The sequence below is a fragment of the Desmodus rotundus genome, chromosome 4 (genome assembly GCF_022682495.2).
Source record: "Desmodus rotundus isolate HL8 chromosome 4, HLdesRot8A.1, whole genome shotgun sequence".
In the NCBI taxonomy this organism is placed as follows: Eukaryota; Metazoa; Chordata; class Mammalia; order Chiroptera; family Phyllostomidae; genus Desmodus; species Desmodus rotundus.
The window spans coordinates 108,052,119-108,196,297 of NC_071390.1; the positions used below are offsets into that span (position 1 = coordinate 108,052,119).

The 144,179-nt window shown below is 42.0% G+C and overlaps 5 protein-coding genes across 8 annotated transcripts; 3 read left to right on the forward strand and 2 right to left on the reverse strand.

The window, feature by feature from the left end:
* The first annotated feature begins 26,988 nt into the window (after positions 1-26,988).
* UCN3 (urocortin 3) lies at positions 26,989-29,922 on the forward strand. Its single transcript, XM_024578606.3, has 2 exons — positions 26,989-27,232; positions 29,041-29,922. The coding sequence occupies exon 2, from the start codon at positions 29,047-29,049 to the stop codon at positions 29,533-29,535; it is 489 nt and encodes a 162-aa protein (XP_024434374.2). The 5' UTR covers positions 26,989-27,232; positions 29,041-29,046; the 3' UTR covers positions 29,536-29,922.
* A 6,124-nt stretch (positions 29,923-36,046) lies between these two features.
* Positions 36,047-44,403, reverse strand: TUBAL3 (tubulin alpha like 3). Of its 2 annotated transcripts, XM_053922775.1 has the most exons (5): positions 44,325-44,372; positions 43,018-43,138; positions 40,675-40,918; positions 38,750-38,902; positions 36,047-37,394 (listed from the first exon to the last, which is right to left on the reverse strand). In XM_053922775.1, exons 3-5 carry the CDS (start codon positions 40,775-40,777, stop codon positions 36,454-36,456), a joined length of 1,197 nt encoding a protein of 398 aa, XP_053778750.1. In that variant the 5' UTR covers positions 40,778-40,918; positions 43,018-43,138; positions 44,325-44,372; the 3' UTR covers positions 36,047-36,453. The 2 variants fall into 2 exon arrangements, with proteins under 2 accessions (XP_053778750.1, XP_053778749.1); XM_053922774.1 differs by lacking the exon at positions 43,018-43,138 and having other exon boundaries at positions 44,325-44,403.
* Positions 44,404-54,136: 9,733 nt separating this feature from the next.
* Positions 54,137-90,999, forward strand: NET1 (neuroepithelial cell transforming 1). 2 transcript variants are annotated; one of them, XM_053922584.1, is made up of 12 exons: positions 54,137-54,385; positions 66,620-66,686; positions 68,294-68,353; positions 85,647-85,754; positions 86,180-86,347; positions 86,754-86,816; positions 87,150-87,246; positions 87,370-87,446; positions 88,162-88,419; positions 88,854-89,024; positions 89,992-90,178; positions 90,518-90,999. In XM_053922584.1, exons 1-12 carry the CDS (start codon positions 54,258-54,260, stop codon positions 90,922-90,924), a joined length of 1,791 nt encoding a protein of 596 aa, XP_053778559.1. In that variant the 5' UTR covers positions 54,137-54,257; the 3' UTR covers positions 90,925-90,999. The 2 variants fall into 2 exon arrangements, with proteins under 2 accessions (XP_053778559.1, XP_053778560.1); XM_053922585.2 differs by lacking the exons at positions 54,137-54,385; positions 66,620-66,686; positions 68,294-68,353 and adding an exon at positions 80,388-80,661.
* Positions 91,000-109,657: 18,658 nt separating this feature from the next.
* Positions 109,658-110,754, reverse strand: LOC112321120 (calmodulin-like). Its single transcript, XM_024578574.4, has one exon. It carries the CDS (start codon positions 110,646-110,648, stop codon positions 110,199-110,201), a length of 450 nt encoding a protein of 149 aa, XP_024434342.1. The 5' UTR covers positions 110,649-110,754; the 3' UTR covers positions 109,658-110,198.
* Positions 110,755-133,528: 22,774 nt separating this feature from the next.
* Positions 133,529-137,194, forward strand: LOC112322988 (calmodulin-like protein 3). Of its 2 annotated transcripts, XR_008426705.2 has the most exons (2): positions 133,529-134,846; positions 136,882-137,194. XR_008426705.2 is itself a non-coding variant. In XM_053922945.2 (1 exon), exon 1 carries the CDS (start codon positions 133,808-133,810, stop codon positions 134,255-134,257), a length of 450 nt encoding a protein of 149 aa, XP_053778920.1. In that variant the 5' UTR covers positions 133,529-133,807; the 3' UTR covers positions 134,258-134,965. The 2 variants fall into 2 exon arrangements, 1 of the variants encoding a protein (XP_053778920.1); XM_053922945.2 differs by lacking the exon at positions 136,882-137,194 and having other exon boundaries at positions 133,529-134,965.
* Positions 137,195-144,179: the final 6,985 nt, after the last annotated feature.

Sequence of the window (144,179 nt, forward strand, 5' to 3'; positions counted from 1 at the left end):
AGGGACTTACTCAAAACTATGTTTTAAATTTTAAAATTTAGCATATGAATTAAGAAGAAGATGGTCATTCACTATTGAGACCAAATGTAGGAAATGTGACAAAATACAGAAGAAAAAAATATGAAATGAAAATCACAGTTGATAAGAGAAGATACTGTTTGGGAGGAAAATTGTTTTCTCTACCTTCTCAGCTCATCTGGTTGGTCTAAGAAGAAAACTGACATGAAACAGACTAACAGGAAAAACTCAAATTTTATTTTGTATATATGAGGGCTCCATAAATATGAAGCCTCAGAAAGTCGGCCATTGACATTTACATGCCATTCTGAACTAAGGAGAGGTGGGTAGAAATCTGGAACTTCAAAAGGAAAGAAGTCCATTCGTGGGGAGATGGGAAAAGAAAATGGTTGGTAAACAAACATTTGCCATGCCCCGCTGAGACAAAGGGAGACAGAGGAGTGTGAGTAAAAAGGCCTTGCTGAGTTCCCCCCAGTCTACCACACACAGCTCATATTCTTCACGGATATCTCTAGTGATAGCTCTATTCTGGAAACAGGCTCTTTATCCAAGTTCTTTCAGACAGTTAAGGGGGAGGTAAAAATTGTTTACCTGAGTCTTGTTCCTTAAAAATAATCAATCTAAAGTAACCCTCATGCCATAGAGACACATTTTGGGGGGATAATTTTGCTCCCTACAGTACTTGAAGGACAGCTCCAGGAGGCCTAATAGTTGACAAATAGGATTTACAAGGAAGAAAAATAAACAGATTATGAAGGAATAACAGGGACCACATTTACCCTCTTGCCTTAAGCCCCTGGGAAACCTGGCAAAATGCATGACACAGATGCTAACAGAGAGCACAGGACTGCCAGTTTCACAGGAAGATATCCTTGATAAGACTAGATTACTATTAAATCTCACCCATCCCCACTCTAGAGGATATATCATCTTAATATTCTGTGTGACAAAATGGAAATTCACCTGCGTACAAAAGCAGAGATGGTCCCAAGGAAAAGCACGCGTGTAACTATTTCAGTTGCAGACTGAACATGTCCCTTTACCCAGAGAGCATTACTTTTACCTGAAAGGACAATTGACAAACAATTGTCAAACTCCTTTTCTCATGCAAGGAAGACAACTAACAATATTTGTTGCCAATGATAAAGTCTGAGCTTTCAGGAGAAAACTACAGTTTTGGAAAACTTGCGTAAGCCCCTAAGAGCTCACTCAAGAAGAAATGGATAATGTGACTTGTCCTATATTGATTAATGAAGTTGAAGTTGAAGCTAAAAATCTTCCCACACAGTAAACTTCAGACCCAGATAACTTCACTGGTGAATTCCACCAAATATTTGAAGATAAATTTATATTATTTCTATACAAACTCTTCCACAGCATAGAAGAGGACACTTCTCTATTCTTTTTATGAGCCTATTATGCTGATACCAAAGCCAGACAAAGATACCACAAGGAAACTGCAGAGCTTCCCATCAATATGGCAGAGTAGGTAAACCTAGTACTCACATCCTCCCATGACAACATCAAAATTACAACTAAACTACAGGACAACCATCACTGAGAACTGCCTGAAAACTAGCTGAACAGAAGTACTATAACTAAGGGTATACAGAAGAAGCCCCATCGAGACTGGTAGGGGGGATGAAGACTCAGGATGGGTCTAGTCCCACACCCACGTGTAACATATAAAAATTAGGAGGGGTATCTTGACTGTGGAGTCCCCTTTGAGTAGTGAGGGGTCCCAGCCCACACCAGGCTCCACAACCCAAGGTTCTAGTGCCAAGAAGAGAAGTCTCTATAACTTATGGCTTGGAAAACCAGCAGAAATTGTGGCTGAGTGAGACAGAGGCTTATGGAGTCCCAGGCAATCCTTTTAAAGGCCCAGCACATGGAATTACTCTAACTCACTCATTTAAAGTTCCAGAGCTGAGGCAGCAGCTCAATAGGTGACAGAGACACATGAATAGGAACTGAAGTGTCTATATTCAGTGTGAGGGCAAGAGGGGCAGCTCTCTCCCAGACAGAGTGCTAACAGAGGCCATTTTTCTTTTGCCGTGACCTCCCCCTTCAGGCACAGGCAGGGACCATATCTGAGTCTCCATCAACTTAATACTCTTTACCTCACCCTGGCAATTCCTTGAGACTCCAGCCCACCAAATTTGTGGGCCCACCCAAGCTGCATCCAGTGGCTTTTTCATATAAACATATTGTATTAGGTCATGCTGCAGACTTCCTAAATTCTCTCAAAGGTTCACAAATCTCAAAAATGCACATCTGGCCTTGGTGTGTCATATATGTATTACTAAGTGCCCCCAGGCCCAGCAGTAGTGGTAGTTGGACTCGGTTTTCAGCTTAGCCTTCCTGGGACACCTCCAAACTGAGCATAAGTAGCAGGTATCTACAGGTCAATATTTAGCTCATGTTGGGTAGCCTGGGCAGGGCACAGGTCACTGCTGACCTTGGCCTGTACTTCCCAGGAGGACCTAGAATCAGCACACCCAGTGGCCAGCTTCATACCATACCAGAGGACTACCCCAACCCACTCTAAAAGTTACACACTCAAGGAACAGACTTGGTGGGCACCAGAACCCTACTGAAGTGAGCTCTGTTCCATGGAGTCAGCCACTACAGTGCAGCTCCTCTGTCATAGTCTCAGCCAGTCCTCACAGACAATCAACCTGGAGGGTCAGTTCCTCCCATTGACTGCCAACAACAATCAAGGCTCAACTACAACAGGAAGATGAACACAGCCCACACAGGGGGCTCATCTGGAGCACCCAGCTCAAGTGATTGGGGAGGCTGTGGCATTGGACCCTACAAGTTAGCTACCATAAGGACACCCTGGAAAGACTGAAAGGTATATCAGACCTACATAATACACAGAAACAAACACAGAAGAGATGCAGAAACATGACCCAAATGAAAAAAACAAAAACAAAAACAGGAGAAATCTCTGGAAAAAAAGAATTAAATGAAATAAAGGCAAGCAAACTACCAAATACAGAGTTCAAAACAATGGTTGTAAGGATGCCTAAGGAACTTAGAACTTCAACAGCATAAAAAGGACATAGACACTATAAAAACAAACCAATCAGAAATAAAAAAATACAATAATTGAAATAAAGAATACACTAGAAGGAATCAATAGCAGATTGGAAGAAACAGAGGACTGAATCAGCAATTTGCAGCAAAAAGAGAAAAATAATTTTGAAAAAATGACGATAGCTTAAGGTACTCCTGGAGCAACATCAACAGTCTCATTATAGTGGTACCAGAGGGAGAAGAAGGAGACCTATTTTAAAAAATAATGACTGAAAGCTTCCCTAACCTGGTGAAAGAAAAAGACACACTAGTCCAGGAAGTGCAAAGAGTCCCAAACAAGATGAATCCAAAGAGGCCCACACCAAGATACATCATAATTAAAATGGAAAAAGTTAAAGACAATCTTAAAAGCCATAAGATAAAAACAGTTAGTTACCTACAAGGGAGCTCCCATAAGAATGTCAATTGATTTTTCACCAGAAACACTTCAGGCTGGAAGGGATTGGCACAAACTATTCAAAGTGATGTAAAGCAAGGACCGACAACCAAGATTACTCTACCCAGCAAAACTATCATTCATAATTGAGCTAGATAGGACAGATAAAGAGCTCCCCAAACAAGAAAAAGCTAAAGGAGTTTGCTACCACCACACCAATATTATAAGAAATGTTCAATGGTATTCTTTAAGAAGAAGAAGAAAAAAAGATAAACAATGTGAATAATAAAATGTCAATAAATGCATATCTATCGATAATTATTTTAAATGCAAATGAAATGGTTCTATCAAAAGACATAGGGGGGATTAATGGAGTCCCCTTTACATATCCTGACATATCCTTACATATGCTCTCTATAAGAGACTCTTTCCAGATTGAAAGACACACACAGAATAAAAGTAAAGGGATGGAAAAAATATTTCATGAAAATAGAAAAATTTTTAAAATCCATAGTAGTAATACTTATACCAGACAAAATAGACTTTAAAACAAAGGCTATAAGAGAACACAAAGAAAGATACAGCAATTCCACTTCTGGGTATTTATCCAAAGAAACCCAAACACTGAATCAAACAGATATATGCATTCACATGTTCATTGCAGCATTATATGCAATAGCCAAGACATGGAAGCAACTTAAGTGTCCATCAATAGATTAATGGATAAAGAATAAGTGGTGCAAATGTGCATTGGAATATGACTCAGCCATAAAAAAGAAAGAAATCTTGCCGTCTGAAGAAACATGAATGGACCTAGAGGGTATTGTGCTGTCAGAGAAAGACAAATGCCATATGACTTTACTTATATGTGGAACCTAAAAAACAAAATAAACAAGCAGAATAGAAATATTGTAGATACAGAGAACATTTCGATGGTTGCCAGGTGGGAGGGGCTTGGAAGTATGGTTGAAAAAGTGGCAGGGATTAAGAAGTACAAATTGGTAGTTACAACATAGTCATGGGGATGTAAAGAATAGCATGGCAAATATAGTCAATAACATTATAATAACTATGTATAGTCTCAGACGGGTACTAGTTTCATCAGGGTGATTACTTCATAAGTTAGATAAATGTGTAATCACTGGGTTTTATACCTGATATTAACATAATATTGTATGTCAACTGTAATTGAAAAATAAATTGTTTTTGGAAAGGAAACTACAGAATAACATCCATCAGGAACATAGATACAAAAATCCTCAACAAAATATTAGCTAATCAAATGCAATGGTATTTAAAAAGATAAATACATCATGACCAAATGATATTAAATCCCAGAAACATGTAAAGACAAAATTTTACAGATGCCATTGATTCTCATTAATTCTGGTCTTCATGTCTTTAAAGTTGCTGCAAACACTGAATTAGCAAATATCGTACCATTCCCAGGGAAATACAAGGTTAGGTTCCTACAAGCCTCTAGTCACAACATTGTCATCAACTGATAAATATATAACTTTGTTTTATTTGTTTGTGCTTAAAACCTCATTTAATGTATATTGCTGATTCATTAATATTGAACTCATGGTCAATAATGCTATTCTATGCATGAATGAAACTCTAACATGTATTTTCTTCTTAAAACACATATCCTTCTTGCACATAGGTACACTTAGGTAGACCGCACTTCAGCATTGTGCTTGGGGAACATTTTAAACAGTGTAATCACTAACAAAAAGCACAAAAAAGCTAAAAGTGTGGCACTTAGTCTGTGTGAAAAGGGCCCGGTGTATAGTATGAGCTAAGACACAAACATGTGCATCAGGTGACTTGAATTTTTTTTTTTTTTTTATTTTTGCCATTCTGCAGGTTGGTGAATGACCACAGACAAAGAAAACTCCACAAGTGTTGATTCTGGAGTTAAAAATAAATTGTAGCAAGTAGGAAAATTTGCAAATGCAGAATCAGTGAATAATGAGAATACATTGCAATGATAGAAGAAAAATGTCCACAAGTTGAAGAAATACCTGAGGGTAGGGCTCATTGAATCCTAGTTGAGATTGATGAGAAAAGACACATATGTGAGCATATCCTAATGAAGTTTTTAAATTATAATAATCAAGAGAGAAATTTGAAAACTTCCTGGAAAAGAACAAGTTACCCATTTGCATGGGGGTGGCAGTGGGAATCTAATTTGCATTGGACTTCTCACCTGCTACCCAATAAGCTGAAACATTGTGGCTGAAATTGTGGTGTGCCCACTGCACCACATTGGGAGCTTCTTAGAAAGGCAGAATCCCAGGCCCCACTCCAGTCCTACTGGATTAGCATCTGCATTTTAACAAGATGCCTAGTGATTATGAACATTGAGGAAGAAGGCAGTAAGAGAGCATCTACTTTTGAGAATTAAGTTGTCACCCAAGTGCCCTTTAAGCAGTCGAGATACCATTTGCCTATCAGGATACATGAGAGATACTTAATGACAGACTTGAACTTAGAGAGTATACTACCTCTAGATCCCATCCAAGAAAAATATGTGAGAAAAAATAGTTAAACAACATATGAAACAAAGAGAAAGACTTCAAGATGGAGGAAGATGGGGAGGAGAGAAAACAAAGGGAACTAAGAGCCTTGCAATATATAACTAAATATTAATGGTAACAATACCATTAATACCATTATTATAATACCATATATTATTATAATGGTATATTAATACCATTATTATAAATAATACCATTATTTATAATCTATAAATGAGAACCTTTGTACCTGGAGAAATATAAGGAAAATTCTAATAACATAAAATATGGAAAATCTCTGTACTTTCTGCCTAGTTTTGCTGTGAACTTAAAATTGCTCTAAAAAAATAAGTGTATTTGTTTTTAAACGTTTTCAGGAGAAATACAAGTGATTTTTTTTTTTAAATTCCATTTCTACCCATTCCAGAGCCATACTCTTGTCAAATCCAATAAATGATCAGATAAGACAACTATGAACTTTACATCTCTTTGTTTGTTTTTATTTGAAGTTTGACTCTAAACAAACAAAAAAAACTGTGGCATATTTTACAAAGTAGTTAACTGACTTTCAAGTCACTTTGGAGTCAAAACTCTCCTCTGAAATGAGGTGAAGCACTGAGACAATGGGCATAGGTAAAAGATGCATTTACTAACAGAGGAGAGTGTAAAATCCTAAAATGGGTGAAAGAAAGGGAATGTGAACTCTGCTTCTCTAGACACTTAGGGGAGTCTGTGAAGTAGGTATGCACAGCGGAGAGTGCTGGCGCCGAAGGCCCAGGGCTTTCACATCCCCAGGAATACAGGCCTGGGACTCTGATGCCTTTGCAGCTGCCTATGCGGTAAATGAAGAGAGGTCTGCCCACTATGAACTAAGCAGCCTGGCTTATATATGGTTTATACATTAAAGTTCTAAGTAAACTTGCATTTGGTAAAATAGTGTCACTGTTTTTATTTTTATTTTTTAAAAAAACAGGGAAGGGAGAAACTGAAAACCACTTAGAGTTCAATCACCTGTTCTTCTGAACTTGCAATATTTCTTTTTTAAGAAAGAAGGGAAGTGTAACTTTCCACAGCAGGCAGCCAATCTCTGGAACTCGTTTCCCTCAGAGGTGTTAAGGGTTGAGAAACACAGCTGCGCACCTAACTTGCTCACATATTTACTGAGTGTCTACTCTGCCAAGGTTACAGTGTCAATAAAATATGCATGATTCCTACTGCATATCTTTCCAAACAGAGTTGAAAGAAAATCATGAATAGAGGCCCACAATTAGCAAAGAAAAGAAGAAATTATCTTCCCACAAAGCATCTAAGTTGGACCAGGGGCCCTAACAGTTAGCTTACTCTTATTGTCCAGAATACCCACTCAGGAAATAATCATCCAGCAGTGTTCGTGATTGGAGTCATCCCTAGACGAGATTGTGAATCTGATCTGGTTCATCTAAGACAGACTCAAGTCCTCTTTCTCCTCCCAAATATGCCTTGTTCCACTACCTCCCGGTTTGGCTAGTCAAGGGCTGCAGATGGTTGAATTACTCTTTCCTTGGCATTTGGATCTAAGTCTGGATTTCTGGGAAGCCCCAAGCTTCAGAGCAGAAAATGTTCAACGGTTTGATTCCAGACACCATGATCATCCAGTAAGAGGGATAATTGTGAGCTACCCTCCTAAAGTTACACCAGCAATGTGCACTCCTTTCTCTCCAGTCTCCCAGGGTGGGGACACAGAACAGAGGTGCAGGTGCTCATGGGATTAAATACTTAAGATGCTGCTGAACTTCATGTGAGATGGGAAGACTCCACCCTTGTTTTAGTTTAAGCTCTATTATAAATCCTTCCTATAAAGCCCTGCCCCCTCTCCCTGCTCACTGAACCAGTACCACTTCCTTCCATTACTGAAAGTGATGGAAATGACCAGCAAAGCCCATGAGCCCATGACTTAAATGAGTTTCTCTGTTCCTCAGTGATCAGATTTGACTCTGATTTTATTTCCAAGTGCAGAGAACACAGATCAGTCATCATGTTGGGCTTAATACAATTAAAATTCTTGTCTCCTATCCTCATTCTGGCATTGGCCTGGACCAGAAACCAGCGAGGTGGAAAATAACTTTAAATATAAGTCTGGCCAGTCATCCCAGAATGGAGAACAAGACATGCCCTCCTTCCTGCCTTCATTAGAAACCACGTCCCCACCTGGAGACTGATGCCTGTCTTCCCCAGAAACATGAGGACACTGAGACAAGTGTATTTTCAGTAAGCAGGCCCTCTCACGGCCCCCTGCATGCAGTCCCCCTCCCCACCCCTGGCCTGCCACCCTGCCTCAGGTCCAGAACATCTCTCCACTCCTCTGGCCAAGGGTTTAGCCACTTGTCTCACTCCCCTTCCTGCTGATTGATGACTTTCCAATTTGACTGCTGAACCTCAGTTTTTCCTGCCTGTCAGTTCCCTTTATTCCAACTGCAGCTGGCCCATGATATTCTGAACTACTACCTACTCTGATGGCCATGAGACCCTTAGCAGTCTTTCCTTTGCATCTCAGGCACTGACTGTATCTCCTTTTGCACAATTCTGTTCACACGTTGGCCCAAGTCCATAGTTCAAATAGGATCTCAAATGAGAACGCATGAGAGGCATGAGAAAGCTATGAAGGTGAGCTAAACTGCTCCAACCAATAGTCCGCTGAGGCCCATACTTGTAACTCAGCTTGGTCAAGACCAGAAGGACCACCAGCCTAAGTAGTTGACTCACAGAATTATGAACTAATGATATGATTATTATTTTAAGGCGACTAGGTTTTAGGTGTTACATAACACTATTTATGCAATTGGTTACTGCTAATATTACCAATATTATCATATTCACCAATATTATGTTCAATAATTGAACTAAACTTCCTTCTGTTTGTTTCTTGCAATGTTTTCTGTTTTTACTGACAATATCAGCATTTCATTGCCTTCAGAGTAATTAAGCCACACCCCAAAGTCTTGTTCCTTTCCCTGCCACCTGCTATAATAAAAAAGGAGATTAATAGAAGATTTTGAAAGATTAGTTCAAAGGACTACTAGAAGAAATTATTTATAAGTGAAAACTACTTACTGATGATCAAGTACGTATTAATTAAGTTCCAAGTTCACCCAGCACTTCTGATAGAAAAAATCAGGTTATAGAAATATATAACCTATAGTCTTAGCCCTCACAGCAGGTGAAAATCTGAGAAGCTTAAATCTGAATAGCTTAAACTTTTAGAACTGAAGAGAATAAAACTAATTCACATGAAATTATTAGAAAACAAAGTGTTGATTTGCATGATAAAGGCCAGACACACAAAGGAGTTCGAAGAGGAGCAAGACGGATTTGTGTTTCAATCAAGAGAAAGGTTGTTCTTTGAGCAGCAACAAGAAGGGGAGCACTGTTTGGGTATCACAGGCGGGTACATCAAGATAAAAGCACAGAAGGAGGAATGAGTTTCAGGACAGTGGACGTGGCGTGAACTGGGATCCCTGGGGAGACTGTCCCACTGAAGTACAAATTGCCCATCGGGAAATAGTGAGGACAGACACTCAGTCATGAGGGTCATGTTTTTAGGTCGCAATTGTATAGCTGGTTCTGCTTCTATGTACACTCTTCTGACAGCTAGGATACAGCAGTGCACAGACAGACAAAAACCCCGTGGGAGCTTACATTCTTTATCTGTTAATTCATTTAAAAAATGTTTATTGATCTCATTACTACATGAGGGACAATATTTCCGGAGAAGAGAATTGCATAAACAAACAACTAAGGTAGGATGATGTCTGCATATTAAAGGCAGGGCAAGGAAGAGAGTATCCAGTCTTCTTTTTTTTCTTTTTTGTGGTAGATGCTCACTAGGACCTCCAATATAACATTGACTAGAAGTGGCAATGATAATCACTCCTATCTTGTTCCTGATTTTAAAGGGAATGCTGCTACTAATATTTCTCAATTTAGGCTGATGACTTTTGTAGACTTTGTACCCTTTATTCAGTTAAAGAAGTTCTAATTTAATAAGTTTTTTAATCAAAATTTGTTAAGTATCATTAAATGCTTTTTCTGTACCTATTGAGATAATCATATCATTTTATCTTTAATCTGTGCATGTGATGATTACACTTATAGATTTTTTAAAGATTCTGAATATATTTTGAGGGTCAAGTCTATGCGATTGGAGACAGAAGAGTGAAAGAAAGTCAAATATGATGATGGAGGTTTGAGCCTAAGCATGTGAGTAAATAAAATTTCTATTTACACAAACAGGGAAGGCCATAGGAAGAACGTTTGGTTTTTTTAAGGGGGGAAGTGAAGGTGGTGAAACGGGGAGGACTTCTGATTAGAAGGTCAGCTTTGCACATGTGAAATGTAAGATGCCTGAAAGACAATACATGGAGATGAAGATGAGGCAGGTGGATGTACACAGCACAGTGAGGAGAAAGGTAGAAGGCAAGGATAGGAACATATGAATTTGCGAGTCATCAGCACTTGTGGAATTGAGCTGAAGGAAATAGTCTCAAAAACATACATATACAGGAGTAAATAAATCTCAAGCTTATTTGCAATGTGCCTTGCCCCTTCTCCTCCCCAGGAGAAAGTACACATGCAGGCAGAATATCTATCATGTGTTATTATCCAGCAGATCCTTTTGCTGTGGTTTCAGTAATATTCCCCACGACACACAAAATTTTTTTTCTGCTGGTAGTAATTTTCTCTGACAGGTTGCCTTCAGGACTCTACTGATTTGCTCATCAGAAAAGTAAATCTGTAACTATGGGGACAGATGTGAACTAGACTTACTATGGTGATCATTTCACAGGGTATAAAAATCTTAATATCTCTCTCTCTCTCTCTCTCTCTCTCTCTCTCTCTTTCATACACACATACCCCAACACATCAATTTTCTGAATATAAATTTAAGTTAAAATATTTTTTAGAAATGCTTCAGCTTCAGAAGTTCTACCTTTTTCCATTTTTAGAGTTTTGGCCAAGATGGAAGTGTAGGTAGAGACCCTTCACTTCCTTGCCCAACCAAAAGGAGGACAACAATCAATCTGAAATCAGTAAACAACCAAAAGCACCAGAAAATCAAACTACATAGAACTCCAACAACCAAGGAATTAAAGAAAAAATCAACCAGAACAACCAGACCAGTAAGGCGGCAGGACCGGCCAGCTGATTCAGAAAAACCACAGCCACACTTGGACACTGGGGACTGGGCTGCCTGCCCAGCTCAGCAGGCTGTGCTTGGAGGGGCTGGCTTAAGGGGACTCAGAGGTGGCTGTGGGCTATGGCTGGGGTTCCTGAGGTATGAGAAGCTCCCAGTCTCATGAGAGAGTCCTAGAGTCCATTGAAAAGTGTGCTAGAGACCAGCAGGTGAGCCACACTGTTCCCTCTCTGGCCCCTCCCCCACAAGCAGCAAAGAGGGTTGCCCTGCCCGGGTGAATACTTAAGGCCCCGCCCCCTTGCAACCTATCAGCAGCACCAAGACAAAGAAATATGGCCCAAATGAAAGAACAGAGTAGAGCCTCAGAAAGAGACCTAAGTGAGGAGGAGATCGCCAACCTATCTGATGGAGAATTTAAAGCCCTGGTAATCAAAATGCTCACAGATCTGATTGAGCTTGGTCAAAAAATGAAAAAACAAATGAAGGATACCCAAAGTGAAACAAAGCAGAATGTTCAGGGAACCAACAGTGACAGAAAGGAAACCAAGGACTCAAAGCAATGATTTGAAACAAAAGAAAAAAAATAAACATCCATCCAGATCAAAATGAAGAAACAAGAATTCAAAACAGTGAAGAGACTCTTACAAACCTCTGGGACAGCCTGAAATAGTCCAATATCTGAATTATAGGGGTGCCAGAAGGAGAAGAAGAACAGCAAGAAATTGAAAACTTATTTGAACAAATAATGAAGGAAAACTTCCCCAATCTGGCAAAGGAAACAGACTTCCAGGAAGCCTAGAGAGTCCCAAGGAAGTTGGACCCAAAGAGGAACACACCAAGGCATATCATCATTAAGTTACCCAAGATTAAAGATAAGGAGAGAATCTTAAAAGCAGCAAGAGAAAAGGAAAGAGTTACCTACAGAGGAGTTCCCATTAGACTATCAGCTGATTTCTCAAAAGAAACCTTACAGGCAAGAAGGGGCTGGAAAGAAGTATTCCAAGTCATGAAAGGCAAGGACCTACATCCAAGATTACTCTATCCAGCAAAGCTTTCATTTAGAATGGAAGGGCAGATAAAGTGCTTCCCAGATAAGGTCATGTTAAAGGAGTTCATCATAACCAAGCCCTTATTATATGAAATGTTAAAGGCACTTATCTAAGAAAAAGAAGATCAAAAATATGAACAGTAAAATGACAACAAACTCACAACTATCAATAAATGAACCTAAACGAGAAGAAAAATAACAGAAACAAAAACTAACCAAACAACCAGAACAGGAACAGAATCAGAGAAATGGACATCACGTGGAGGGATTTCAGTGGGGAGGGGGAAGGGAGGAATATGGGGGAAAGGTACAGGGAAGAAGAAGCATGGTTAGTAGGCATAAGGTAGACAGGGAGAGATAAAAAATGGTATGGGAAACAGAGGACTCAAAGAACTTATATGTACAACCCGTGAACATGGACTAAAGGGTGGGGGGCATGCTGAAGGGTTGGGGGGCAGGGCAGAGGGGGGATAGAGGAAGGAAAACTGGGAAAACTGTAATAGCATAATCAATAAAAAATATTTTAAAAAAGAAGTTCTGCTTTTGAAGTTTTCCAAAGGTACCAATCACTCTACAGAGAAGGAATGTACTCTTCAGGTAAAATGGAAAGTGCTAGTGTTTAAAGAGTGGAGTGGCTTATGACTATGGACCTCTCGACCTCTCTTTGTTACTTATGTTAAATTATCTGGGATCTGATTGAGTGACAAACAATGTCCCCGTATTCTACAGGTTCTTGGGTCTAAATTCATAGCATAAAACTGAAGGCTGGAAGTGGCCTTCAAAGCTTGCACAGTTACCTAGAGTCCACTTGTTGTCCTGCCTCTAAGCAGTACACCTAAGCCATTCTGGGCTAAACCACCCTGACTATAAAAAGCATTCTTTGTCATACCTTTCTCTGTGAATCCAAACTGACCAATATTTTCATCATATAGGTAAGGAACTCAAAGTCATAAAAGTTGTCAGGAATTAATATATTTCTTTAACATCTAGCAGGATTACTTCAATATATTCATAGTTGCCCTGCAGTCCTCTCTTCCTATTATTTTGTTTCCTTTACCCAAACCCAGCAAATTTATTGGACTCTTGATGAGATTACTCTAACTCCTACATCCTCTCTCCACTCATCCCATTCCTGACTGACGTGTGGCCTTTTTTGACTGAATTATTGAAATCCATTAATGGTTTTATTGCTTCTGATTGCCGGCATTTGCCAAATGTGCTGTGGCATTTATCAAGCTCTTGATAGTCTGGACAAGGATCACTTCCAGCACTGATTTAAGTTCCACAAACTAATTATCCTTAACTCGCACCAGCTCAGATGCAACAGCCCTGGGTAACAAGTTACTAATGAGTTTGCAATGGAGTTTATAATAATAACAAAAGAAAAAAAAACAGAATTAGTGGATATTTAGCAAAGTTAAAAAGTATTGAACTTTCAAAAAAGAATGCCATTTCTCTAGAGCTCTGTCAAGATTTGGGGTGATAAACCCCACAGGGAGTCCAGAGCACTGTTCTGGACTGGCCTATGTGGGGGCAGGAAGCTGCTTTACACTTGGGAAGGGGGAGAGGTAGGTCTCATATCCCCCTTCTCTCAACTCTAACTACCTACTATGTCAGTGTCTAGGATGACTTCTGATAAAGTCACAGCCCAAAAGAAGAAAGGCATTTATGTAAGTGTGAAATCATTGGGAAGTTGACTCACTCCTCAGAAAACATCAAGCTAATCTCTTCACTTTATTGCTCAAGCAGCTTCAGAGTGTTTGAGAAAAGAGACTTGCCTTAGAAGTCAGAAGACCTAGGTTCTTACTAACTTTGGGGCAAACCATGTAACCACTTATCTTCGGTTTACTTACACCTTCAATAAAGTACATAAGGGTAATAAAACCTTTCCTGCTCCCAACAACAAAGTTTGGTAGGGTAAATTCTGCCCAACATTGCCTCCATGACTGAAAGATAGGAGCTCATAGATTTCCCTTGGTTGCTGGGAAATCTAATCTAGGGAATTAGATTTCCCTAATTTCAATACTCACATCCCTCCTCATTTTCAGAAGGCTAAAACTTCCTTCCTTGATGGCTAGAGTTCAGCTATGTCAGATTAAAAAGCATGGTTTTCATGGACAACCAGCCAAACCAAACTCAAAATCTTCCCAGGTTTGAATAGAAGAAACGTGGTGGGTAGGAGAAACTCCAGGTGATAGGAGAGAGAGAATGGGTTGAGGTTCTTCATGCTTTCTTTCCATAGCTCTGTCCTCCATCCTAAGGCTTCTCTCACTTTATCCTTGTCACCACCATCAAAGTTGGCCCCCAAGGATCATGTGCTCCTTCTAACCTTCACTCATTCCCTTTGATTAGCACTTAGCTTCCTAAGTACTGGGCTTTGGGATAAAAGTCTTGCAGTAAATGGGGCTTAGCCCCTGACCCTAGCAAACAAGATAGCAGAGGATTTAGCTAGGCAAAGAGATAATTATAGTAAAATGTGACAGATGATATCATAATAGTAATACAAGGTGATGGGGGAGCCTTAAGGCAGGAAAGACTAGCCGTGCAGAAAACTTTCATAGACCAAGCAACTTCTCTACCATGTCTTGAAAGGATAAACTGGAAGGTGCTACGTACTCCCAGAGAACCTGTAAATCTCTCTGGCGTAGCACTGACCACCCTTTGGGTGGTGTCCTCGCCAGACTGTAAACTCCCTGAGGGCAAGAACTGTCATGTTCATCTTCATGTTTGCCCACACCCTGCACAGTTCCCAGCACGTGGGAGGAGCCCAACCAAAGGCTGATGAATGAGTGAATGAGTAGAGAACAAATCAGCAAAACTGCTCATTTCTTTTTGGAAAAGCATGGCTATTGAAGTAAGAAGAGAATGATAGAAACACAACTAAAGCAACACCCAGAGTCTAGGAGGTTTTTGGTTGTTTAAGTTGGAAGCCTTGCTTGAATAAAATACAATTTATGGCTTATGACCATAAATTGAGGGGCAGGAGCTGGTACAGAGGGAAGGAATGAGGGAAGGAGATCTGTGGGGAGATGAAAGGATTGGAGCACAGAAGTGCCCCTTTGAATAGGGGCTGGCTACATTGTACTTAGCAGCAAGAGTAAAAGGGGTAAGAAATGTGTCACAAAGTATTTGAGACTATTGTAGTCTAACAGCACGAAGTGGGGTAGGAATTGAGGAAATTCACTCTTGTTTCTCTCTGTGAAGTAAAAGCACTAACATTTGCTCAGACAGTAATGTTGGCGGAAGGTGCCTGGTACTTACCATGTTTCTGGATTAAATGTGCCCTCTTAAATCTGGGTTCTCAGAAGCAGCCCTTACCCTCTGAAAATCTTGAAAAATCTGCCTCGCTTGAGGAATCAAGTTGACAGAATGTTTTCCATCAAATCCTTCACAAGGTGGCATCTAAAAGGGTTTAAATGTTTGAAAAATGCCAATGTCCCCAATCTCAATGGTTTGAGGAGCTGGTCTTTGCATCTGCAGGTACTAAAATGGGGTTAGTTAAAAGGGAGCTCTTTTGTTCTTCTTATTTCCCTTACCAAGTCATTTCCGATTTCCCTGTCGGTTGTCAGATATACTTGCTGTCCAATCAGTCAGAGCAGGTCTTTGACAATATAACATACAGCGTGGGTGTGTGTGTGTGAGAGAGAGAGAGACAGACAGACAGACAGAGACAGAGACAGAGAGAGAGATTCTCTAATGGTTGTTCATGACCTCAAATGCCAGATCAGTTCCCCAGGTGACAAGAAGGCTTTTCTCAGCTTTCCGCTGATCCTTTGTCTGATTCACTTCCACTCTAAAGATTGGCCATCTTTTTCTGCCTGAGCCATTCTGTATAGGAAGAAATAGATGAGCTACTGAGAGAGCTGATCACTAAGGGTCCCTGAGGATAAGGGGCTCAGCATAAACAGAAAGGGTGGTTATGGAGAAGAGCCAGGGACTGGGGCATTCTGAAGGGAGGGCAAATACTTGCTAGTCAGCTCAACTACGATCTTCCTTCTCTCATGTATGCTGAGCCCTGTGGGCACCCAGGCAGGGCATCTTGTGAAAGCATCTGGAAACGCTGAAGCCCAAGAAGGAATTAGACATTTTAGGTGATTCCCAAGGGGTCAAAACAATTCAGCACACATGAACCCAAGTGAAATATGTTTACTTTGAGGCTGGGAATCCCAACAGCAAGTGGGATTTTTATCTTCCTGAAAAGTCTGTGCACCTGATGAAGAAATATGATGAAAACAGATGTTGGACGTTTTAGAGCCATGGTATGTAATCCGCCCAAAGGACTCAACCCTTATCGTAGGATCTGGAGAGTGACGAAGGTCAGTCCTAGGAAAAACAGTACTGAAGACACTGGCTCCCCAACATGCTGCTTGGCAATCTTTCTTGCACCCATCTCATTCCAGATCCCAGGTGCCTTTCTGATTGCCCCTGTCTCTATCCAGGGAAAGCAGCCTTACAAACGGGTGATAAAGTGGACAGAAATAGTCTCCCATGGGAACTTTGAAGCATCATAATACATATGTGAGGAAGTCCTTTTGGATACAGGGGGGCCCTTTCCTTGCCCTCAAATCCCACAGAGTTTTTACTTCTGTTGATGACCAACCAAAGATATTTATTTTTGTAAAATTCTCTAAGTTTTTGTGAAATTTTTTTTAGGTTTCTTCAGTAAATTTCATTTCTGTATAAGAAAACTAGAGATCCTCCCTCTTTCCCTCCCTCCCCCAACTCCTTCCCTCCCTTCCTTCCTTGCTTCATTTTAAAAATATGTTGTGCCCATTATGAGCCATGCATCTTGCCAGCAAGGCACTAAGCACCCTCTCCACCCCTCCACAGGAGGCCACCACCGATTCACAGCATGTCTATTGAACCCTTAGAATTTCATGGTCCTAGGTATGCTGTGTGCCAGGAGCATGTTCACTCTTACTGAAACGAGTGATAGCAGCTTACTTCATCCCATCCCATGACCATGTATACTTGGATATATAGATTACCAGTTGGATGGGACCATGTATTACCATCCAACTGGTAATCTATATATCCAAGTACTCCCTAGACAGGTGTGATCAATGTCCATGCTTTAATTAGCATACCAAACACTATTTTTAAATCACAGTTAAATGAATGGGAAGTATATCTAGCCTTTTATAAAGCTAATTTACAAAAACAGTTCTTACCTTATTGGAGCTTTTGACACTATCACGTAGTAATACATAATACTAACAATAGCAAACAATTATTAGACATGTCTATTTGTCTATTATTTTACTCAACAACCTTATAAGGTAGTTATGGGATTAAAGAAATAGGTCTTGTGGGAGTCATGGCAATTCAGCAGGCAATGTTATATTCAATAAATATTGAATATAATATCATTATAAAAGACTGAGTGACCCATCTTTTCCAAAGTCACCCAGCCAGCCAGACCAAGGCTAGCAGTTGAACTCAGGTCTGTTTGGCTCCCTAATCTAAGCACATCACCTTTCTACACTAACTCCCTGCTTAGTTTGAGGTGTCAATTGGACCCCAAATCTCACTTATCACTCCCTCCCCCATCCAAACAAGGGGAAAAAACTCCTATCTGGTTGATGTCTCAAAAGGACCTCTATTCAGATCCTTGATTTGGCACCACTTTGATCAAATCCTTCAGTGACATAATCACCAGGAGATACAGCACCTGCCACAGTCCTCCCACTGCAGCCTGTGAGTGAGGGGCTGAGCTTCTGGGGGTGTCACAGGACTCATTGCTGGGGTTGATATAACCAACTGTGCTCTACCTTGAGCATCCATGTGGAGCTACAGGAGCTATTTGGGAACAATGATGTTTGGAAAGTATTGGCATATACAATTTTTAGATGATTAGTAGGACCATTATCATCAATCAAAGAATTTATATGATGGGTTTACTTGGTAAAAATAGGCACAATTTCTTCCTTAAAAATCCTGAAAGAAAATAACCCCCATGATGCTCACCTTTACAAAATAGTGCTGTCCACTCCCAAAGCCACTGCCCTAGTTAAGACTCTCATTACTTTTCATGAAATCCTGGTGGTGCTTTGCTAACAGATCTCACTGCTTTCACATTTCTCTTCTCCAGAATTAATCTAGTCATCTTCCTACAGCACAGCTATGCCCACACCACGGAGCCCATCCCTCTGTTGTTCATACCCCTACACTGTCAACTCCTCAGCCATCATTGAAAAAAGCAGCCCCCAAAGAAAGGTTCTGAGATTCTATCTTTCCAACACACCAGCCAAACCATACTATGCTGTTCCCTGAACACCCTGGGCTTTTGGTCATATTCTTCCCTCTGATGAGAATATTTCCCACATTCCACATTCATAATCTTTGCCTTTCAAAGTTCTGCTTAGATGCAAAAACCCCCTCCACTGTGAAGACTTTGATATCTTCTTATCTGAATCCTCCTTGGAGCCTCCATATCACTTTGTTTGGAATTCTCCTGTGATTCTGCTCTTATTAGCACTGTGACCCTGGGAAAGTCAGTCAACTATAGAGAATAATGCTTACCTTACATGGTTGTTGATAGGATTAAATGAGATTAAAATAACTGAGTAGTCAGCATGGCATAGAGAAAGCACCCAATCTATGGTAGCTTTTCTGGTGGTTATTTTTTGTCACACATACACACGGAGCTGTAGACCCAGAGGATAGTCCAAACTCTGTTCGTCTTTATAGCCCTTGCAGAGCCTCTCAAAAAACAGGTGGTAAGTCTTCAGAAAACATTGGTTGAATTGAAAACATCAATATCCCACATTAACACATCAATTCTTGGTATCCAGAAGCAGAAAGTTTTGAGAAGAGAAATAATTCACCTACCTTACTGATACACCTAGCCTTGTAAATCTGTTCCTCTTTTTCCTTCTTGCACAGTATGTTGGTGATTAAAGATGTATTGTCTTTCCTAACAAAGACACCGGTATACACCCAACTGATACAATAATTGCTCCATTTCTACAGCATCTAAGAAACGTAATGGTATTTCTTGTGGACTAAATTATGTGATTTCTGTTTTCTCCATTTGTCTGTGGAACATGAAGGACAGTGGAGAGGCCCTAATGTATCTGCTTTGCTTCTTAGAGCCTAAAAACAGAACCTGGTACAAAACTGTGTTCCAGAAAATGCTTTCTGAACATTGCTGGCCCAGATTTTCACTCACATGTCTTAATGCAACTCCTGAAAGAGAAGAAACAATAAGCCAGTCTTGGCACCATCAGAGGGCTCAGCCGGCCCTGAAAGTGTCCTTCTCACCTCAATCCTGCCATTTCCTTACTGCCCTCAGGACAGTTCGATCAGGTTTATTTTTGCACAGGCCAATTAGGGCAAAGGTTCTTGGATATCCTAATGGTGTCGGGACTGTATTAAGATTTGTCGCTGAGGTTGGACAGAACATATTTCGAGGCAGTTCTGTGACTTTGGTACTCACAGAGTTCTGCCTTGCTAATCAGTGTATCAGAAGCTGTTGCTAGGAGGGTTATTAAACCATCCATCACAGGTCTTTGCTTGAGGGAAACCCAATTATAATGAATGTATTTGTTAAAAGTGCTCTCTTTCTAAGTAATTGTCAAGAAACAAACAAACAAAACCCAATCACTGTTTATACCGAATCTTATTTTTATCTAGGATCTGGGTGGAAAAAAAATGAAAATCTCCCATGAGCCCATGTTAGGTGAAAGCTTCAATGTCTAAAAATCTTTCTGTGGCCGCAAGACAAGGCAAGGGGCCCCTTATGATGTCCTCACAGCATGCTGGGCATCCCCTCTTACAGCAGTTGGTTTTCTTTCTGTTCTTTCACTGACTTTCTTCAGCCCACACCAGCTCACCTTGCAGGCGATTCAATCAGTGGACCCTAACCCATATTCTTATATGGGTTAAGAGTATAAACTGGTATAATCACTTTAAAGGGCAATGGGCACTATTTTCACATAGTGTATCTTTTAAAATGACAGATTTACACAGATCCTTTGATCTCGCAGTTCTTAGACAGCCAACCAAACACAATCTGAGAATTGGAAAAAATGAATAGGAATTGTCCATTCTCAGCAGAAAACACGTTCATCAGTTATTCTGAGAAGCACTGCTTTGAGAGATGCTGCTCTGAGAGCAAGAATCAGGACTGTCCCACGCCATATGCTTGATTCTCCATCTGAATGGCATGGGACCTACACTGACACACCGTCCCAAGGCCCAAAGATGGGATGTCTTACATGAAACTACTGAGTAGTACTTTTTATCCTCCCACATCCACCTCCCCCCCATCACACAGGAATGTCCTCAAAGCTACAGACCCTATTTGGACCAAAGGGGCATTATTTCCCTCAGCTTCACTGTGGTGAAGTCAAGTCACTGTGGTTTCACAAAGAATCAAAAAGTTAATCATTTCTAATCTTCTTGAGAGGCTCACTTCCTACTCAATAGTCTGATTTCTCAAACGTGTCTACAAAAATTATTCCTACAATAAAGTCATTTATTGTAGGAATAATAACTGCTCTTCTCACCTGGAATTCTAGTTAAAATGCAGATTTGGGCTCATCAGCTCTTGGAGCTGAGATCTGCATTTCTAACAAGCTCCTAGGGGTGCTGATGCTGCTGGTCACTAGACCACACTTTGAGCAGTAGGCTCCTATAGTACTTAATACTAAGTACTATAGTACTAAGCACCTGTGTTCCTCATACTTAGTAGCTATCTGATAAACACTAAGTTTTGGAGAGATGACTGAATTTATTGACTATTTCTACAATAGTAGAATGAAGAAAAGAAACTTTATCAAGATATCTGTCTTTCATCCTACTCACGTTCCTTTTTTTTTTTCTTAGACTAAGGAGGCTGTGGCATTGTTAGAGGGTAGCAGAACTGGCAAGGAGGTGTTTACCTTTTGGCCTGTGAAGCAAAACTAATGAAGTAGCATCGTTAGTTGAAGGCCCTGTCCATTCCACCCAGTGATCTGGCATCACAGAGTGAACCTGCTTTTCTACGTGCAGCAGCTCCTGTCCTTACCCTCATGACAATTACTGGCCAGAATTGCAGACTTATGTGTTGTTTACTCTCCCCTACTTTCCCTGAACACACATACACATGTGCACAAGCACACCCCTTTTAATTTAAATTGCTTCTTCTGCTTCTAATAATGGAAATGAATCACATGATCTTACATTATCAAAAGCTATTAGTGCATTCTAACCTAGCCCTAGCATAGAAAAAAAAAACAACAACACACATTCTCTGCCTTTCTTTGCTTATTAGAAGTAAAATGTAATCTAAATGTAATCTGACTCTCTATACCTGTTTGTTTTGGACAAATATCTAATAATCTCTCATTTTTATTTTATTTCAATAATATTATCTTCACCTTAGGCTCCATGTCTAACTCGGTCAAGGCAAAGTTCTGTTTCCTTCTTGTGGTCAGAAATGCAGCGCATCCAGCTGTGTAAAAACTAAGCCCCTCGAGAATAGTCACATCAGGAGGCCTGAGCTCTGACAATAACTTGTGTGTAACCCTATCTAAATAATTTAACACATCTGTGCCTCAGTTTCCTCTTCTGAAAAATGAGGAAACTGAACTAGATTATGTAGTCTCTTTTAGTCAAACATTCTATTATTCTAGAACAGTTCACAAAAACAAAAGCATTTAAAATTCCCAATGAATATCTATTCAGGTATATGAGATTGATTGCAATGTATATATATATATTACAATATATAGTGTATATATATACACAAAATTTTGTTATTTCTACCTTGTTCTAGATTTTATAGACATAGAAAAAGCATTTGATAAAATCCAGCAATATTTATGATAAAAACTCTCAGCAAAGTGGGAATAGAGGAATCATACTTCAACATAATAAAGGCCATCTATGACAGACCTACAGCCAATACCACACTTAATGGGCAAAAACTAAAAGCATTTCCCTTAAGATCAGGAACAAGACAAAGATATCTGCTTTTACCACTCTTATTAACTGGAAGTCCTAGCCACAGCAATCAGACAGGAAGAAGGAATAAAAGACATCCAAACTGGAAAGAAAGAAGTAAAACTGTCATTATTCACAGTGACATGATAGTGTATTTAGAAAGCTGTAAAGATTCCATCAAAAAACTACTGGATCTAATAAATGAATTTGACAAAATAGCAGGATACAAAATTAATATTCAGAAGTCAGTTGCATTTTTATATACCAATAATGAAATATTAGAAAGAGAAATTAAGAAAACAATCTCATTTACTATTACAACCAAAAAAATTTATCCCTAGGAATAAATTTAACCTAAAAGGTAAGAGACCTGTACTTGGAAAATTATAAGATACTGAAAAAAAGAAATGGAGGAAGATTAAAAAAGTGTAAGTATACACTGTGTGGGTGGATAGAAAAAATTAACATCATTAAAATGTCAAAGCTACCCAAAGTAATCTACAGATTCAGTGTAATTCCTATTAAAATACCAATGGCATGCCTCACAGATCTAAAACAAATATTCCAAAAATTTATTTGGAACCACAGGAGACCTTATAATGGCTCAGCAATCTTGAAAAAGAACAAAAATGGAGGTATCACACAACTTAATATCAAACTATACGACAAGGCCATCATATTGACAGGAGAACAGGCACTAGATCAACGGAGCATAACGGCGAGTACAGAAATAAACCCATGCCTCCGGGGTCAATTAACATCTGACAAAGGAGGCAAGAGCGTAGAATAGGGTAAAGGCAGTCTCTTCAATAAACGGTGTTGAGAAAACTGAACAGATACAAGCAAAAAAATGAAACTAGGCTGCCACCTTACACCATACACAATAGCAAATTCAAAATGGATTAAAGACAAATACAAGTAACAAAACCATAAAAATCCTAGAAGAAAACACAGGCAGTAAAATTTTGGACATTTCAACTCAATGCCACGAATACAAAAAACCCAATTTAAAAAATGGCAAAGGACCTGAATATGGGGAACCGTTCCACACGTGGGAAATGTGGCCCAGCCCCCACTCAGAAAAGCCAGTGGGGAGAGAGGTCCGGCAGGCAGGACCCACGCCCACGGATAGGTTCTCCCATGGGAAATCAGGCCTGCATTGTACCTAGGCTGCTATGAGACTTGCTCTTGCTAAAACTCCCTCACCCTGAATTGAGGCAGCAAATGTTTACTGAGTATCTTTAACTTCCTAAAGTCTGTGCTAAGCCACCCAAGTATGGAGTGTGACCAGTTTCCCCCTTGAGCTATAACATCCTTCTCTTTGAAATAATTGGCAGTATTCTGTCCTTTGTTGTCCGTAAAAGGTAGTCACCTACAGTGAACCTGTGCATAGTAAATGAGGACCATCCTTGATGTAATGTGCCCAGAAAAGAAATAAAAGCCTGTAAGATGACATACAAATGGTCCATAGACATATGAAAACATGCTCAGTGCCACTAATCATAAGAGAGATGCAAATGAAAACCACAATGAGATATCACCTCATGCCTGTCAGAATGGCTATCATCAATAATAAATCACCAACAATTGTTGGCGAGGATGTGGGGAAAAGTGACCCCTCATGCATTCTTGGTGGGAATGCAGACTGGTGCAGCCACCATGGAAAACAATATGGATCCTCAAAAAATTAAAAATGGATCTGCCTTTTGACCCAGGATTCCCACTTCTGGGAATATATCCAAAGAAACCTAAAACACTAATTTGAAAGTATATATGCACCCCTATGTTTACTTCAATGTTATTAACAACACCCAAGATTTGGAAGCAGCCTATGTCCACCAGGACATGAGTGGATAAAACAACTATGGGACATTTGCACATTAGAATACTATTCAGCTGTAAAAAAGAAGAAAACTTTACCCTTTGCAATGGCATGGATTGACCTGGAGAACATTATACTAAGTGAAATAAGCCAGTCAGAGAAAGACAAATACCGTATGATCTCACTTATATGTGGAATCTAATGAACAAAATAAACTGAGGAACTAAATAGAAACAGAGGCACGGACACATGAAACAGGCTGACAGCTGTCAGAGGGGCGGAGGATTGAAGGCCTGGATGAAAGAAAGTGATGGGATTAAGCAAAAAAAAAATATATATATATATATAATATTACATTATATTATATTACATATAAACACAGACAACAGTGTAGTGTTAACCAGAGGGGAAGGGCGTGGGGGAAGGTGGAAGTGGGCAAAGTGGGGGATAAAGGGAAGTGGAAAGAGACTTTGCTTTGGGTGATGGGTGCATGATGCACTGTTCAGATGATGTTTTCTTGAGTTGTACACTTGAAACCTATATGGTTTTGTGAACCAATATTACCCCAATAAATTCAATTAAAACATAAAAATAAAAACAAAAAAGAATTAGTCAATCCAACAGAATACAGAAAAGAAAAAACAGAAATAAATAGGAGAAAACTGAGGCAGATAGAAAGCACATTAATTCAGCAGAGTATAATCCAAATACATTAGTCATCATTATTAGTAAAAATGTGTTAACAGCCTTGTTAAAATGAAGATTGTTACAGTAGATTTTTAAAATTTAAATAAATACCACTCTGAAAAGAATTTTGACACAGAAAAGACCGGAAAATATGTACCAAAAAAAAAAAAAAATGTTAACCAACAGAAACCTGGAACAGCTGTGTTTGACATCAGGCATACTAGACTATAAGACAAAAAATAATGTTATGTGGCATAAAGGGGTTTGCAGTAAAACGATGAAAGGGGACATTTGTATGTACCCAGCACTCCAAATACATAAAGTGGGAAGGGACAGACTTACAAAAAGAAATTTACAGACCCACAAACACAGAGGGAGATTAGCACACCCCCTTCAGCAACTGAGGAGTCAAACTAAAAATCAGTAAGAGAAAATAAAGAGAAAATTGAAAAACAAGCATGACAATGATATTTGGTGTCCATGTAGAACTTTATCAAGTTCTTACAAATACTAACTTGACGTCAACCTTGTTAGAAACGTAGGGAAGGTAAAACCGGAAACAGGAGCAGAGAATGTGACCACACCAATCAAACAGCCAAGCTAGTGACAGAGGCAGACGTGCAAACTCTCCTTCCTGACACCAGGGCAAAAGCTCGTTCTTATAAATCAAGCATTCTGCAGTCCCCTGATCCCTTTTTCCTATACTTATGCTTATATTTCTTATATTGCCCAGTGCAAACATTGAGAAAATAAACTATGTTATTATGTATACCTGCTTCAAGCACTTTGGAGAAATGAGTTTTATAAATATAAGCCATTCCTATTCATCTACAAAGCAATCAGCTTTTTCTGCCCACCCTGACCCTCCACATACTCTCCACAGGGTGTTTACATCCCTAAATGACCTTCCAGTGCTGAATTCACAGAAGAGACTGATGGCTCACATGAGCAGAGGAAGTGCCAGCACACACAAACTTCAGCAAGAGCATGAAGGGAAATCACTGTTTACTGGAAATCACACCCTGGTGGATTTTGTTCACTAATCACCCTCTTTCTGTTCAGATTCTGTATAATGCTCCATTAGATGCAGCCAGAAAAGGTTTCAAATTGCAAAGCAAACAGACCGCTTCTTGAGGTTTTAATTACAAGTTTGACATCCTTACACCACTGCCCAGGCCAGCGAGGATCCCATGGGACACCCTGCATACTCACATTCAGGAGCTCCTAGGAGCGTTGACCATTCCCAAGGCCAACAACCCAGGATGGTCCGGTGGGAACCCACGGGCCTGCCTGTCTGGAAGAGGAGGCAGTAGCCTCAGAGGACAGCTACCTGCCACTGACACCAAGATGTTGTTTAGTCCCAGGAAGCTTTGGCCTCAGGTGGGGAAGTTTTCTAGGAAGTTCAGAGCAGAGAGTGCTGACTGGCAAGAAAAGAAGCCAATGTTTATTGCTTCTCTAAATCCCTGCTTAAACTACATTTAGGATAAAATCCTAACCTCCTAACCTGCATTCAGAGTACATCCCAGGATGAACCAGCATCCCAAAGCCTGCCACCCACCTATCTCCCACTCACCCTCCTGCCCACAAGTCCCTCTCATTGGTTCTTGCCCCCCAAACCTTTCTGTCTGAACCCCTATGCTCTGCTCTCTTGGCACACGTCACCTGTGTTGAGTCTCCAGGACGGGGATGCTCCCTTCTGTGCTGTGACATTTGCCACACTAAAAGTTGGCTTTGTTTTTATGTATCTTTCTAAAGTGCAAATATCCTGTAAGAACAGGGGCTACAACTTCCTGAATTCCTGCGGGCCCTGGAAATAACTGGCACTCAGCAGGTGCCCTCCAAATACTGGATGAATGGATGAATAAATGGATACAATTAAGTGCTTTCCCACCAAAAGCTCTAAGTACACTGTGCCTGTCCCTTTGTGTGCCCTTTGATAACACAATTGTATTGAGTTTTGTGAGACAACACTGCAGGTCAGAGCCCACAGTCTTACAAGACAACAGGTGAACTTCAAGCCACCTTCTCTACATTCAAAGGAGGTCCTGGCTCTAGACTTCTAAAAGGCAGGTTAGGGCGACAAGGATATAGAAAGGCTAAAATTAGTAAGAATTAAGATCAGTAATAAAACTCTTCAATGAAACGGCCTCTCAGTTCAACAGTGTTTTTTCTTTTTATCAATGAAGCAAGTTGCTAGGACAGGAGGGGAAGTGAGAGGTGGGGAGGGCTGGGAGGGAGTGCAGGTAGGAGGGGTCGAGGATACACAGTGCTTGTCATCTTCATGACGAGGACAGCTGCTTCTGGTTGTATTTTAAACAAAATCGGCATCCCAGTGTGGACACCACGTCTGGAATTACAACCCTCCGTGCGATCTGTCACTTTGACATACACACGCGGGGAGTGGAGCAGTCTCCACAGAGAGAAAACAGTACAAGAAAAGGAGCCAGTGATCCCAGAAGAGACAGAAGTTCAAGGGGATGTTCCCTGGACAGACCTCCTGGTCCTAAAGCTGTGTCTGCCTCGCCGAGCATCTCCACTCCAGAGGGAAGTCCACTCTTGGGTAAGATTTTGGCTAGAAACTTCTTTATGAAGGATAAATTTATTTGCCCTAAATTAGGCAGGAGGTACTGGGGACTGGACAGCATTGAGACATGAACGCTGAGAGACAGTGCTGAACAGCATGGTGTTTTAAATAAAGAGAAATGGCTCCAAAGGGACTATGGGGAAGTTTTGAAGGGTGGTAAAATGATCCTGCTTTTGCTGATATAGAGACACCTGCTTTGCAATAAGCAATAGATCAAAGGCAGAGTGGGTTCGTACAAATCTATTTTTCTGAACAGAATGCAGTCATGAACGTGAAAAGTGGCCCTGGGTATAGTTCACAAATGGGGATGGGAGATAGAAACCGCAGGATATTCCCCACTGCCTGCAGGAGCAGTAGGACGCTTGCAATTATTGCTTGTCATGTGCCAGTGCCTTTCAACCTCTGCCATCTCCTTTACTTCTCTCAGTACACCTGTGAGGCAGATAAAGTCTCTTTTTTAGGATGTGGTGAGAGAAGTTTTGAACCGAGGTCCTCTGCTCTCAAAGCCCGGAGTTCTTCCCCCCTTGCTACACAGGGGACATTGGAAGACACCTGCAATGACTAGCTGCTACCTGTGAAGGCGAGGGACCATATAGATGGATGTGTGATGTCTCCACTCGATGCCCAAGTGTTCTGAGAAATCCTGTTTGCAATTTTCTCCTCAAACATAGCAATCCAGCAAACACACACACCCCCCACTTCTGAGAATCGTTTAAATAATACGACAGTAATACGAATTCTGCCAATGACCAGTTATCTATAACCTGTTAACTTCCAGGGGAAAGTTGATTAAAGATCCTCCCTATTTGGAGGAAAAGCCTTTCATGAATAAACCCTCACTGCTCAGTTAGAGAGTGAACCCTTTACAGGTGTGTGTGAGTGTGTGTGCCATACAAACACCTCCACGAGTCTACAAAAGGAAAACAGCTCATTCCTGTGCTCACTACTATAATTTTGGAAATTTCTAAAGCTTCCCTAGGTTTGCAGACAAATTTTCTAAAATGTTTTTACATTCTTCATTCTTTTAATTCAACTTCTTACCAGTGTTTGCAGACAAACACTGGGTAATGGGAAATAACTGTCTTCCTCCCTACCTCACCCCACTGGCAAATGGAGCTGGCAGGGGGAAAGCTATGGAACCAGGGGCACTGCCTTCTGGCCTCACGGCCCTGAAGCCTCTCCCTTCAGGCACCCTCTCCCTCGTAGGGGCTCTGGATTTCAAGCCGGCCCAAGTTTCTAGGACTGGACTCTGTCACAGCTCTCAGAAGTAAGTGTGTATCTGTAAACCACCCAGAGAAGGTACTGCTGTAACAACCCTAAACAATAACTGAGTTTCATGTATACAAGTGAGAAAAATATAAACATAGAGCTTTACCCCTTAAATCTAACTAGATAGGGCTCAATGTTTTCATAGCAGGTAGCAGGGAAATCTAAATATTTGTGGTGTTTCATTAGAGGTGATGGCAAAGGAACCCAAAAAATGGAAGAGGAGAAACTTGCTTACGAATTAGACTTCAGTGGGGAGCAAAGGATGGCTTTTCTGTGTGGAGAGTTTCTTTTCCTTTACCCTGCAAACCCTAAACAAAGGTAAATGGGGAGGTGGGGAATCTGCAACTCAGTCCCCTGAGAATTATCTGCATTTCTAACAAATGTCCAGATGATGCCACTGGTCCAGAGAACTGTCCTAGTGGAGCATTAACAAGGCTGCACTGGATTTTAACACATGTCCTTCTGAGGCTTGAACCCTCTCATACCTCTTCCCCCTTCCCTCATTTCCACCACAGGCAGAGATGCTCCTGCAGGCCCACTTCCTGCTGCTGTTGCTGCTGCTCGTAGGGGCCCCTGGGATGGGTCTATCCCATAAGTTCTCCAAAGCCCAGTCCATCTTCTGCTGCATCAACACAGCCCTGTCTGAGGCCAGGAAGAGCCAGCTGGAGGATACACCCCTGCTGAGCAAGAAAGGCTTCCCCTACCTGTGCAGCCAGGACCCATCCTCAGGAGAGGATGAGGGGAGGGAGGAGGAAGAAAACAAGAAAAAAAGGACCTTCTCTGGCCCTGGGGGTGGAAGCCCCCCATACAAGTACCTGTCCCAAGCACAGCTCAGGGGGAGGATGTACCAGGACAAGGCCAAGGGTGACCGGCATACCAAGCTCACCCTGTCCCTTGATGTCCCCACTAACATCATGAACATCCTCTTCAACATCGCCAAGGCCAAGAACTTGCGAGCCAAGGCAGCTGCCAATGCCCATCTAATGGCACAGATTGGGCGGAAGAAGTAGAATCGAGGCCAGCAGGAGAGCGGCCCATCAAGGACAAGGACAGAGGTCAGGGTGGAGGGTGAGGGTTTGCCCACTCAACCAGTTTGTATTGTGTAGATGGTCCAGTTTTACAGGCTGCCTCCCAACTCAACCCCTCTGACCCTTTCCTGCCTCCAACCCAACTCCTTCCTTTGTACAATACACAAGTGTGTAGTGTTGTCCCACCTCCATGACTCGACACCATTAAGGTCTCTCCCTGTGTTCTGTGTCTCTTTTCTCCTCCCCCACACTTCTCCTTGAGGGTCCCATGGCTGAGAAGAGGACCCCCAGTGGTGCTCCTCTCCTCACCACCCACCAACCCCAGCCAAGACTGGAAGATGAGGAGACACACTGATTACCATCCCACCACTGAATCCCTTCCCTACTCTCCTGCTTCCATTAAAACCAGTGGCTTCTTGAACCCCTCTCTTGTTTCAGTTCTTCTCCCATCAGCCAGCTGCCTCTTAAACTCTTCTCAGAAAGGAAGGCAAATGAGGGAGAACACAAAATGAGGCAATTCCCCATCTCTCCCAGGATGTGAATGGCTCTTGGAGGCTGTAGGGAGAGTAAAGAAGAGCTTGGGAGAGATCAAACAGGCAGGACTCTGTCAGCTGTCATTTAATCTAGAGCCATCTTCATGGCCCTGGTCCCACCCAAGGGGCACAGCCAGGGGTCTGCTGCCAAGATGGCACCTGGGCTAGACAGGAGAGGGAGCTTTCAGTTATCCCTCTTGGGAAGCCCCACATCCTCCATGGCCTGCTAGGGCATTGGGCCACAAAGCATTTAATGGGCGCTCCCTGAACCCACAGTAACTGCCCAGCATGGTGCTGGGCACCTGGGAGATACTGATGTGCGAGGCAAGGCCTCTGTCCTCCATGAGTCAACATCTAAACAAATAGACGAAACCAAAATGAAAAAAAAGCAAATACCTCCGTGGAATATGTAAGTTATGAATTACAAAGCAACAGCAATTAGTATAAAGAATATATGAGGAATTCAGAGATGAGAGAGTCTAATATGAGTAAAAGTTCACTAACAACAGACATCAGCAAGTACCCTGATGGCCTGATGGCCTCCAGCAGCAGAGCCCTGGGGCCAGATTCCCAGAAAGGGACTGTGGTTCCCCTCTCTTCGGCCGGTGGTAAGTCATAAATACATAAAATGAATTTCTGCGTGGTGGAATCAACAACCTACTCACACACCAGTAGCTAACAGTACCGCCAGCAGCAGCAGCAAAGTCAAAATACAAATGAATGACAAATTTGGAAAAATATTTGCCACTCATATAAAAGATAAATGGTCTATTGATAAAATATAAAAAGAGCTACTAAAAATTAAGAAAAGAACAAAAAAGAAAAATAAGCAAGGAACTGAATAGGGTATTGACAAAATTCATCAGACCATTAAAGTTCTTAAAAGAAAATAAAATATACCAAATTTATAAAGGCAATATAAAATATTTAAGAATGTTTATCTAGGATTGCAAAGAGGACCAAAAATTCCTGTATATTCCCTTTAGAAGTGGTTCTTTAAGTTTGCTAGACTTAGCAATAATAAGATTTACACGCTGACCTGAAAAGTTTATGAAATAATTTGTTGTTTTATCTTAACCTCAGTAGGTTACTAATTGCTAAAAACAATAGAAAAACCTGTAAATGGTCTTTTCTGCTCGTGACAATGCACACACACACACACAGGCACAAAAACGCCCTCCAGACCCGCAACATTTCAACAAATGAGCAACTGAGCAGTTATTTAAGCATTTCACCAGTGCCCTCTAGTGTCTGAAGAGAGAAACAATACATGTACATAAAAAAATATTTTTCAAGCACTAAGTAAAAGCCTAATAAAAGTTCAAAGCACTATGTAGGATATGCACATGAAAAAATGTTTCATCACTGAGTATTTACAAAACAGAGTAAGGCATAGTTTTGTAGGTTTATAGTTGTGTGTATAGAAAACAATACAATAATTAATAAATAATAATACAATTAACTGTGTTTCACATACCTACAACTGTAAACCTACTTTGCCCCTTGGTTCCTAGAGTGGGAGTAAATAGATAGTACAGATTGCTCAAAGAGCAAAGCTTTGAGCTTGGTAGCTCAAAGAGGCACAAGGAAGAAGAGTCCCAAGCAGCTACATGACAGGTGGCATCTGAACTGGGTTTGCAGTAAGAATTACAGCCCAGGGTCCCACAGGAAATGAGAGACAGCAATGAGAAGGAACAAGGCATAGGAGAGAGAGAAGAATCTATGCTGAGAAGTGGGGAGAGTCTAGTTTGAATGGAATGCATGACAGCAAAGGAGAGGATGGGATTGGAAATTTAAGCTGTAACTAGTGGTAACAGGCTCTGCATGTCACATGCAGGAGTTTACGCTTTATGCCTAAAACAATGGGGAATCATTAAAACCTTTTGTAAGGAGCAGAATAATCCAAGCTGTGCTAATGATGTTCTGAATAATCCAATCAGAACATTCAGTCACAGAGTAGTGAGTAGGATGGATCAGGAAGACAAAGTGAGAAGCAGAAAAACATTTAGATACAAGCGTGCTAGGGACTGGGAAAGGATTTGATGACCTGAGCTAGAATGGCGTCAACAGGAAGAAAAAGGGAGAGATTCTGAGCCCTGGCTAGTATGGCTCAGTTGGTTGGAGCATTGTCCCATAAACCAAACGGCAGCAGGTCGGATTCCTGGTCAGGGCAGGGCACATGCCCAGGTTGCGGGTTCAATCCCTGGTTTTGGCATGTACAAGAAAGCAACAAATCAATGTTTCTATGTTTCTCTCTCTCTTTCTCTCTCTCTCTCTCCCCCCTTCCCTCCCTCTCTCTCTAAGGGAAATTTTTAAAAATATCCTCAGGTGAGGGTTGAAAAAAATTAAAAAGAAGAGAGAGAGCAGTCAAAAATGTTGGTGTTGCTTAGACTCTGCTTAACTGGGGAGATGATGACATAAAAAAGACAGAACACCAAAGGAAGAGCAGGTTTCTTTGGAGGAAAATGATGTTTTTCTTGGCAGAAATTAAATGTAGTGTAGGCAAAACATCTGGGAGGACAGGGTCAGTATGTTAGGGAGAAATTCCAGTATAAAGCTCAAGAGAGAACGAAAATCACAGTACCCATGTAGAGCTGATGTGGTTATGATTAAGATAAAAACCAGAGAAGAGAATCAAGGGCGCCTTCACTGGGGGAAGATGATGGAGAAGAGGAGTCTGTGGAGATGTCTGACGAGGAGGAGAACCAAGCAGTGCCACAGCAAGCAAAGGAAAAGTTTCAAGAAAAAAATTAACAAATGCTTATAGTCAAGAAATCTGAAGGCTGGGAAAGTCATTGTTTTGATAAATCAGGTATGATCAGTGGTCTTCAAGACCATAGTTTCAGTAGAATGATGGGAGGTCACCAAATAACAAAGGCTAAAGAGTGAGCAGAAGATGAGTTGTAGGCAACATATGTATATTCCTTGGAAAAGTTTGATGGAGTGGAAAGATATGACAGTATGTTATAAGAGTAATAGAATCCAGAAAAGGGTGTTGGGTTTTTTTTTTTAATGAGGAGACCTTGACACTCAAGAAGAGAGAAGAAAAGAAGTCAATGGAGAAAAGGAGAAAGAACATACAAGAGAGGTTGCAGAACAAGGTCTTCTAGAAGAGTCAAGGGGAGGAGGTGCACAAATCCTAAGTGACCTTGGAAAGAAGAGGTCTTTCCTCTGGGATAGTAGAGGATATGTGAAGGTTCAAAATAATTTTAGGGGGAGATCAAAGAAGAACATAAGCTAAATAGGGAATGATTTAAATCAAGTAGGAAATAAGGTAAACTCCTTGTGATTTTCAATCTAATAAATACTAGGTACCAACTCCGTGCCTGACACCACAGAGACACAAATGAATAAGACAGTCCCTGACTCAAGATCACATTTAATTAGCACTGATACTCCTCAGGGCCATTTCAATCATTAGCTCAGGTGATCTCACTCTTTAAGGAAGAAATGGCAAATATTCCCTCTCAACTCCAGATCCACATTACGAAAGAGTAAAGGCAGGTATTTTGTCAGAAGGAAAATGATGCCAGGTGGAAGTATGGTGATGCAAGAAGGAAAGAAGGGTAAGAGTGAGGGAAAATCTAAGCAAACATCTAGTGTTTAAAAAGCACACTAATAATCAACATTTTGTAGGGTTTAAAATATGTATGGCATTAAAGTACAAGGTAAAAAATGCACAAAAGGCAAGATAGTAAATGAAGTTGAAGAGTCCTATGGTCTTTTCATGGCCCAGCAGTGGTAAAAACACTAATGCATGCCAGTAAGTCAAGTTTGAATGTTGTAATTTTTAGGGTATCCACTAAAATATTTTAATGAATATTTAATAAATGAATAGAGAGGTAATGAATAATAAAGAAAAATGTTTGGTAAATCTCATATCTACGTATGGCATGGTACAGGTAGCATCACAAATTAATCAATTCTTAGACTCACAAAGTCTTGGAACTGGAAAGGGTCTTATAAATAACCTTGTCCAAGATAAGGCTATTAAGATATGGGGCAGCTAAGTGTATATGTCAAGATCACATAATTATAATAGTGTCTTGAATGGGATCCGTCTTTCCTAATATCTAGTGAAATATTTCTTTCATGTTACATCTTCCCTTTTATGGTGACAAATTTGATTAAAAGAAACAGCCTAAAGAAAAGTATTTGAGTCTTGATAAATAATCTCTAGGAAACCTAACCCTAAAACACACAGGTATGTGAAGTGTCCATAGTACTTAGGTCATCAAATAGCTTTATTTACAGTTGAATAAGATAGATAAGATTTTTAAATGCAAACATGAAAAACATAGGTTAACTGAAAAAATAGTGTCCCCCCAGTAATTTGGATACCAGTATAGGTTCCTTCAAGTGTTGAAGGTTTTCTTCCACACTTAAATAAAGAGCCAGACAGTCCACTATTAGTCTGCATTGGGTTTGATGAGAGTAACAGGTTCACCAAATCACTCCCTTTATTGGGAGAAAAAACATACGTTTTTTAACTGTCCTCCAAATGTTTGATCGATCACAGCAAATCAGAGGTGAGAGTGAGAGTCATATTCATTACTCTGTTACTATACTGGAAGTCCTGCATGCATCTTAGGATTAACTGTCCTTGTTCCCAAGGAACCCCGGTATGATTATAGTGTAGGTGTCAGCATAGATTGAGCCCTTGGTATAGGGCCTTTGGAAGCCAAGGCCAAAGAAGGTCCAGCCAAATACGCTGAGATCTGAGGACTGAGCAAAAACTCGCTGAGAGTTGTGTGGGCTGGAAAACCGTCTCTTCACAGGTATTGACAAATACCTAAATACCATTTCCACCAAACCTGTGGTCGTTGGTCTCCGTGGTGACAATGGTTGGAGTTGAAAACAGGCAATACAGTACATCGCTCAAATGGAGCTCTTTGGCAGCCACACCTCAGGGCAGGGATTTGGGTGTGTAGAAACAGCTACGAGGAACATGTGAAAGATGGAGCAGCAGTTCTGGGGGCCAGGTGGCACATGGCAGAAGGTGGCAGCATTGCAGTTTGGTAAATCTCATGATAATACACACAACTTTACACCTTCAGCCAAGGTTATAGGGCCTACCGGGACCAAAAGCACTGACCGTGTCCGGGCCAAGAGAGAATACCACTGGAGGACCAAGGCTGAAAGGTAAACACCACCGATGAATGAGTCACCTGAAAACTGTCTTCCATCGCTCAGGAGCAACACCGGCCCAAGCAAGCACCTTTGCAGTATCTATTTCATCTAATTCCAACTATTAGGATAAATAAACATGATGGATTTTAAAAATCTGGCTAGTGATTTTAATGCATTTATAGTTTTTTTCATTTTAAATTATAACTCATTTGAAAATGGGTTACTACCAAGCAGTAATACTGTTTAATACCAAAAATTAATTCCATTAAGTGTTTATTTTTTTAAAGATTTTATTATTCATTTTTAGAGAGAGGAGAAGGTAGAGAGGAAGAGAGGGAGAAACATTGGTGTGTGAGAGAAACATCAATTGGCTGCCTCTCACATGCCTCCAACAGGGGACCTGGCCCACAACCCAGGCATGTGCCCTGACCAGGAATAGAACCGGCAATCTTTTAGTTCACAGGCCAGCATCCAACCCACTGAGCCACACCAACCAGGGCCATTAAGTGTTTTTTTAAAACTTCAAATCCTCAGACCACCCTGCCTTCAATCCCCAGGGTTTCTCATTTAGCAAGTGCATAGTGAAGCTTAAGAATCTATATTTTTTTTCCTAAACTTCTGAAATGGTTCTGATATAGGGTTCTGTGGGCCACGATTTGAGAACACGTCATCAAGGAAGGAAAGCTGAAAGAGATCACTTTCACCTACAGGACCAACAGGACACACAGATTCAAATTTGTGAAAGACCCAAGAATATCTTTGTTTGTTTGTTTGTACAAAAAGCAAACTGAGACCTTAAGGCCCACATTGGGAAGGAAAAAACATCATACTGAAAATGCTCATTATTTAATCAATGTGCAAAGTATAGACATGGAGGAAACAACATTAATAATTAAAATGGTGCTGTGTTCCACCTCAGGTATAGTACAGGGTTTCATAGTGTCATGGTTGAAAAAGCAAAGAATATAGCCAGGTTTCCATTTGAAAAACAAAACAAAAATAATCATATGTAACTCAGAAAGGACTCCAAAGCTTGGAAGATTCACAGGTAGCAGTGCTGGACAAGAACAAATGTGCTCATTGTTAATACTGGCTGATTTAATTTAGTGTGGAACTTATGTTCTTGCTCGATTTGATTTCTTTCTTCTTCTAATCAAGGGAACTCTACCCACTAACTGTAGAATGTCTTAAAAAGTAAACATGGCACTTAACATTCATTTTCACCATCACATAGGCATCAGGAACTTTGCCCCACCTCCTCATAATCCTTCTCTAGAGCAGCCAGATCTTCCCTGGCCTCTAAAAACTGCTCTTCTTCCATGCCTTCTTTGATGTACCAATGTAGAAATGCCCTCTTGGCATACATGAGGTCAAACTTGTGATTCAGGCGGGCCCAGGCCTCTACAACTGCTGTGGTGTTGCTCAGCATGCAGACAGCCTGCTGGACCTTGGCCATTTCCCCCCCTGGCATCGCTGTGGGTGGTTGATTGTTGATGCCCACCTTGAAACCCGTTGGACACCAATCTACAAACTTAACAGAGTTTCTTGACTTCATGGCTGCAATTGCTGCATTCACATCCTTAGGAACCACATCCCCTCTGTAGAGTAGGCAGCAGGCCATGTACTTCCCCAGTTGAGGATCACACTTGACCAGTTGGTTGGAGAACTCAAAGCAAGCGGTGGTGATATCTGACACAGAGAAGTCCTTGTGGTAGGCACTGTCAGCAGAAATGATGGGGGCAAAGGCTGTCATGGGGAAATGTATCCTTGGGTAAGGTACTAGGTTGGTCTGGAATTCATTTAAGTCCACATTCAAGGACCCTTCAAACCGGAGGGAAGCAGTAATGGAAGATACTGCCTGACTTATCAACCTATTAATGACGGTGTAAGAGGGGCGTTCAACGCCAAGTTTATGATGGCATATGTCATAGAGGGCCTCATTGTCCACCATGAAGGTACAGTCTGAGTGCTCTAATGTGAAATGGGTGGTGAGGATGGAGTTATAAGGTTCTACTACAGCAGTGGAGATCCTGGGGGCTGGATAGACAGAGAACTCCAATTTAGTCTTCCTGCCATATTGTACCGAGAGCTGCTCCATTAAGAGCGATGTAAATCCTGATCCAGTGCCTCCGCCAAAGCTTCGGAAAATCAAAAATCCCTGCAGTCCACTGCACTGCTCTGCCTGGGAAAGGAAACAAGATGTCGGAACTCAGCCAAATAAACCAAGACGCAGTGGTTCCCAAAACAAACCAAAACTTTCGTGAAGGACTGATTTACCATTATCAACTGTACAACAAACATATTCATTTTGAAACATACTTGAGTGGTTACTTCTGAGGTGGCAAAGCACTATAGAGATTTACTGTAAGTAAAGCGTAAATATTCAACTGTCTTTTGCTACCCTCCATAATTATATCTGTATGAGATCTAAAGCAAGGTCCCTACAATAACAAAGAAAATGACTAGCAAAACATTGAAGCAACATAGTTTTCCCCCGTAGTAAATGACGGGCCTAAATTTGTATGTCTAGTCAGTCTACTGGCTAGTATAAAGGCATTGCATTACCTAGTGATTATGGCAAACGCCAAAACATGTCCTCAACAAAGGGTTTTCCAGACACATGTCCTTAAAGCATTAACTGACAGTAAATAGAGTAACTAATCTTCAGGTAGGACGTGCCTCCTGTTAACTTTACAAATAGTGGTTACTATTGGAAAATTACAAGTTTTAGGGTGCCTTAGAACTCTCTGATAACAAGATAAACCACGAGTCAGCAGAAGCCAAGGGTAGATGGGGACTAATGATTAAAGAAGAGGAAATCCTGGCGTTTGCAAACGTGGAGGAACCTTGCGGGAATTATGCTAAGTGAGATAAGTCAGACAGAGAAAGACAAATATTGTATCATCTCACTCTTATACGGAATCCAAATAAGCCAAACACGTAGAAATGAAGGGTAGAATAGTGGTTGCTGAGCAGTGGGCCAGGGGGCGGGCAGGGGGAGATTTTGGTTGAAGGGTACAAACTTTCAGAAGATAAAGTCAAGATCCAGGCCTCCAATGTCCAGCATGGTGACCATAGTTAACGATATGTATTGTTTACTTGAAAGTTGCTAGGAGAGTAGATCTTAAATGTCTTCACCGCAAAATTTTTAAACAGGTAATTATGTGAGGGGATAGAACTATTAACTAATCCTATTGTGGTATACCTTAAATTTATACATTGTATGTCAATTACATCTCAATAAAGCAGGGGGAAATAAAATATTTCCTTAATAAATCATTTTTTAAAAAATAGAAAATGGGGCTATACAGAAAGTGTGAGGGCGTGGCTTTTCCTACATAGCACAGTGTGAACAAAGCCCACATCACATCAGCACACCTCCCAGCTCTGAGCATGGCAGGAGGCTCCAAGGAGAGAGGTTAGGTGGTGATTATGTTGGTGGTAGAACTGCTGGTGATGCTTCGGAGGTGTCCTGCAGAATCCCAGGTGCTCAGGCACACTTCCCCCAACCCAGCTGAGGAGAGGAGAGCCACTTGCCAGCTTTCGGATTCTCTCTAGCACAAGGTCGATGATCTCTGAACCCAGAGAGTAGTGGCCTCGGGCGTAGTTATTTGCAGCATCCTCCTTCCCGTTAATGAGCTGTTCTGGGTGGAAGAGTGAGCGATACTTGCCTGTTCGAATCCCATCTGCAGAGGGAAAAGTAGGTCAGCCACTCCACTCCATCAACTGCTAGCCCCCTGCTAATTCTCACACAGCCCTGGACCAGGACCCCTCTCCTCTCCCAGTGTTGTGCTAAAGCAATGGGTTTAAACTGCCAACTTGGCCTTCGTTAGTCTAGGAAAAGGTATAACTATTTCCACACAACTTGAAAGTATGTTTTTCCATCATATACCCTCTATTCACTTCTTAGAGATGCCATAACAAATTACAACAACCTGGGTGGCTTAAAACAAGAGTAATTTATTCAGTAGGCCAGCAGCCTAAAAGCAAGGTGTTGGCAGAGTCAATTTGTTCCAAAGGCTCTGAGGGAGAATCTGCTTCGCGCCTGTCTCCAAGCTCGGATGACTGTGACAGTTCCTAGGGTTCCTTGGCTGGCAGCTGCATCACGCCAGTCTCTGCCTCCATCATGCATGCCCTTTCCCCTGGGTGTTCACTCTTCTTACAAGGATACAGATCATTGGACCTAGGACACCCTAATCCAGTATGATGTCATCTTATCTCTAAATGAAGTCATATTCTGGGGTTCCGAGTGGACATAGATTTTTAGGAGACACTTTTTAACCCACCACACATCCTGTGGCACTTTGGCATTTTAAAACAAGTATTTCTTAATCCACAAAGAGCCAACAGTGTGCTGGAAAAGTATGAGAGTATACCAATGTAAATTATTACTAGTATACTTTAAAGAAGCTTTAACAAAGAAGGTGTGGCATGCTCAAATGCCCACAGGATTCAAATACAGTTAACATAATGCATGTGTCAGGTAAATTGGTGGTAAGATGTTGACAGTATCCAATATGACCAAGTGCAACCCTTGCCTGGTTTCATTGCCTTTTAAAACCCTGGGCAGCATATGAAACACAGTATGTCAGAGGCCCATGTCCCACTCCCCTACCTTAGAGTTACCCAAATAGCATGACTCCTAAAGAATTATGCAGTGGTGTTTGAGGGTTAAGCAGGCTTTCGGAATGTTGCGCTGGTTACAGTGTGCTGCTGCATTGCAGTACTTGTAAAGAGCATGTGTTCACGAATTAATATCCTACATTCATATCCTGCCTTCCTCACTTAGCTATAGAGCAAGTACTTAAGTCTCGAGCCTCAATTATTTCACCTCACAAATAAGGATAATAACAAGACCTACCCCACTGAGTTATTGTGAGGCTTAAATGAGATCATAGGGCATGATGCATGGCCCATTAAACAAGAATCATAAATAATAATGATAAATTTGGCTTCACAACATGCATTTATGCAGATTCATCTTACTATATACATCTTTGGCCTTAGCACCAGACAAGCATAGTTAGTCATAGAAACTCACTGCCTTAAAGGGAATGAAGTTGGGGGTGTACTTCACATGGCTTAACTTCATTCATTTATTTAGTGGTGTATTAACTATTTTACATTTTATTCTTCACTCAATTATGCTGCTTTCTGTTCAAAGAGAATGGCTTTATGAGAAGGCAAACCTAGAATCACAGAAGTTCAACCCTGAATAACTCAATTATCTAAGACAAGTTCTATAACCTTCCCAAGATGTAGTTTCCTCATCTATAAACAGATGCCAACAATGTTTCCTAATGGAGTTGTTGAAAGATCACTTGGGCCTCCCTAGCTGACACTACATAATCCTGTTTATATGGACTGTATAATCTAACAGTCCCACCCACTGGTCGTTGATTTGTTTGTTTTGATTGTGGCCCTGGTAAAGTACACTAGAACCTAAACCTTATCTTACCTATAACAGTTGGCTCTAGGTCAATGAAGAGTGTTCTGGGCACGTGCTTCCCAGCTCTTGTCTCACAAAAGAAGGTTTCAAAAGCGGCATCCTTATGCTCCATTTCAGCAACTCCCAACTGATCCTTTTTACTGTTGAGAAGAAAGCCATCCGGATGGATTCCATGTTCCAGGCAATAGAGTTCCCAGCAAGCATCCCCAATCTGGACACCAGCTTGGCCCACGTGAATGGAAAGGCACTCCCTCTGAAATAAGCCGGAATGAGTTAGAACTGAGCAGGCCTCTTTAGATCTCACAGGCCGCGTCACTCAGCAGCACTTCTTACAACTGACAGAGACCAGCTAGCTTATGCCAATGGGAGAAATTTATTATGAGGCAAATTGGGAGTATCTCGTGCAAATCAAAAACCAGGATACAGGTAAGCTTTAGGAACAACTGAACCAAGGACTTTGATTCCTTTAAGAGGTTTCTTTCAATAACATAAATTAGGTACCTATTGTGGAATTGCTTAAGAATGAATCAAGAAAAATATACACACAAAAATCAAGCTATCTTACCTAGAAAAAAATTAGCTAGTTATCAGAAAGAATAAAACAAATATCACTGTTTTATTACACACAAAATCAAGCTATCTTACCCAGAAAAAATTAGCTAGTTTCAGAAAGAATAAAACAAATATCACTGTATAGACTTGACACATATTAAAACCCATAACAGATAAATTAATGATGTTATCTTTTCATATCTTGAGAATAGCAAGCAACACTTGCTATTCATGTGGGCTCTAACAGTAAGGATGTTCTAAGCTTAAAAGTAGTGAAAAATTTACCAAGGAAACAAGCAATAGATTTAACGACCCAGATATACATAAGATAATTTTTATATACACTGATTTTTTTAAAGCCCTTGAGATATCTACTACATAAATAGGCAAATGGCATCAACAAACAATTACAAAAGAAAGAAATAACCTAAAAATGCCAAGATTTATGTACAATGGCATTCACAATATTATAATTTATAAGAGTGAAAAACAAGGACCAATCTACTTAATCATTCACCTATTGTTGACCATTTAAAGGAAGGTACCTCAATACAATAGCATGGTATGCAAGCCTCAAATATTTACCCAAAAAATGTATGACATGGAAAATGTTTATGACAAAATATTAACTACTAATTACATGTTACAGAAGTTATATAGTGTATGATGTCAAATACATTTAAAAATATAGAAAGCATATTTTTAAAATACATCAAAATGTAATTATAGTTATATCTGATAGTGATTTTTTTTCTTGTTTTAAACCTTACTGTTTTCCTTCACCATCATCAGCCTCTACTCTCCTAATCCATTTTTAAATCACTATTCACATTTTTTAAAAGTCAAACAACCTTTTTATTTATTGAGTAGACACTATCTACTCATCTAAAGAGATAAAAAGAAAGAATCCTAAAAATCCAAAGTGACAGCAACTGCTGATTTTAATATAGTTGAGTTTTGAGTGCAGGTGGTCATGGGACAAGTCTAAGCAGGGCTCTTACAGGGTGATAAGCCTGTTTGTGCATCTAGGGGCCCCTCAAGCTGTTTGCCTGATAAGCTCTTAGGCAACCCTGCCTTGGTACTGTCCCAAGGTCTGATATTCAACTACAAACTTCTGGTCAGAGGAAGGAAGGGAGCCCTAGCCGGTCACACCCCTGCAATCAGACTCGGACTCTATCCTCACTCAGCACGTCAAGCCTTGTACTTTGCCTCCTTGATTTACAAGTCATAACACAGCCCTCTTTGCTTTATGAGAAATTCAAGCTCACTAATTGAATACTTCCCTTTTATTTCTTCTCTGTACAACTGTCAGTTTCTCCTGACAAAGGCTGTGAACTTGACTTAGAAAGCACTTCACTTAGTACCAACCAATATTCCAAACTCTCGGGAACATAAAAATCAAAACACCACATTCCACCATAAAGAGCCTCCTCACAACTCTACCTTTAAAGTCCCGTTGGACTTTAAAATGATCTCAGTACAATAGCTGCTACAATCAGATCAAGATTCATCTAAATCCCTAGATTTAGGTAAAAATTTAAAAGTAGGGAAGGGGAATTCATTGTTTCCACAACATGAAAACTACTTACATGTAGATTTTTCTCACAGCATCCTTCCTTAGCTGTTGACCACCCCAGTCCACATTGGATACACACATGGCATTTGCTCACAATAATCACACATACAAAAAATCACCAACATAAAAAACAATTGCTGCCCTGGCCAGTGTGGCTCATTTTGGTTGGGGCATCGTCCCATAACCAAAAGATTGCGAGTTCGATTCCTGGTCAGGGCACATACCTAGGTGTGCGGGTTTGGTCCCCAGTCAGGGTGTGTGTGGTCCCCAGTCCGGGCACTGTCGGGAGCTACCCAATCGATGCTTCTCTCTTGCATCGACGTTTCTCTCTTTCCCTTCCTCTCTCTAAAAAGCAATAAAAAAGTGTCCTCAGGTAAGGATAAAATTTTTTTTTCATTTTTAAATTGCTGCTCTGTGGCCTGTTACCCAAATGGTTCAGACATAGGAGCAGCACTGTCTTTTTCGAACTCAGCAGGAACATTTGGCCCAACAAGGACCAACCTTGTCCTTACCGGTTTGAGAAGCAGCTGAATCTATAACATAACTGTGTCCCAGGGTACAAAATGCTATTTTCACTTTATTCCTCTCTTAGCTTTTTCCTCCTTCCCAAACTATCTGTTAAAATATTAACCAAACTATAAAATAACAGAAGATTATAAAATGCCCACTGAATGTCAATATTGTAAGTCAGAGCACATTAATATATGGTTATAAGAAATAATACAGAAGATCTCCTGTACCTCTTACCCATTTCCCCCAACGGAAATATCTTGCAAGATTATAGTAAATATCATACCCAGAATGCCGAATTAATACAGTCGACACATTTCCATTACCATGAGGATCCCTCATGTAGGAAGACAATTTTAAGAGCAAAACCATTTAAACACCCTTAAAATGTTAGACAGAGAGTCCAATGGGGTGAGAAGATCAAAGATGAAAAAGCAGTTTGAAAGGTTACTTCCATTTCAAAAGTAAAAATTCTGAGAAACTGAAATTACTGTGATTGAAACATACAGATTGAAGGGAAAGTAGATCTTAAAAGGTGGTCCCCAAAGGACTAAACTCAAGCGAGAACAAAGAAGATGTTCATGCACTTTACCTGCCACACACTTAAAAGATCAGCAACAGTAACCTGGGTCTGGAGTCCCCAGAAACTCTAAAACCACAACTGAAGGCGAAGTAATTGATTTCTACAGAAAAATCAGCACACCAGGTCTAAAACCAATGCAAAAACTAAAGGAAGCAGTGGTTCATGTTTCAGCAGTTCAGTTAAAGGCAATGAATGCCTGCATATTAACTATGCTTTTGCTAAAAGCAGCAAAAACGAGCTGAATAGAGAAGAGCTTATTTAAATCTGCTTCAAACATGGATGTTAAAAGAAACAAATGGTTCTTTAAAAACTTCTTTTCTCATATCAAGAATTTATTAAGAATTGCTTGGTAAGGAAGAGGGCTAAATATGATCAGTAAAATTTGCTACAACACCAAAGCAACACCGTCAACAAGGTACAAGCACAGTAGTCACTTACCATGCTGAGCTGAAGGTGCCCCCTGGTAATGAGTGACAGAGTGTGCCCAGGTGAGCCTTATCACAGTGCAGGAAGTGACTCCACCTGAGGGCTGAGCTGCTGACTTCACGTAAAGCAGCACACCTCTTCAGTTTTTCAGCTGCTGACTCACAAATTAGCTGTGGTGGCCTGAACACCCTGAGATAGAGCTGTGATAAACTGAGATTTGCAAAGAAATCAGAAGAAAATGAGAAAAATCTCTTCTGTAATGTAATTTTTTTTAAGTAACTCTCTCTTTGAAAAACTAAGTCTTAAAAGAAAAAAGTTTCAAGTAGTAATAATTGGAATTTCGAGTCCGGAGAAGTCTTCTGATGCTATAGTTTTATATCAACGTGGCTAGCCTATAGTGCCCAGTGATTCAATCAAACACTAATCTAGGTAATTGCTGTGAAGGCAGTGGTTAACACTGACAATCACTTCACCCTAAGTAAATATTGCCCTTGGTAATGTGGGAGGGCCTCATCTAATCAGTTGAAAGACGTTAAAAGCAAAAGAGCATGTGTTGCAACCAATCAAAGCCAGGCAGATCCTCTCTTGCCTCCAGGAGACGGAAGAAAATGCACGGAGTCGGAGTCGTGGGGATGCTTGACATGCCTTTATTCACGGGTGGGTGAGCCACACTCGCTACAATCTGTGTGTGGTAGCCAGTGTGTTGGAAGATGTGTCTAACCAGTGGGAAGCCCCTACTTGTTTAAGTACTACAGGGGAACAAAGCCAGAGAACTGCCAAAACATTACATAGCATGACATAGTTCTGAGCATGCAAGCCCTCCTCATGTTATGGGAACAGTTTAACGGACCTAGTCTCAAGGCTATGAGAACACTGGTTATCAGGTCCCTCCAAGGCTATGGGAGCACCGCACCCCTTAGTTACCCAGCACCTGGGCAAGGAAGCCAGATGGCCTCCACTTACCCTACAGAGCAGCTTTAGCTTCAGTATGCAAATTGCCAGTCTCACCCATCAATTTCAGACTTTATAGCACCCACAATCACATAAACCAATTACCTGAAATAAATTTCCATACATAAATACACTATTCTATTAACTCATACATATATAAATCTCCACATACACACACACACACACACACACACAAATAAAGAGGTCTTAAAAGAAAAAAGTATGGCCCTGACTGGTCTGGCTCATTTGGTTGGGCATCATCCTGCAAAGTGAAAGATCGCCAGTTCAATTTGCTGTCAGGGCACATGCCAAGGTGGCAGGTTTGGTCCCTGGTCAGGACATGTATAAGAGGCTGCTGATCGATATATCTCTATCACATGGATGTTTCTTTCCCTCTCTTTCTCCCTCCCTTCCCCTCTCTAAAAAAAAAAAAAAAGTATGTGTGTGTATATATTGCAAGTATAAATGTGTGGTGTCTTATTTCACTTAAAATAATGCTCTCCAGTTCCATCCATGCTGTCTCAAAGGGTAGGAGGTCCTTCTTTCTTTCTGCTGCGTAGTATATCATTGTGTAAATGGACCACAGTTTTTGATCCATTCATTTACTGGTGGGCACTTAGGTTGCCTCCAGCACTTGGCTATTATAAAGTGTACTGCTATGAACATTGGGGTGCATAGGTTCTTTTGGACTGGTGTTTCAGGGTTCTTAGGGTATAATCCCAGCAATGGATGATCTCACCTATAAGTGGAACCTGATCAACAAAACAAACAAGCAAGCAAAATATAACCAGAGATATTGAAATTAAGAACAAACTGACAGTAACCAGAGGGAAGGTAGGAGGGGGAAATGGGGTGGGGAGAGGGAAAGGGTTTTCAGGAACAACTATGAAGGATGTGTGGACAAAACCTAGGGTGGGGTGTGGGATCAGGGGAGGGAGGCAGGGATGGCTGGGGTTGGGGGTAATGGTAGAGGGAAAATGGAGACAACGGTACATGAACTACAATAAAAAAATAAATAAAAGCGTGGTGTTAGATTAGGAATTCCTTTCTTTTCAAAGTTCTTTTCTTAAGTACTTTTTAATGCAGAACAGTCAATTCACTGGCTAAGTAATGAGAAAAGGAAAACCTAAGCAAGAAATTCTTTTTTATTGTATTTTTTCTATTACCATTTTTCTCCCTTATACCCACCCTTCCTCCAATCACCACCGTTGTCCATGTCCATGAGTCCTTTTCCCTTTCCGCTGGATCCCTCCACCCCCTACCCTCCATAACTGTCATCTTGCTCTCTATAAGTTTGCCTCTATTATTTGCTTGTTCATTAGATTCCACATATGAGTGAAATCATATGGTAGTTGCCTTTCTCTGACTGGCTTATTTCACTTAAAATAATGTTCACCAGGTCCAACCATGCTGTCACAAAGGATAAAATTTTCTTCCTTTTTATGGCCAAGAGGTTACAATTGTACAAATGTCCCATAGTTGTTTTATTAACTCTTCTACTGCAAGATTCTTGTTTTAAAAAAATCTTCAGCTCTGAGAAATAATTCTGATGGATGTATTGACATTTCTGAGGTTATCTTTGCTAATTCTCTGTTGGCAGCTCTTGCTGCATCAACCCAAATCACTTTCTGTTGTCATTCCCACACCCACAATGACAGCATTTCTCCCTTTTCCCTTCTCGATCTTCCTCTTCTGTTACTAACATAATTTAGTATTTTAAAGCCTCAGTGGGCTCTTCATAAGACAGTCTAAGCATAAAACAAACTACTGTATTTTGCCACGTATAACATATACCCACGTTTTTGTGCACATTATACATGGGATTATGTAATCATTATATCCATGTATAATGTACATCCTCATTTTTCCCTCAAAAATTTGATCAAAAAGTGTGCATTATACATGACAAAATATGGGTAGTCTCAATCTACTTCTAATTAATAGTGCTTTTTCTGGCCACACATTTTTCTTCTCATGTTTTATCCTCCCCCTTATACTTTATAGCTAACACACCAGTTTTGAATTTTTCTGGGTTTTTTTCCACTGGAATATCTGAAAGCAAACCTATATAGTAAATAGAACTGATAAATAGATGCAAGAAAATAGATGCATACATACATACAATAGATTTTTAGGAACAACACATACAGTAGATTTCAGCCTGAAGGTTGATCCCACACACAAACAGGCCAATAGAAATCAAGACTCAATTACAACAGGAGGGCCCACATAACCCACAAAAAGGACATTTTTGGAGCACCCAGCTCAGGTGATCAAGGAGACTGCACAATTGGGTCCAAAAGGACACTTATTACATAAAGTCACCCTACCAAGTCTGGAGATCATAGAAGACCTACCTCATACATAGAATCAAACACAGAGAGGCAGCCAAATTGGGAAGTCAAAAAAGTCCCCAAATGAAAATTCAGGAGAAATCTCCAGAAAAAGAGCTAAATAAAATGGAGGCAAGTAATTTACCAGATATAGAGTTTTTTAAAAAAAAGGTTATAAAGATTCTCAAGAAACTAAGTGAGAATCTCAACAAAGATACATAGCAAGTATAAAAAATGACATAGAAACCATTTTTAAAAAGTCTGAAATGAAGGATACACTAGAAGTAATAAACAGCAGCAAAATAAAAAAAAACAATTAAAAAAATAAGGATAGTTTAGGAGCCTTTAGAAAAATATGAAGCATAACAACATCTGCATTATAGGGGTACCAGAAGTAGAAGACAAGGAGGAAAAAATTGAAAACCTATTGGAAGAAATAACGACTGAAAACTTCTCTAACCTGATGAAGGAAAAATATACCCAAGTCCAGGAAGCACAGAGAGTCCCAAACAAGATAAACACAAAGACACATGATAATTAAAATGGCAAAGGTTAAAGACAAAGAAAGAATCTTAAAAGCAGCAAGAAAAAGACAGTTACCTACGGGGGGGCTCCCATAATACTCTCAGCTGATTTCTCAACAGAAACATTTCAGGCTAGAAGAGACTGGCATGAAGTATTCAAAGTGATATAAAGCAAGGACCTACAACCAAGACCACTCAGCAAGGCTATCCTTTAAAATTGAAGGAAAAATAGAGTTTCCAAGAGAAGAAAAAGCTAACGGAGTTTGTTACCACCAAACATGATTTACAAGAAACATTAAAAGGTCTTGGAAGAGAAGAAGGAGGGGGAGGGGGAGGAGGAACCAGAGGAACATAGCTAAAAGAATAATATGACAATAAGTACGTACCTATCAATGGTCACTTAAAATGTAAATGGCTTAAATACTCCAGTCAAAAGAAATAGGGTAGCTGAATAGATAAGAAAAGAGACCCATATAAATGCTGTCTACAAAAGATGTTCCTCAGAATGAAAAATACACATAGACTAAAAGTAAAGGGACAGAAAAAGATATTTATTGAAAATGAAAATGAAAAAATAGCTGGGGTAGCGATACTTATATCTGAAAAAGTAGACTTTAAAAGAAAGGCTATAGTAAAAGACAAAGAAGGACATAATGATAAAGGGAGCAAATCCAGTAAGAAGATATAACCCTTGTTCATGCACCCAACACAGGAGCACTAAACGTAAAAAGCAAATTTTGATGGACATAAAGGGAAAGATCAACAGTAAAACCTTGGACATATTAGGGAATTTTAACACACTATTGACATCAATGGATAGATATCCCAGAGAGAAAATTAACAAGGAAATCACAGCCTTATAGCACACTAAGACAAATAGATTTAATTGATATCTTCTGAGCATTTTATCCCAAAGCAACAGAAAATACATTCTTTTCAAGTGCACATGGTACATTTTCTAGGATAGGCCACATGTTAAGACACAAAACAAGTTTCAGCAATTTAAGAAGATTGAAATGATATCAAGCATCCTCTCTGACCATAATGTTATGAAATTAGAAATCAATCACAAGAAGAAACTGAAAAGCACCCAGACATGAAGTCTAAATAACATGTTACTAAACAATAAGTGGGTTAATAATGAGATCAAAGAAGAAATCAAAAGATACTTTGAAATAAATAAAATTAAGACACAACAACCCCCAAATTTGTATGCAAAGAGGACATACAGATGGCCAATAGACACGTGAAACGATACTCAATGTCACTAATTATCAGAGAGATGCAAATTAAAACCATAGTGACATATCACCTCACACCTGTCATAAAACTTTCATCAGTAAGTCAAGAAACGAGGGCTGGCGAGGATGAGGAGAAAAGGGAACCCCTTGCACTTTTGGTGGAAATGCAGATTGGTGCAGCCTCTGTTGAAAACAATATAGAGTTACCTCAAATAATTAAAAATGGAACTGCCTTATGACCCAGGGATTCCACTTCTGAGAATATATTTGAAGAAACCTGAAGCACTCATTCAAAAGAATATATGTAACCCTATGTTCATTGCAGCTTTATTGTAATAGCCAATATTTGGAAGCAGCCCAAGTGTCCATCAGCAGATGAGTAGATAAAGCAACTATGGGACATTTTCACAGTGGAACACTACTCAGCCATAAAAAAGGAGGAAATCTTACCTTTTGCAACAGCATGGATGAACTTGGAGATTATTATGCTAAGTGAAATAGGCCAGTCAGAGAAAGACAAATATCCTATGATTTCACTTATAGGATAGAATCTAATGAACAAAATAAAGTAACAAACAAAATAGAAACACTCACAGATAAAGAAAACAGACCAACAGCTCTCAGAGGAGAGAGGAATTGGGGGGCTGCAGGAAAAAGTTGAAGGTATTAACCAAAAAACAAAAGATACTCATATACACAGGCAACAGTGTGTTGATCACCAGAGGGAAAAGGGGATAGAAATGGTAGAAGAGGGTAAAGGGGGTATAAATGGCAACAGAAGAAGACTTGACTTTGGTGGTGAACACACAGTACAATATAGAAATGATGTGTTATAGAATGGTATGCCTGAAACCTATATAATTTTATTAACCATGTTACCCCAATAAATTCAATAAAATTTTTTAAAAAAGGTTTCCTTCATAAAATAAATTTATCATAAGTGGAAGCTTCCCATTGGCAGCTTAAGAAATCATAGCTTCCATATCTTTAAAGCATTCTTCTAATTCTTATTTTTCTGCAAAATATTAATATGAGAGTTTGATGAAAAAACTGAAATGTCTATGATGCAGAGTGATAAATCAGATTTTTCAAAGTGGCAGAAGAAAAAGAACATGGAGCTGGCAAGAGCTGCATCCCCAGCATTTTTCCTCTAAAACCCAAGATACATAAATTTGGTGAATACACTGTGACCTTACTGGTTGCTGAAACCAGCACATGTATCACTTGATAAACAGTTTTACGAAAATAGGGTTTGATTTATTTAGATAATGTAAGAGAATAAATTTTAGAATTGTTGATTTATATATTAATTGATATTAGTTTACTAGTTGATAAATATATTTAATGTCAACAGACATGATGAGTGGTATCGTTGCATATGGCCTAAGGTTTTAGAAAAAATATTTGAGGAAGTCCCCCAAAAGAATGTTTGCAAATCTATGGTTACTAGTCTATGATTGAAGAAATTTGGAAAATGTTTAGGTCTAATTAAGATAATGAGAATATCTTATCAAGAAGGGAAATCTAGACTCTAAAGATATGTGAAAGCTGAAGTTTAATCAATTACCTCAAGCCCTGCCCTGAAGAATTTGTTAATGGAGCGGGGCAGTTTACAAGAAGCTGGGATAACATGGATTCAGGGAACATACTGTTCTAGGCAGAGTGAGACATTGCTCTTGAGGGCAGGGCATTTGGACATCAGAAAGTCTGTATGTTAGAGAATCAAGACAGTTCACCAGACGTTTTCATGTCTTCAATGACCACCCCTCAGCATGGTCCAGTTCCCTTTGCTCTGCTTCTATAGTATCCAGCAATTTTCTGATTAAAATTTGTCTTCTATTTATTCTTTCCCTAGTATCTAGCACAAGGCCTGGCATAATGTAGTAGGAATTCAATAAATATTTGTGAATAATTGAACAAAATAGTAAGTTCCCAAGTGTCTAAAAATTGAAAAGAGGTGCTTTGCATAAAGCAACAGTATTCCAGTTACCAGGAAGAAATCCCTCCCCACTGAGAATCCCCACAGGAACAACAGGGGATTATCTAACATTTGGAAATTGATTACTACAAGTGCCCAGAGAATTGACTATCTCTAATTACACCAACAAAACCAGTTTCAAGAATTGTAGAAATAAGAGGCTCTAACTTCTAAAGTTCTCATCCAAGTATTGGGTTAAAGTGAAGTTGCTGTTTTAAAAGGTCAAATTTTGGCAATTTCACACAGCATGATCTAAATGTGTGTGTCCTATGAAGCTCTCTCTGAGTGGAGACCAACTCCTTAAACTGTGTGCCTGTGTCTTTTTTACCAAAACTGCTATAAAATCCATACTTAAATTTTAGGGAAGAAGGTAGGATAAGATAGGACACAGTGGTACTTAACTATAGGCATCTTACTCCCTAACTTCTTACCTTTTTAAAGCTAAAAAAAAGTGTTTTCCTTGTGTTACAAATGTAATGAAAGTGCCACATGATTTAAAAAGTTATAAATACAAGAAAAAAAATTTAATACCTAGTCTGACCATCTATAGAGATTTTAATACATTGATTTCATCTCTTTATTGTTTAATCTCTTATAATTCATAACTCTGAATATACTAAATATACCTCTATATCCCAGATTTTTATTTAAAAGTTATAATATACTATTCTGTTATGTGCTTCATAGTTCATTTTTATTGCCTGAAATATTCTCTCCAGTGCATTAACCATAATTAACCATTTCCCTGTCATTGTTTATTTAGATTGTCTTTATTTTCTGATACCATTAATATCTTCATTTTGTAGGGGAAACAAAACTTTACTTCTACTCTCTTAGGGTGCCTGGTTTAGCATGAGAGTTAAAATGACAGAAGACAGATTAACAGGAAAAAAACAGATTTTTATATGTACATGGAAGCCCTCATAGGAAAATGAAGACTCAAAGAAGGGGCAAAATCTTAATGCTTATGTACTAGGTCAAAGAAAGAGAGACAATTGGAGAAAATTATCCAAATATATGAAGACACCAAAGAAGAAGATAAGAACTTTTTAGTAAGGTCTGTTCGCACAGAATTCACTCTCCCTTGGCTCTCCCCATCTCTGGTTAGAAGAATGTTTCACTCCTGGTATATGGAAGGCAGCTTTCACACGGGAGTTTTATCTCCTACTTTCAAGAAGAAAAGGGAAGGTCAGAGTGCCCTTCTTGCACCGGGTGTTCTTCAAGTGCCTGTGTTAGCACTGGTGTTTAGCTGTATATTGAGAACAGAGAGCAAAAGGGACTTAGATATTGAGTTTCATAAAATGGGAAGCATAAGCCTGTTTGCTTGTTCAGCCAGGAAGTTGCAGTTTCTCACTCAAGGGGATTAAAGTATTTCTTTGCTAAGAGGATTAACACTCTTCCCTTCCCCTCCTCCAGTACCAGATTGTCAGGTAGGAGCATGGGAAGGTAGACGTATGTTCAACAGAAGTCAAAATGGTGCAGGAGGTGGTGCTGGACCACAGAGGACTGCCAGTCTAGCCTGGGGAAAGAAGAAATTGGTTGAGAGGTGGGCCCATCTAAAATCCACAAAAGTTTAGGAAGTTGATTGGTTCTTTTCAAAAGGCACCAGGTCTGTCCCACACTCAAGCTAATATACTCAGGGGACAAAAAAGCACTCCCTCCCTCTCTTTCTCACCTGGATGAGATGAGAAAGACTCACCCCATGCATTCACAAGTTCTCCCTTCCTAGCCCTGCTGTCCTACCTGCCATGACTCATGGCCATGCAATATCACATTCGGGCTCCAGGAGGGAGCCTGAAGTGGACTAGAGCCGGAAACACATACTAAGCTGGCTGGACCTGGCTGTACTTTAATATGGAGCAGAAACTCTGAACACTGGCTTTTTGTCTTGGCCTTGCTGAGAAGGCGGCTGGACTTTTTCCACAGCAGGACAAAGGGAGATAGGACATTGGAAACCCAGGGTGCAGCTTCTGTCTCCACACAAATAAACCATGCCATAGCACAATCTCCCACGTGTGGGTCTCTGAAGTGTTTTTCTTGTGATCTTGTGGAAGAACCTAATTCCCACCGACAACAGCTGTAGCTCAAAATAATTCTAATGACAAAGCAGCATATTTTGGGTAGCATATTCTGCCACCCTTCAATGTACATGTAGTTTTAGTACCTTGGATAGATTCCCATAAATAGAATCATAGTATCAACGGAGAGGTTAAAGCCTTGGACATATGAAATGCAATATATTTAAAATCAAAGAAGGTGCTCTTTAACAACTGTCTTTTTTATTTGAGAAGGCCCTTTGCTACCTTTGTCATTCTATTGCTGAGGGATAGAGATTGTCTTGGCCCCAACGGCAGACAGGAGGGCTCATAATTAGATTTTAATGGTTTCCTAGAGCAGCTCTAGGAATACATTTCCCTTAACTTTGGTAATTGGGAGTTATTTCACATGCATAATTGTTTCACATGAATAATTTAGCATATGTGACCAAAAAACAAACCTCATCTCAGGTCATTACTTTCAACCTCTCTTGTGTGGTGAAAGTCCTAATAGACAGGGAAATACGTATCGGGTCTTGGAGATTCAAGAATGCAGTCAGAATAAAACCCAAGGCCACCCAACCAATCTGCAGGTGTGTCCCTTCCAACACCTCTTCCCTGCTTGCGTTCCGGCGCGGGGACTGTGGGGAGCAGTACGGGTGAGAGATGGGGGGAGGGGCGGGACTCACGTTTCCTAGCAACCCACGCTGTCGCCTGATAGGCCGGTCACAGCGCGGCCACCATTTTCAAACCCCAGATGGTGGCGGCGACAGCTGCGGCGCTTTTCTGACAAACTTGTCTCGAGACAGAAGTACTTGGGCGCGGTGCCCGTCCCGGCGGGCTTCCCGGGCATCCGGCCACCGCCCCACCCCCATCAGCGCCATGGAGCCGGAGCTGGCGGCCCAGAAACAGCCCCAGCCGCGGAGACGAAGCCGCCAGGCTTCCGAGCTCGGCGCGGGTGGCGCCGCGGGCCCTTTGCCCGACACCCCCAGGCCGGAGCCAGACGGCAGGTGAGCCCGGGGGCCGGCGGCGACTGGGGACCCGGGCGGCGGGTCCGAGGCCTGGAGCGGGTAAGGGAAACGAGAGGCGGGCTGGTGCTCCCCCTCCTCTCGACCTCCCTCCCGGGGGCGTTGGCGCGGGCTGGTCACCGGTCTCCTTCCTCCGGAGGCGGCTGTGGGGCCCGGCCGCGGATTTCCGTTCTTCACTCGAGCCGGGTACCGGCAGGAATGGGGGCGGTTCCGAAATGCAAATAGGAGGCTGAAACTGCCCCGGAGCCTGCGGGGTGGGTGGAGAGGGATCGTTACCCGAGCGCGGTGACTTCTAACAGAACCCAGCACTTAGCATTGCCAGAGCCAGACTTCCTGGATGTGACTCCTGCTTCTGTCCCCGCCCTTGGCCAAGTTAGGTGATGCACTACCCCAGTTTCTTCTTTTATAACGTGGAGATGGTCATTATACCTGCCTTGTAAAATGGCTATGGGAATTATGAGTTAGAGCATATAACTCATATTGTAGAGGCATCTCAAATGCTTAGAACAGTGTCCGGTCCATCACTCAACAGAATTTTTTGCTGCTATTATATATTAAAAAATTGACATCCATTTAAGTGCTGAAAGAGAGCTTTAAAAATTAGTACAACCTCTTTTCTATATTAGGCTTGTTGAAGTTCAATGAAATTTCACAGCTAGATAGTGGGGAAATTTTGTCCTGTATTTCTTCTAATGTAATGTTTTGTTTGCCATGCTTCCTCCACTGAATGTCTCTAAAGAGTTGTAATCTTATTCAGTGAAACAATTACCATCACTCACACAGATATATTTAAGGAGCTCTTCTTTGCAAATGCTATAAATATTGGATATAAATAACATTTTAATCTATTTTTGCCCTGTGGGGCCTTAGGAGAATCCGTTGAACATTATATGTCACCTGTATGGCAGGAATATAAATTCATATTGATCCTTTTAAGGGTTTTATAATACTTTCCTTTTAAGAGAATTTGCAGTAATACTGTCCATTGGTAGAAAGATAATACTGTGACATGTGAGCTACCGGTAGTGAAATTTACTCTTTGAATTTGTTTTTCCAGTAAAATCGATGAATTTGTAGAGTGGATATCCAGGGTTAAAGGTAGTCTGGAGCCAGGCTAGGTGTTGTATAAACTCAGATCTGGGGATTATTGTTAACGTTAAGGGAAATTTAACTTTTTGGGTGGACTTTTTTCAAAACATATTTTAAACGATTTAGTGCCTATCAACATAAATAATTGAGCCAATTCTTGATAACCCAGGACTGTCATTGTTATTACTGTTTATAGTAATAGTTAAAAGGATGCCCACATTAGCTTTAAAACTATTTGCTTCCACATCAAATGACTGTACTTTTTAACAGTTTTATTGGGATGAAATTTGGATATCGTAACACTCACTCATTGTAAATGTGCAATTTAATAATTGATTCTTAGTAACTTTATACCGTTGTGCAGCCATCACCACAGTCCAATGTAGAACATTTCATCTCCCCAAAGATTACCGCAAGTCTCTTTGCAGTCTGTCCGCACTCCCACCCCGAGGCCTAGGCAGCCATTGATATGCTTTCCATCTCTGTAAATTTCTATTTCTGGCCATCACACACAAATGGAATCATGCCATATGTAATCTTTTGCATCAGCATGTTTTTACAGTTCATTCATATTATGGCATGCATCAATATTTCATTCCTTTTTATTGCAAAATAGTATTCTACCACATAAATGAATATTTTACATTTTGTTACTGTTTGTAGGAGATTTGAATTGTTTCCGGTTTGGGCTATTATGAATTTTGCTGCTATGAGCAATACATATAAGTCTTTTTGTGGACGCGTGTTTTCATTTTTGTTGGGTAGATTCCTAGGAGTAGAACTGCTGGGTCATATGGTAAGCTTATGTTTAACTTTTTAAGGAATTGTCAAACTGTTTTTCAAAGGCTGCTATGTTTTTAATGACGTGCGCTTTTAGATATTTTTCTCTTCCCTCACTGTTACTTGCTGCTGTCATTGTCCCTGTACCCTCACTCCTGAATTTGATGCTGGAGGCAAGGCAACCTGATAAGTATGTTAGAACTGCGTGACACAAAAGCTGGTGTCTAGATGTTCAACTGTGTTCTAGACTAGAGATTTTTTTCAAAGATGTATCTGTTACTTGGGACCCTCAAATACAAGTGAGAAGCCACATATGATAGAGCTCCTCTGGAATCTTTACGAAGTGGGAGAAGAGACAGTTCCTTAACAGCAAAGATGCTGAAGAGTCAAGAGTAAAAGATGTCTACTACATCAGATATTTGACACAAATAAATGAATTGTTTCAGTAATAATTGTCCTCTATTTTTTGTCTAATTTGCAGAGAAATTGAGAACCTGAATAGTTCAGCACCCCCCAAAATCAAACCATGTTAACTATAGAGCATAGTTTATATTATTCTTGTACATTAATGATATCCTTGGAATTTACAGATTAACATTTTTAGTTTTACCTATTTTTGAGTTATGTATAATCAAGTTTGAGTTTGTAATTAGGCTGAGGCATTTATTTGAGTTGTACTTGCTAGTGTGTAGGAGCAACTTTCCTAGCCGAGCAGCTACATTTCTTGTTTTCACATAGAAAGTAATTTTCCTTAACAGATCTGGAAGCACCCCAATTAATCTTCAGTTACATTTGATATATTTTGGAGGACCTTATGCTTCAAGTCTTTCTTCTTGCTAGTGTCAGTAACCAGCTCTGCTGTCTTCCTATCATTAGTCCTATTTTCCTTGTTTTTTAAAAACTTTTCTAACTCATTTTGGTTGTTTTTCACTGTCAACCCCTAAAAATCTACCTTATGATAAGCCAGTACCTTTATGTTTTTGTAGTTTGTTTTCCTTTTCAATTGGCAGAGTTATTTCACTTACATTGTCTGCTATACTTTATGAAAATGTTCATTGAGCTACCTTTCTGCCATTTATAATTCCAATTCAGCTCTTAATTGTCTGCCGTGATAGAGAGGGCAGTGACACAAATCCTCATCTCTGAAAATATTTTTTATTGTTTATTTTTTTATTAACTTTATTGGGGTGACATTGGTTCATGGGATCAGATAGGTTTCAAAGGAACATTTCTGTAATACATGATCTGTATATTGCATTGTGTTCCCACCACCCAAAGTCAAATCATCTTCTGTTACCATATATTTGGCCCCCTTCACCCTTTACTATCCTCCCACCCTCTCTCCTCCCATAACCACTATACTGTTGTCTGTGTCTATGAATTTCAGTTTTATATTCCACATAGGAGTGAAATCATATGGTTCTTAGCTTTTTCTGACTGACTTATTTTGCTTAGCATCCATGTTGTCGCAAATAGCAGTATTTCATCTTATGGCTGAATAGTATTCCATAGTATGTGTATGTACCACATCTTCTTTATCCAATCATCTAGCGAAAGACACTTTGGTTGTCCCGCCGTGAATAATGCTGCAGAACATAACGGGTGTATATATCTTTGTGAATAAATGTTGTGAAGTTTTTCAGGTAGATGCCCAGAAGAGGGATTACTGGGTCATATTGTAAATTTATTCTTAATTTTTTGAGGAACCGCCCCTTTTTCTCCACACCCTCTCCAATAGTTGTTATTGCCTGTCTTGTTCGTAATAGCCATTCTAACAGGTATGAGGTGGTATCTCATTGTAATGTTGATTGGCATTTCCCTACTAGCCAGTGAACTTGGACATCTTTTCATATATCTGTTGGCCATTTGTATGTCTTCTTGGGAGAGGTGTCTGTTCAGGTCTCCTGCCCATTTTTAAATTGGATTGTTTGGTGTTGAGTTATATGAGTTCTTTATATATGTTGGATGTTAAGCCTGATTTTCTGCTTGGATGATCTATCTAGAGCTCTAAATGGAGTATTATGGTCCCCAGCTATGATTGTGTTTTTGCCTGTTTCTCACTTCTGTTAGTAGCTGCTTTATATATTTCAGTGCTCCCTGATTGGGTGCATATATATTAAGTGTCATATCTTCTTCATGTAATGTCCCCATGATCATTATAAAATGTCCATCTTTTTTTAAAATATATTTATTGATTATGCTACTACAGTTGTCCCATTTCCCCCCCTTCACTCCCCTCCGCCCTACACACCCCCTCTCTCCCACATTCCCCCACTATAGTTCATGTCCATGGATCATACTTATAAGTTCTTTGGCTTCTACATTTCCTATACTATTTTTACCCTCCACCTGTCTATTTCTACCTACCATTTATGCTACTTATTCTGTGTACCTTTCCCCCCTCTCTCCCCCTCCCACTCCCCTGCTAATAACCCTCCATGTGATCTCCATTTCTGTGGTTCTGTTCCTGTTCTAGTTGTTTGCTTAGTTTGCTTTTGTTTTTGTTTTAGGTGTGGTAGTTAATAACTGTGAGTTTGCTGTCATTTTACTATTCATATTTTTTATCTTCTTTTTCTTAGATAAATCCCTTTAACATTTCATATAATAAGGGCTTGGTGATGATAAACTCCTTTAACTTGACCTTATCTGAGAAGCACTTTATCTGCCCTTTCATTCTAAATGAAAGCTTTGCTGGGTAGAGCAATCTTGGATGTAGGTCCTTGCCTTTCATGCCTTGGAATACTTCTTTCCTGTCCCTTCTTGCCTGTAAGGTCTCTTTTGAGAAATCAGCTGACAGTCTTATGGGAACTCCATTGTGGATAACTCTCTCCTTTTCTCTTGCCGGTGTTAAGATTCTCTCCTTATCTTTAATCTTCGGTAATGTCATTATGATGTGCCTTGGTGTGTTCCTCGTTAGGTCCAACTTCTTTGGAACTCTCTGAGCTTCCTGTACTTCCTGGAAGCCTATTTCCTTTGCCATATTGGGGAAATTCTCCTTCATTATTTGTTCAAATAAGTTTTCAATTTCTCACTCTTCCTCTTCTCCTTCTGGTACCCCTATAATTCAGATGTTGGAATGTTTTAAGATGTCCTGGAGGTTCCTAAGCCTCTCCTCATTTTTTTGAATTCTTGTTTCTTCATTCTTTTCTGGTTGGATGTTTCTTTCTTCCTTCTGCTCCATACTGTTGATTTGAGTCCTGGTTTCCTTTCCATCACTATTGGTTCCCTGTACATTTTCCTTTCCTTTACTTACCATAGCCTTCATTTTTTCATCCAATTTGAGACCAGCTTCAACCAATTCTGTGAGCATCCTGATTACCAGTGTTTTGAACTATGCATCTGATAGGTTGGCTATCTCTTCATCGCTTAGTTGTATTTTTTCTGGAGCTTTGATCTGTTCTTTCATTTGGGCTTTTTTTTTTTTTTTTTTTTTGTCTTGGTGTGCCTGTTATGTAAAGGAGTGGAATCTTAGGTGTTCACCTGGGCAGGGCAACCCATGTCGCTGTGTTTGTGGGGAAGGGGTCCAAGAGGGAACAATGGCTCTTGCTCCACTCTCTGCTGACTTTCAGTCACTTCCCCTGCTACCCACAAGCAAAGTGAGCCTTTCTGGTGCTGATTCCCATGTGGGTGGTTTTGTATACATTCTGGGACCCTGTGGGTCTCTCCAACGAACTCTCCTGTAAGGCTGGAAGCTTCTCCCACTGCCACCTCAACCCCCAAGGGGTTTTCAGTCAGAGGTTTGAGGCTTCATTTCCCTGAGTTGGAGCCCTGGGGTTGTGTGGTTTGTTTCACTCCCCCTTTGTTCCTCCCAGTTTATCTGCGCACAAATGTGGGACCCCTGGTCGCCAACCACCACCTCCAGGGATCTGCCAGCTGCTCCTTGCTGGCCAGCTGCAGCCTTGCCTGCCCCGCGCCACAATCTGCCGCCTCGATGGGTCCACCAGCCACAGTCTTGCCCACCCCAGTCCCCCAGCCACTGCCTTGCCCCGACTCCTCTCCGCCCAGCTGCGTGTCTCCGCCCCTCCTAGCAGTCTGGATGAATGTGTCTTCTTTAATTCCTTGATTGTTGGACTTCCATACAGTTTGATTTTCTGTCAGTTCTGGTTGTTTTTTGTTTTGAAATTGTGGTTGACCTTCTTTTGGTTGTGCAAGGAGGCACAGTGTCTACCTACGACTCCATCTTGGCTGGAAGTCCTAAAATGTCCATCTTTGTCCCTTGTTGCCTTTGTTATCTTGAAATCTCTTTTGCCAGATATAAGTATGGCTACACCTGCTCTTCTGTGGATGCTATTTGCTAGGAGAATCATTTTCCATTTTGAGTCTAACTTTGTCTTTGAAGCTTAGATATGTTTCCTGAAGGCAGCATATGATTGGGTTTTGTTTTTTTATCTAGACTGCTTACTCTGTGCCTCTTTATTGGTGAGTTCAGTCCATTTACATTTAGGGTAATTATTGATGTATGAGGATTTCCTATGGCCATTTTATCTTTGTTTTCTGGTAGCTCTGTGCCTCCATTGGCTCTTTTCCTTTGTGTTTGGCTCTTTTTCTTTGTGTTTCTGTTGTTTTTGTTTTCTCTCTCTTTTTTTTTTAAGCTATGTGTCTCATTTTGGGTTTTTTGTTTGTGGTTACCATTATGTTTATGAAAAATAAACTTTTATATGTGTATATATGTATACATATTAGACCTTTTTCTTCTGAATGCATCTAATCTGTATCTTCCTTTGCAAATTCAGGCCTTTACCCCCTCCCCTTTTATGTTTTTGTTGTCACAAATCATCCCTGTTTATGCTGTTAAGTTTGTTGGTGATCTTACTTGTATTTTGTGACCTTTTGGTTTTTGTTTCAGGTAGAATGACCCGCTTGAGTGTTTCCTGCAATGGAGGCCTTGTGGTGATAAATTCCCTCAGCTTCTATATGTCTGGAAAATCTTTATTTCTCCTTCATATTTAAAGGATAACTTTGCTGTATATATTATTCTTGGCTGGTCATTTCTCTTTCAGTAGTTGGAATATTTGGTTCCCCTCTCTTATGGCTGGTAGAGTTCGGCTGAGAAGTCCAATGATAACCTAATGGGCTTTCCAGTATAGGTTACTTTCTTCTTTTCCCTGGCTGCCGTGGGAATTCTTTCCTTGTCATCAGTTTTTCGGTTTAAATAAAATGTGCCTTGGACAAAGCCTCTTTGGATTGAGGTAAGTAGGTGTTCTTTTTGCTTCTTGGATTCGAGGATCTAGCTCTTTCCATATGATGAGGTTTGGGAAGTTCTCATCAACTATTTGTTGGAATAGGCTCTCCATTCATTTCTCCCTCTTCTTCTTCTGGTATGCCTATCATTCTTATATTGCTCTTTGTGATGAAGTCAGATAGTTGTCATAAAGTTCTTTTATTTTATTTCTGTATGCTTAAGTCTCTGTCTTCCCTCGGCTTCATTCTAAGTTTTCATGTTCAGTGTCACTAATCCTTTCCTCCATCTGGTCTGTTCTATTTCTTAATGTTTGCTAATTCATTCTTGATCTCTTTTATTGATTTTTATATCTCCGGAATTTATTTGTTTCTTTTTTAAAGTTCAGTGTCTTGGGAAAGTACACGTTTTGTTTGCTGATTTGTTTTCTGAGTGCATTAAATTGCCTGTCGTATTTTCTCACATCTCATTGAGTATTTTCAGAACTGCAATCTTGAATTCTCTGTCATTTATATTCCTTATTTCCATGTCTTTAAGTTTGTTTTCTGGAGAGTTTTCATTTTCTTTCTGAGCTTCCTCACTACTTTGGTTATTCGTGGTATTAGATGGATTCGTTCTCTATCTAGGCATCTATGTCTGAGTGGCATTTCGCTAGCAGATTAATACAAATAAATCTTTCTCTTATTTTCCAGTAGGTGGTGCTGAATCACAAGTTTTGTTCTTCAGGGGTTTTTTGTTTGTTTTTGTTTTTTTAGCTCATGAAATCTCAGTGCTGTCCTTCTCAGCCAGATGTTGCTGACAGTGTAACCACAATGCATGGGAGTAGAGTGGGCTGTGTGAACTGGCCAGTTTCTTTGTTGTTTTGCCTTCCTCATAATGGTGACCTCAGACCTCTGCAGGGTCCCCCTGTACCCCCACCCCAGAATTGGTCACAAAGTGAACCCTTTGCCCAAGGGTAAAAAGCAATTCTGTAGTACCAGTTCTCAAGTTTGCAGATAATGTGCTCTACAGTCGGACACCAAGGGTGAAGGGAGGCAAACTCTGGGAGGCTGTAGGGTTCCATGGCTTTGTTACTCTACCTGGAATGCCAACCACCCAATACGAGCAGCTGCCCCTCTGGTGCTGTGTCCCTCCCAGGCCTCTAGGCCCACCTACAGCTTGTGCTACTCAATCCTGCAGGAATGCCCACCAAATCTCTTCGCTCCTCTGGGCTGAAGGGAGCACCAGCTACTACCGGATCCCTTCCCTCTCCGGGCTGAACCCCGCTGTGAGCTCTGCTGCAGGGCTGCATCCAAGACTTGTCTCAGCTTGTCTTCCTTGTTGCCTCTCCCTTTAGCTCCTACTTTCCCACCTTTAGATGTTTCAATGCACGGAACTCTCAAGTGTGCTTGTGTGTTGAGGAGGGAATCTTTTTTTGAGTTATAGCCATTCAAATTGTTGAAACTTCAAGGGGAGAGATCAAGGGGATCTCTCATGCCACCATTCAAAAGGACCAATCTGGAAATATAATTTGGCTTAAGGATGAATTAGCAGGATGATTCTCTTTTTGAACATCAGCTTTACCATTTCAGTTATGCTTTGTTTAGGCTAAAACTATCTTAGTGCAAAAATAATATACATCATTCGAAAGCACACCAAATAATACAAAAGGAAGTATAAGTCCAAGGAATAATCACAACGGGGTTAATAAGAAACACAGTTTTGTATACCAAGCTAGTTCTTTCATGTATTATTTATTTTATGCCTTAAATGTTGTAATTATTTGGATGTATAAAAAAGGAGATTGGACAAAAATTGTTGAAAAGACCACGAACCATCACATATTTTATCCTTGAAACTTCCCTCTAAATAGACTGTATTGTGTATCTTCCAGAAAGGGTAATTATAATCTTAATGCTTTATGAAATCAAAAAAAGTTTCCCACAAGGATTTAAAATAGCTTTTACATTTTGAGTCTGACCCCTGTGAAAAATGACTGTGTCTTTCCAAGATTTTTAAAAGTTGGCATTGTCACATGCTTTTTGGGCACAATTTGTTTTGGGGGTTACTTTTTTTCATGCATATTCAAAATAAATAGGTACTTGTTATTGAAATGGGAAAAAATAGCATTACTGTAAAGCTGATTATAGCTAGTGCTGGAAAGAATCTTGCCATCCAATTGGAAATATTTTTCCAGTTTGTTTCCCTCTTTAAAATTCCTAGGAACTATTTTTCTTTCCAGCTTTCAGGCATCAAATTTATTCTGAGGTCAGTATGCTTAATTCTATGGAATTAAGAAATAATATCTGGTTTTGTGTTCTCCTTAACACTTTCTTATACCCAAAAGTCAGCGTTTATTGAATATTTTAAATGCCCCTATTATTACTACTTGGAATAAATATTTCTATTAGATTAAAAATAATCTAAGAAATCATAATTGCTGCTTCTCAGCTCAGTCCTCACTGAAGATTGTATTTAACCATGTGGTATATGATAGCTGGAGTATTTTTTTAAAAGTGTGATCTATAAGTCATGGTATGAAGGTCCTGTTTTTCTTATAGTCTTGTAGCATTTGTTTATAATAGTATACCTATGTATTGTTTAGTTATATGAATTATATATATTTCAGATGTCCTCTTTTATTTAACTTAAAAACCTTATTCCAGTGTTTTCTCAAAAATCATACTGTTTTCTGATTCATTGTTGTTTGAGTTTTCTGCAGTGGCAAAATCTTTTTTTTTGTTATTTTGCTCCACTAAAGAGGCCCTCAAAAAAAAATTGGACTCCAAGAGTAATAAGAGGTTTACTATGTTTTATTCTGTTAAAGAGAAACAACAGGCCCAAAATGGAGTCATTTGTGCCAAGCTCCACCTCAGGGAACCAAGATTTATTACTTAAGCTTATTGCAGTGTCAACTTCCCAGGAATGTGACCTTTAGCCAATCCATATGGAATATCTGGTCAGCACTAGTGAGATAATCTGCTGATAGGTCTCTTCCATTCCCCTCAGGAGAGTAAGGTTGCCTGAAACAATGTATTCTTCACTAACAATGTTGTCAGTCTGTGCCCCTGCCACCACCCGCCCCCTTTCTGTCTTTAAAAACCTATTTCGCTCAGCCCTTTGGAGTTCCTTACTATTTGCTAGATGGGATGCTGCCTGACTCATTAATAATTCAATAAAGCAAATTAGATATTTAAAACTTACCTGGTTGAATTTTTGTTACTAAGCAAATCTTTCTCAAATAATTATTTGTAAAATAATTTGCTTTAAATACCTTAGGACCTTTCTGCATTTATTTCTAATTTTTATTAGTGGCTTCATATTTCACTATGTCAAGAACCTTGGTAGTAATTGAACAGGCACAGCAAGGAAAAGGAAAAATCTACCCACTTTATCATCATACCCTGTTTCTAATCTACTTCTTTTCTCAAATCTTGCTGCTATTGCAATACTCATCCCCGAACCATCTATTGTAAGCAGTATTGGAACTTCCTCCTAACTGGTCTCCTGACCAGTCTATCTTGCCTTCTTCTAATCCATTGTTCTCCTTACTTAGAATTCAGTACCTAATAGCTGCCATACACTTTTGAAATCAAGCTTATACTCTTTAAGGATTGTATGTAAGGCCTTTTATTATGACCTAGCCCTTATTTCTTTTGATTATGAAACATATGGAACTACTTGGAGTTTCCTGCACTTAATTCATTTCACTCCTCAACATGTGCTATTCCCTTTGCCCAAAGAGCCTTCCTGGCTCTTCTATGCTTTGTTAATTACTGGGTGTTTTTTTTTTCTTTAATGCAGCTTTTGTATTACTTCCTGTGAAGCTGTTTTGACATCCTCTTTCTCCTGTAGCCCTTTTCCCTTGTGTTTCTTATCAAAATATAAACAAAATTCTGCTTTTTATTTAGCTTCAAAAACTATAGGAGCCCTTGGTTTGATTTAAATTTATAAATTATTGTAGGATAAAATAGCCATCTGTGGTGTTTCTGTAATTTATAGTGATCAAAGACCTTGAGGATCAAGGGTGAGGTATGGACTATACAAATGGACAGTGGACTGATAATCCAGAAAGCTAAACAGTAACATTTGGCCCCAGATGACCAGACTTGATCAATACCTGCCGGCTTCCCTAATTTTTGTCCTCCCTTCTGACTTAGAACCATCCAGAGCAAGCCAAATTGCACCCTAATCAATCACAATAATATGCCCTATTCCTAGTTAGCCTGCCAACAGCCTCCAATCGAGACACGTTTGACACTCCCTCTTTTCTGCTATAAAGGTTTCCCTCAGCCTGCTTTTGAGTTTGCCTAAACAGGTGATAGTGGCTGATTCTTTTGCTATAGCAAGCTCTGAATAAATAGCTTTTTTTTCCTCATTTGCTTCATCTTTATTTATTTCCACAAAGGAGAAAAAACAAAGTATATTTACATCTTGAGCAATTAACAATAAGTATAGTTTATAAACTTTTTTTCTGTACTATTCTAGTGATTTTTCTCCATGTTTTATAAACATAGAGGTTTATATTATATAAAGGTGAAGTCAGGTGTTTGTCATAAGAGTTCTCTTCTTTACATTGAATGGATAGATGACACAGAAGTAAAAATATGTCACTTAATAATAAAGAACAAATTCCTAGTGAAATTTTAATCTTGTTGGTTTATTAAATCATAATTTTTAAAAAATTGGTAATGAAAGAGATTTAATGTAAAATGCAAACTAAGTACATTTAGGGGTTTTTTTTATTATGTTAAGAATACCCTGTTATTCTAGTTATTAAAATATTAGTCATGAATATTAAATTTTATCACATAATTTTTTGCATCATTTACTGTTTTTATTTAACTTACTAGTGTGATATATAAAGCGATTTCACATAATTGAACCATGTATTTGTTCCTAAAATAAACGCTGCTTGGCTTGGTGAATTATTTTTTTTAAATACTCTTAATCTATCCACTGATATTATAAAGGCTCTGTCACCTTTGTAAAGATTCTGAAAGTGACTAGAACCTATACCCTGATTTTTTTTTTTTTTTTGCATACTCTCCCTATTATTTCTATGATTGAATGACTATAAGGCTACTTTAGACAGTTTTGAAACTGAAGAAAAAGTATTTTATCTGTCTACTGCTTTATTTTACTTACATTACTCTCAATTTATTTATTGCTTAAATTTCTATTAACAGATATTCCCTTAGGAGAGGTAGCTCCTTCACATTTTTAACACCGGGCCCCCATTGGGACTTCACTTTGGTGAGTAAATGCCTGTTGGTTTTTGTTTTTTTTTTAAGACATTATAATTCATTCCTGGGTTGTCTTTCACTCTGGTGTACAGCTCAGTTGTCTACTTTTCTCAACATCTTTGGCAACCCAATTTACTTCTTTTCTGCTAATAGTCTAAAAGAAATTATTTCAATTAAATATAAAATGTGTTTTGAAAAGTACTAGACCTTTTCATCCTTAACTCTATGCAATCCTTTCTTTTATTCCCACCAGTATTAAAGTTAAGAGAATATATTATAAAGCATATAAAGCATTTTTATGTATATAATTTTAACACCTTATTTCATGGTTGAAAAATAGAAGATATAAGGAATGAATTACTTTCTGTTATTAAAAGAAAATACAGTAGAATGTTTTAAAATCTGTTAAATTTCTTTTTATATATGCCTACACACATGTACAGTTTTATATATATGCATAAATATGCTCATGTATGTGCATTTTTTTCCTCAGTACAATCCTTTCATTTGGCAGTTTTATCTCCTGTTTTCCTCCCTGTATATGTCTGTCTTCCATCCCCAACCTCCACTGTAATCCATGTCAACAGCACTGTTAATGTTTCTCTCTATATTTTGCTCATATAGTTTTTTACAAATACACACACAGCCTCACAGATAAAATATACATATGCAGGATTTTTGCTTAGTTTGCTTTGCAAAGTTAGCATCATATTATTTATACTTTTCTGCATTTTTCTGGATCTTGAGTTTTGTCACTTCATTTTTTAGTTTTTTCTAAGTCTGATTTATATTGTTTTTTCATGTCTTATGTCATTTTCTTGTCTTTTAGCTAAATTTGAAATAGTATGTTATAGGTTTTCTCTAAGCATTTCCTTCTGAGGTACCTTCGTTCCCTGTAGGGTTGTTGTTCTGGCCCTTAGTCTCTTTTTTCTTAGAATTATTTTTTGAAGGAGTTGACTTGGAGAATTTTCTGTTCTTTTTAGTGCGAATGTAGTTTTCCTGGACTTTTAGCAAAGAGGCTTGGTTCAGATGGGTTTTCTAATTTCATGGAGCTCTCTCTTTTGTTGTTTTCATGTTGGCTTGCTTCTGAGACTTTCGGGCTCCACATATTTTCTCCACTTCCACCTGGATTTTATCTTTCCCTTTTTCTGTTGTCCCTGTCCTGCTTAATTTTGATCCTACTCCCACCAGTTTCTCCTCAAGATAATTACTTTGGGCCGTGAGAAAAGCATGTTTCGTTTCTAGTGAAGATTCCCTCTCTCCCATAGAATAAATAATGTGTGTTCCTTTTTAAAGAACATTTGTTGCCTTTATGTATAAAACATTTACTTTTTCTCTAACAAGTATAGACAGCCCTTGACTTAAATAAGAGTATTGTTCTGAAAAACCTTACATAAGTAAGTTTTTTAATAGGGTGGAATCACTTCACAGACAAGAAATGATTTAATCAGGGGGTGCTAATTAGACAGTAATATGGCAGAGGTAGTTTATTAGCATCCATCATAAAAAATATTCTTCTAAAACAGTCAAAGGCTTCACTTCTTAAAGTGATTTTTCTAGTTACATGGAGTAACATGTATTCCTTCTATTAAGAATGAAATCTTTTTTGTCTTATAGAAAAGAAAAAGAAGAGCAAAAGATGATGATGTTGTAAGCCTTAGCAGCCTTGATCTGAAGGTAAGCCTTACTGCTCTGTTAAGAAAAGCATTTAAAAATATGCAGGTAGCATTTGTTTCTGTGTTACGAGAACAGTGAATGGTGTTTTATTTTGGCGGGGGGGGGGGGGGGGTTGCATTTTTTAAGTGTAAAACTGAATGATACTGGCTTTTATAGGTAGCCTCTTTTTTCTGTAGTACTTTGTTAAGTATGGGGAGGAAACCCCCCCTCAGAACAGTGTTAGGCTATAACTGCTCATCACATATTCATATGTATAAGGAGGCCAGGCCTAGAATATATGCCAAGAAAGGTGGTAGGATAGGGACTGTGGTGAAAAGGAGGGTGCCATATCCCTCCTGAAAGACGAAGCCGCTACTGTGCTCACACCCACTGCTGCATGTAGGACTGCGAAATCTGGATGTGTATATGAAATCTCCTGAATTTTAAAAGTCAGATCAAATTTTGTCTAAAACAACATGCAAGCCAAATAACTCATCTACAAGTCAGATGTGGCGCATGAGTTTCCAGTGTGTCACTTGTGAAAAACTAATACGCAATGCACACTTAAAAATAATTATGTCCTTTAGTGTACAATTGTAGTTAAGTCCAAAAACCAGATATCTTTGGGATTACTTATCCCATTTTTATCATTTGGCAAATTTCATAGAATCATCTTGGTTTTAAGGAACCTTTTCTAAAGATTGTTATGAAAAGTTATACATTTTTTGTGAGATTTTAAAAAACAGTTTGGCATTATGTTTGATGATGTCAGCTGCTGCTGTTTTTTTAAAGACAAGGTATTTCTAAAAATTAAATTTTAATAGGTCTGCCTCCTCAACATTATTAGCAAATCCTGCAAGCCAGATTGTGTGTGTGTGTGTGTGTGTGTGTGTAATGTCTTTCTAGAAGAATTATATGTTTTCAGTTTTAGGCTTTTTATAAAACAGTTTGGGTTACATTAAAAAAACACACACTTGAAATGTTTATTAAATATTCAGCTTCTTGGTGTCTATCCCAGATCTCCTGCTTTAGAATCCTGGTGCCTCGGCCAGAGGTATTTTTATTTTTTATTTATATTTTATTGTATTTTTCCATTATCTTTTATCCCCCTTATACTCTCTTCTACCTTCACTCACCCTCTTCCCCCTGCAATCACCACACTGTTGTCCATGTGCATGAGTCCTTTTTCTTTTTTGCTTGATCCATTTACGCTCTAGCCTCCATTCCAAAGCTGTCTGCCTGCTCTCTATCTATGAGTCTCAAATCTTGTATTCAAAGAAAGAAAAAGTATGAAATGGTAACCCTGAGTGTTTTTAAGTATGCTGCAAATCAAATCCTATACAGAAATAAGACAGTTATTTGTAGTTAGCCACAATAAAATCATGGTCAAATCTTCTTAAAGATAGTCCTTCTTGTCTTCATCCTAGTTTCAGCATTTATCAATTTGTGATCAGTTCGGTCTTGTTTCATCTATCCACTCACCTACCCTCCTGTGGACTATTTTGACTCAAATCCTAGACATTGTATCATGGCATTTATATTATCAGATGCAGTGCCCACACTTTCCTTGATTGTTATACATTTTTTTTGTTTTTTTATTTTGTCTGTTTGAATTTCAATTCATACAAGGTTTATACATTGTGATTGATTATATATCTTAAGTATCTTTTAATCTGTAGGTTTCCTCTCTTTGTTTTCTTGTAATTTGTTGTTGTTGAAGAAATCATGTCTTTTTTCCTGTATAGTTTTCTATAACCTTAATATTTGTGATTACATACCCATGGTATCATTTCCTGTGTTCCTCTCTTCGCTGTATTTCTGATAAATTGGTAGTTAGGTCTAGAGATTGTTTTGGGCTGTATACTTCCTTCTGTGGGTGTATAATGTCTTTTTGTGATGTTTTCAAAATTATCATTGCCTAGATCAGTTTATTTATTGAAGGTTGCAAAATTATTATATTGTGCCTTTATCAGTCCTCTGTTTATTATCTGGAATATTTCTGTAAAGAGAAAATTCCCATCATCAATCATTCCCATCAACTCAGAGGTACTGAGAGTTACAATACAGGCAGGACAAATGCTTGACTCCTTTCCTTTATTGGTCTTCAGAAATAATGAGTTTTATTCATTAAAATTCTCTAAAAGTAACTAATGATTTTTTCTTTATAATGTTATTATGAAATCATGAATGTGAACATATTTATTGTATTTTGACCATTTTGGTTATTACTCTTATGCTCAAATTATCTCTTGTTTGGCTACTGTATGCTGCTTCAGGATGGCTCCTGTGTCCTTCCCCCCATCCCCCACCCCAGCTTTATTAAGATATACTTGACATACAACACTGTGTAAATTTAAGGTGTACATTGTGTTGATTTCCTTTTGACTTGTGCCTCATATTTAGAAGTTTATTGGCTTCCTTTTCTTCCAGGATGTCAAGTTATTCCAGGTTCTGGAACAACAGTTACATTACTACAAATTAATAAAATTGATACTATGACTGAAAACATTTTATGTTTTATTTTTCACTGGTTTTTTGTTTCTGACACATAGACTATAATAAGGATGTACAAATTATTCAGTTTTTAAATTATTGAACTAGCTCTTTTCTATGTGTAATTATGCCAATAACTCACATGTTTTGATTTTCAATTTTTAAGAATTATTGCTTTTAAGTAATATTTCTAAATAATTATGTAACAAAGGTGTGTAGAATTTCAAAGTCAGTTCTGTAAGATTCTTGTTTATATCCTTGATTCTTGTACCCTATTCCTTACCTCTATACAAAATCATTTTTTAAAATTTTATGGTTTATCCTTCACTTTTTAAAAACATAAGCAGTTGCATATGTATCTGTATATCCCACTGTCTTGTAGAAACAGCAGCATGTTCTCTTTCATTATCTGTTCGATTTTAGTCTCTCCTTTTTTATTTGTGTTTTTGCTTTGATTTATCTTTTGATATTTAGGAAGATTGATATTTTTATTCTGTTGGTTATCTTTATATAATGCCTTCAGTTTCCTCTTGTTGGTAATTGTAAATTGGCTCATTCCTCTCAGCATTATTTTAATTAACTAGCACATCTTCTCCTTCTTCTCTGATTGAAGTAGTATCATTATTCTAAATTAATACATTCAAAGTAATACGTGCTTACTTTACCTTTCATGTGCACACCATTCTCCATTCTTTAAAATAGTTTTGCTGTGCCTAAAGGGTCAGAGCACTGAGCCATTACACGCTGTGCTGTGTGCCATATAACCATCATTTAGTTTTAGTTCTACAAGTAAACAAATACATATATTTATTTTTTGCGCTCAGCTCCAGTCCTTATGTCACTACCTTCCTAGGTCTTTGGTTTTCTGAAGCTCATTCTCTAGTACAGGGGTCAGGAAACTGGCCCAGGAGGCATATTCTACCTGCTCACTTATTTACATATTATTTGTGGCTGCTTTTAAAAACACTACAAGGACAAAAGTTGAGTAGTTGTGACAGAGACTATATGACCTGCAAAGACTAAAATAGTTACTATTTTGGCTTTTACAGAAAAAGTTTTCTGACCACTGTTTCATAATTGAGTGAATTCAGAGGAAATGTTCGTGGGAACCATGTTTCCTTAGTAACTGAGTGTGTGTTATCAGTTTGTTTGCAAGGTTAACCAGTAACCTTCAGTATGAAGTTTAGTTTGGATGGATATGAGATCCATGCCTCACATTTTCTTTACTTGAATTTATTAAATATTTTACTCCATTGTTTCTGGCATAAAGGGCCACTCTTAAAAAGTTATAATAAATAGGTCATTTCAAGTTATTTTATAACATATTTTCTTAAATTATAGTTTTTGGCATTGTTTCTATTGTTTTGTCTTCCCTCTGTTTTTTATATTCATATTGGGTTTTTATAAGCTCCTCTTCCTTTTTGTCTCATTTTTATCTTAATGCATTAGTCATTGGTTTTTTAATTCTGACATAATTTTTTTAATTCTTTCTTGGTTCTGTCACCTTATTTCAAATTGTCCTTTCTCTATTCACCTAATTTCTGAATTTTATGTTCTTTCATAGCTTCTGTACTGTGCTTATTTTATGCTATGGAGACATTATTCTACTCCACATTTTCTGTTTTCTTATAATAGTTTGAAAGGAGGTTCATGATTCTTTTCTGTTGCTCATTTTTTAAGAGCAGTGAGTACTCCTGCATTTTTAAACCAAGATAGCCTGTTTTCAGCTTCATAACTCTAGAGCTCCCTCATCTGTTGTTTTTACAAAGTGATTTTATTTTTTTTTTTAATTTTATTTATTTACTTTTAGAAAGGGGAGAGGAGGGAGAAAGAGAAGGTGAGAAACATCAATGTGTGGTTGCCTCCCATGCGCCCCCTACTGGGGATCTGGCCCACAACCCAGGCATGTGACCTAGACTGGGAATCAAACCCATAAGCCTTTGGTTCCCAGGCAGGTGCTCAATCCACCTAACACCAGCCAAAGCTCACAAAGTGATTTTTAAAAATTCATCTTCGTGCCCTCCGAGATCTTTCTTTTCTGCTCCCTTTCTTTTTTATCTGAACTTTTTCTTGTCTATGGGCCCTGTTCTGCTCAATTTAGCTTCTACTCTTAGCAGTTTTTGTCAGAACAGTGTTAGTTTCAAGAATTTATATGGCCCGTATTGCTTCAGCACCTGTAAACTCCTTGCATGGATGGCAGTGTGCTTGCCCTCAACCTAAGAATTTGATCCTTACAGTCCTTCCCAAGTTAGGCTATTGTTCTAAGACTAGCATGTCATTGTGGCTGTTCCCCTAGAATCGGGACCATCAGAGAAGCCCATTTTCCTTACCTTTTTTTCTTAATGCATGAAGACTGATACCATGTGAATGTCATAGCTGTTTGGTTTGCCGCTCACTATCTGACAACAAAAGATTGTTGGAAAGAGAATGTTTGATGGAAACATTCTCTTTGTTTTGTTGGAGACTAGGTTTTCTGTTTTGCTATGCTAGTTGCTCTATCTGCTTTTTTTTTTTCTTTAAAAGTGAAGACCTGTCAAAGATTTAATGTATTAATGAATGAACCAACAGAATGGTAAAGCTGGTCAAAGGACTATAGGAAACAGTCTTTACTAGGGCTGCTAGCATACCAGGCACTGCTGTTCAAACAGTAAGTGGTTTCCTGCCTTGGAAAGCATAGCCTACCTTGAGAACCTTAGAGATCGGCATTGAAATCCTCTTCCTGGCCTTGCCAGAGACATTACACAGCATCCTTGTCTACCATAGGTACCTCAAGCTTGATCAGAATGCTGGGTCACGTGGCCTGAGCAGCAGGGCAGATTGCACCATAGCCTGCACCTGCTACAGACTTCTCTTACTTCAGCTTCCCCTCAAAACTGTCAGTGTTTCAGATTACCCTATTAATGGGTCAGAGCAGAATTTCCAAATGCAGTATATGCCCCCTCCAGCAGGAGTTCTACGTAATGCCATGTTCCTTTCTTAGTAGTGGGGGATGCAAAGTGCAATAACTTGTTCTTTACCTTCGAGGGAAATCCCAGGCCATTGGCCTCTGCTTATTGGATCAATTAAAACTTTTCTAATACTGCAGCCCCTGAATTTTCTTGGCATGCATTTGACTTCCTGTGGTGCCCAGAATCCTTGCCATTTTCTGTTCATCAAGCCCTGTTATTATGATGTCATCAGTATATTAGACTGACATGATATTCTGTGGATATCAAGGCTCATGTGGACACTCGATGGCTGAAAACAAAAATTAACAGCCTCAGTGCATGATATACCGACTTCTGTCCTTCCCACATAAAAGCTAACTACTTTTGGTTCTCTTTACTAATGGCAATTGAAAAGAACACAGCTAGATTAGTAGCCATCTATCAAATGCTAGAGGATGTGTTGATCTGTTCCAGTAAAGGTTCTACATCTTGCACAATAGCTGAGATTAAAGTTTTAGTTAAGTTTACAGTAGTCTACTGTTAGCCAACACAATCCCTCTCATGTAGAAGGCACGCAAAGTAATTGAGTAGAGATGCAGTGGAGACTACCACGCTTGCCTGCTGTAACTTTGATGGCTATCTCTATTTTCTCTTGGCGTGAAGTTGTGCTTCTATTTATTACCTTGGTCCAGGTGTAGAAGGTAAAATTTTAGGGACTTCCACTTGGCCTTCTGGTCATAATGACTGAGAACATTATAAAGGTTACCGGCTGCTTTTTCAAGGCTTTTAAAGCAATTAATAAAAACGAGCCAGCTCTGCAATCTTTACAATTACTCTTGCCTCTATGTTGTTCATTTGTCACCACTGCTACATAAGCCATTACTTCACTGCTCCATCTATACCCAATCTACACTTGTAGCCTTTATCATCATTTTACCAATGAGTGACCCAGTTCCATAATTCCATTCTGTGTGTATAATCTCTAGGGTCAGTTTCTTAGCCAGGATTCCCTCCAGAAATCAGAACCTGAACTTATGCAAGTGTCTATAATTAAGCTGGTCAACACTGTAGACAACTGAGGATTGATCTTGCTGGGACCTTCTGTAGAGCTGTGTGAAATATACTGCAGAATTGTTTTCTCAAGGTACTGAAGGGGGAGTTTTTACCCACCAGTTCCTGTACTCTAATAGTCAACAGTTGCCCCATTGGGTGTTAATCTCTCACACTACCAGGCTATACACCACATGCCACACTGGCATCCGAGAAGCCCAGGGTGGAAAGCAAGATGTACATGGTGCAGCTGAGGCAAGTTGCTGTCATGGAGCTGTTTGTTGGGGAAACATCAACAACTCAAGTAAAAAGTGGGCTGAGAAAATAAGAGTCTGGGCTCTGACCTTAGCTGTGTTTCAGGGGGAAATCCCACTCAAAATCTTGTTACATGAACAGAAGTGATCTTACATTGTACTGGGAATGATTTATTATCCTGTGTACTTGAAATAAGAAGTCACCACTAAGAGCACCAATTCCCCATTTTCTTTACTGTTTATATTATCATTGCAAAAAGAACCATGGTTTCACTAATACCAAACTTCTTAGCCTGTCAACTATTCTTTTTATAGTCTTTTTAGTAGTATTTAATTGAGCTGTATTGATCTTTTCCCAAGCTAAATTCTTAGTAAAGCTTGCAGAGACACTCAAATTTTTAATCCAAATGATTTTTAAAGACTCAAATCCACATGTAACTTCATTACTAACTTCTTTGTTGTTGTTTTAACTCATTACTAGTTTGGAGCTCTAGTTTTTCTGAAGTTCTATATTTTATTAATATTTCAGTTAGTGCTTCTTTTTTAGTAAGATTTGAAGTTCTGACCTGGGTGGTGTGTCTCAGTGGGTTGGCGTCCTCCTGCAGACTGGGAGGTCGCTGCTTCCATTCCCACTCAGGGCGCGTGCCTGGGTTGTGGACCAGGTCCCTGGTTGGGGGCATGCAAGAGTCAACAGATTACCGATGATGGATGTTTCTCTAGCACATCAATGTTTCTCTCCCTCTCCTTCTCTCTCTCTTCCCCTTTCTCTGAAATTAAATAAGACCTTTCAAAAAAGATTTGAAATTCTATCTTTAACTAACCTATTTTTAGTGAGATACATATTAGTTACTTGTATCTTGAACTCTTTAGAGTTCTAAAGTGGAATATAGTTTTCTTATATTTAGAAAGTCTTTTTATACATTTGAATGATTTTTAAATATGTGTTTATGTTAGTAATATAAAACATGAAAGGTACACAATGCTGAAAATACAAATTTTACTGTCATTCATATTTCTGTACAGATTAAAAGATTATATTTTCCTCTATGTAAGATCCTTGCAAACAGTTACCAAGTTGAAAAAAGCAGATTGGCAATTGCATTTCACATTATTACTTGTAGAGGTCAGCAGAGAGCTTAGATTTAGTTTTCTCTGCCCAAAATGGCTTTCCTAGCCTAGTTTCTAATTACTTGTTATTGTTCCAGGCAAAAAGTAAATAAAAACGTAATATATAGACTAAAAAAGTAAAGATGATCTTCAGGTCTAATTTATTTCTAAATTTTAGAATTTTAATTTCATATCAAAGGAAGAAAAAGGTCATTGTAGCCTAATAGTCCTTTTTCTATGGAGAAGGGAAACAAGGTAATCTTTCTCCTTGCTTTATTCATTTTTTAGGAAATAAAACATTGAAAGGCCCATAAAAGCAGAATAGAGGCTATAACAGCCTAATCTTTGGAAACCAGTAACTTTACCAAAAACGTGATATTTTTTACAAAGCTGCATTATTTTTAGATAACTCAGTTGTCTTAAGTCTATAAATTCTAGATTTTCTACACACAAAGGAGACACTTAACCAATCTATACTTCAATTATGTCATTTGTAGAAAGTTATAAATAGTTGCTATTAATAATATCATTAAATAAATCATTGATTGAAAGAGGATCTTTTCTGAAACTTAAGTAACTGGAAGTATTTTATCTTTTTACTTAGCTGCCTTGATATAAAAAGGCTAGAAGGCAAGTAATTGATCAACTTTTGGTGTGTTTTCTTCTCTGTGAAATGCCAGTAGTTACTCAGCAAACACTGGCCTGAGACTAGGAGAGCGAGGTTTTAAACCTAGCCCTACCCCTGACTCACAGCGTGACAGTGACCACTGACTGAGCACTGAGCATGCACCCAACATGTACTAAGGGTGTTACATGTAGTGACTTCTCTGGAAGCTATGTTCTAATAGGGGTTGAACAGAACAGATTCCAGCCTATCCAGCCAATGATTAATCATGCAACTTTTTTAACGTTCTGAGTCTAGTTTTGTCATCTGTAAAATGGAGGTAATAATACATATTTTATAAAGCTGGTTAAATAACGTGCATAAAGCACCTAGCACAGAGTAAGAACTCAAAATTTCCCTTTCCTTTTTCACGGATGTCCTTCAGTTTCCTCCTAAGAAAACTGAAGAGGATGAGTAAATAATCTCAGAGGACTTTCCAGCCCTCTGATTTGCAAGGAGTATTGTTAGAGTCAAGATTCTCTCAAGTTCATCACTCAGAATACTGATTGAACATCCCATTTTCGTTGTTGCTTCTTTAGGTTCTGTATACCATTGTCTAAATTATATTTAGTCCATAAACCTGAACATTCCAGATGAAACTGATTTTAGGGTTGGCGAACTGGGATTTTTGTTCTGTGACTATCACCATTAGACCCTATTTGGCCCTGTAGGCTTTTTTAAAGACTTCTACCTTTACCTTGTGAGTCCTCAACTAAAGGAGAGAAATGAGAGATACCCCTTCCCTTCACTGGCCTTACCTGTCTCAGAACTGAATAGAAAAACGTAGTTTGGAGAAAGACATCAGGTAAGAGACCCATGAGAATGCCCTAGAAGCTTTGTTCCTCTCACTGTGCATAGCTGTTTATTCCCTTGTGAACCTAAGTGGTCATAAAGTGTTGGCCTTACTCGCACAATTTTTTAACTGATTAAACTAACTGAATCAGACTACTGGGTTGTAGTCCACTCTCTTTCTACCTCTGAGGGTTTAGGCCAGGGGTATCAAACTCATTCTCACCGGGGGCCACATCAGCCTTGCGGTTGCCTTTAAAGGGCCGAATGTAATTTCAGGACTGTATAAATGGAACTACTCTGTAACTAGGGGCAAGAGCTCAGCGCTGCCAATGGATAGAAATAAGGTGCCAGGCTGGATTCGGCCTGTGGGCCTTGCATTTGCCACCTGTGGTTTAGGCAGATTAGTGTTCTTACCTGTAAAACCAGGGAATTTGATTCCATGATCTCTAAGGTTATCCCACTTTAATACTGTATAGAACTCTTCTACAACCAGTCAAGCACTTTTATGGCCAGCCACATCTTATTGCCCATGCATGACCAGGTAATAAAGGATAGATGAGGAAATATAACCAATCACTATTACTTTATGAAGCATAAAAAAAAAATCTCAAGAGAGAAAGACGAATTGTTAACACCAATACAGAACACACTGGTGTTTATAGAAGGGTAGTGTTGGCTCTTCCTGCAAGAAATAACATTGTCCTGCAATCCTTGGTAAATTGTTTTTTATAGACTATTTGTCATTATAAATATTCTGTGTCACTATTTGCTCTACATGCTCTTCAACCTCTGTAATCTTTTGTCTTTATTCCACTGAATTAGCACACTTGAGGTCCTCATTAAACTTATAATTACTAAATCCATGAATCTTTTCTTATCCTTCTCAGCCTTTTTGCTATAACTAACACTTTTTCTCCACTTGGCATCTTGCTTTGTTTCTTTCCTTCTGACCGTTCCTTTTGCAAAATTCTTTTTTCCTTAGCATTTCTCCAAAGTTAAACCTTGGCCTCTGTTCTTTTCATCCAGATATTCTCTCCCAGGCATTTCATTCACTCCCAAAGCTTAACTCTGATCTGTGTATCTGTCTTCCCAGTCTAATCTACCCTCTGGCATCTTCCATGTCCTTGCCAAGGATTTCCAAGTACTAGTTTAGTATTTTCATTTGCATGTTCTTCCACCACCTCAGACTCATCTGAAATGAAACTCAGAATTTTCCTTCAAAGCTTAATTCCTCTATATTTTTTTATTTACATTAACAGTTACCCCTCCTAACTTGCAAATAAATCATGGACATCTTTGACTTTTCCCATATGTTGTCTCTTGCATATATGTTCTTTTCCTACCTTACACAGAGCTCTTGATGTCTGATCGTGACTTTTGCATTATATTTCCAGTCATTTTTAAAGTCATCTTGAACACCGCCTTACAACATAACTTTCATTTATCTCTTGCATCTGCTCAATAAAATCCTCCACTCCTCTGTCTTTACCAACAGCCTGTGACCTCACACTACTACGTTCATGTCCTCATGTTCCTTTGAGAAAGGCTTGCACTTTTCCTTTCCCAAACCTATGAAAAATATAACATGGCCTTCAAGGCATGAAATAACATCTCAAATCCTCTTACCTAGTGTCTTCCCTCATCTCAGCTCAGAAAACTACCAGAAGTGGTTTCTCCTTCTGAACTCCTGTAGCACTTACAAGCTATGTAGCTTATTTTGGAATTCTCAAAAGCTGTCTTATACTGGCTTTCTTTTCATGTGGCCTACTTTTGCACAATGGTCTATTAGCACTTTAGGAGCAAATATGAAACCTATTTTTTTTCTGTACCACCCTCCATATCTAGAATAGTGCCTTCCACATGGTAGATTTTTCTGTTCCTAATAAATCCTAAGAATAGAAATATTTTTGCAGATTATCAGCATTATATCATTAATAGTATATACAGTTAGTATAAAAATCCTACCTCTCAAAATACAATACAGTACTTTATATTAAAGAAGAAAATCTGCTTCATAGCAGGCCTACCAAACCAACAGAAGTAGTGTTTTTTCACAGGGGAAGGGTTTAGACTAGAAATTTAGAGACCTTGAGCAGGTCATTCCTCCTCCGTGAACCTCAGTTCTTCAGCTGTAAAATGCAACACTTTTAAAGATTTCTTTTGACCCCGTTAGAACTATATCAAGGTTAATTCAGAATAGAGAAGGACTATGTTATACATTTTTAGAACAAAAGTCACCTTTTATGTATTTGTTATAAAACTTACACAGATATCAAAATTTTAAAACAGGAAAAGTAACTGCCTTTAAGTCTAAGAAATACTGAACTTTAAACTCTGAGGTAGCCCAGTTGTACTTTGCATTTACTTCAGAACAGAGTGACCTGAAGTGTGCCTGCTGTACTTACTCAGCGAGTCTTAAGAAAAAATGGTGGGGACCGGTTTCTGAAGACTTAGGTAATTTTAGAATTGTGAATGTACTGGTACTCATGTAAAATAAAGGCAAGGCCCCTGGAATTAGGCTTTTCTTAGTTTCCCTTAGGGAATGCTTTTAAATCAGGAAAAGCCTTACATTTACCCAGTTTCCTTTTCCCTTCTGGTCTTACTGTAGATACTCCAAACCTCTAAAGAGCTTTCTCTTGCACAGCGAACACTGAGAAACCTAGGTGTGCCTAGCTGTCAGTTAGCTGGAGTCACGTGTCCATTAGGTGCCCGCCCACGGGAGCCTGGTTCGAAGTTGGCCCCGCCCACAGAGCCTTGAGGTCTGTGTGCTCTTTCACTGCTGCTCCCAGAGGCAGTTAGCTCCACCACAAGGAAGAGGCATGGGCAAATGGCTGCCAAGGGTGGCTGAGCACTCAGAAGAAAAGTCTGTGTGCCTGTGTAGGGCTAGGTTATAGGGGCTGACTTGGATGTGGATTAATTCTAAAGATTTTAAGGGATACCTGGTGAAGCATGGTGGCACATGATGAGATTGGAGGTCTGCTGCCTATTAAAAGGACTATACGAGTCCTAGATGTGAATAATCAGCCCTTCAGAGAACCAGAGGTAAGACTTTTAGAGAAAAATTAAGCCAAAGGGATATTTTGTAACTCCACAGAACTTTAAGATTTTTACCAATTTATAAACAGTATAATTTTAAACTTAACTTTTGATATTACTGAGTTAAAATGTGTGACTAATTTATATGCAGGTTTGAAATGTGTCTAGGAACTTCGGTATAACTTTAGGAACTATGGTATAGTTAGTTTATACATAGCATAGCATAAAATGTACACAAACTTTATACAAAAAGAAAAAGATTTTAAATGTTATGCTACTCAATTTGGTTAAATTGGTCACATTTCTGATGCTTCATTCAGTTACTACTTTTTTAAACTTGCATTTGTATTACCTAGTCTTAGGAACTGCTTTATGGAGTAAGACTCCCCTGCCAGTTAATGCTGTGAAAAAATTGCAGCTAAAATGCTATCTGACCTAGTGCTTATTTTTATTTTTCTTTCCATATCTAAATAGTTAATTGTGTGTGACTTTTTTTCTTCAGAAAGAAATATATGTTAAAATATTTCAACCAATGAATTTTTATCTACTGCCACCCTCCTTGCTTTGTCTGAAGTCATTGTGGTTTTTAAAAATCTTTATGAACATTTATCAAAATAAGTTGTGGTTTTTATGCCATTTTATTTAATTTTGACAGTTGATTTAATATATGAGTATACCATTTATACTGTATGCTACAATTTATATAACATACAGTGTTACTGTTTTCTATTAACTACATACACTTATCTTGATTATGATGATGGTTTTGTAGCTATAAACATATATCAAAATTTATTATATATTTTAAATATGTACAGTTTGTTGTATACTTCAGTAAAGCTTTGTATCATACATACATACACATTTTGCTAGTTAAAATAGCTGCCATGTTTAGGAGGTTTGCTTTCATTTGATGTGGTTTAGCTTTGGTTTTGTTTTCCTCTTTGTTTGGTTTTGGGTTTTGCTTATTTGTTTTAGTTTCCTCAAATTATCTAAGCATTTCCATTGATTAGAGCAGGTCATACATAGTCATCAGTGTAAATACTGAAACAGATCACCTTTTGGACCATGAAAAACTAGTCTTTTTTGTTTGGTGTCAGGCACTAGCCATGTTTCTGCCATACCTTTATTCCAGAGATTAAAAACATCAGGAATATTGTCAGGTTTTTTAGTGCTGGCCACACAGCCTTAAAAAAATAACTGAATTTGACTATTTCCATTATTAATTTGAAGAGAAGAAATCCTATGTGATCTTAGCTCATTTTTATCTTTTTATAAGTAACTTTTTTTCATTCTTTAAATTATTTTAAAGTTCTTGCCAGATAGAGGAGAAAATTGTTTATCCAGTAACCCAAACTAATAAACCCAGACACATTCTGTTTTAATTTAAGTGTCTTGATTTGGTTGACTATAGAAGAGACCCTCCTGAAATATATCCTCTTATGTGACACCATTAATAGAAGAAACCTTCTTTACAATACAAACTGAGTTCACAACAGAAGTTTTTCATGCGGTTGCTATTATGTGCAAGGTACACCCCAGTAAAAGACTTTAAATTGATCTTAACAATTTTCTGTTTATAGATATTCAGAAAATACTTTAAGGCATAAAATCTGACTTTAAATGGATTAGTAAAATAAATAGATTGATTAAAAACTTGGTCTCAAGTAGATTCACCACAGAAATACATGTGATTGCCTAGCGAAACGAGATAGTCTGGTTAAAAGCTAACTTAAATAAACAACATAAATTTATGTTAGAGGGTGTTGAGTGTTCTTTCCTCCATCTAAGTGAACTTTTACCCTGGTGAAAGGTTGCCTATGATAGAAAGTTCCTTAAACATACAAAACTCATTGGTATTCTTTGTTCCTCTAGATTTTCAGATTGTCTTTGAGGAGACTGTATAGTTTTGATGTCTATATCTGTTCTTTAAGCTTCTTGTATTCATCGCGTTATTAACAGCACTCCAAATAAAAATGAACAACCACAACAACACCATTACGTAAGCCTTATTTTGGGTGATGGTTAGATAGGTAGACTCCTGCTCCCCTCTTCCTTCATACCTCCAAACGCTGTACCTGCATCCTGTGTATGTGGAGGGTAGGTGTAGGTTTCATACCAGTTCTTGAAAACCTTTGTTTTCAAAATTTGTGTTGCAACAGTGCGAATGTTTAGGCTCTTAATAACCAAACCAAGATCATTAAAAGGGTTCGTCTGAACCTGTGAAGAAAAAATGTTTCTGGTTATAGCTCACATGGGCCAAGTCTTAACCTATAATTTAAAACACAAATTTTTGTCCCAACTCTATGGGTGACTCATGAATGCCTAATCAATCCATGTCACTTTTCCACAATTTTTTTCTGTATATTTTCAAATAGATGTATTCTGAAATTAGTAGTGAACCATAGTCTAGTATTATATCTTCATATTTCAATCACACTTTTTAAATTATTCATTAAAATTTTTCATACTTTTGAAATATATGTGCTAAATGTTTGTGTTGTGTCTACCAAACACTCTTAATGTGTCCTTTTAGTAAGGCAGGAAAGTTACTGTTGGATCCCCAAAAGTATGTGTGAAATACGCAAAGGTGTCCTCTCACTGCCACCACACACGTTTCCTGATTTAATACCAGACTTTCTTACCATGCCATTTTAAGTCTCATGCTCAACTAACTGAGCTAGCTAGCACTCTTACTAAGGCGTTTGAGATTAGATAAACTCTTACAACTAGCATGTCCTTTGTGAAGAAGTGAGATTGGTTATAGGGGAGTTTCTGAAGGACTGTGGAACATACTCAACCACCGAATACTGCTTAACATAATGTCCTGCCACCCTAAAAAGACTGCACAGACAAATCCACAGTAGTTCAGAAAGATGCTTTAGACATATTTACATTTAGTTGTCTAAATCTAAATTCTGTAGCTTTGATTTTAAATCTTCTATAAAGAATGTTTATCATTAATTTGATATTATGTAATAAAGTAGATATCAAATATTCTTTTCCTCCCAGCTAAGCTAACTATTCCTTTCAAATTCATTGGGAATAGTACCTTTCCATAGACTTTAAAAAAAAAATCAAAATTAAATATTTTGGGATTTACTAGGAAGTCAAATTTGTTATGTTTTTAAACAAGGAAGAGGAATTAACTAACCTCTCTCCCCAAAAAGTGGAACAGAACTTCTGACAACTGCTTTGTTTCTAGTTAACGTTGGCATATCTTACTTTGTGAGGTAATTATATCTCCATTCAAACAGAAGACTCTTTGTACTGTCTTTACTAAACAGAAAGGAATGCCTTATGGTGGACCTTCTGCCCATGCATGTGTCACTGCAGTCTTGCACAGATGTATATTGTAAAGGCGTTCACACATGTCTTTGCCACACAGTGTGTCACTTTATTATATATCTTGAAAGTTTCTTTTTCAGCTCATTTAACATTTGCACATTAGTGATTTTATATTCACAGTTTTACTTTGGAGTTAATTATTTTGGTGGGGGGAGGTTGTTCTATAGTTCCACCTCTTAAGCCCCTCAAAGGCCTGAACTGATTATCTATAAAGTCTTCTTACTTTAATAGGTGTCATTCCTTTTTGTTGTGTATGTATACCTTTAGGAACTTTAATAAGTCTAATTACTTCTCTGACTTTTTGAACCATCTATGTTTCTTTCCGGAGAATTTTAACTCTTTCTGCCACTTTATTCTTAAATTACTCTAAAGAGATTACTTTTACTCAATTTTCACAGCCTATACTTTTTTATATGACTTTAATCATATCAAAGAACTTTTAGGAAAAAAATGTTTCATCTGTCATTTTTAAATGGTAGTTTTTAGTTTTAAGTGATAATTTTAATATAATTTTTAAATTATATATCTTTCTGAATTCTCATCAGAATTGTTTTGTCAAGTATGCCACAATTGTCAAAGGTATCAAATACAAACTAATAATTATATTTCATAGACATTCTAAAGGATAGGCCTGTTTTATAATCTGGCTTTCTTTATTTCAATCGCTGTATGAGTCACCCAATACTATGCCTCCATTTTCCTAGCAGTAAAATTAAAATAATGCATTTTGTAAACTTTTGAGATCCTTCAATAAGTGATGCATTTGCTACACTGTTACTATTTTTTAAAAAATACATGTAGAAAAATAACTATTTCTCTGGAATGTGTATATATTTTTCCTTAAAGTTAATAAATTGAATGTATGAGGAAAGATCTAATTATTTACATATCCCAACATTTACATAGTAAGTGGAAATATTTCTAAGAAAAAATATTAGTAATAGATAAAACTTAGTATGTTCTGAGCCCTTTAAACATCTTATTTAATCTTCACAACAACTTTAAAAGAGAGGTTCTAATACTAACCTCATTTTACAGATGAGAAAACTGAGGCCCAGGATGTTACTAGCAAGTGCTAGAACCAGGATTTGGGCCCAGTCAGTCTGATTCCAGAGCCCGAATGCTCTCCTAACCACTGTCCCCCACCTGAACTCTTCCTGTGACAGACCTGACTGCCGTTAGTTGACCCATTTCAAAGTCAGACATGCTCATTTAAAAGCTGTTCTCTAAATGAATTATTTAAGAATGAACTGATATAAAGTCTGGGATTTGCTTTAAAATATTTCAGTATGTCAGGGGCCAACGCGAAACAAATTGTTCAACCAAAAACTGTGAAGCCAAGTAAGTGCATGTGGTTCATCATGCTAGTCCACACTTTTGTGTGTGTTTGATATTTTTCCTAATAATGTGGGGTTTTTTTTTAAAGTTAATATCTATATTAAAATAAAAGGTTTAATAGGATTTTAGAATCTAATTTCTTTGTTTTAATTTTAGTTTTTCTTCTGTTTGATATTTGTTAATTATCTCAGTGATAATTCAGATATTTGACTCACCTTCCTCATACCATCTATTATATTTTAATAAATGACTGCTATTCATTAGTGTTCTTAGTATTTTTACATAATCTGTACTTGTTTTTGCAGGAACCAAGCAATAAAAGAGTTCGACCTCTAGCTCGGGTCACATCCTTGGCAAATTTAATCTCTCCTGTAAGAAATGGAGCAGTCAGACGTTTTGGTCAAACCCTACAGGTCAGTGGCGGAAAAGATGGGTAGTGAGTAATGTAGTGAAGGGGACGTTTTATAGAAGCCTAAGATTTGTATTTTTCTCTGCGTTGCACAGACAGGTTTACACTATTATACTTAAACATAAGTTTTCTTTTTGGAATATGCTGGTAAGAAATATAGTTACTAGAACATATTTATATAATCTCATCATATTAGTTTGTATCATATCAAAGCATAGTTTTGGATATAAGATACAAAAAGTAATTTTGGCTGATAAATACTTTAAAATGATAGATTGTAGCTTGGATAAATGATTGTTTTATGCATTGAGAAATTCTCGGAATTTTGTTTTTAATTTGTCTTTCTATTTTTTTAAGAAAAAGGAATAATTACTGTATCTTCCAAGTCTTTTCTCTTTTATTCACTTCTTTCTTTCTTTTTCTTTTAAGTCATTTACCCTTCGTGGTGACAACAGATCTCCAGCCTCTGCCCAGAAGTTATCAAGCAGATCAACAGTTCCAACACCTGCCAAAAGGAGAAGTAGTGTGCTGTGGTCAGAAATGTTAGACGTCAGTATGAAGGAGTCTTTAACTGCCAAAGAAATCAAACGTCAGGAGGTAGGCTGGCATTCAATAGCAAGACCATAGTTACTGATTTATATTTTAAAAAATGGTCCCTGTTTTTAAACGTATGTCTTACGAGAAGAATAGCAAATTAATGCCTGTGGCAAAAATCAACCTGCATTTTTGTATTTGAGCAACAATTAATAACACATGCTGAGCAGCACTTTTTGATGGGTAGTGGTCATCAAACTTAACAACTCTTAAGGAGAGGGTAAATGATGAAACATGGCAACCGCTTTTGAGATTGCATTGTGAATTATAGGCTTCAAACTGAGTCACTTTAAAAAGCACTGTTCAAAACATCAGTTAAATAATGGTAAATACCACTCGTATATAATTCTCCTTTCTCAAAGGAAGGAATGACCTATGATGTTTGCTGGGGGGTTTTGTGTTTTTTTAGGCAATATATGAAATGTCCCGGGGTGAACACGATTTAATTGAGGATCTCAAGCTTGCAAGAAAGGTCAGTAAATAACTTTCTTATCATATGCCCTAAGTTTTTTAAATTATACTTCACAAATTATAAAGGATAGTTTTCTTGCCTTTAAAAGATGAAAAGTAGAAAATATTTACATGTGAATATTTTTTTAGATGAGATTTATTAAACACACCTCTTCAAATATGAATACCAATAAGAGAGAGTCTATTTGGGGAGTAACATATTCTTTAGTTTCTTTTATGTGTCACAAATAGAATCCACGCTAGCTTTTATACAGTTAGTCATTCAAGGACAGATCTCTCATTGTGTTTTATTTGCTTGATCTCTTTGTGTGACATATTTCTTCCCCGCTCATAGGCCTACCATGACCCCATGTTAAAGTTGTCTATTATGTCAGAAGAGGAACTAACACAAATATTTGGTGATTTGGATGCTTACATACCTCTGCATGAAGGTAAAATATGCAATTTAATTTTCATTAATATCTGAAGTCATTTTAAATCTAAACTGCTAATTTAGTGCTGAATTATTTTAAAAATAAGCCTATTAATGGTATTTCTGCCCTTTTACACTTCAGATTTGTTGGCAAGATTAGGAGAAGCAACCAAACCTGATGGAACAGTAGAGCAGATTGGTCACATTCTGGTGAACTGGGTATGTAGCAAGTTGTTTGCTTTGGGTAGTTTTTTACAGATATGCCATACTTGTCATTTTGGATGAATATCGGATTGATTTGATCCAGTAACTGGATTCTAAAAATAGATAAACAAGTCATTAAAACTGAAAAAAATTATGTAGCTATAAGAAGTTATGGTCTATTTTAAAAAATACTTTATGAGTAATACAGTATTTTAAAAGAAAAATATGTTCCTCCTTGGACAGAATCCCCACAATATATGCCCGCAATATATGCAGAATCCCCACAATAACTATCTGTTTCATTCTGATGCTAGGCACTGTTCTAGGAGGGATCACCAGAGATTCAATGATGAAAGACAGTTTCTACATTTATAATCTAGTGAGAGAGTAATCAAGTATATAAATAGTCTCTGGATTGGTGACAAATGTGGCAGAGGAACACTCAGGTGTCCTAGGAGTGTAAAAGACTAGCATCTAGCTGAGATTGGGGAAAGTAGAAGTCATGAGTCTTTGGTTAGATTTAGCCAAATTAGGGAAATTGGAATAGGGTGTTCTGATGTCAGCCAGAACACCATTCCACCCGCATTATTACCTACAGGAAAATTTTCACAGCTTGTTGAAACTTTCAAGAATAGCTGTAAATTTTGCGTTTCATGTTCACAGGCTTACTGATGAACTAAATCCTAACAGAAACTTACCATACTCTTTTTTTTCTCTTATTACTCTGTAGTTGCCAGGCTTGAATGCCTACAAAGGCTACTGTAGTAACCAGCTGGCAGCCAAAGCTCTTCTTGATCAAAAGAAACAAGATCCAAGAGTCCAAGACTTTCTCCAGCGATGTCTCGAGTCTCCCTTCAGTCGAAAACTAGATCTTTGGAGCTTCCTAGATATTCCTCGAAGTCGCCTAGTCAAATACCCTTTACTATTAAAGGAAATTCTTAGACACACTCCAAAAGACCACCCTGATGTTCAGCTCCTGGAAGAAGCTGTAAGTAGTCAAATACATGATTCCTATGTTTTTGCATATTTATATATTAGCTTCCCTTAGAAAGGTTTACAATGATAAGTCTCAAATTTTATGCATATTAAATCTACACAGTGAAGTGTTCTGTTGTTTTAAGTACCCAGTATGTTAGTGCACTGTACACTAGGCATAAAGAAATGTAACACATTTTATATTTTAATCACAAGACTGGACTCTGACCTCCTTCACTAGCTAGCTATGTGGCTTTGGGAAAATCACCCAATTTGGCTGAGGATGTTTCTTCATCTGTAGAAAGAAGAGACTGCCTAAATTTACTGATTTCTAGAGTCCCTTTAATAAAGCTTTAAAGTTCTGTCATTTTAATAAGACATTGTAGCCCTACAGGGGAATGAGTTAATAGGCTAAAAGTGCTCCATCAATGTTTTAATAATTTTTAGATACTGATAATACAAGGCGTTCTCTCTGATATCAACTTGAAGAAAGGTGAATCAGAATGCCAGTATTACATTGACAAACTGGAGTATCTGGATGAAAAGCAGAAGGATCCTAGAATTGAGGCAAGCAAAGTATTGCTTTGCCATGGGGAACTGAAGAACAAAAATGGACATGTGAGTACATTTGAATGCTGATGTGAAGTAAGCTGCTACTTCTCTTTCCCACCCTATTTAAATTTTCCACATAAATTCTAAAGCAGGTTTATGAAATAAATTCATTACATAATGAAAAAACACTACTGGTTATCAGTTTTGATAAAGCAAATGTATGGTTTCTGTCATTACAGAATGACTTAAACACCTTGGTGGAGAATCAGTAATACTTTATTTTTTAGTTTGGAAGCATAAGTCGTCGACTTGTTTGGCTAGGGGTTCCTTTCTAAATAAATTATTAGATTCATAATATTTGATAAAAAGGAATATTCAAAACAGTTTTGTGGAGTTTATAGTGATAGAAGTCATTTTTATCACTACTAAACAAATTCTTGCAACAGATTGAATGAAAACAAACTTACTTTTAAAATAATTACAGAAGTACCTTCCAGAGCTATATATAAGCATGGATAGTACTTTTGTTTCATAAAGTATTTTTCAGAAGCTCAATTTGTAAGTTGAGGTTCTTTTTGAGAAAAAGTTGAAATCTGACATCTCTGATTTCTGTCGTGAGGCCCAATTGTTTTAAAAGCCTAAATTTGTGTGTGGCAAAACAGAACCATTGCCATTTTTACCAGCTTGCATTTTTAAATCCTTTGTTAGAAAACTGTGGTATATAGTACTGGCATTTCCAGTCATGTTACTGCTGGTGATCAGGTCTTTGTAGGGAGTAGCATTTACTCAGGGGCTACTTAATCTCATGTTACACACCAATTAAAAAGAAGTTTTATATAGTCTGAGATTAGAGAAGCTCTCCAAGTAGAACATGCACAGCATTGAAATCCTCATCTTTATGGGGTCATCTCTAAGGGTATCTTAGTAAATAAATGTAAAATTAATGTCAATCAAGTTATTTTAACAATGGAGTTCAATCACCTACAGTCACAAAGTTCCATACTTAGGAAGCATTGGTCTCCCATTTCTCCAGAAACTTTACATTTTCCTGTTTCAAGACATCTTGGTGTTGACCCGGCCTGTTACACGAAACGAGCGTCACTCTTACCAGGTTTACCGGCAGCCGATCCCAGTGCAGGAGCTGGTCTTAGAAGATCTGCAGGATGGAGATGTGAGAATGGGAGGGTCCTTCCGAGGGGCTTTCAGCAACTCAGATAAAGGTAACAATACTAGCTTTAAAACAGTTTAAGAACAACTCAGAACCTAAATAAATTTAGTGTTAATCTTTAAGAATTCTGTTCCTACACACACTCAATAAAAATGAAATGGATTCCATCGTCCTATGCAAACTGTTACACTCATTGAGCTGTAGAGTGCTTCTCTGCTCTAACTCCAGCATGTGTATCTGTTAAGTCATGTATAGATTTTTCCCATGTTTCTGCCTAATTGATTTGCATGTTACAGAAATAACCAACACTCTTACTAAGACAGTATGACCACTTTATCTAGAATAAACTTTTTTTTAAGTCTGCTTTCATTTTTTTTGTTTGTTTCTCTAGCTAAAAATATTTTTAGAGTTCGCTTCCAAGATCCCTCCCCAGGCCAATCACACACGCTACAAGCAAATGATGTGTTCCACAAGCAGCAGTGGTTCAACTGCATCCGCACCGCTATTGCCCCTTTCCAGCAGGCCGCCAGTCCCGCCGAGCCGCAGGGTCTGCCAGAGCTGCATGAGGAGTGTGAAGAGAACAGCCCCTCTGCCGTGAACATCAGGGCCCAGAGAAGGGCATCCACGGTGTCCAGTGTGACACAGGTTGAAGTTGATGGAGATGCTTCAGAATGTGGCTCCCCGGTGCACACAGCAGACAACATTAAGAGTGTCAAAGCGCAGCGAACACAGTGTGGCTTCCGAAAAGCAAGGGACAAAGCCCAGTTCAGTGGCAAACGGAAAGAAACTTTGGTATAACTGGTGGAGAAACTGTTTATTTATAAATGTGTACAGTTTGTTTTTTTCTTGTAATGTGAGCATGGAAGCATTGCAGGGTTACTTAATACCAGTCTTAACATTTTCGATGTTTTTGGTTGGTTTGGTGGTTGTTCCTTTCTTTTCTATTTTTTTTAAAGGCAGCTAAACGTATATATATACAGATTACTGTTAAACTGCAATCCTTTTTTATTTCTTCAGATATTTTCTCAGATGATTTAGAACATTCAAGCCTGGTATTTTTAATCAAATGAAATATTTATGAAATTGGTTTTCTCTTCATTCTGCATCATGACTTTTCAATACCAACCAATTGTGATACTTACATTATTTGCCAGAACTTAAAATTTTGCAAAGACCGAAATTTTACCCGTGTTTCTTTGATAAATTTTGTGTGCAAAATTTGAAATCTTAACCTTGGCACCTAAAATTTACATGGAATACATGCAATATATCAGAATGTACATTGAAACAAAAGTTCCTTGGCAAACCATAAACCTTAATAGGTTTCCTATTTTATCAACTGGAATGCTTTATATTAGTTTGTTTTTTATTACACATTCCTCATTTTTCATTTTACCTGCCAATTATTTAATTTTTTATTGTAGTTTTTAGTGTTTGCTTTTATTTTTTTACTTTGATGCCTTTCGAATTGGCATGTCTTTAAAATATTTTTCTTCCTTGATTAAAAAATGTGTGTGTTTGTGTGTATATATATAAATGTATATATTTTAAATCATATTAACTTTACCAAGTGAAACCAAGCCATACTGTTTTTGAGCCAATTAAGAAAATTGCCATTTTTAAAGTGTAACTCACCTTGGGTGATGAACACACATGCACTGACTCAGTATATTCTGGACTACTGAAAGAAAACCACCTTAAGGATTTTGTTGAAAGTTTTAGTGCTGCCTGAAGAGCAAGAGAGAAGGCAGTTGACTGGTAATAAGTTGTTTGTTTGGGGGGGGTTTTAACAAAAAAAAAAGAGGGAAAAAGAGAGTAGCTTTGTCTTAAAGGAAAAATGTCTGGTTGTGCCAGAATGTGAAAGCAGATAGTAAAAGCTAAACTTGAGGGTGTGTAGTAAGTTGTAGAAGGCTTGGGGGAAGTGAACTTTATTTGCTTTGGTTTACAATGCCTGCAAATAATGGGTTTGAAAAGACAATGAAATATGTTGGAATTTTGACAATATCAGGTCAGTTGTGGTGGATTTATTCATAAGAGGAACAAAACTGATTAACCTTTTACAGTGCAAAGTGTACCTGGTCAAATGAGATCCCAGTCGTTAAGGGGGAACTGAAAGCTCTGTCGTGGCAGGTCAATAATGGTGATCAAACTGAGCAAGTGTTGACTATTATGTGGAAGGGAAATTTGACAAATACTGTAAATAGATCAATCCAAATGATTTCTCTGTAAAAATGAATTGTACAATTAAAAAAAAAGCACACACATAATCACCCTTAAAGGTTTCTTGGCTGGTGGTGGATATTTGGGGGACATTTGCCAAAATGTGTTGGTATGATAAAGGATGTAATGGCAGACCTCACAAAAATTTTACAAAATTATACATACTTAAACGTTTGCACTTCACTGATGAATAAGAGAAAGATTCAGTTAGGTCATTTTGTGCATCTTATTATCCATTTAGGATGCAGTATAATCCGAAATAGTAACTGGATTAAAGACAGCTGAATATCTGCCCAGTTTGTGGATATGATAGTAAGGTTAATAGTAAGTCAAATAAGATAGTAAGGCAAATTCATCATCCTGATGAATTTGATTAATTTCAAATTTTAATTTAGGTATCTCAGGTTTCTAACTATGGTTTAAGAGACATATCAAACAATTGCAATGTATGGACTTAATTTGATCCTAAATTGAGCAAACTGTTTTAATAATACAATTAGAAATATTCAGTATTGACTGGGTATTCAGTAGTACTCTGATTGCAGTCCCTTTAGAGACAAATTCTGAAATATTTATTGATAAAATTGTGTGATACCTAGGATTTCCTTCAAAATTATAGGGCAAGAAAAATGGTTGGAGCTAAAAATGAAGTAAGATTGGCCATAAACTAAGAATTAGTGAAGCTGGATGAGAGTAGTGAGAATTCATTATAGTCTTTGCATATCTTTTTGTATATGTTTGAAATATTTCACTAAAAAAGGAAAAGAACTTAAGGAATTGCAGGTATTTAGTGAGTTTCCAACTCCTCAACCTTGTAAGCCCCTCCAAACTCCCAGCCTTCACTTTGCAAAGCACAGTCAGAACGATGATCAAACACAGCTGCCCTTGCTGTCTGCCGACTCACAGTGACTCAAACGTTTACCTAAATTCAGCATTTGTATTCTCCTCATAACACCTAGGCAGCAGTGTCCGACTAATCTGGACTCTAGTTTAATTCACATGGCCCTTTCCTCCTCTACTTTTCCCCCACTGTGTCTCTCCTTCTAGTGTGTCCCTGTTGGAACCACGATTGTGTAAATGGGGTGTTGAGAAAGGTATGTTTCCAGTGCATCCCATGAAGCAACCGCACGTAACCCAACCCTGAGAATTTCCACATTCCTACCTCTTAAGAAAGGAACTAGCAGTATAACATCTAATAATGTTTGTGCTGTTGAGTAGACCAGAAAGTAAGACAAAATTAGCTACATTTAAAGAATTCTGATAATCTACCATAGAATTTTGATTTCTCCTTAGCTGCTACTGGAGCAGGGGGAAAAGGTTTTTACTTCCCTCCACTGAGCAGACAAGCACAGATAGTTCAGCCATATCAAGCCTGAGCATTTAGTCTGATCCCCTCCTTACCATCCAAGGCATCTGAAATAAAACATCAAGTAACATGACCAAGATCACGTTGCTGGTATGTCGCAAAGCCGAGATGATAGGCAGTTATGTACCGGTCCTGTATTCTAGCTTTTAAACCAAGTATGCTTGTCACCCCAAGATCCTCCCAACCCCACCCTAGGCCACCATCACTCAGTGGTCCACCTCTGGTGGAAGACCTTGTCTGTCCTTCCCCCAGGCCCCAAGCATCTTGAGCCTACACCACAGCCCAGTAGTCCCAGCTCATTCTGCACCATGACTGCAGCTTCCTCTAGGAAGTTGACTAAACCCACCATGCAACTCCTCCAACTCCTGTGCCAGCACATTTCTCCTTGTTCTACCTTCCTAGCATCATCTTTCCTTTGGGCTCTTCTCTTCCAGATCTCTGAAGTTGGAAACCCTAGCCCTCAGTCCCCAGACCTTTTTTTTATGCTCCTGGGCAATCTGACTCATTCCCCTGATCTGAACATCACCAACACCCAACAACCACCAAATTTATGTCTTTAGTTCTCACCTGTCCCTGAGCTCCAGACTCACTGCCCAGCAGTCTATCTGACATGCCTGCTTGGAAATCTGCATGTCACACTTGACATGACCCAAGAAAACTATTGCTTGTTCATTCCCAACCCTGCCTTCCCCTAAGTTTCCCATCTCAGTAAATGCCATGATCATCCAATCTGATTCTCCTCATTCCATGACCGCTCCATCTATAAGCCATGCCACCTCCATTTCCATGATACATGTAGAGCCCTACCACTGTCCAGCACTTCCATTGTTCCAAGTTAGCGTTAGCTGCAGTAGCTCTGGTGTGAAGAACAGCAACAGCCTCCTAACTGGCCCCCGCACTCTGCTCTCACCGCTTTACACTCCACCCTCCATATGGCAGCCAGTGATCTTTCTAACACAAAAGTCAGGCTGTGGTAAAATAGTAAAACAGAGCTTTAAACTTTTATGCTAAAAATCATACTTTTTCATTATGAAATACTTGCAAAATTCAGAAAATTACAATAAATTAAGAGACTGAGAAGACATTCAAACCCCAACTCCATAGACTAGGAGAAAAACATTTGTAAGAAACACATCTGATAAAGGACCATTACCTAAAATATACAAAGAAAAGTCTTAAAACTCAATGAGAAAAAAAAGCCAGTTTTAAAATGGGCAAAAGACCTGGACACCCACCAAAGAAGATATACAGATTAAGATTGTAGATTGCAGGTTACAGATTAAGATATACAGATTTCCATGGCAAATTAAGCATGGAAAGATGCTCCACATCGCACGCCATTAAGGAATTGCAAATTAAAGTGACAATGAGACCACTACACACTCATTAGAATGTTGAAATCCAAAACTGACATCAAATGCTCTTGAGGATGTGGAACAACAAAAACCGATTCATTGCTGGTGAGAGGGCAAAATGGTGCAGGCCATTTGGAAGACATTTTGGCAGTTCCTTACCAAATTACTAATATACGATCCAGCTATCATGCTCTGATATTTACTTAGGAAACGTGCACTCCAAAACCTGCAGCCGTATGCATAACTGCTAAGACTTGGGAGCGATCAAGATGTGCTTGGCGAGTGGGTAGACTGTGCTTCATCCTGACAATGGAATATTATTCAGCGCTAAGAAGAAATGAACCAGCAAGCCATGAAAAGACATGGAGGAAACTAAAATGCACATTAAGTGAAAAAAGCAGACCTGAAAAGGCTACATACTGTATGATTCCAACTCAATGATATTCTGGGAGAGGCAAAATTATAGAAGCAGTAGAAAGATCAGTGGTTGTCAGGAGTTCGGGGTGGGGAGGGATGAATAGCTGGAGCACAGGATTTTTAGGGCAGTGAGTCTACTGTGTGTGACACTAGTGGTGGGTACTGTCATCGGATGTTTATCCAATAGAATGTGTAACACCAAGAGTGAACCCTAATGTCTACTATGGACATTGGGTGATCATGATGTCAGTAGGTTCATCAGTTATAACAAATGTACCATCTGGTTTGGGATATTGACAATAGGCAAAGTTATGTGTTGGGGAGTGGTACTGGTAATTCTGTGCTGTCCACCTAATTTAGCTGTGAATCTAAAGATGCTCCAATAAAGTCTGTTTTTTAAAAAAAATAATTACCCAGACCCAGAAAACAAAAAATGCACCATTAGGAGTACACACCATTAGGAGTACACATCATTCATATCTAGAGATCAAAACTGAAATAATACTGTACATATTCTACAGACAAACATGGAATGTAAATGCTTAGCATGGTGACCTGAGCCTGTCTGGGTGTGTGGGCCACAGCCCTCACTCTCAGGCTGTAGCTGCGGGAGAGAAATCGTGCATACAGAGGTCAGAGTCTGTAACCCTGGGCACAGCTGGCCAGAGCAGATTGCACCTCCAAGTCCCAAAGAATCAGAATCTAAGGTATAATATAACTGTAGGGCCCACCCTTCACAAGTAGGGACCAAGCAAGTGGGAGTAGGGGGAAGAGAGTGACTGTCATCCTACATCACAGTGTCAACAGCAACATCCCTCAAGTTTTTGTCCTTCCCAGTTGAGTCTGGGACTAACTGGACTCTGTTTTCAACTAACTTGGGGTTGGCCAACCGAGGCCCACCACCACCTTTGCATCTCTTTTCTCCTATGCCTGCTCATAGAAGAGGGAAGCATGGTGGGAGTCAGAAGCAGGGCCCTCTCCTCTACCACCCAGAAGTGGGCCCAGGGCTGTAGTTCCAGCCTTCCCCCCAGCCCAGTGGGGTTGAGTGATGAGATTGTGAAGGATCAGGCTGCACCCCCTTGGTGGGGTTATTTCTCTCCCCTCCAGGCCCGTTCTCTGCAGTTTAAACTATAACTGTTGAAAATGACTTGAAAAGTTGGCACCAGGCCTTCTTCCACTCCTGGAAGCTGCTGCGGGGCTGGAAAAGCGTCTGTTATCTGACATCACTCACCTTTGCCAACCATCAGGCACAGACCTTGTCTGTCTTCTCTTGGCAGAATCCACTCCAGCCCCAAACACACCCCCGCCCGCTGGGCCCACATAGGTTCTCTCCATCTTGGGTGATTTCCAGGTATGAGCTCAGCCCACAGCTCTCCACCCAACTGTCCAGAGACACACATGGAACCTGTGGGGACTAGGGGAGGGTAGGGAACAAGTCTCAAGGGACTATGGCAAGGGAGAAGGGGAAATGGCAAAGGGCAGGAGGTACTGCAGCGTCCACGCTGTAGATATCAGAGAACTAGGCATATAGTGGAGCTGCAGCCCCACTTTCCTCCCCTGGGTTCTGTCATGTTTCAGATGTCCCTGTGCCAGGTCTCTGTTCAGGACAGGAGGGACGGCTTAGCACAGTCTCTGCCCCAAAGGATTATGTCATTTAAGACAGTGGAGCTGACCACAGGACAAACTACACATACAGTAAATAGCTAGTGTATTACTTTTCCAGAGCATCAAAGGTATAGCATGTTTTACGGGGAAGCAGATGTAGCTGAAAACTCAACACAGCCTTTAGACTTGCCGGTGCAGGCAGGCCTGTGAGTCACACTTGTTCTCTTAGACCTAAGTGTGCCTGCTGGTCCCAGTGGCAAACACACTTTTCCAAAACAAAGGAAAGTGACACACAGTCATATAAACACACACTCCTGCACACCCGCCTGACAGCAACTGGGGAAGGTTCCCTAAAACTGTAAAACTGTTTGCCTACAGGCAAGAAGTATGAAACAATCTTTTCCACAAATGGAAACTATTTCTATCATTCTCGGCTGTTCCAGCTTACAGCCAAGTTCTCCAGAGCTGATGGTCCCAAGAATTTTCCACTGAGTTGCTTTGTTGCAGTAACTGGCAAACAAGTGCTGTGGTTGGCATCTGCCTGCTTAATGGTACATGTTCAAAGCATGCAAGACTTTCCATTGGTTCTAGGAGGTTCTGAAATCAGAGCACCTGAGGGAAGAGGCACACTGACCCCAGCAATGCCCAGCAACTTGCCTCCCCTGATGCAAGCCAGGCTGGCATCACTCTGTGCATTTGCCCACATGGTCCCTTACCTGGAATGCTATTCCTCCCTCCTTTCTCCCTCCCTCAGACTCAAGAACCCCTGCTCATCCTTGAAGACCCAGCTAGGCCTCACCTCTTCTAGGGAGCCTTCCCTGACTCCCCTATTGACCAATTCCCTCTGCTGGGCCCCCACCCAACCCACCCAGTTATCTATTGCTGCCTGTGACTCAACACTTTGCGGTTTGTGTCACCTTCTCTACTAGCCTAGGAGGTCATTGGTCTCTGTGCCCCCAGTACCTACCACTGCTCCTGACACAGAGTGTGCTCAACCGTGTTTGCTGACTGAGACAGAAAGGTTAAATGACCTCAGCTCTATGGGAGCGCGAGTCAATGGCACAGCTGGTCAAAGACTCACAGACTTTCAGACCAGCGGGTCCTGTGGTAGCCAGCCCTGCAGTGGGCTCCAGTGATGCCCTCCTGGAATGCACACATTCTCCTGTCTCTCCCCATGATATATCAGGGCTAGTCTGTAGGACCAATAGAGTAAGATGGATGTGACAATTTGTGACTTCCTTCTCTGTCTTGCTCTGCCTTCAGTCACTCACTCTGAAGGAAGATGCCTTGTTGTAAGAACACTCAAGCTGGCCTGTGGAGAGGTTCAGGGGAGGAGGAGCTGAGCCCCCTGCTACAGCCAGCACCAGCTTGCCCACCTATGCGGGAGCCCCTGGGGAAGCAGACCCACCTGCCCCAGGTGGAGCTTTCTGATTTCTTGACCGCAGCTTCATGAAAGCTGCCACCCCAGGACCACTAGCTAAGCTGCTCCCAGACGAATGTTGACATAATGCATGTTTACTATTGTTTTAAGCCACAATATTTTTATATAATTTTATGCAGCAATAGATAACTAATGCAAGTCCTAATATAACTGAATGAAGGTCTGGCTGCCTACCGCAACCAAGCCAAACTCGTGGAACATGTGCAGGTGAAAAAGAAAGGTTTATTCAAGTTCCAGCCACCAGAAAAGATGGCCCAAAGCCCATCTTCACTTCTCAGTGCAGGCAGAGGTTTTTATAAGGAGGGAGAGTGAAAGCAGAACGGAGAGATCAAGGGGAGGGGTTGAAAAGTTCTCTATGTGCAAACAAGCACAGTCCATTCTGATAAGGACCTTGAGACTGGTCAAATGATGGTCTGGCGTGCGTCATCCTGGTTTTACGGTTGAAGGTCAGCAAGTATCCCAGAGCTGGGATGACTGAAGTTCAGAGTCTGTATCTTCTGAAGTTAGTTCCTAGAATTCTTATACACATGCTGTTTATCTACAAGCTACATATTAGTCAGAGTCAGCACTTACCGAAACAATGTCAAAGGAACAGTGGGCTGGGTCACAATTCCCCACTGTCACACTGAATACTTACAGCCTATGGAACTGTCGTAGGGAGAGTCGTGAGATAACCAGGCCAGTGGGAGCTCTTCGGTGCCCTGGGACTTGGACCAAACCAGAGAGAACAAATAAGAAGTAAATTTCAGGAAGAGAAAACAAGGCTCTCCAGGGCCCCGAAGCAGAGGAGTAGGTCACACAAACATTGACCAGGCATGGCTGTGGTCTGAGGTCTGAGGCCTGCGGCCTGCTGCTCTTTGTCCCTGAATCTTACATCCCAGGATACGAAGCAAATAAGCTGACCTTGAATGCCCAGTCTTACTCAACCTCTCTTGGTTTCACAGTAGGGGAAATTGACTTGTCTAAATCCTGGATGTATAATAACCATGCAAGATTTGTCAAAAACGTGAACATCATGATTCAATAACACAACCAATAAACACTACCATTTATCAGGTATCTACCATCTGCATGCAACCCCACCCTACTATTTGGGGGGTGGGCAAAAATCTACAAGCCAAGGCTCTAGCTCAGTCTGTCCTCTTTTCTTCCCACCCCAGCTCTGCCTTGTACTGAGGGAGCTGGCATGTACCTAGCCCACACATCCACATTCTGCCCACATCCCGCCACCCGACACACCACCCATCTCCCCCACCCTCCATGCAGCTGGTCTCTGGGCTGAGGTGAGCAAATGGCTGCGGGGGTCCCAAACGGGGACCTCCACTGGCCGATACATCTCCTCTCCCGTAGTCAAGAGATGCTGGGAAGGCTGCTTTCATCAAGTGGCCATGAAGCGGACTCTACCAGCCTGTGTTCTGAAAGACCACTGATGTTTTGCAATCATTATGCTTTACTACCAATTTCTATTTTATTTTTTATTGTATTTTTTCCAGTACCATTTATCCCCATACCCTCTTCCACCTCCTTTCCTTCCAACTTTAATTCTGTGCATCCCCCAAAGCCTCATTGCTCCAGCTTATTAAATTTATTTTCATGATGTAATTAAGCTTCTTCTGTTACTGCATCACAAGAAAGAAGCCAGAGAGGTATTTTCACGGACTCTCAGAGTAGGGGTTGGAATGGCCTGGCCTCAAGTTATGGCCTAAGTATTCTTGAAATTTACTTTGGAGAGTGGGGTGGAGGTGCAGCAGACATCTCAAAGACACTGATGGTGACCCTCGGCAGCTGAGCCCTCCCCCAAAGGGACGGTGATAGGAATGCATGTGCTGTACAGGTCAAGATGCCATGGACTGAGATAATAAATGGGGGTTTCAAATATTAGCTGTAAATCAGAAGTCACGCTCTTGATGCTCTTCTTGCGGTGGCAGGCACAGGTCTGTAAAAGAGCCCATCACCACAGGCAGCTCTCTTCTGCAGGAAACAGCCTGTCCTTTCTCCCTCCTGGTAGCTCTTGGATTTCACTGGGAGCCAACTCAATGTCCAGCCTGGGTAGCAACACCCTCAGAGCCTGGGCAGCTGTATAATATTCCCTAGGTTTTACCTGGTGGTCCCCAGAGGACCCCTAAACTCAACCACATACCTTCCCACCCTACCCCCAAGGAACCTGGGCAGGATTCCCACCACCCAGTCTTTGGAGATGCCCCATTCTTCCTGCTCCAGTCTCTGGAGAGGCAGCTCCAGGGAGAACCAGGGTGTCTGCCAGCCTCTCACAGCCGCGTTTTCACATGGGGTGGGAGCATGGCAGCAGAATAAGAGGCAGAGAACCTTGGGGAGAGCACTCTCCCTCTGCATTTCCACACTAGCCTTCTATATACACTAGAAGCTTCCAGTAGCTCAAACCCCTGGCTTTAGAACCTACACATGTTTACTAGGTTATTTGTTTGCTATCATCCGTTCATGTCAACAGCACTTCCTGGATTCCTAGACGTCTATGCCAAATCCCTTCCGAAGTTACTGACCTTGACCTTCATTCTCTAGCTTTGCTGGTCTAGGACAAGAAGTGCTCTCTTCTTTCCTTCCTTCAGGACAGATAGTATCAGTCCCTCTAACAGTCCCCTGCTTCTCTGCCCCTCTCTGGGTTGATAGGAATCTACAGGTCATGGTACTTTTTTTGATGAGCAAAAACAGAAGTTTTAAGGCCTCAAGGAATTATTGAAAACCCTTGGTGAAACCAATCAGAAGATCTGTAAGCTGTATCTTTAAAAGGCTCCCTCTGTGGCTGCAGCCAGATTTTGGCCCTGAGCCCACTGGGGCTTGAGAAGAACAGAAGGGGACCAGTGCTGTGCCCCTTCCTCAGGTGTGGGAGCCACAGGAGGAAGGCCACCTGCAGGACCAGAGCGCCAGGGCTTCTCTCCCTCTACCTGCACCCACCTGGCAGGTACAGTTCTGTCTGTTCTCTGTGTCTCCCATTCTCCAACTCCCTCACACCCTGTCCCCATCACACCCTGCTTTCCTCTCCTGGGATGCTGGTGAAGCCCATCCCCTGGTGGCCTTGGTCCCTTCCCAAGTAAAATGGAAGGTTGGGTTACATCGTCTTTCTAAAGGTCCAGTCATTGAGAGCCACCACCACAATTTTGCATTTTTGTACTATTCTCTACCTGATATTTTTTGATCTACACATTCAGCGTTTAGTAAATGTGTTTGAAATGACCACTTTACGTCGTTTTTATAAGTGGAAAACAAGCTTCCCTTTCTATGAACAGAAGGAAACAATAACAATGTCCTCAGAACAAAACCATGTTAATCAATCCAGCCTGGACACTTCAGCCTTGGAAAGGCAGGTCTGTTCTCTTCGTTATGTTGGCCAGTTTAAGGCCTAAAATCACCTCCAGTACCATCCCCGGTACAGGTCCCAAACTTTGGCAGACAATGGGTTTGAAGGTCTCTGGGGTCCCTTTCAGAGCGTCCAAGTTAATTATTTATTGTTCTTGATTCTTTCTCCCTCTCCTTCCCAGCCCCTGGTTACATCCCCCTCCAATAATTAAAACACATGAACTCAGTCCCCTGATCTAAAAGTGCCTGGTTTGTTTTCCAGCGGCAGCCCGCAGGACAAGGGACCAGCATTGTTTTGGGAGAGATAATGGGCTGTTTCCAGCCTCCCTCCCTTCTGGCCCTGACAGATACCACAGGGGTTCCTGACCGGAAATCCCCTCTGCCTCATGGAAAAACCCTCGAAGGAAGCAGAGCAGCCCCCGTGGATTGATCAGGCCCCACCCAGAGATGTGAAAGCAAAAAACGTCCATCATCCCAGGCCCAGTCAGAAGCCCCAAGACTCTGGTAACACTTGTAGGGACACAGAAGCCTGTGGAAAGACACGTGTCTCCTACAGGTGTATCAGCACCATATTTCACCACATCCAAAGTGGTTTTAACTCTTACAACAACTCGATAAAGTCTGCAGAGAAGGAAGTGTTTGTTGCTAGTGAGAAACCCACAGCCAAGAAGCTCTACCCAAGGTCTTACTCAAGGTCAGCACCAAGGTCACCTTTTCTCCCTTCCCCTCCTTTCCCCTTCCCACCTACAGTTGACATGACAAACACCTCACCAAATTTATTGCATGATTGCTTCTAGAACTCATAATGCCAAGCCCCCTAAGGCCACTGGTGAAGTTGGCCTGAGCACCTGGACTGTGGAAGAAGAGAACCTGGGTCTGTCAAGGGCCAGTCCACCTTCGCCTTGGCACCCCAAGCCAGCCCACCCCTCCCCTGCCACAAAGTCTTCCCAGGGTTTCCTCCTCGTGGTGGGTGGTGCACCCCGTCCTGCTTCTCTGCTCTCAAGGAACATGAGCACATATGCCTTATTTCTCTTCTCTCCCCTCCTGTCCTCCTAGGGCTCAGGGAGGTCAGCCTCAGGGAGGTCAAACTGAAGTCAGCCTCAGCCCCAAGCCCTGAGCTTACTTCGCTCATGGCTGGTCACACCTGCTGTGACCTTCCCCTCAGCCTCGCCCTGTCCTACCTGTCCCTCCTTCATTAGCTCAGGCTCAGGCCACCAGATAAGCCTCTTCCAGGGCCTGTCTCTCTGCTCCCATTCACCCTGCACAGCACTGCTGAAACAGTCTTCCCACAGCACAGTTCGAACCATATACCACCTCTGATTAAAGCCCTACCATGAGTTTCCATCTCAACTTCTGGAAAACAAAATGCGCTGATAATGCATATGAGTATAGTTTTATTACTTACATGAAACAAGCTGTTCTGGGCTTTACTCTTAGCACTTAATCTGTATCACTCACTTAAGCTTCCCAACAGCACTGAGGGAGATATATTATTATTTCCACTCCCACCCCACTTAACAAGCACGGAAACTGAGGCACAGAAAGTATAACTGGCTTACCCAAGGTCACACAGCTGGTAACTGGCTCAAATGGAATTTGAAAAGAATGCCAAACTCCTGCCAGTCAGGCCTCCTGTGTAACAGGCTCCCACATCTCCCTGGTCTCCCATGAGACCACACTTGCAGTGTGGATGTCCCCAAACACAGTGCATGTCCCCACCGCCACACTTTTAGTCTCATGGTTCCCTCTGTCAGGAGCGTCCTCTCACTTGTTGATAGCTTCGCCCACCTTCAATACAGAGCCTGGGGCCACCACCTCAGCATCTCTGCCCTTTGCTGTGCACATTGGTGACACCTGCCACCCACTATCTCTGCACATGGTCATTTATGGAACTCTGGTGAAGCCCATCCATTGGTGGCCTTGGTCCCTTCCCAAGTATAAAGGAAGGTTGGGTTACATCGTGTTTCTAAAGGTCCAGTCATCTCATCTTCCATAGAGGACAGAGGCTGCTGTGACATCTCGCTCCATGTCTTCATAGGCCCATAAGGTGGGTGGCTCAAGGAAACACTTATGGAATGAATAATGGATGGATGGATGAATGAATGAATGAGTGAGTGAGTGCACCTCCACCACGCTGTTGTGACCACCAGGCTCTGGACTGGGGAAAATACAGTTCCTCAAAAGCACTGCCATTCCTTTCCTCAAGATTTGACTTCCATTTGAGTCAAATATCAACCAGGCAGAAAGGTGGGAGTTCCCAGGTTGGCGAAGCTCCTGGCACCAAGTGTCTCTGGGTGGCAAAGTAGGTATTGGGGCTGGCAGGTCACCAAACAGAGCATCATTTTTTCCCAAAGTGATTCAGACTTGATTTGTGCAGCCTCCCTCTGTGGAGATCTGTAGAACTAGGTGCTTACTCTCTGGATCCTCCCTGAGCTCTGCCCAGTAGGCATGTGTACCTGGTAGTCATGGTTTCCAGGGATGAGTCACCGCAGTGCTTTTATTCTTGCTTTCTCAGCCTTGCCCACAAGCACCTGAGAGTTTAAAGAAAATAACCAAGCCTGGGCCACCCACCAACCGGGGGTCAGAAAATCAGGGAGCCCAGACTAACTGAGGGGCCCACACATGGCCTTTTTTGATAGTGCTCTGGGTGCTATAATTGTGCAGCCAGAACGAGAACTGCTGAGTGCTAACAAAGGACAGGCACAGGCTGGAAAAGCAGTGGGTGCCAGTCGCCTGCAGGTGAGGACTGTCTGCAGTGGGGAAAGAGACCGGAATACAACAAGACAGGGAAGAACTGCAGATAAGCAAGAAGGAGCTTGCAGAGTGAGAAGTTTGGGCCCTTCCCTAGATTATAGCAAAGCCAGAGAGAAGTGCAGGGAGGGGCAGGTGAGGTCATCTGCAGGCTGGGCAGCAAGGAGGTGAAGGCAGGCCCTGAGTACACAGGTGCGAGACTGGGAAAGGCCTCCTCTGCTCCCTCTAGAGGGTGACCCAGCATAGTCCCAGTCAAAGAGGTGTAGGGTGGCCACATTTAATGACTCAAAACTTAGAACCTGGACTAGCTTACAGAGAAGAGAGGACAGGATAATTTACCTAGGTTATTCCTGACACTCTGGAACATACAGTTCCTGTGTCTATTGACAATCTGCTCTTGATGACTTTCTAGGGTAGAATGGGGGATCCTCATCTTGACCTTGACCTGAAATCTTATAAACTGGTCCAAATGATCTTATAGCTAAATCTTTGTCTGTCCTACAGGTTACATGCCCTAGAATCTCTGTATTTCTAGACCAAGAGGGAATAGACTTGTGAAGGTTAATTTTATGTCAACCTGACTGGGCCCAGGTAGCTGGTGAACATTATTGTGGGGGTGTCTGTGCAGGTATTTCCGGATAAAATTAGCATTTGAACTGGTGAACTGAGCAAAGCACATCACACCTTCCCTCAATATGGTGGGCATCACCAATCCACTGAGTGCCCAAACAGAACAAAGAGGCAGAAGAAGGGCTGGAGCTGGGACGTCCATCTTCCCCTGCACCGGATATCAGAACTGGGTCTCAGGCCTTCTGACTCAGATCAGGACCCACACCAGCAGCCCCTAGTTCTCAGGCCTTTGGGCTTGAACTAAGCTATACCACTGGCTCTGCTGAGTCTCTTACGTGCAGATGGCACAGTTGGGACTTCTCTGGTGAGCTAATTTGCATAATAAATTTCCTCTTCCATCTCTATTGGTTCTGTCACTCTGGAGAACCCTAATTACTACAGAACTGTTGGAATGTTATGGTTACACGGGGGGCCGTTTTCATAAAAACAGGGCAGAAGAGAGTCACTGACCCTCTACAGTCACACCTGGGGTTTTCCCTCTCCCCAGTGAGTGTGACATTGCAGAGATGCCTTTTAGTCCCAGGGTACTCTGAAGCCATCTCTGCAGCTGGAGGTGATACCCCACAGGGGAGGGAGCCAGCATCTAGTACAGGTAGTGGGAGGGCTGGTGCTAAATCAACCACAGGCCAGGAGTCTACACACCCTGAACTCAGAGTTTCCAATCCGGTGTAATGTTGATGGCTTTTACTTTATTATTTGGGGTTCTGGGAAGGAGGCTAGGCCTTGTTCAAAAGGAACTTCAATATAAGGTGCACTTTGATGAGGATCGTAGAAAGGGCCAGGGTGGGGGGAGTGGAGATCTAGTCACTCTCTCCCAGGACACGAATCAAGAACCTATGATGTGCTGGCCCTGTTCTAGAAAGCTTCCTGGAGGAGGTGGCATTTGATATGGACCTTCAAAGAGGAATGGGTTCATCAGGCCCATAAGGAATAGCTATAAATTAGGATTTAAAATATCCAGGGGAATTCAATGAAGAAAAGGTATTTTTAAGTATATGAAGTTTTAAACATCTGTTTTGACCAGTAGAGTAATTCCTCTAAAATCAATGTACTGATTAACATCTGGAAGAATTGGGACAAAATTTTGTTTTAGTTTAAATTAGTTGTGTTTTCACTCCAACCAATTCCAACAGATTTATCAGTTCAGTTCTGCTCACCTGGATGTCGGTTTTGTGTGTGACTCATATTTCAGACACAAAGCATTTACAAATACTTAAAACACACACAAATATCTGTTTGGCCAACCCACTTAATAATCTCTGAATTAAAGGAAGTGCTAAAGCAATAGTCTCTATTGGCAATCTGTTAGAAGAGAGAAACCCGCCCTGTCTATAATCCATAAAATCCTTGACGTCAGAGACATTTACAACTCTGCAATCTTGAAATGAATCGGTTCTCCTTCCCCCAAATCATAGAAACCACATACGGAGAAAAACAAACAAACAAACAAACAAACAGGGAACTTTCTTCTTTGTTAGGATGTAGTGTAGTGTTTATGCGAACTGACTGCAATAAAATAATTTATCAAGCCAAAAAGTAAATCTAAACTAAAATATTAAACTGGACAGAGAAAACTTCAGAGAAATCTTCAAAAACTGTTAACATATCTCACCCAACACGCATCTCTGTAATTCTTATAAGGTGTTTGTAAAGATAATTTTTTGGTAAATTGGGAAATAGCAGCAAATGGACCATGTGCAGAACTAGTCTTGGCAAACTGATTTTCAGAGAAGTGGCTTTCGGAGAATAGAGTTTCCCTGAAGTGCCCTAAAGCCGTGTTGGCTCCTCAGAGGCGTCTTGCACACTTCCTAGCTCTCCTCGGCGTTCTAGACTAGGACAGGGAGGCTGCAGGGACTCCATGTTAGGGAGTGGGGCCCAGCTCAACCCTCAGAGGTCTTCAGGGAAGTTTGGAGTCAGCACTAAAACCAGCTCTTTGCATCTCCTGCAGTGTCAGCAAGACTCTAAGAGTCACTAAAACTCAGGATTTCCAGCTTCCAAAAGACATTCTGCTCTCTGGGTCCCCACCAACCCCCTCCACCCAACCCCCCTCCTCAGGGCCAGTTCCTCCTGGGGCAGGGCCACAGGTGATGTGTGAGGGCCATCGGAGGGGGTGGCCCTCAGACCCCTCAAGTCCAGTCCAGGTCCTTGTCTCACTCAGGACCTCCTGTGCATCACTTCCTCTCCCAGACCCAGATTCTCTTTCTGTTCTCCTTGGGCAATAGATCAAGAGAAGTTCGTGCTGCTTTCTTTTTGCCTGGAGGCTCCATCAAGCCCTTTTCAGGAACAGCTCATCAGGGAGAAGTCTCAAACATCCAATTTCTAATATTAGCCAAATCTCCTCAGTCCCTCGGCTGCCAGCTTCATCTCCCTCCATCCCTCTGTAAGTTCTCATCTCCCATGTACTGCATGCATTATTTTTTGTATAACATATTTTAGACGTACAACGATATGGAGAAAAACACAGCGAGCTTCCATGGAGCTGTCAGCGAGCTTAAGGAAGAAAACATGAAGGCATCTATCGAGGGCCTCTGCACCTCGCTCTCCGAGGAAACATCGGTCCTGAACTTGGAGTTCACTGTTCCCATGTGTGAGATACATATTTCTTCAAAGTCAACCCCCCCCACACACACTCTTTTAAAGAAAAGAAAATCCATTTTACACTCCACAGACTTGAACAGTTACTTGTTCTCAGACATTTGGACCTGGCGGGCCAGTAAAATGTCTACATTAATTTTGGGCACATATAGAACTCTCAGAATAAGAACATGAAAAAAAAAAAACCTACGAAACTATCATCTGCTATTAAGTGGCTTTATGAAAGAAAGAACATTTAACATGAAAAATATGGAAAGAGCATATTCTCAGAATTTTAAAAACTGAATTCATTTAGGTTAGTCAAAAAGTCTTTATTTTTCTCATTTTCACACAGCCGGGAAAATGTCATCTTAGACCTCTTTGGCATTTAGGAAATCACTAATTCAGAAACTCAGACTGCTGTGACCTATGTCTCTCAGAGGATGGGGACTTTCTGGAGGGAACCACCCTCATCCTGGACACAGGAGAACTTTTGCCACCCATCCCCCCTCGGATCACCCCACGGGGTCTGTAGCTGCCTCTGCCCCGATTTCCTTATCTCCAAGTCTTTATCTCCAGAGAAAGTTACCACACCTGCCTCCCCAGCCCATCCCCACCCTTCCTCAGGGCCCTTAGGGACCTCGGAACTCCTTCCCTTCTTGCTTCACAGTTCCCCCAGCCCACTGGCCACCACCCAGCCCTCAAGCCCAGGACCTTCCCTCTGTGTCCAACCACAGGCCATGCCCTGGAAGGGACGTGGCCAAACTCTGAGGGAAGAGTTTGAACCAATAGGATGAACCAGGCAGCAGTATGTGGGGGTCACGGGAGACTGGAGTCACCTGCTGAGAATGTTAAATGGAGGAGAATAAAAGAAAAAGGCCATGGACGCAGCAGCCCTACCTTGCTGCCCTGGCCCCTCTCCCACCCCCTCTGCAGGTACTCAAATGAGGGAGTGGGCGGTGCACGCCCTGACCCAGTGTTTCGCAATAACCCCCAAGGAAAGCAGGTTCTTCCTCTTCCCACCCTGAGCTGAGAACCACTGATGTGACACAAACCAGGATAAGATAAAGTCAGTCATCACTGACAGTTTGGGCTCAAATCTCATTCAATCAAACAGGAACAAAAGGAAAACTCATTTCACAAAGGGGAAGCAGAAGCCCATCATTAAATGGCACCCAAGGTCACAGAGCTGGCTGCACACAATGCTGACTGGTCCCTTTAACCCCACTGAGCCTCAGTTTCCTCATGTGCGAGATGAGCTCAGATTAAATTGTCTCTGAGAACCAGGACAAGGGAACCTCGGAAATTCAGACCTGTGACAAGCAGCCACAAACAGGCCTAATTTTTAACAACCACATGGCGATACCATAAATCCAAGTTCAAACGGTGGCTCTCCTGACATCAGGGTGGGCCAGGCGGTTGCTAGCAGACCCTCATTGTCCTTTCTGACTCTCCTCAACTCCTCTGCGGAACATACCCACAGCCTGGGACCAACTTCAGAGCCCCCAACTCACAGAGGGGCCATCAAGGGGCAACAACAAGGGGCTAGATATTGGGGTGGGGCAGAAGAGGAAGGAAACTTCTCACAGATGGCTGGCTCTCTTCTTAGAAACACCCCAGACCCTGTCTCCTAGGATCTGACTGGCAAGCAGCCCCACCGAAAGTGCCACAGTCCCTTTGCCCGTCACAGCACCTCTGTCTTTCCTACTTCCCGACTGTCCCGCCTCCATTCCAGTGAGGCTGCCTCCACCTTTGTGATTTATAAATCTACACAGCCCTACATCTCAAACACAGGACACACACACACACGTACACACATATTTAAAAAATACAGTTGGCTGTATTCAAATGATGGTAAACTTTATTGTTTGTGCTGCAGGCGGTGTCCCAGCTCTGGGGTCCATGTTCTGTCCTAATCCAGAACATGGATCAGGCAAAGAACCATGTCTCTTCTACCCCTGACCCCCCCAGACCATGACCACACCCCTTCTCTGCAGGATCAGAGGGGAGGCAACAGGCAGACATCTGGCCTGCACAGGCTGGTTCTCCTACTGGGAACCAGTGAAAAGGGTAGAAACTCAAAAGAATCCCACATGCCATCCTTGGGGACCCTTAAAACATTCAAGCACCAGCGCACCACCCTCAGAGTTCACATTCCTTTTATTTGGGCCACCACCTGGCTTTGGGGTTTTTCACAACAGCCCTATGAGGTAAGGGGCAGCCCCAGGCCCCCCAGGCACAGAGGGACCCCCAACAGCCCATAACCCAAGGCCAAGAGAAGCCAGGGATCTCACCACCCAGACTTTCCCTTTACATCCCAGTGCACAAGCAGGAACCCCAGAACCAGAGTCAGGCAGAGGAGGTGGGCCAGACCAGGGCCTCACTTCCCACTGAGGATGCGTGAGAACTCCTCGTAGTTCACCCGTCCATCCTGGTCCAGGTCTGCCTCCTTGATCATGGCCTCCAGCTCCTCCTGGGTGAGCTTCTGCCCCAACCGGACCATGGCCTGCTTGAGCTCGTCAATGGTGATGTGGCCATCCCCATCCAGGTCGAAGGCTCGGAACACCTCCTTCACATCCTGCTCACCGCCCCAGGACTTCATTCTCTTAACCATCGCTGCCAGGAACTCCGGGAAGCTGATGGCACCGTCGCCATCTGTGTCTACCTGGGCGATGATATTCTTCAGCTCATCCTCTGATGGGTTCTGGCCCAGGGCCTTCAGGACATCCCCCAGCTCCTGCACATTGATGGTGCCATCCCCGTCCTTGTCGAACCTGGTGAAGGCTGCCTTGAACTCAGCCACCTGCTCTTCAGACAGCTCCTCTGCCATGTTGCTTGCTGCCAACCAGCTCAAAGGGCTCCGTCCGAGCTGGGGACGAGGCTGGGTCTGTGTGAGGGCAGAGCGAGGATGGCAGCCTTGCCATGGGGTGGGAACCCCTCCTTTTCTGCAATCTGCACAAGGGAGGAGGCAGGCTCCCCACCCACCCCATGTCCTCGGGCAAAATCCTCCTCCCAGGAGGGACCGACCAGAGGCAGACAAGAAATGCCGGAATTGGACTGGCAGGGCCCGCCCTGGAGAGGCTGGAGTATACTCCCTGGGGCCATGGGGCCTGCCAGCCTCTCCTGGCCCAGAAGCTTTTTGTCAGGTGATTCTCACAGAGACCCCAGCCACACTGAGGGAACCAGACAGCTTCTGTAATTTATAGAGCCTGAGGCTGTGAAGGGGAAGGGAGCCTCCTCAGTGGACATAGCGAGCAGCCCTAGAGGAGTGGGATCACTGTATCCGGTGTTTCTGTCCCCCTCTCTCGAGGCTGCTGTCCTGCTCTTGCCCCACAGGCCAGGACTAGTAGGGGTCAGGTGGAGCTAGAATTGAGTGCAATTTTACTACGATAGAACCATGGGTGTCATCAAATGTCCAATCCAGGGCTTTCAACAAATCTATAGATGGAGGAAGTGGCCAGCTGCCTGTAGCTTCAAGAAAGCGAGGAGCTGGGTGGTGTTCAGGACCTGGCACACGGGTGGTGGTGAGACTTGTTTATTAAATGATCTTCCAAGTGTGGCTTCAGAGGTGAGGAAATGGCTTCTTGTCCCGTAGAATCCTTCTCTAGCTTGATTCCATTCTATCATGAAGTCCAAGGTTCTCTGTGCAGACACAGGGAAGGATTGCATATTGGTTTACATTCACAGGGTAGTCTTGCCTGAGAGCCATGGGGACACTGGAGAGCATTGGGTGGCCCAAGCAGGCCTGTCCCTGAAGATGCTCAGGGGCAGAAGGACGTACAAGGGGTGGCTGAAAACTGCAAACCTGCGAACGTGGCCAAGCTTGCAGGTTTACTAAGAGTCAGCCCTAAGCACAGAAATCCAGTCTGGGAACCTTCGCGGCCCATTGTCTTGTCTGTTCTTTGGAAGGAAATCCCACCACTCTAAGTCACAGAGTGTAGACCAAGAGCTTGGCCCTCGGGCACTGTCCTCAAGTACTTAGTTAGTGAGACCCAAGACTGTGAAGGGACATTTGCCTTGGAGTCCCCACAGTGATTTTCTCAAGAAAAACTTCTCTTGATCCCCATCAATTCCCAGGAGCCCCCTTCACCTCTGCCTGAATCTAAGGAATAAATTCTGTCACCCTCCAACTGAGAAATGTGATCAACTCTGTCTCTCTCTGGTTCAACCCTCAGACAGACTGAGGATCCTCTCCTTCCCTGCAGGGCAGCTGGGCAAGCGCCTCCCTCCGCAGCGCTGCACACCCACCCCCAGCCCACAAGTCCAGGGGACCCAGATAGAAGGAGACACAAAGGGAAACGTTCCAGTTACGTAGCTCCTTTCATAAAGACATCTAGGAGAATCATTGCTATTTCATCTTTGTGCTGAAATAGTACAGAGACCTTAATACCTATTGAGCAACTAATTTCTCGATGAAACTGACAACCAGTATCGGTTGGAACGTGTGGGTCCACCTAAGAGACCAGCACAAGGAAGCTCTGGCTTCGTAGGCGACAGAGGAAGGGCGGAGCTCCTAATAACTGGAGCAACCCAGCTCCTTTATTTATTTTTTTTAGAACATTTGAAGATATAAATCTATATTTTAAATTTCCTTTTCTTTCATCTTATTAACAGAACTTGTGATTAAAAACCCAAGATGCGTATTATTTTCTTATTTTCCCTTGGTATTAAATAATACATGGCAAGCAAGGGAGAGCTTTTCTGACACTATCAGACTTGAGTTCTTAGTTCAACCTCCATCTCTTATTTGTGTCTCAATATCTTCATCTACAATACAGGATGATACATCCACCATATCTGATCAGGGCACTTAGGGTCAAGGTCAAAGTACTTTGATCCGCAGAAGGTGTTACTGTTCTGTGACAAGTCTCGTGTTTGATATAAACTAACAATCACTCCAGAAAATATCCACTTGAAGGGGAGCCTTGCTCTCACTTTTTTTTTGTATGCCTTTCTTGATTGAACTGATATAATAAATTTCCTGCCTGGACGTTTGAGTCACATCAAACTGTCCACACTCTGAACACTAGTTGGTGCGTGGAAATCAGCCCTAACAGATGCAGAGGCTTCTATTCAAAAAGAGCATCTAGCTAAGAGTCGTCATGAGACCGGACGATGACCATTATTCATGTGACACTTACTCTCTCCATGGAGAGAGATGGGGGCTTCAGGAGGTAAAGTCCTCTGCCCAAGGCCACCCAGGATTGGGGGAGAGACCCAGGCTTCTGGCTGAGTGTGTCTTCTTCCTCAGCCCATCATTTGGGTCCTGCTTCCTCCCTAACACAGAGCCTTCTCTTTTCAGAGCAGGAATCAGCACTGAAGTCATTTCTTCACACCTTCCCACCCACCCAGGCTTCTGCCTGAGCGGGCAAGTCGTTGGCTGCCCTAGGCCAGCATCAGGGATAACTGTCTCAAGTGATCAATACCACCGGGCATCTGATAGCCGAACTTGGGGCTGGGAAAAGAGGCAATTATTGCCACCTCTGATTAAGCTTGATGGAGCCCCTTTCTTCCTCTGCCGATTTACTTCCCATCAGCCTGGGTGCAGAGCCCAGCTCTTTAGAGGGAGTGAAAGAGAACTAGAAATGCCTCATATTCATGGTATTTCACAGTCAAAGTGCATCCGCAGGCCTGTGAGGCTCCCTGTGTGTGATGGGAGTGAGGCTGTGACCCAGCCAAGGAGCCCATAGCTGGAGAGACTGTCACTTGCTTGGCACCCTGCAGCTGAGCCCCCTGGGGCCACATGAGAAGCATGAACAGGTGCTGAGGGGCACAGAATAGCAGCACCTGATGAGAGTCCGTTTTGCTAAAGGAGTACCTGGAACCAATGAGGATGTGGTTTGGCGAAGAGGGGAGAAGTGGGCAGGTTTGCTAGAGAAAGCTTTGAGTCTTTTCAACGTCCCCTTTTGGAGGTCAACTTTCGAGCCCAGGACCCATTCCCTCGCCTGCCACCTCTCAGTGTACCTACCACCCTGACACCATTGCCAGGGAAACCTCAAGTCTTCCTGGTGAGAACGGCCGTGGCCCTGGAGGAGAAGAGGGGCCCAGTTATTGAGGAGAGAGGTGAGACCTCTGCAGATGTTACAGGAAGTAGGAAACCCTCTGCCAGGTGGCTGGGTGAGCACTCACGGGTGTTCATACAGCCTCAAGGAAAGGGCATTGTCACTGTCAGACTGCCTGGTGCAGTGGCCGTGTGTGTGTGTGTGTGTGTGTGTGTGTGTGTGTGTGTTGGCAGAGGGTGTAGGGGCTGAGTTGCCTTCTGCTTAGATGTTTGGAAGCAGCACTGAAGCCGGCCCCAGCTTTTACAGGAGCCTGACCACAGGAGCAAAACACACTCCAGTGCTCCCATTACTGTTTGGCTTTGTGGGTGAAATACTTGAGAGAAACCGGTAAGACAGGTCTTGGAGACTCCTCTGGCTCCCCTGGCTTGCTGGAACATGCTTGTCCCTCACCCTGGAGCCAGTCTCTGGTATTGACATCGCCCCTGACCTTGCCCAGGGAGATCCCACCCCCTGGAAACAAGGAAGAAGCCTACTCGGGAGTCATTCCATGTCCACATGAGGCCACCCTCTGTCATACCTTTCTTAAGGAGTGAGCAGCAGATGAACCCCCCTTGTGCCTGTTCCGCTCCCCTCAGAGGCGGTACAACATTTAGCAGCTGAGGGCAGGGTCCTGGCTTCCTGTGTGACAGGCTGCGTAGCCTGGGGCAGGTGACTTCACCTCCCCAGCGTCAGCTGCCTGCATTGTAAAGGAGATAATACCAGTACTTGCTTTGTAAGGTGCTGAGAAGGTGAAATGAGCTTCACAGAAAGCATTAGATCAGTGCCCAGCATCAAGTCAATACTCAAGAAATAGGAGCATTACTATCACTCATTTACCTAGTCGGCCCAAGTCCCTTTTCCTCCAGGCATTTTCCATCAGGCCAAAGACCTAGCAACTTGAGGCAGACCTGGGTGGCTTCTAAGTTCTCGCAAAGTCTTCAGCTAAGTTAAGCACCTGATCTCACTGATACCAAGGACAGAGTCCATCCTGCTCATGGAGTCGTTCACCAAAGCCCCTTGGGTCAGGAACTCCTGGCTGTGGAGTGAATTCGACAGATGAACCTCATTCTGCAGAAAAGATCACATCTTGAGGACTCAGAAGCAGGAGACCATCTTTCCATTTGAGATCCCTGTGCACTCACAGGTGTGGTTCCTGGACTCCCAGGGGGTCACCTGGGAAAGTGCAGAGGCCTGACTCTCATGGAGATTGTGTTCAAAGAGACACATCACGTGTCTGCGTTCTGGGGATCATGTGTTTGATTGCGCTGCACTCAGAACAGTTGCTGGCGCCAGCTGCTGTGTGTTCTGTGCCCACAATTTGCCTGGACTTGTTGGGGTGGTTGGCAAGAGCAGTCCTTCCCTCCTTTTTTTGGTCAGTGACACACCTGGGAACTTGGCAGGACACACACTGCTCTCTGTCCCAGACCCAGGGCTTACTCACAGTTCACACACAAGCCCGGCCCCAGTGACAATGGCACTGGTTATCCAGCACTTTCTTAAGAAGTGCTTTCAGCCAAGTATTTCTCCAGATAACCGAAACTGATCCCTCTAACCACTGAGCCTTTTAACTCTAACCATCTTTGGTGGGAATCTTTCTAAGGGTGTACTTCGTGTTTTATTTCCTGTCATTTTAAACAAATTAGGTGGAATAAAATCCCAGTGGTTAGAGGTGCTCGATGTGACTGTCAGTCATTACGTAGCACTGCCCACGGGGACTTTTATGTGGGTATGTTTGCCACACACTAGACAGTCCCAGCTTGCTGCTAATTTTCTAGTTGATCCCTTCCGCCTGTGTCTTGTGGTCAGCTGTTAGTCTTCCATTGGTCTCCAGCTTCATTGCACAGCTATTATTGACATAACTTAAGGCAGAACCCAAAGTTGTAAATCAGCAACTTGAATCCAAAAACAGTACTAAATCAGTTCCTCTGAGGGTGGTGCTTGGTGCTGCTAATGTATTTCTGGATGTGGAACCAGACCCTAAAGCACCAAGACTGCCGTGTGCCCAAGTGTGGCTCAGAGCAGACACTCCTGTGGTGGCCTCTCTCCCTCGCGTCTCTGCCCCGGCCACTGCCGGTTCCACACCTGGTAAAAAATAAGTACAGGAAGGGAACAAGTCTAAGATACTGCTGCAACTAAAGAAGGGACTGTGTCACACCCAAGTATCCCGATGCTCTGCTCAAAAAGAGCGAATTATGGCACAACGCTCACACAGCTGGGCCACAAGGTCTGTCTTCCCATGACTGCATGTTTGTGTGGAGAACTTGAGACATCTTTTCCACCATCCGCACTACCCTTCGCCCCAGAAAGATACCCTCCTTTTTGTCCTAAGGAGAGCCAGGCATCAGGGTAACGGAGTCTCTACACGAACATGCCCTCCTCACTGTGTCTGTGGCCACACGGGCAGGTCAGATGCCCTGCTGGTGAGCAGCAGGTTTCCCACATGTCCCCACGACAAGCTCACAGAGCCTGACACTGCCTGCTGCATCGCTCTTCTCCTCTTTCCTCTGTCTCTCTCTTTTCTTTTCTTCCTTTTCTTCCTTCCTTCCTTCCTTTCTCTTTCTTTCTCCCTCTCTCCCTTCCTTCCTTCCTTCCTTCCTTCCTTCCTTCCTTCTTTCCTTCCTTCTTTCCTTCCTTCCTTCCTCTCTCTCTTCCTCTCTCTCTCTCGTAACAGGCCAAATACATGTGGCAGCTTTTTTCTAAGTAATCTCGCAACATGTTATGTATTAAAACTAATAAAAGGGTTATATGACCACAAACAAAAATCTAGGTCATTAACATTGATTGGGAGGTTCTGAAATGGAGGAAAGTGGGAAACCAACTAAAAAATGGAACGATGGAAAAACATGTCTGATGTGGTCAGTGTGTATATTTATAAGAAAGTGGATAACATTTTTTTTTAAAAAAAAAAACCTTTATTTTGCTCAATACCTCCTATTTCAATAAAGACTCACTTATATTCCTCACAATCCCAGGTCTCAGAGAGCTTCCAGTTTTGAAAGAAGAGAATCCAGAAAAGCACACGTAGCTGAATAAAATTTAAAATGCTGGTTTACATTGCAGAGCTTTTGCTAAGAGAAACACTGTCTCCAGGAGAAACTGTGTTCTCTGGGTGAGGGGAGACCTACTGTGGGCTGGGCATTCTCTGGAGGGTCTGGGACCAAGCAACCCTGGGTCTCTGGGATTCCAGACCAGGAGGATTTCAGTGGGGTTATTTTCCCCCTTAATTTTAGATCTACCTGAGGGACTGTCTTCTCAGCCTCTCAAACTTGCCAGGACAAGATAAGCTCTTGGATTTTTTTTTTTTTTAAGTTGCAAATTTAGTGTCTTTGAATGTATCCATGTTAAATAAATACCGATGCTCACTTTGGGGGAAACTGTTGGTCCGTGCAAGGAGCAAAGCCTAGAATATTCAGGGCCTGAGCTGGCATGTGGGAAGTTATTTGACTCCCTCATCCCATAGTGGTGCAGCTGAACTGTAATACTGGGTGTCACATTCCCTGAGACCAGGGACCCTTGCACATGGCTTAAGAAAATACAAGTGTTTCTATATCTGACAGCTGAGGACAGATTTCCTGGCTGTGAAGCGACACTATGATGGCCTGTTTGGCATCTCACATGACGTATTGGCAGCCTCCTTAGGACTGGGCCGTGTGGTGGGGGACATAGGTGAAATTCCAGGAAAGGAGTCGGCCTCAGAGATAAGGCAGTTTTCAAGAAAGCACAAATCAAAAAGCAGCCTGGGAAAACTGAGAGCAGGCAGTTTCTGTTCCTCACGCACAAAGCTTCTGACAGCAGGACTCCCCATTGTGCCCCTTTGGCTCTTCACTGCTGATCCTGGTGGAAGAATCGTTCACATCTTCCATTGTTCAAATGGCCCCTGCCCCCAGGGGAGAGAGTAGGAGGTGGCCTAGGGCACAGGAGGCCAAGAAGTGAGCTGCTCTGGTCTTGGCAGGACTGGGTTTGGGTTTCTTAGAACAATCAGGTCCCGACCGCAGGGACGCAGCAGACTTGGGTCTAAGCGGGGCAGGCCCTTACCGGTTCTGGTGATTTGAAGACGCTACAGGTAGCTTTGGTTTTATCACCTGTAAAAGAGGGAGGTGATACCTAACCCTTGTGCCTTGCAGGACTGTGAGATGAAGTGGAAAATCATTCGTGGGAGTGCTTTGTAGCCTGCGAAGCAGCATAAGGAGGTCAGGGGTGAATTTTTCCACCTTCCCCATCACTTTAACCCTCTTAGGTTTTTCCTTCCTCCCCACAGGAGCTAATGGGCCCTGGGCCAGCTCACCACCAGTAAATGAGAGAACTCAGGAGCTTTACGTGTTCACTACCTCCAGATCCTGGACCTGACACAGGGGGGTTAACACAGATGGTGCAAAGGAAGAAGGGAATGATCCTTGGCCAGGGAGGGGGGAAAGATGGTGACTAACAAAACCATGGGCCTAACAGAGCAGAGGACAGGGATTGGCACCCAGTCCTGCCCGTGCTTGTCCTTGGGAATACAGCCTGGCATAGACAGAGAGCACTGGCTTAAACCAGGTCAGGACCAAGAACTGGGAGAGCAGGACCAGCTCCACTCCAGCCTGGCAAGTTCATTGCCTAATCTGGGAAGGCCATGGTGATGCACTGTTGCCCCCATTACCTAAGGGAGGGAGTGACCCCTGATGACCCCAAGAAGGGCTAGTTGCCCTTTAGGAGAGGGTCCTCAGTGTGCCACGTCCAGGAGGAGAGTGAGACCAGCACAGACCACACCGCCACCTCAGCTGGAGCCCTTGCCCCAGAGACACCTGTACCTGCAGAGGAGGCACATGAGGCAGAGGGAGTGCCACATGCTCGCTGCTCAGTGAGCTTCGTCCTGCACCTCCAGCAGCCTGGGCTGGAGCCCTGGGCAGTTCTGTGCTCCGGAGAGGGGAGAGGGAGAGTAGAAGGGGTGTGGTCCTTCTCATTACAATCCCTTGACTTCCTAGGGCACAGGTGGCAAACACAAGGCCCGTGGGTCAAATCTGGCCCTCCACCTTATTTTATCTGGCCCGGAACCTTGTTTCCACCCAGTGGTAGCGCCAAACTCCTTGCCCCTAGTTAAGGAGTAGTTATATTTATACAGTCCTAAAATTACATTCAGCCCTTTGAAGGCAACCGTGAGGCTGATGTGGCCCCCAGTGAAAATGAGTTTGACACCCCTGTTAGGGCTTGGTGTTGCCCCTCTCCATGTCACAGATGAAGTTTTAAGGCACCAATGAAACTGACCAAGTTATACAACTAGGTCAATAGTAGAGTTGAACCCAACCCTCTGCTGTGTCATTCCAGGCTCATGCATTAAGCAGTGGCCAGGATGCCTCAGCATCAGTGCACATGGACTCGGTCCAGCTGAGTACAGGTTTCCTGACTCAGGAGCAAGATGAGCACGACTGCATGCCAGGTGCCCTTGCTTCCAGGGTGGGGTGTCCCAGGCCCAGCACCTTCAATGTGTCCTGGAGAGTCTGTGGCTCTCCACTGCCTTGAGGCACCAGGCCAATAGTCTGTGAAGACCCTAACCCTTTCTTTGGTCCTTGGATCTTCTGACTATGAAATGATTGGGTTGAACAGGAGAAATGTGCTTTTCTGCTAAGCATTCCCTCATCTCACATGAACAGTGTTTGATATTTATTTATTAATTACCCCTTCCTCCAATTCCAGTGGCCAACTGGCACAGTTAACCCATTTCAGAGACCAGGAAACTGAGCAGAGAGGAGGAACTGGCCTCTAAGAAGCAAAGCTAGACACAAAATATGTGACTGTGTGACTCTGCATTTACCATAAACTGACTGTCCTGTGAGTTAATTACTTTCCACGTGCACACAGCTCCTGTTCCCAACCAAGTGTCTCGTCTCATAGTTCTTGAAACCCACCCACCCTTGTTTTTCCCCAGGGCTCAAGCACCAGCCACTGCCCTGGACCTCTTCAACATGTTACTGCCAGAGACTATAAGCCACAAAGAGTTTTTCGGGTTTCTTCTTGGATCACCCTGCTGTTGGGTAGATGTTTCATTGTAAAAGGAATGTACATATTTGCACTTTTATCCACCAGTGAAATTTCCCAACCATTCACTCTATACCACTTTCTTATAAATCCCGCTGTCCTGTGCCATTCACCCCTTAACCCTAATGCTTGTGTTTTTTTTGCATTCTATGGCAGGCCCCTCCTATACCCACTTCTCCTCTTTACTCTTTTACATTCTGAGAAGCACCCCTGCGTCTGTTGGCCCCGAGAGCTTGAAGTCTCACTGGCACGATTTGCTGTGTCCCCTCTTTCGTCCTCCCTAATAATAAGCCCCTAGGAGCTCTTTCCCTGCCGCCACAGGGGCCTTCTCTCTCTCTCTCTCATCCACAGTCTCTGCAGCCAGACAGAGGAGTTTCTCAGAGGCAGAGCTGGCTCCTCATCCTGTTTCCTTCCTTTGGGAAGTCTCTCTTTCCTGCTCAGCAGCCTCATAACTGGTTTGTGATGAATGCATGACAATGGTGTGTTCCTATTATTTCCCGAAGTCCCCTGGTCGCAGCACTGCTCTGTGCCTGACATAACATGGCTCCTGGCATTCCCCCTGCCCATGGTCACAAGATTTCTGAAACTCTTTTGCATCAGACTTGCAATAATGTCAGCAGTCCCCAGTGGTATCTTTTACTGGGTTATCCATTCCAGCCTGACATCACCTCATTGCCTAACCTGGGTAAGCCACACCCATGCCTCTGCTGCCCCATTTAGCTGAGGGAGAGTGGTGAAGACCTTATCTTGTCTTTGCTGTTTATTCCTATGTTACAGATGAAGCAACTGAGGCTTAGAGACATCACACAACTGGTTTGCGAAAGAGCCAGGAATTTGCATCTCGGTTCTCCTTACTCTAGAGCCCAACCCTTCTGCTCTGCATTGTAGTGCTTCTCGGTGTCCTGCAGTCAACTGTCCTTTGTGCAGCATTGAAGACAGCTGAAGCACAATTTAAGCGACTCTTGGAGACCTGCTGAGAGCTGGCAGCAAAGGCTTCCACCAGGAGGTCGCAATCTCACCGAGCACACACTGTGACAAAACACAGTCGTAGAATCAGCTGGTGCCCCGGCCCTGGGCAGGGACCTGCCTTGATCCGGCAGAAGGGCAGGGACTCTGGAATAATGGTCAGCGCACCCACGTGCCCGAAGGAGGTGGCATGTCAGTCACGGCCCTGCCTCTCTGTATTCTTACCTGATTGGAATTGTTTTTAAATTTTTTTTAAGTTAGATAACTCAGTAAAAGTACTTGGTACATAGACATTTCTCAGTATGTATCTATAAAATCCTTGGAAACAAATTTATCCCTTTAGCAGCACCTTCATCAGTCTGTATTTACCTTTGTTCACCCTGGTCCTTCCACCTGCTGGAGCATCTGTGCCAAGCTGCCCTCTGATTCTCTCTCAACCTGCTCTCTCCCCTGATAACCTCTACAGAGGTTATCAACGGAGATCTCTTTATTTGTTTATTCCCTATTTTTATTCCAATTTATTCACCAGTGTTTGTTAATGTCTTTGCTAGCCGCTACACAGGGAGACAATGGTCTGTCTTTAAGAGGTCTCTAGCCTTTAACTCTTCTTTAGGAAAGCGCTCAGGACATTTCTTTTTTTACTACATCTGACCACTTCCTGGAATCTTGAAAAGAGAGCAGTTTTTTTCTCCTTCCTTGATCCTCCCTTTTATCCTAGTTTTAATATCTTTCCATTCTGTTGTAGTGGGAGTTCTCCTCATCCTCCCCCCACGCCCTCCTCCCAATGTGGGGGCTTGGTTCTGCAGCTTGACCCTGTTCCTAGGCACGAATAAAAAGGGCAGAAAGCTGCTTTCACACATTACTCTCTTTTATCTACACATCAATCCTGTGGTGTGTGCTGGCCCATTTCCCTTTTTTGAGTATATTATAAGCTGGTATCATTGAGAGTGAAATAACCTTCTTTTAGAACTAAAGCCTTCTAAACCAATTCTAAATATTTGGGTTTATAGTAATTTTGTTTGTTTTCTCAAGCTGTAACATCTTCCCTAAGATCTATTTGAAATTCCTTCCTTCAGGTATTCTTTATATATGTAGGTAACAGACAAATGCTTGACCTCTCTGACCCCATCTTGTTTAAGCTTGCTCTGTTCCCATGGCCTTCAGGCTAATACCTTCTGCTTAGTTCTGCATGTAGACAAGCTAATCATTAGAGGAATCTGCTTGCCGCTGAAGTTTTATAAAAACAAGTTCTTATCAGAAAGTGCCTCCCCTGAGGAGATAAGGAAAGTATGTAAAAAATAATATTGTTTATCAAAGATTTGCAAGAACTTCTTGAAAGGACTCATCAACTATCTGCAGTGGTCAATGAGCTTTTGCCCCTCCCATTTCTCCTTCCCTTGAAATAAAAGTCTGGACCATGAACTTTCTTAAGATGGTTTTGAGGTACCACTAGGGCTCCCATCTTCAGTCGACAACTTGTCGATCAATAAACCTTTCCTAACTCCAGACACTGATGTTTTGAGTTTTGACTTTTTGAAGCATTGGACACACAGACTTTGGACCAGTAACATAGTAACATAAATATATTTTTATGTGTGTGTGTGTGTGTGTGTGTGTGGAGAGAGACATAGTTTTCCTACTCCCACTTTCATGTTTAAAAAGGTATTAGGGGGAGACTTCCAGCCAAGATGGAGGTGTAGGTAGACACCCTGTGACCCCTCGAACAACCAAAAGATAGATAACAACAAATTTAAAAACTAAAAACAACCAGAACTTACAGAAAATCAAACTGTATGGAAGTCCAACAACCAAGGAATTAAAGAAGAAGCATTCATCCAGACTGGTAGGAGGGGCGGAGACAAGCAGCAGGGTGGAGCGGACTCATGGCAAGGCTGTGGCTGGAGGACCAGGAAGGGCAAGGCGGCTGCTGGTGGACTGGGTGAGGCAGTGGATTGCGGGCTGGGCAGTCCCACATTCAGGTGCGGACAAACCAGGAAGAACAACTGGGTAGTGAGACAGACTGCACAACCCAAGTTTCCAGTACCGGGAAATAAAGCCTGAAAGCCTCTGACTGAAAACACTGGTGGGGGTTGAAGTGGCAGAAGGAGAAACTTCCAGCCTCACAGGAGAGTTTGGTGGAGAGACCCACAGGGTCCTAGAACATACAAAAGCCCACCCACCTGTGAATCAGCACCAGAAGGGCCCAATTTGATTGTGGGTAGCGGGGGAAGTGACTGAAAACTGGCAGAGAGCAAAGCAAGTGTCATTGTTCCTCTCAGACCCCTCCCCAACATACAGAGTCACAACGCAGGGACGTGGGTTGCCCTGCCGTGGGGAACACGTAAGGCTCCATCCCTTATTTTTGTCTTAGTGCACTATGTAGCAGGTGCACCAAGACAAAAATATGGCCCAAATGAAAGAACAGATCAAAGCTCCAGAAAAAATACAACTAAGCAACAAAGACATAGCCAACCTGTCAGATGCACAGTTCAAAACACTGGTTATCAGGATGCTCCAGGAACTCACTGGGTACTTCAGCAGCATAAAAAAAACCCAGGCAGCAATGAAGGTTGCATTATGTGAAATAAAGAAAAATCTACAGGGAACCAGTGACAGGAAGGAAACCAGGACTCAAATCAACAGTTTGGAGGAGAAGGAAGAAATAAACATTCAACCAGAACAGAATGAAAAAACAAGAATTCAAAAAAATGAGGAGAGGCTTAGGAACCTCCAAGACATCTTTAAATGTTCTAACATCTGAATCATATGCGTGCCAGAAGGAGAAGAGGAAGAGGAAGAAATTGAAAACTTGTTTGAACAAATAATGAAGGAGAACTTCCCCAATCTGGCAAAAGAAATAGACTTTCAGGGAGTCCAGGAAGCTCAGGGAGTCCCAAAGAAGTTGGACCCAAGGAGGAACACATCAAGGCATATTATAATTACATTACCCAAGATGAAAGAGGAGAGAATTTTTTTTTTGTAATTTTTTTATTGTTGTTCAAGTACAGTTTTCTGCCTTTTCCCCCACCCCAGCCCAACACCGTAGCCCTTCCCACCTCCCTCCCATTTCCACTCTCCCCTGCCCCATTAATTGTCCATGTGTCCTTTATAATTGTTCCTGCCAACCCTTCACCCTATTCCCCTGAAATTCCCTCCCCTCTTCCCTCTGGTCACTGTCAGCCTGTTCTCAATTTCAGTGTCTTTGGTTATATTTTGCTTGTGTGTTTGTTTTGTTGATTAGGTTCCTGTTAAAGGTAAGATCATATGGTATTTGTCTTTTACCTCCTGGCTTATTTTGCTTAGCATAATACTTTCCAGTTCCATCCATGTTGTCACAAAGGGTAGGAGCTCAAGAAGGAGAGAATCTTAAAAGCAGCAAGAGAAAAGTAGAGAGTTACCTACAAAGGAGTTCCCATTAGACTATCAGCTGATTTCTCAAAAGAAACCTTGCAGGCAGGAAGAGGCTGGAAAGAAGTATTCAAAGTCATGAAAGACAAGGACCTACATCCAAGATTACTCTATCCAGCAAAGCTATCATTTATAGAAGGGCAGATAAAGTGCTTCCCAGATAAGGTCAAGTTAAAGGAGTTCATCATCACCCAGCCCTTATTATATGAAATGTTAAAGGGACTTACCTAAGAAAAAGAAGATAAAAAATATGAACAGTAAAATAACAACAAACTCACAGCTATTAACAACCAAACCTAAAAACAAAAACAAAAACAAACTAAGCAAAAAATTACAGAAGAGAATTACAGAAATGGAGATCATATGGAGGGTTATTAGTGGGGGACTAAGAGGGGGAGAGAGAGAGAAAAAATACAGAGAATAAGTAGCATAAATGGTAGGTGGAAAATAGACAGAGGGAGGTTAAGAATAGTATAGGAAATGGAGAAGCTAAAGAACTTATATGTATGACCCATGGACATGAACTAAAGGGAATGAGAGTGGGAAGGGGTGTGCAGGGCAGAGGGGAATAAAGGGGGAGAAATGGGACAACTGTAACAGCATAATCAATAAAATATATTTTTTTAAAAATAAAATAAAATAAAAAGGTATTAGGGTGGGGGTTGGGGCTTGCAGCACAGGGCCCTTTCTCCTACTGGGCAGCATGAATAGCCCACCCAGCCACCCCATGGCGTACACCTTCCATTTTTTTTTCTCAAATGAACATGGTGCCCACCCAGGGTCTTCTCTCCCAGGGCCTCCCCTACAGCCTCAGCCCTCCCAGGTTTAGGGCTCAGGCACTGCTCACACTATACCTTTCAGGGAGCAAAATGGCCACTCCGCTGATAGACCCTACCAGCTTCTAGTAGGCAAGAAGAAGGCCAGCTCTCCTTGCATTCCCTTTGTTACGTAGAGACCACAGAAGTGTTGATTTCTGCTAACATTTTATTGGCCAAAATAACAATTCTAGCTTTTGCATCTCCTCTCTCCCAAGAACTCATGTCAGACACAAACCCTTTGAATCTGGGTGAGAGGGTATGGTTGATGGAAAAGTGGGGGGGGTAGGTCCAAAGGACAGACCCTAAGCTGGCGTAATCCCCCTTATCTCTCAATGTCAGCAGTGTTACTGGACAAGCCCTATCTATGGTCTCTCACAGAAATATCCTGAGGCATCATGCATCAGTTTTGGGGAGCCCAGCCATCCTGTCCACCTCAAATGCTCTGTGCTTCTGAGGGCTGGCAGTGAATGCAGCCCTTCCCCATCCACCCCGGTGCATGCTCTGTCCTTGCTTCTATGTACTTAATGGAGGTCAAATACAAGTTCCCCTTTGGAGAAGCCTTTCCTAGGTCTTTCACATGATAAATAATAGTTAATATTTATCGAGCCCTTCCTACATTCCAGCTCCCTTGCTGAGCCTTCTTGTGCATTAATTCACAGTGTTCTTTACCACTAGTGAGCCCATTATACAGATGAGGACACTGAGCCACAACAGTGACAACTTGCAAAGCAATCATGAAGCAGTTAAAGGGAGCTTTCTTGGTTGGTGGTAGGGAAAGGAAGGAGGTTGGCACCCTGGGCCCCTCTCCTTCACCTTTTCTTGCCCCCATGCTTCACCAGAAGGACCTTTACGGAGTCCATGGGTTAAAAGAGCATGTTTAGCCTTGGCAATTGTGGCTTAGTTGGTCAGAGCGTCGTCCTATAACCTAAGTGTTGTGGGTTTGATCCTGGTCAGAGCACATACCTAGGTTGCAGGTTCGATCCCCGTTCCGAGAGCATGCCATCCCCGGTCTGAACACATATGAGAGGCAACCAGTTGATGCTTCTCTCTCACATCGATGTTTCTCTCTCTCCCTTCCTCTTTCTATAAAAGCAAAAAGGATTTTTAAAAGATAGCAAGTTTAAAAACACTGGAGGAATGACTTCCCCTCCCCCCACCGCCCCCCAAGTGAGCTCTGGTTAAACTGCCCTTTGCCTCTTTCAGATCACTTATCCAGGTATCAAGCTCATGCCCCAGACCCTCCTGCTTTCTGCATACCACCTGTGCTTACCAGCAGGCACACGTGTTCGCACACATGTTCACACACACGTACACATGCACACATCTTCCTGTATTAAACGCAAAGGTTTCATTGCAATCATAAACTTCAAAGGCTTGGCACTTGGAAAAAACACATCTCCTGTCTCTTACTGAGTTGCAGACCCTCAGGGAAGACCAGCCTGTTCTCCAGAATACAATCACCACCCCCACCCCTCCCCCTTGGTGTGGAGGCATAAAGTAACACAGGAGCCTATGTAGCCACTTATCAAATGTTTCTTGGTATCAAAATATTTGTGGCAGAGGGCGTTGTCCCCCCATCAACATCACCCCATTGAATATTTATTTCTTAATTTTTTCCAAAACATCAAATATGAAGTTTGAAAGGTGGGTGGGTAATACAGATGAGCCCTTCCAGAACTAGCACTTGGTCCTCTGTGCTCTGCCCGGCTCCATGCTGCACCCCCTTCCCCCTGCTCAAAAACCCTTCACCTGCCCAAAGTACAGGGGAGGCAGAGAGTGAGCAAAGGCAAGCTGTTTGGGAAAAGTTACCCACCCCCCTCCCTGCATGTATCAGAAAAAAATCACCCTTTCTTCAGGAAAGCAGGAAGTCTGAGAAAAGATATTTACTTGTTTGGCTGCTTTTATTGTGAGATCTATTGCTAATTTGGTTTTGTTTGGGTGGTCATTTAATCCCAATTTAATCAAAGTGGCTCTCAGGAATTACAGACAGGCCACTTTTATGTCCCTTAGGTCTCCTCTAAATGCTCTGTTGCTCAAAGTCACTGAAGGTGCTGGCCTCAGCAGGAGAGCCACTAAGGAACCTGGGCCCAGGTGGGGCACCCTGGAGACTGACTTCATACACCAGCCGCAGTGGAGAGGTGGAAGCTGAGGTGAGGACATACCAAATCAAGAAGACCCAGGAAACTCTCAAAACAACCCAGTTGTTCAGCTCCCTCCACACTTGGCGGACTTCATTCTCCAGGTGAGGCCTCAAATTATAAAAGCGAACCATGCCTGCACTTTATGACCGATTGAGAAGCTACACACAGTGGTCCTGAGAGCTCTGGGAAAGGCGTTCTCATGGCCCAGCCTCCTAGGTGATGATTTACCTATTTATTTATCCAATTTCAATTGAACGACTCACAGCTTTGATCCAGAACAATGGTCTCCTCCCTGAACATGAACTCCAGCCCAGCCCAGGCCAGCCCTTGGGGAATCATGATGATTCACAAAACTGACCAGAAGTCATTTCAAGAGCTGGGTCATGCACTGAATCTGGGGCAGCCTATTTAGTGGGAAGGTGTTAAAGGAAGGCCCAAGACCCCTTGTTCCCAAAGAAAGTTCTGCCATTAGTTGAGAGGACCTTCTCCTAGCAATGAAAGTGACCAAGAAAGTGTCATTTTTCCCAGTGGTTAATATAAGCTTGAAATACTGAGCAAGCCCTGTTTATTTTCAGTCAATGCTGCCCCTGGAAAGCAGGAAGCAGCAGAGGTAGCTGGTCAACACCATGGGCAAAGCACACATGCCACTGCCGTCTAGGTGAGAGTGACCAATATTGTTCATTTTTTGTCATTATGTCCCCTGTTTGTCTATATCATTGTTGTTACATCTTAGACTGTGAGCTGAGAGATCCCGTGACAACAACCATGTACCCCAGCAAATCCAGGCATCTGGTCATCTCTGGGAGACTTTAGGGAGGTCCTGATGGAAAGTCACTGGTAGGAACTTTAGCTGTGAGACCAAAGGCTCCAAAGACAGCTGAAGACAAGGGACAGCCAGGAGGAGCTCACCCTGGAACTAGGCCTCCAAGGAATGATTTTAACTTTCCTTTTGCATGTTTCCCAAATGACCCTGAAGCCCTGTGACAAGCACCCTCCCCCCAGGGGAAAGTTGGAGGCCCCACCACAGAACCTTTGGCCCACACTCCATTCCTCCCAGGACCCTCTCCACTGCCATTCTGATTCTGCCCCTGGTTCCTCTACCTGGATGGACTCTGGCTGGACTGTCTGCCTAACTTTCACGTTTAGCTTTGAGGAGAGAAGTCCCACTCTACCCTTTGGTCTGTTGGCCCCCATCATTTCAACTGTGCTCTGGCCTCTCCCTAAGGAGCCTGGACTGGAGTTCCAGGGTGGTGACCATGATGAAGATCAAGCCATATAAAAGTGCCACATGACCAGATGGCTCACAGGGAGCTAGGAGCACATGTCCATGTTCACGAGACCCAGGCAGCACAGATGGTGTGCGTGGGGCAGGAGCACTTTCCAGCGTCAGTGCGGAGATGAGAAACAGAGGTCAAGCCATGGGCAGGTGTCCAGAAGTGAAGCACCAGCAGCTGAAATGATACTCCCAAGAAGATGGGCCTCCAGTAGTGCTCCAGGCCCACAGAGTTGTGGCTCTGTGCATGTTATCAGGCCAGCAGAAATGGAAAGGGATAGAGGTGGGGAGGTTGGGGAGGGCTTCCCTGAGGGGCAGGGGGAAAGCTTCACCAGGACCTGAGAACACCCGCTGGCCTTGTAACAACTGCCTCGCATGGGGATGTGTGGTATTTCTCAATGGACCAGAAATGAAAGCCAACCTACCCAGAGGTCTTCAGGGGTCACCTTTTGGCATCTGACTGGATTTTATGGTCCTGGCTGTCTGGATGACTTGCTAACACATACTTGCCACAGAGTAATTGTTTAATGAATATGAAGTTAATCCATACATATTACATTGTAAAGGTGTACTGTGGCCTAAATGTTTGTTTCTCCAAAACTCATATGTGGAATCCTAACCCCCAGAGATGATGATATTAATGAGAGTGAAACCTTCAGGAGTGGTATTAGTGCCCCTATAAAAGAAGCTCCAGAAAGATCCTTAGCCCTTTCTGCTATGTTAGCTAGTTCACTGTAAGAAGTCTGCAACCCTCACTCAACCACGCTGGCCCCCTGATCTCAGACTTCCAGCATCCAGAACTATGAGAGATAAATTTCTGCTATTAAGCCACCCAGTTTTGGTATTTTGTTACAGCAGCCTGAACACACTAAGGAAAGGCGTTTATATTTACAGTCAAACCTCGGATCTCTAATGTCTTATACCACGAACAATTCAGTTCTCTACACAGTTAATCACAGAAAGAAAAGTCTCAGTTGTCAAACAAAACTTCAGTTCTCTAACTCGACAATCATTTCATGTTGATACCTATATGATCAGTCACATGTCTCTCAGATGACAAATGAAGGAGTTTTCCAACAAATTGCTTCTTGAACAGCCATCCAGAATAAGTTACATTTGATAACCAAGGTTCTATTGTGTGTTGGGGAAAATGGAAATACGTGAGCAAATATTAGGACTAGTGAAAGATTTAATCAAGACAGAAAAAGAGACCCATGGCCACTCTCAGCCACAGCCCTGGGCACAGGGGGAAAAGATGGGGGACCCTAGTCTGTAACTTTCTCTACAGCACCCAGCAGAAGAGGTAGGTTCACAAGGGTACCAAATGAATTCTTTTTAACAAAAGCACCAGTTCTGAGAAGGCAATACTTTGGGTCATCTGATCTTCAAAGGAAGTAGCTGGAGCATGTAGATTCTCCCAATATGTGTCCATTGGGGTCTTCATTAATACTACACTCTGTAAGGCCAACACTGTCCCTCCCAAGATTCCAGTATTCTCAGTGCCTTTCACCCCCCAGCCTCAGGAATTCAACCCCCAGTTCAGACTGCTGTTTCCCAACACTCCACAGCCATGGTCCTCCAGGTGTGTTCTGTGGGTCCAGTTGGGGAAAGTGTGCCCACGAAACTCTTTCAGTGGACCTGGGAGGTCAAAACTATTCTCATCATAGTACCAAGACATTATTTGCCTTTTTAATCATGTTGGCATCTTGCACTGAGGTCAAAAGCAATGGTGGGTAAAATTACTAGCTCCTTAGCATAAATCCAGTCTCCTGCATTAGTGAGTAGCCATTATAGTCTTCGACACCACATAGTCTCAATTTTTAAAAAGCCAGTTTCACTTAAGAATGTTCCTGCAGAAGTAGTAAGATTATTTTATAAATTCAACCCTTGAATGCCCATACTCAATATTCTACTAATTACTGAAGTACCATGGTCCTCATAAGAAAAGCACTCGTGTGATTACATGAGGAGCAGGGTAAGATTTTCCAGGGAATGCCATTTTTATTGGAAAGAACATAGACAGACTATGGTTACTCAGACTTGATAGCAGGCAGACATGTTCTGGAAAATGGATGAAGTGAGCCTGTCACTTCAAGGAAAACAACTGACAGTGTTTTTGCCAATGATAAATTTGAGCTTCCAAATGAAGATTAGAATTCTCAAAATTTCGCATTTGTTACCATGAGCTTGAGACTTTCCAATACTTAAACTTTTCTAATGGGATTGGCGATCATATTAATGAACATGATTTTTTTCTTATAGATGCAATGGTTCAGGAGATTTGCAGAACTCGGTGAACCGGTATTTTCCAAATCATGCACAGATGAATTATCCATTCAAAATGCAAGAATGACTGATGGACTTTAAGGTAACAGTAAGAGAATTCCATTGACCTGGTTTCAGATTCCACACTACAACTGACCTTTAAGAGATTATTGCTTGTCAAATTTTGATATGGTATGGAAGAAGAATATCCACAGTTACCTAAAAGAGTCATTTAAGTGTTCTTTTCCAACTGCATATTGTGTGAAGTTGGATTACCACATATTTCAAATCAAAACAACATCTCCCCACAGATGGAGTGCAGACATGCTTCTCTAACGCCCGACATAAAAGAGATTAGCAAAATTATTTTCTTAGTGCCACTCTTCCCCTTATTTTCTGTTTTGTACATATAATTATTTTTCATGAAACCACGTCATTTATGTTAACATGTAATAGGGTTTTTTTTAATTTCTAAGTTACAAATAAATGTGTAAAATATATTTAAAATTTAAAATTCTTCTCAATTTTAATTTCAAACCTGGTAAATACTGGTAGGTATACCCTCACATAAACAAAATCCCTTGGAGTCCTCCCTCACTGATTTTTAAGGGTTTAAATGGTGCTAAGACCACAAGGGAACCAGTGCACTGAGAGGCTGCAGGGAGAGAATTGCAGAAGCCCATGAACCCAACATTCCCTCTGCCACAGTTTCCTAACTAGCGAGTTGTGACATTTTAGTCCATCCCAGCACTACCCTTTGTGAGTCATGAGTAATGTTGTTTAAAATCCTTTCTGACTTCTCTTTCAATGTGCTCTTTCAAAAAGCACACTGAAGTGAAGCCTGGGTGTTGGAGCCATGACACCATGATCCAGAAACCTGCAGACACCCGCTGGCCTCATACCCTTTTGTAGGTTAAGGATGCAGGAAGCAAGACCATGTTCCTGTCTGGCCTTTTAGTTTTCGTCCATCTGAGGAACTGTCTCAGGGCCAAGTTTTCCCATGATGCTAGATTCACCCTTGGTTCTCCAGGAGAGTGTCAGTGACCTGCCCATGTCCAGTGGTTTTCCTTCTGCTTCCTGCTACTGCCCTGGTATTATTTCATGAACATCCCTTAGCTGATGAGTTTTGAGCATATGAACTTTGGGTGGGGGGGAACATATTCAGACCATAAAATATAGTTTATCAATCCTTTCTTTCATGGATTTTGCCTTTGATGTCATATCTAAACCCAAGCCAAGTCCATATTAGAGACCTTGGGTTTGGGTATCATTGCCAAACCCAAAGTCATCCAGATTTTCTCCTCTATTATCTTCCAGGAGTTTTATACTTTCGCATTTTACATTTACATCTATGTCACTTGAGTTACTTTTTCTGAAGGGTGTAGGTCCAGTTGTTCTAGAACCATTTGTTGAAAAGACTATCTTTGTTTCACTGTATTGCCCTTGTTCCTTTGTCAAAGATCAGTTGACTATATTTATGAGGTTTTGTTTCTGGACTTTCTATTCTGTTCCATTGATCTCTTTGTCTATTCTTTAGCCAATACCACACTGTGTTGACTACTGTAGCTTTAGAGTCAGTCTTGAAGTCAAGTAGCATCAGTCCTCCCACTTTGCTGTCCCTCGATATTGTGCTGGCTTTTCTGGGCCTCTCCCAGTTTGCCACAGGTAAAGCATCCCCTCCTCACTCAGTGGGTGGCCATTTTCGTGGGAGGTAGGAGGAGTCTGTGTGCTCAGTGAATTCCCCTTCACCTTCTTAAGAATATCTCCTCGTAAAAATACCCCTTACTTCAGTGCCAGCTCCCCCAAAACCAGGGACCCAGACTTTCAGACATGCCTTTGCTTAAAACAGCCATGGATTCCCACTGATGAGAGAATAAAATGTGAGTTCCTCACTGTACTACAACACCTCACTTGGACATCATTCCTCATCTCCTTCTCCCTCTTCACCGATTAGGTTGCAGCCACACTGGCCACCGTCACGTCCCTTGGCCGTGCCAAGCCCTCTCCCACCCCTGACTTTGAGCTTCCTCAGCTTGGCTACCTGGAAAGCCTCTTCTCCCTCTTCAGGTCACCCCTCAAGTGCCACCTCTGCAGAGAAAAGTTCCTTCACCTTTATCACTATTGGAGTAATGTCCCTATGTTCTCTCCATCACCACCCCTTTTATTTCCTTCAATAGAATTTATCAAAAATATCCAGGTATCTTACTTGTTTATTTAGTTGCTAACTAGCTGTCTTATGGATGGCACAGAAGCTTCTTGAGGACTTGGAGTTGCCGATCTTGTTCACAACTCTATTTCCAGCTTCTAGGGTAGAATCTGCACATAGTAGGTTCTCAATAAATATCTACAAATGAATGAGTGAATGAATGAGTTAGAGGAAATCTTCCATTCATGCTTTTTTCTGAAGTTAAAAAGACAGGCTGCTTTCTATCTAAAGAACAAAATTTTCTCTTTTCTTAATACCCTCTTGCGAAGCGTAAGACCTTCTTTTAGGCTTTGGAAACCAAAAACAAGGAAAGAAAGTTCCTTTCAGGCAAAGACAACGTCTGCTTTTCGTCTTGCCAAAAACCTCAGCTGAAGGGGAGAAAGGGTGCAGGGCAGGTTATTTTACTGAGTGAAGGGTGTGAAGATTGGAAAGTAGGGAAGGAAAAAGAAAAATTCAAAGAGGAAAAACCCAAATCAATCTCTCTAGAGGTTGTCCAGCACACCTCACTGAAGGTGTCCTTGTGGTGGGTCCTGACAGCTGAGTGACGGTGGGGTGGAGAGTCACAGCCTTTCACACAGAGGCGCTGGCATCAGCTCAGTTAGCCGACCAGCCTCATTCCTGGTCCTGGACTCCTGTTCCAACAGGACCTGGCCTTCAGGCAACACAAGAGGGGGGGCGGGGGGAGTCTGAATGGTGAGTGAGAGCCCTGCTCCTTCTTAAGCGCCCGTGAGTCAAGCCAGGGCTGGAACGCCAGCCTGCCGGCCAGACAGCCTGAGAGCCAGCTGTCCTGCAGAGCTAGGAGAGGAGCCCGGGAGCCTGCACCTGCATCCACACCTCCACCAGCCCCACAACTCCCATGGCTGACCAGCTGACAGAGGAGCAGGTGGCCGAGTTTAGGGAGGCCTTCTCCCTGTTCGACAAGGACGGGGACGGCACCATCACCACCCAGGAGCTGGGCACCGTCATGCGGGCCCTGGGCCAGAACCCCACGCAGGCCGAGCTCCAGGGCATGGTGAGCGAGATCGACCGGGATGGCAACGGCACCGTGGACTTCCCCGAGTTCCTGGGCATGATGGCCAGAAGAATGAAGGACAGGGACAACGAGGAGGAAATCCGGGAGGCCTTCCGTGTGTTCGACAAGGACGGCAATGGCCTAGTCAGCGCGGCCGAGCTGCGGCATGTGATGACCAGGCTGGGGGAGAAGCTGAGCGACGAGGAGGTGGACGAGATGATCCGGGCGGCAGATGTGGATGGGGACGGGCAGGTCAACTACGAGGAGTTCGTCCGCATGCTGGTCTCCAAGTGAGGGGCAGGCAGGTGCCGCAGCCCGCTCGGGCTGCCCCCACGGGCTGCCCCCACTCCGCTTTGCTGGGGATCTATCTGCCTCTGGCTGCTTCAAGAGCCTCAGGCCTCGCATTGCTTCCTCCACCCACCAGCGTCCTCAAGCACCGCTTCTTCTTGGGCAAAGTGAAGTCAGGCCCCGTTTCTGCATCTCACTTTGTCTCCTGTTTCCTGCCAACCTCCCCCACCCTGTTCTCACCCAGCATGACGCAGGCTTGCTGCAAGCCCAGCAAACCCTGGGTGCTCTGTCCCTCAGGATTAGAAGGAAAAGGGATGGCTGTCTGCATGGACAATGAGCAAAAGGATCAGAAAGTTGTGACATCACAGAGTCCTCTGGGTCAGGTCCCTAAAAGGCACTTGGCACTGGGACCTGGGCAGCTGTAGCCCTCAGACTTCATCTGCTGCAGGTGAAAGAAATCTCACCTGGCATGAGCGTGATTACAGAGACTCTGGCAATGGAGACCAGGACTCCTGAGAAACAGCACTTCCCTTCCACAGGGCGCCTGCCTGTTCCTCTCTGTCTTCGCCAAACCTCTGTGATTCATCTTTTGAAGGTGGGAGTAAAACCAGATTTGGTTGTGACATGTCTGTATTCATCTACTTGGAGGGAAACTTTAATGAAAGGGAGAGGGAAGCCACAGGGGGAATAAATAAAATGCTTCTGTTCCTATAATGTTTCTTTCTTTCTTTTTTTTTTTTTCCTGAAATGATCTTTGTTAAGTCCAGTGTTGAAATGATGTCGGAATCTCCACTTTTGAGTCTTGAAAATGCAGTGAAGTCTTGTCTTGGTAGGCATAGCATAAAGGGAGAAATCTGGGTAAGGTAAATTTTGAATTTTTATTTCAAATTAAATGAATTAGTCAGCAGCAGGCCGTGGTTGAAAATCCATGCAGCCTCCTCAAGGTTGGAGGCGATGATTATAGCTGGAAAGATGCTCTGATCACTGTTGGCATTTCTCCTATGTTCACTCCCTGGTGCTGTGCAGGCTCTGTGGTTAGAAGAAGGTGAAGGGGAGAAAGTGCTAACCGTGTGTCCAGTATGTGTGGGGCAAGAGCCAGGTGCTTGCTTGTTACCAGAGGTCACATCGGATAACCCAGAGGTTGAAAGAGCGTCCTTAGAGATTATTTTAGTTTCAAAGGAGGCCAAGTGTTGGGGGACAGACACTGCCCTGGGGCTCATCAGAAATGGCCACCAGCCCTGGGACAGTCACAAAGCAGCTGGCCAGTCTTGGATAAGTCCTTCTTTCTTGACAGCCCCTCCCCACCATGTGTGTTTCCTCTTATGTAAAGTGAAGAATATGGGGCCAGACAGACAGGGATTTCAGGCCTTGTGATTGTTGCTGCTGACTGTCCTCAAATCCCTTAGCCTTGCCGTGATGAGGGCTGACACTCACGCAGCCCCTCCCGGTGGCCAGGCACGGTTGTGAGTGCTCTGTGTGCACAGTAAGCTCACTGCCACACTAAGCAGTAGCTGCTATTAGTGGCTTCCGGTCTTACCAATGAGAGAGCTGAGGCACAGAGAGCTTAGGAGACCAGCCCAATGTCCTACAGCTGGTAAGTGACAGAGATGGGTTCGAATGCAAGGCTGTGCCCATGACCACACCTCTTTGCTTCCACTGTGACCTGATGATTGTCATGCTGCCTGTCTTGGGCATTTGTGGGGATTAGAAATAGTCTTAAAACACCTGGCATGCAGTTGGTGCTTAACACACAGCAGCTACTATTGCTATCACCTGTGGAATCCCCCTGCTGGCTCTAACACTGTGGGACTTGGCAACATAGTTCCACCCCTAGGAATAGTCCAAGGGAAAAGACAAGGCTGGAAGAGGGCAGGAGCTGAGGGGGCTTCAGGAGCAGGTGTCGGGTGGAACTAGTCCCAGCACGATGCAGCTGTGAGGCCAGTGGTGGAAGGGGAGGGTGGTGCTCTGTGGCCTGGCCTTGCAGACGGGACCTGTGAGCCAGTCCTCCCTGCAGCCCTCAGCAGTCAGGATCAGCTGCACACCTGCGTGTGAAGTCAGGAACAAGCCCGTGAGTGAAGGATAGAGCGTCCAGATGTCACTCACGGGACACAGCTCCCTCGGGGCAACCACGAGCATAAGAACCAAGCTAGTCGTCACCTCAGATGTTCAGACATGCATTACGGTTCCACCTGCCAAAGGAAACATTAACATCACCCCCAGGGATGAATGTGATTCTGATCTCAGTGTCTTTCATGGGGCATCTCCTAAATGCTGCAGGAAAGAAACAGGTGGGAAAGGATGGGGTCAGGGTCTCCCTCCAAGACCAGTGTCAACTGGTCTATACTAGCCAGCCTGTACCTGGCTGGGCAGTTGGCACTCTGGCCCCTTCTTTTCCGGTGTCAGCCTCACTAAGCCCTGGGCAGTACAGAGACCTTTATGCCTGCTCACCTTCAGCTGGAAGTCCAGGAAGTGTCTCTTTGGGCTTCCACCTAGGCTCCTGGTAATACAGCAAATTCTTCTGTAATTGTGTTTTAACATGCTTGAGAGGTTTTTAGAGAATCCGTGGGGCCAGGGCAGGGACTAGGCCGGTATGTGGAAAGACCTCCTAATAAGCTATGACCCTCCCTTAGGTGTTCCAGTGACAGCCCCAGAAGCTGGGCCACAGATGGGGTTCACACAGGCTTGATGAAGGTGACCATTTCTCCCCTGTCTCCAGAGAGACCTCAGGCCACCCGCCCTGTCATTGTCACCAGCGCTGTCCTGACTCTAAGCATCAGGTTCTCTCGGTCATCACCCCTACAGCAGCACGTCGCTCTGGGCTCCCACGCAGGCAGATTAGTAATAAATGGAGTTCTCTTGTTTCCACGTGGGAAATCTAAGGTGACGTGGTCAAGGTGGTCCCACAGAGTTGAATATGCTTCCTTCCCTCCCTTGAGTTTACATTCCTGAATACAATTTTTAAAAAATTCTTTTTCCTCTGTCCTTGCTCATTTGAACAAGATCATCAGCCTGCTCGGCCACAAGCTATGGCCCTTCTCCCAACCTGCTAGGTTAGGGACGGGGCTGCCAGGCCCAAGGGGGACAGGGTTGGGCAGACACGCCCTGATTCTAGGGGAGTCCCCTGCTTTGGCAGCCACTTTGACCCTCCCTGCAGGCGCCAGCCAAGCCAGCTCAGTGCGTCCTGTCACACAGCAGTGTGGGCTCGGGGCCTGGGGACACCTCCACCCTGCCCAGCTCTCACTCCACCTTCTTTTCCTTCTTCTTCCCCATGCTGCCAGGACTTGTTCTGTCCCCAGACACCTAGATAAATGTCTTGTTCATAAAATACAATCACCATAATCTGCAGATGTAGTTCCATGGCCTAGTTAGGCAAGGCAGTGGAGGCCTGGGGGCTGGAGCTGCAGAAAGGAGCCACTGGGTCCTCCCTACCCAGGGGAGGCTCTGAGGACGGGAGGGAGGAGCTGGCTGCAGATCCATGCCCCTCGCCCTCTGTTCTCCTAGAACAGACTTTGAAGCAGTTTTCACCCACATTTCTTCCTCTCGCTGAATAACTGGACTTAAACAGCTAATTCCCTTCATCCATCCCTACCAAGGTGCTATCTGACTGCCACTCAAACATTCCATCTGTCCTTGAGGAAGGAATTTATAAATATCACTTTGGCTTCCATGTGCTTACACCAAGCTTCTCATAAATCAGGGCTGAGGCTCCCGGACCTCCTAGACTATATAAAGCCACCCCTCTGCCTCCTGGGATCCAATTTTAAATCAAGCACAGCCCAGCCCTGCCGGCTCCTGTTGATCCTCAGGGATTCCAGGGGCCACTCAAAGGTTCCCGAACCAGGCAGCTAAAAATGACTCTGTTGTTCCCACTGGAGAAATTTAAAATTAAAACTCACGTGTAGGGTAGAGACTGCTCCTTGATAAATGTGCATATACAGACACATAGAAAAAGGCCTGCATGTATCCCACCTACCACCCTCTCTACCATTCTGCTCCTCTGATGGTTGTTTCTATAGCAACCGGCTTCTCAGAAGCCTGGACCTGTCCAGAGAGATGGGACCTGGGCTTGGAGCAGCTGGTTAGTAAAAGGGCTGCACTGCCCTCCTACCAGGTGCTGGGTGCTGGGGATTGAGGGGACTGGAGCACCTCCCTTCAAGTGCGGGGAAAGTCAGGCAGTGGTCATGCAGACAGGCTTGAGTAGACCTGGTGAGGAGGGCAGTGTTTCCACACTCCAAGGAGAAAGTACTAATGGGGACAGTCAAAGAAGGAATCTCACAGTCCCATAACCACCCTCTCAGGTCTTCCATTTCTTCCTAGTGTGCCTCAGAATGACTGGGGACAAAGGAGCCAGGCACTTAGTCCGGAGGAGGGGCAGCATCTGGAGGCTAAATACTGTGTGGACCTTGGTATTGGTTGTCCACACAGTATTGGCTGTGTTGGTTGATTGCTGGGTGCTGCCCTGCAGACCTGAGGTGACTGGACAGTAGTGGAGTGGACCCCATGGAAACTGACCCTGTGCAATTCTGTCAGCCACAGGGAGAAGCGCATCTCCCTTGTCACCTGCTGAGCTGGTCTCATCTACAGCCCACTGTGTGCCCTGAGGACCCTGGTTCCAAGGCTCCCAGGAAGCACGTCTCTCACTGAGGACACACTTACACGCAGGGCCCAGACTGTGCAACGTGCGTATGGTGCATTAGCTCATTGAATCCTCAAAACAAGGGGGTGTGGCTGCCACCGTTTTAGTTCACTTTAGAGAAGATTGAGACCTCAATAGTTTAAATACCGTATTTTTCAGGCAATAAGACGCACTTTTCCCCCTAAAATTTGGGAGGAAAATGGGGGTGTATCGTATAGTCCGAATGTAGCTTACATTTACATTGGAGAAATATTATGTTATTTATGTTATTAAATATTTTACCACATTTTTTGCTTCAAAAATTTTTTTCCTATTTTCCTCCTCTAAAACCTAGGTGCATCTTATGGTCTGAAAAACATGGTAACTCCCCAAGGTCACATATCTGGTAAGATAGGGTTTGAACCTGAGTCCAAAATCAGTACCTTCTCACCACCAAAGAGAAGGCCCTCAGAGCAAACATCCTGAGATTGAAGGTAACTGGTCTAACAGAAGCTCTGAGCACTGCAGCCAAGAGACATGCATAGAAAGGCCTGGAAGAGAAAACAGCTGCTGGGCAGATAGGACCTGGACTAAAACAAGACATTAAACACTGCTAGGCAGTCAGGAGCTGAGAGAACTGCCGAGCCAGTGTTGGAATGGGTTGCTGCCGAGCAAGCGTTGTCAAACTGCCCCAGCACTCTGGGCCCTACACAGGGCCCCTCATTTCACAACCCCCTTGCACTGGAGGTCACTGCTGTTCCAAGGAACTGCAGGCAGCCACCATCACCAGGAGAGAACTATGCACTGGGCCACATCTTTGTGGTGGTAGGTGCAAACAATTCACAGTCCTGGGCAGGCATCTCTCTGGTCAAAGCTGGACACAGACCTTTGTCTTTGGTACAGAGGAGCTGAGAATGTCTGGGCCTCTCAGCTTCTATCACGGAAGAACTCTGCCTCCTGCCCAACCTCACGTTGTGGGTCCAGATGATGGGCAATGAGAAGAGACACATGTCCCCTGTTATGGGTTGAATTGTATCCCTCCCAAATTCATGTGTTGAAGTCCTGACCCCTAGAACCTCAGAATGAAACCTAGGGTCTTTATAGGAGCAGCCAAAAGAAAATGAGTCCATTAAGGTAGGCCCTGATCCAATATGACTGGTATTCTAATAAGAAGGGGAAATTTAAACACAGAAACACAAACTGAGGGAAGATGATGTGAAGAGACACAGGGAAGAGACATCTGTCTCCAAGCCAAGGGGAGAGACTTCGAGAGGAACCACCTTGATCTCAGCCAACACCCTGATCTCAGACCTCAGCCTCCAGAACTGTGAGACAGTGAATGTCTGTCGTGTGAGCCCCCCAGTCCGGGTACTTTGTTATGGCAGCCCTAGCAAATTCACCCACTTTGAAGACAGTTTGGAGGTGTTCACAGGTTCTTTTCTTACTCTGAGTTCCAAAAGGGTTGCTGGGACTTGTCTAGGACTAGCTTTCTCCTAGTCCAGTTCTGATTTCACATGAGTGATGAAGCGAGTCACATGCATTAGATTCTGAAGACGACCCAAGTACAAAGGAAGAAGAAATAATTCCTGAAAAGAAAAACTCTTTGACACGCGTTGATGTCACTTCATAGACTTGGGACTTGCAGTTGGTGTTGACAGCCTGGCTCATGTCTCCCAACGTCAGTAAGTCATTGGAGCTGGCATGACAGTGCACAGTGCTTTGAAGTGTCAGGGCCCTTCTCTCCATCCCCACGCATGGCTGCAATATGGTATTCTCACCACAGAGCCCAAGGTTGAAATAAAAATTGAGATTTGTAGAATCTTAGGTCTGTACACCATCTTAGAGGTTCTGTGGTCTAATTTCTCATCCAGTACGAAAGGCCTAGAAGTGACAACATCCTGGAGAGGTGGCTACTTTGTATCTCCCTGAACATGTTCATTTTAGGAAGTTCCAGGCCAATTGTCCAATGGTTGGATAATTCTTATTCTCAGAAAATGTTTTCTTATATGAGTCTGAAATGAATGTCCTTACAACTTCTGTTGGCCCCTTTCTTCCTTCTGCTACATTCTAGATCTTCTTCCTGCTAAGTGGCATTAATTCCCTCAAGAGTTTCTTATATGACACATGTTCAGCCCCCCTCACCTCTTGATATATTTCAATTTTTCTAAGTCCTTCTTGGTGTTGCACTGCTAGACTCCAGAGAGGTTTGACCAATGCCATTGGCAGTAGGACCACATGTCCCTGTTCTGAACGTGGCACTTATAAGAATAAAGCTTATAGTCAAACCAGACTTGTCCTCAAATGACGTGTCACCCATTCAATAAGTATAGTTGAGTACATGTGTACATGCATGCATGCTACACTTTAGGGGACACAAAGACCCAAGGACCTCACAATGAGTGGAAGGAAGAGCAGTAAACAGTGGTTATGAGATCATGCACGTGGGATGGATGGAAAGATGCTCTGGAAACACAGAAGAGGAAATACCTGCCACTGCTCAGAGCAGGTGTGAGGGTAGACTTCACAGAGCAGTGACTTGCCAGCTGGGTCTTGAAGGCTTCCAGGCAGATGAGATAGGCCGGGATGAGGTAGGCAGGCCTGGATTTGCTCTTCCCAGGCTGAAGGAACAGCGTGGGAGAAGGCACAGAGGCACAAAGAGCACAATGTCCTTCAGTGTCCTCTTTGTGTGACCACTTCCTGTCCACCCATATAAACTCAGTTCTGATGTCCAGTCCTCCTGGAAGGCTGACTTTCCCATCCCCTGCTCTCAGGTTAGGTTAGATACTGACCTTCTCTGTCCTCACAACGCTCACTGCATACCTGTGACCTCTGCACTTACTTTATGGCATTACTGTGATCTATCTATCTCCTGTCTCCCCACTGAACTATCCGGTCCTCACTTTAATCAACTTCATATCTGAATGCCTAGCACAGAACTTGGCACAGAGTCATTCAAAACAGGCGTGTTGCATAAATGAGTGGAACAGCCACATGTATTCCAGTTAGAGCTGTTACAGGGGATCGTGGAAAGGTAGGCATGGTGAGGTGGCCACCTCTGCCTCTCTCAGGAATCTGGGCTGGATACTGTGGGCAATAGAGAGGCAATCAATGCAGGGGATTGACTGCGGGGCAGGAAGACACTATGCTGGCAGCCATTAGATGGTGTAGGTTAGAGTCTGAGTGAGACAGAGAAGCAAATCAGGGAATCTGGGCATAGCCCAAGAGAGAGATGACAGGGAATGAAGTGATGTTGTGGCAATAGGGAGTCAACAGTAACAGAAAGAGGGAAATGGATTAAAAAGACAAAGAGATAGAACCTGGTGGGAATTCAGGAAAGGAGGAGGCAAGAAGAACTTGGGCAACTAACTGGGTTTATAGTATAATCCCTGTCTGAAAGCAAGAATTGAGAAAGAGAAGGATTTCTATTTTATTCTGACAGTTGGAGAACATAGGAGGAGGGACAAGATAACAAAGTCTAAATACTTTTTCCGTCTTGTTGATTTTCAGGTAATGGGACTTCCAAATAACCAGAAGTGTGAGTTTAGGGTGGAACTAGGTTGAAGATCTAGGGAAGCACCAGTGTATCTATGAACACGAAGCCATAAGAATTGGCGAGTGAAACAGGGGGAGTGTAGAGCATGAAGAGAAATGGACCACAGACAGAATCCTAACTCACATGCCACCCCACAGGGCTCTTTCTTAGAAGAGCCCAAGCTCGGCTTAATGCTCACTGTCATCATCTTGATATTCTTAATAATTTTTTAAATTACAAATAAGAGGGCCTGCATTTTAATTTTGTACTGGGCTCCATAAGTCATGTAGCTCATCCTGCGCACCATGACACCCTGAGCTCCTAGGGCATGGCCTGCCACATGGGGACAGTCAGCAGGTGAGTGGGGAAACAGGTGCTCACAAAGGAGATAGAGCTGTAATCAGGAAAGAGGGGAACTGGGAGCTAGTGGGATGGGGGTTTCAGAGAGAAGCCAGTGGGCCACGTTCTCTTTGCCCTAGGTCATGATGAGACACAGGGATCAGTGTTTGTCCCTAAGGCACAGGATCCTTCCAGTTGAGGCCTAGAGCCACCGAGCAGCCTGCTGTTCTCAGACTGTCTCTGATCCCACTCAGACCCCTCCATCACCCCACACTAAAGAGCAAAGCAGGATCTCTGCCAAGGGGCTGTTTGTTTCCACCCATCCTGTTGACTCAACTTTGGCATGTTCTTTTAGAAGCTTCTCTGTCCAAAAAGCACTGCTGGTATCAGCACATCATAGCCTGAATGGCAGAGATGACCACTCTAGTGATAACAGTCCCCTGTGGACTGGAGACAACCCAGATGCCAAATGACACTTTATTTCTCCCCCCACCCCCCATGCTGGTCAGCCAGCTCATGCCTCACCCTCAGTCACCTGTCCACAGCTGGCTTGAAGCCCTAGAACTTTTCCTCTCCCAGCCAAGATGACAGATCTAGTTGAAAAGGGGGTGCTAACAACCCAAGCTGTGTGATCAGCTTAGCCTGAGATTGTAAATTCTCCCCATACTCCTCCCTCCCATTGCCATCACCACCAGCAAAAGAGGGAAAGAAAACACTCCACAGTGATTGGATTTAGGTCTTTCAGTTTGGAAAAGGATGATGAGGCAGAAGGTCTTCTTGTCCAGTAACATCTAAACCACAAGAACAATATTAAACATCCACAGAGATTTTGATTGGAAGCAAAGAAGAATTTCACAATAGCACAGCTCTGAGATGCTTACAGAGGACACCAAACTGGAGAAAATTTAATCTGTATGGGAGCACTGCCTACATGGGGAAAAAGCCTTTGTGTTTGTTCCATGATGCCCCATTGCAGTGCTTTCCACGGTGTTCCTAAGGAAATGCCTGAAGGTATGCATGAAATGGCTTTTAGAATATCCCCAGACATACCAGCTGCATTTCCAAGAGCCTGGCTCCGCAAATCAAAACCTCAGTACAAAAATCTTCACCTTAATTTTAAAAGTAAATTTTCAGTTCTTGCATTTAGAGTCTTTGTGGGCCTTAGCTACATCCCGGATTCTGCAGTCACAACTTTGAAAAATAATGCCATGTTCCCAAAGGCGACTCCCTGAGGATGGAGCAAGACTCTATTTGTAACCCAAAACCTGTGAGGAAACTTTAGTTCTGTTGCCAGATAGAGGTTTCCACTCAAAGGGAACAAAAACAGGCATAGAGATTTTGCAACAAGCGAGCCCTCTGTTAAAAGAGCTGCAGGGACATCAGGAAACTCCCAAGAATGGCTGAAAACACTCTTTAACCCAGAACATAAGGACTTCAACAAA

Coding starts and splice junctions, on each gene's coding strand:
- UCN3 (XM_024578606.3), top strand. CDS start 29,047: ATGCTCCTGCAGGCCCACTTCCTGCTGCTGTTGCTGCTGCTCGTAGGG.
- TUBAL3 (XM_053922774.1), bottom strand. Junction 38,903..40,674: donor CCTAGAGCCAACTGTTATAG/GTAAGATAAGGT, acceptor TTCCCTCTGCAG/ATGGGATTCGAACAGGCAAG. Junction 37,395..38,749: donor GAGAATCCGAAAGCTGGCAA/GTGGCTCTCCTC, acceptor TTTCCCAGGCAG/AGCAGTGCAGTGGACTGCAG.
- NET1 (XM_053922584.1), top strand. CDS start 54,258: ATGGAGCCGGAGCTGGCGGCCCAGAAACAGCCCCAGCCGCGGAGACGA. Junction 66,687..68,293: donor CCCATTGGGACTTCACTTTG/GTGAGTAAATGC, acceptor TTTGTCTTATAG/AAAAGAAAAAGAAGAGCAAA. Junction 87,447..88,161: donor GTCACATTCTGGTGAACTGG/GTATGTAGCAAG, acceptor ATTACTCTGTAG/TTGCCAGGCTTGAATGCCTA.
- LOC112321120 (XM_024578574.4), bottom strand. CDS start 110,648: ATGGCAGAGGAGCTGTCTGAAGAGCAGGTGGCTGAGTTCAAGGCAGCC.
- LOC112322988 (XM_053922945.2), top strand. CDS start 133,808: ATGGCTGACCAGCTGACAGAGGAGCAGGTGGCCGAGTTTAGGGAGGCC.